The sequence below is a fragment of the Schistocerca piceifrons genome, chromosome 3 (assembly GCF_021461385.2).
Source record: "Schistocerca piceifrons isolate TAMUIC-IGC-003096 chromosome 3, iqSchPice1.1, whole genome shotgun sequence".
NCBI classification, from domain to species: Eukaryota; Metazoa; Arthropoda; class Insecta; order Orthoptera; family Acrididae; genus Schistocerca; species Schistocerca piceifrons.
The window spans coordinates 635,579,604-635,723,782 of NC_060140.1; positions in this window are offsets into that span (position 1 = coordinate 635,579,604).

The following is a 144,179-nucleotide window of genomic DNA, read 5'->3' on the forward strand; positions in this document are numbered from 1 at the left end:
TAAAATCTTCTACCCCACCTTTTGCAAGGTACAGGCTTTTTTTTCTGACAGTTTCACTGGACTATACGTAGGTGGGTATCAACAAAATATTTTCGCATTCGGAAGATAAAGTTGATGATTGAAATTTCGTAAATAGATTTCGCCGTAAAAGAAAACCGCCTTTGTTTCAGTGACTGCCACCGCAACTCGCGTATCATATCAGTGACGCTCTCACCCCTATTGCGCGATAACACGAAAGGAGCTGCCCTTCTTTGCACTTTTTCGATGTCCTCCGTCAATTCTACCTGGTAAGGACCCCACACCGCGCAGCAATATTCCAGCAGAGGACGGACAAGTGAAATCTAGGCTGTCTCTTTAGTGGGTTTGTCGCATCTTCTAAGTGTTCTGGCAGCAAAGCGCAGTCTTTGTTTCACCTTCTCGACAATATTATCTATGTGGTCTTCCCAATTTAAGTTTCCCGTAGTTGTAATTCCTAGGTATTAAGTCGAACTGACAGCCCTTAGATTTGTGCGATTTATCGTATACCCAAAATTTATCGGATTTCTCTTAGTACCCATGTGGATGACCTCGCTATTTTCTTTGTTCAGTGCCAATTGCCACTTTTCGCACCATACAGAAATTCTCTCTTGATCATTTTGTAATTGGAATTGATCGTCTGATGATTTTACTAGACGGTAAATTAAAGCGTCATCTGCAAACAATCTAAGGCGGCTGCTCAGATTATCACCTAGATCATTGCGGAACGCCAGATATCACTTCTGTTCTACTTGATGTTTTACCATCTATCACTGCGAACTGTGACCTTTCTGAGAGTACATCACGAATCCAGTCACACAACTGAGACGATACTCCACATGGGGGCAATTTCATTAATAGTCGCTTGTGAGGAACGGTATCAAAAGCCTTCTGGAAATCTAGGAAAATGGAATCGATCTGAGGTCCCGTGTCGACAGCACTCATTACTTCACGGGAATAAAGAGCTATGCTGCACAAGAACGATATTTTCTGAATCCGTGTTGGTTATGTATCCAGAAGTCACTTTCTTCAAGGTGATTCATAATGTTCGAGTAGAGTATATGCTCCAAAATCCTACTGCAAATTGAGGTCAGTGATATGGGCCTGTAATTCAATGAGTTGCTCCTATATCCGTTCTTGAATATTGGTGTGACCTGTGCTACTTTCCAGTCTTTAGGAACAGACCTTTTGTCAAGTGAGCGGTTGTATACGATTGCTAAGAAAGGCGCTATTGTGTCTGCATACTCTAAAGGGAACCTGATTGGTATACCATGTGGACCGAAAGACTTGCCTTTCTTAGGTGATTTGAGTTGTTTAGCAACACCTAAGATATCTACTTTATGTCACTCATGCTAACAGCTGTTCCGGTTTCGAATTCTGGAATATTTACTTCGTCTTCTTTCGTGAAGGAATTATGGAAAGCTGTATTTAGTAACTCCTCTTTAGTGGCACCATCACCGGTAACATTTACATCGCTATCGCGCAGTGATGGTATTGACTTATTTTTGCCACTGGTGTACTTTACATACCAGAATCTCTTTGGGTTTTCTACCATATTTTGAGACAATGTTCCATTGTGAAAACTATTAAAAGCATCTCGCATTGACGTCCGCGCTAAATTTCGAGCTTCCGTGAAACTTAGCCAGTCTTGGGGATTTTGCGTTCTTCTGAATTTGGCATGCTTTTTTCGTTGCTTCTGCAACAGTGTTCTAACGTATTTTGTGTACCAAGGTGGATCAGTCCCGTCTCTTATTAACTTATGCGGTATGATTCTATCTATTGCTGTAGATACTGTATCTTTGGATTTGAGCCATATCTGGTCTACACTTACATAATTAGCTTCGAAGAAATGGAGACTCTCTCTTAGGAAGGCATCAAGCGAATTATTATCTGCTGTTTTAAATAGATATATTTTACGTTTATTTTTAGTGGTTTTGGTTGATATGGTTTTGAGCCTCGCAACAATGACCTTGTGTTCACTAATCCCTGTATCCGTCATGACGCTCTCTATTAGAACAGGGTTATTTGTGGCTAAGAGGTCAAGTGTCTTTTAGCAACCATTTACAATTCGTGTGGGCTCAAGAACTAATTGTTCAAAGTAATTCTCAGAGAAAGCATTTAGTACTATTTCTGAAGATGTTTTCTGTCTACCACCGGCTTTGAACATGTATTTTCGCCAACAAATCGAGGATAGATTGAAGTCTCCACCAATTATAACTGTATGAGTGAGGTACTTATTTGTAATGAGATTCAAGTTTTCTTTGAACCATTCAGCTATTATATGATCTGAGTCGGGGGGTTGGTAGAAGGAGCCAATAATTATTTTGGTACGGCTGTTGAGTATAACCTCTGTCCATAGTCATTCGCAAGAACTATCTATTTCAACTTCACTACAAGATAAACTACTACCAACAGACAAAATCACACCCCCACCTACTTTATTTAGTCTATCCTTTCTGTCTTCATTGTCCAATTCCGGTATGGTGGGGTAGGCCGAGCCAACGAACGTGTGACTTCTTAAGTTCCCAGGCAGAAAGATGCAAGCCAAAGGGAAATGTACTGCGTAATTTCTCTGCAGGAACATCATCTGTGAAGGAAGTGGGGACCCTGGATCCCGAAATGCTGCCATCTATATCTCCTTATCATGGTATGTTCGTCACTGTAAACTGTTACTAATAGCCACATACTGCTAACTCAGATACGTGCTACCGAGTGGGGTAAACAGTGTCAGCAAAGCTGGTAGCGGAAGTCAAACAGCCGTCCTCCGCTTCGAATTTCGAACTTCACCAGCACCGCGGGAAGGCTATGGACCTGCAGGGGACGCATCTGATCCGGCCGGAGTGGCCGAGCGGTTCTAGGCGCTACAGTCTGGAACCGCGCGACCGCAACGGTCGCAGGTTCGCATCCTGCCTCGGGCATGGATGTGTGTGATGTCCTTAGGTTAGTTAGGTTTAATTAGTTCTAAGTTCTAGGGGACTGATGGCCTCAGAAGTTAAGTCCCATAGTGCTCAGAGCCATTTGAACCACGCTTCTGAAAGGGTGGCAGCGGTTCAGCACTGCAACTCAAAACTAGCTTGATCACAATAAAGCATTTTTATTCATAAGTGGTGACTTGTTTCGATTCAAGGTGAATCAATATACTCTATAATTTTAGAGTGCGGCATAACAGAAGGAAACAGATAGTGTATTAAACATTAAATTAAATATAAATCATACGATGCTGTTGCTAGGTGATGGTATGTGGACAGGATGGCACGGAGCAGAAAGTGTGATTACCACCCACTGATGTCGAATGACTAAATGTCGCGTCAAGGAGTTAAACAGCAGAAGTCCCGCCGCTTGCCTGTCGTATTAAGTATCACCTTCAGCCTATAGGATACGAAGTTTGCGATACATGTCATAAAGGATGAATGTGAATCTTGACACTGCGCTGGGGCCTGTCATAAGTTATAAGCAGCAATTTATATGTTATACAGTTGAAATTTTATATAATATAACGTTAGGAATTACAACTGACCAGCCAATGGCATCAGTTAAAAGGGTACTGGCTTGCTCTCTGTGGGACTTCGTTTGTTGACAGAGTATCATAGAAGCTACGCAACTGCCATTCTGCATACCATTACGCCACGTACGAATTTCATATTTGCTTTGGTTGCAAGTCGTTCTAGAGTGCCAGTCGCCCACTTTGGATGCAGTTCCATGGTAACATAAGTGTTCGGCATTGCATGTCACTGCATGCAATGTTGACGATCGGTGTTGAAGGACGATTTAAGACCAATGCAAAGATTAAAATCACGCGCGATCCAACATAATTCAGTCTAGCAGCGGCGTAACATCCTTGATCGCTATCGATAAGGCCTCCGCGTCGCCAGGTAACAAGTGGATTCCTTCAGCCCATCTTTGTTGTACACAAAGTCCCGCAGAGGACAATCCAGTAGTATCTTAACTAATGACATTAGCTGTTCAGTTATACTTTTTGACGTTATATTATGTATACCCTATAAATTGATACTTAGATATACCTTACGATAAAACCCAGCATAGCATTAGCACTGACATTTATGCTTCATGACACGTTGTATCCTAGTGGTTAAAGGTGACAGCAAGGGGCGGAGATTCTGCTCTTTATCTCCATGACAGCAGTCAACATCAGTGGGTGATATCCACGCCGTTGTGTTCACACGTTTTCACTGGTAATAAGATCGATAACCTATGTTTAACTTCATGTTTCTGCGTTACATGTTTCACACTCTAAGTTATATGTAGGTGATAAACATTGGGACGAGACCGGTCTCTACTTATGAATAAAAGTGGCTTTTATGCGATCGAGACGGTTCCGTATAATATTTTATTAGTTAACCAAATGTGTTATATCTTACCGCAGAGTTATTCCAGCCACTCCTGGCCAACACCACCATCTCCACACCCTGACACTCCACCACCTCTACACCATAGCGGCCCCACTCACGAAAACTTCACCTCCAGCACTAACAACGTTGAGTGTCAATGGACAGAGTTCAGGAGCATTCTACAATACGTTTTGGACAGGTATGTGCCGAGAGAAATTGTGAGTGATGTAAAAGAGCCGTCGTGATTGGAACGCCACGTTAGAAAACTGTTACGAAAGCCAAGTGAACTTCACTGCAAATATAAATGTAGCCAAAGTCTCACACACAACAAAAACTAAACGAAGCTAAAATTAGAGTAAGGAGAGCCATGGGTGTTGCGTTCAACAAATTCAAAAGTAAAACTATCTACTGACACGCAGGAAACCGTAAGAACTTTTGACGTCATGTTAAATCAATGAACCTATCAAAGCCATCTGCCCACACACATTGTGACCTTCACGATACTAAAAATGAGGACGACTCAAAAAAGACAAAAATACTGAGTGCCTTTTTTCCAAAGCTGTTTCACGGAGAAATATCGCACTGTAATACCTCCTTTATATCATCGCACAGAAGGCCAAATGGCTGATATGGAAATGAGTGACCATGAGATAGAAAAGCAACTGAAACGTTGCTGGACCTGATGGGCTACCATTTCGATTCTACCCTCTTCAAGTAGTCTTTGGAAGAGCGAAGTGTTCCTGATTATTGAAACAAAACCATCCTGTTTTCGTTTTCAAGAAAGGTCATCGAATATACGCGCAAACTACAGGTATATGTGTCTGAAATCGATCCGCTGTAGAAAATTGAAACCTGTTTTACGCCCACACATTATGAAAATCAGGAGAGAGAGAAATCTCCTCCTTAGGAACCAACATGGCTTCTGAAAACAACGATGATATGAAACTACAGAAAGCAGTACATAAAGGTGTGCAGGTAGATTCCTCGTTCCTTGACTTCCGAATGACATTCGGTATATTTACACACTTTCGCCTAATGAACAAAAGAGAGTTTACAGAATACCAGAGAAACTGTGTGACTGGATTGAAGAACTTGTGCCAAGAAGATCAGAGCATGTCACTCTGGAAAAGACTTCAGACGTAAAACTAACTTCGAGTGTGCCACAGGAGGATGTTATAGGACCATTACTTTTCACAATATACGTGTTCAGATGACCCAGTAGATAAAGTTAGCTTTTCGCCGATTTATTATTATTTATCGTATGGCCTTACCAGTGCAAGTTTAGAGATTAGATTAGATTAGATTAGTACTTGTTCCATAGATCATGAATACGACACTTCTTAATGATGTGGAACGTGTCCGGTTAATAAAAGGTGTCTATACAAGACATTACATTAGACAAAATATTACATGACACTGAAATCTTTTTTTTTTTTTTTTGTAGAGGTTGGGAGATTACCCACTTGCTATATCCAAAAATTCATCTAATGAGTAGAAGGAGTTGCTATTAAGAAATTCTTTTAATTTCTTTTTTAATGCTATGTGGCTATCTGTCAGACTTTTGGTGCTATTAGGTAAGTGACCAAAGACTTTGGTGGCAGCATAATTTACCCCCTTCTGAGCCAAAGTTAGATTTAACCTTGAGTAGTGAAGATCATCCTTTCTCCTAGTGTTGTAGCTGTGGTGTGACCGCCAGACACCACGCTTGCTAGGTGGTAGCCTTTAAATCGGCCGCGGTCCGTTAGTATACGTCGGACCCGCGTGTCGCCACTATCAGTGATTGCAGACCGAGCGCCGCCACACGGCAGATCGAGAGAGACTTCCTAGCACTCGCCCCAGTTGTCCAACCGACTTTTCTAGCGATGGTTCACTGACAAAATACGCTCTCATTTGCCGAGACGATAGTTTAGCATAGCCTTCAGCTACGTCATTTGCTACGACCTAGCAAGGCGCCATATTCAGTTACTATTGATATTGTGAATCATGTACCGTCAAGAGCGACGTTCATCATTAATGGATTAAAGTTAAGTATTCCACCAGCTACGTCTGTTTTTTCTAAATTCTAATTTCCTTGTCATGTTCCAGACCTCACGCCAGCCTGCGTGAGCTAAAACGCGTGCATTTCGGCCTCCTCTAGTAACACGGTGTTGGCTCTCCTGCCAACCACAACAGTAGCCATGTACACTGCTATTACTTTTGAATTCGTTCGGATTGTTAATAACAAATTTCATAAGTGAATATATATATATATATATATATATATATATATATATATATATATATATATATATTGTGAGGCTACAGTGAAGATTACTAGCTCCTTAAATAAGTGTCTGCAGGATGATCTTGGATGAGCTCCAGCAATTATTCTGATTACACGCTTTTGTGCAGTGAACACTCTTTTACTCAATGATGAGTTACCCCAGAATATGATGCCATACGAAAGCAGAGAATGAAAATAGGCGTGGTAAGCTAGTTTACTCAGATGTATATCGCCAAAATTTGCAATGACCCTAATAGCATAAGTAGCTGAAGTCAAACGTTTCAGCAGATCCTCAGTGTGTTTTTTCCAGATCAACCCCTCATCAATGCATAAACCTAGAAATTTTGAGTATTCTACCTTAGCTACCGATTTCTGATCGAAGTCTATATTTATTAATGGGGTCATTCCATTTACTGTGTGGAACTGTATATACTGTGTTTTGTCAGAGTTTAATAAGAGCCCATTTGCAGAGAACCACTTAATGATTTTCTGAAAAACATCGTTTACAATTTCACCAGTTAATTCTTGTCTGTCTTTTGTGATAGCTATACTTGTATCATCGGCAAAAAGTACCAGCTTTGCATCTCCGTGAATATAGAATGGCAAGTCATTAATGTATATTAAGAACAGCAGAGGACCCAAGACCGAACCTAGCGGCACCCCATTCTTGATTGTTCCCCAGTTTGAGAAATCACCAGTTATTTGCATATTATGTGAACTGTTTATTTGAACTTTCTGGACTCTTCCAGTTAGGTATGATTTAAACCATTTGAGCACTGCCCCATTCATACCACAGTGCTTGAGCTTATCTAGAAGTATTCCATGATTTACACAATCAAAAGCCTTTGATGGATCACAAAAAATCCCAATGGGTGACTTCCGGTTACGCAGAGCATTTAATATTTCATTAGTGAAAGTATATATAGCATTTTCCGTTGAAAAACCCTCCTGGAAACCAAACTGACATTTACTTAAAGCTATATTTTTACAAAGGTGTGAAGCTACCCTACAATACATTACTTTTTCAAGAATTTTGGATAAGTCAGTCAGAAGAGGGATTGGGCAGTAGTTGTTGACATCAGACGTATCTCCTTTTTTAAGCAGTGGTATAACAATGGCATACTTTAGTGTATCTGGGAAAATACCCTGCTTCAGAGAGCTATTACATATGTGGCTAAGAGTCCCACTTATTTCTTGGGAACAATATTTTATTATCCTGCTGGAAATGCCATCTATCCCATGTGAGCTTTTATTCTTAAGAGAGCTTATTGTCTTCCTAATTTCAGATGGAGAGGTGGGTGGAATTTCAATTGTATCAAATGGTGTGGGTAAGGCCTCTTCCATTAACTGCCTTGCTTCTCCTGATGAACATTTAGATCCTATTTTCTCTACAACGTTTAAAAAAGTGATTATTCAAAATGTTTTCGACTTCTGGCTTGTTGTTTAGCAAGTTACAATTCGCTTTGATTGTGATGCCATCATCCTGTACTCTTAGTTGTCCTGTCTCCCTTGTAATAACATTCCAAATTGTTTTGATTTTGTTATCAGAGGTGTTAATCTCAGACATGATGCACATGCTTCTGGACTTTTTAATGGAAATGTCGTGTGGCTAGGGCCTCCCGTCGGGTAGACCGTTCGCCTGGTGCAGGTCTTTCGATTTGACGCCACTTCGGCGACCTGCGCGTCGAACTGGACTTTTTAATAACCTTTCTTAATGTAGCACAGTAGCTTTTATAATATTTGGCTGTTTATGGGTCATTACTCTTTCTTGTTGTTAGATACAGTTCCCTTTTGTGGTTACAAGAAATTTTTATTTCTTTAGTAAGCCAAGGTTTTTTGCATAGTTTCTTATAATTAGATTTAACTACTTTCTTTGGGAAACAGTTTTCAAATTCTCTTACAAGTGTATCATGAAAGAAGTTATATTTTAAATTAGCATCAGGTTCCTTGTACACCTCATCCCAGTCTAACTGCTGAAGATTTTCTCTGAAATTTCTAATTGTTGAGTCATTAATTGAACGCACAACTTTGGAGGGTAGTTTTGAATTACTGAATGGAGCTATGTCATATACTGTAACTAACTGAGCATCATGATCAGAAAGTCCATTCTCAACAGTACAAGAATTTATGTTCTTAAACCTATCTTGGTCTATAAAAGTGTTATCTATCAATGTGCTGCTGTCCTTTACTACCCGAGTAGGAAAATTAATGACAGACGTCAAATTGAAAGAATCGAGCTAGACTTCCAGGTCATTCTTCCTATTACACTCTTTCAATGAATCAACATTGAAGTCCCCACAAATAATAATTAGCTTTCCCCTATCCGACAGATAGCACAACAAGGCCTCCAAGTTTTCCAGGAATAAATGAAAGTTTCCTGAAGGGGACCTATATACTGTTACAGTTATAAAAGAGCCCTCCTTCAGTTTAAGTTGACAGGCACATGCTTCTATATGTTGCTCTAGACAAAACTTTGACATATGTGGCAACTCCTCCTCCCACCTTATTCTCTCTACTCATATGTGCAGCTAGTTTATAACCAGTGATATTTGCCTTTTCCATATCAGACAAAATGTGATGCTCAGACAGGCATAGTATATCTATTACATTATTAGATTCAATGTCATCCAAGCAAACCAGGAGCTCATCTACTTTATTCTCCAATCCCGGAATATTTTGGTGAAAAATGGTAACATTATTTTTTGCTTTACTTTTCTGAGAATCTGCTTTATTCTTTAATCCACCAATACTTTGGTTTAATATGGTAAAATTATTATTTACTTTCCTGATGTGAGAATTTTGAGAGTTTTGGACCTCTTGAGCCCCTGCCTGCCTGAACTTCTCATTGGACACTGATATTAGCCTATAAAAGAGGTACATTCATGAGTACTAGTGTCCCCCCTTATATACTTCGCTAACAACCCTGCCAGTTTACCCTTCCCTTTCCTATTGAGATGTAGGCCATGCCTTGCGAAATCCCCCCTATCAATAGCCTCGACAGGAACGAATCCAATGTCTGACAGAGTGGCCGCCCTACGCAACTGATCCAACTCCATATTTACCCTCCCGACAGAGCGGTTCAACTGGGGCTGATCATGCCGCACGAAAGCAGGCACCAGCCCAACACCGGTATGGATCGTTGCTGAGGCTATTTTCACCAGGCACTCAATACTGTACCCCTGATCCCTATCAATACTGTTTCCCACTCCACCCACTACCATCACATGATCCTGCTTTGTGAATCCCTTGCACAAGGAACCTATATCCTCTACCACCTGGCTAAGACTTGCACTTGGCTTGAAAAGGTTTGTGACCTGGTACTTGTCACCTAATTTTTCCTGCAAAATCTGGTCCACACCTCTTCCATGGCTGCTACCTAGCAACAGAACTTTCCTCTTACTTTCTACTTTTTTTTGAAACAGTTGGTTTCCTAGTGAAATTCTGTTGCATCTTAACTACATCTACTTCAACTGGAGCCTCTTCCTTACTTAACTGTGGTAGCAAGGCAAATCTATTGGTTGTGCCAGTTGGGAAACTGTCAGACACTGGCCTCTTTCTGTGGCCCCTGTTCCCAGCTACCACTTCCCACCGCTGTTTGCCCTCCTTCCCCCTTAACCTCTTCAGTTCCTCCCTCGCTCTGTCCAAATCAGCCTGAAGGGCTCTAATTTTCTCCTCCTGTTCAGCTATAATCCTATCTCTTGAGTAAACCCTGCAAGAGAATGGATGAGTCTCGTTTGCTTCCCCAATTCCCACGCTGCTACAATTTCCCAAATGAAACCACCTGTCACAACAGCTGCACAAAACCCCTGAACTAACTTTCGTACTGCAGCTAACACACTTAGTATCGATGGTAGTTTGGAAATTAGTTAAAGATATTTACTAAGTGATAACGATAATATATTAAAAACAGATACAAATGGATACTAAATATGTTTTGGAAACTAATATGTAAGTAAGCTATTGCCAAATGCACTTAAATTTGTGGTATAACACTAAATATTCACGATCAAAAATTAGGCCTACACAGTCGAAAATAACCAAAACGAACTGTTTGCGATAAGTGGAAGAATACGTAAATAAAAGAAAAACCTTTAATGGCAAGCTTGAAGAGGGCACTAATGAATGTATATAATTAGTTAATCTATACCAAATGCACTTAAGATTGCGGTATAACGCTAAGTATGCGCACTCGGAAAGTAAGGCAAAGCCGCGAAATATAAACAAAACGAACTTTTCGCGATTACTGGAACAATACGAAAATAAAAGAAAAACCTTTAATGGTGAGCTTGAAAGGCACCCTAATGAACGTATTTAATCAGTTAAACTACAGCAAATGCACATCCAATTGCGGTATAACGCTAAATATGCACACTCGAAAAATTAGGCCTAAGCAGCAGTAAGTAAATAAACGAACTTTTCGCGATTACTAGAACACTACGCAAATAAGAGATAAACTTTTATAATGTTGAGCTTGAAGAGTACACTAAAGAACGTATTTCATTAGTTGAAAGTAGCGGTATTGACATCGTAAATTGACACAACATAACATATAAATACAAATATCCATATAAACACATACATAATAATATAAACAGAGCAAACACCAGTCATTATTAAATCTGAGCAAAGTTGAAATATAATCACAGCTACAATTCGTCAAAAAGTTATGTCCAAATGTGACAGCCATTTAATGGCAGCAGGGCTGGCCTCCACGAAGTCTCTCCAGTCACCACAGAATCTTCGCAGTGGGCAATCTTGCACTAGATGTTGTAATGTTTGTTCATCAGTTTCACAGTCACGCATTGGATTATCATTGGCGCCCCATTTCTACAGCATGGATTTAGTTCTCGCGTGTTCAGTTCTCACACGGTTAAGCGGGCACCAAATTTTACGAGGAAGCTGCGTTCCTGGGAGTTGTTGGCTGGGGTTCTCTATATTGTGTCGGTTAATGTCACTATTGTTCCACTTGGTTTTCCAGGATTTGTGGCAGTCATTGGTATTTCCTTGGGCAAGTGTCCTGTCTTCCCATATTGGCGCTCTTGGTTTAAGGCGATATCGACAGCGGTTATCTAGTACTTGGTGTATCGGTAGTACTCTTGCCTTATCAGCATGAGTTATTTTTTGCCATTCCTGAATTGTTGCCTGCTGTCTACGGATTTGAGGCGGAGTGATGTTTGAGAGGACATGAAGCCAGTCTAGAGGTGTTGACTTTAGTGCCCTTGTTATTGTCCTCATGGCTTCATTGAACTGGGCGTCACTCTTATTTACATGGGCACTCCTACTCCACACAGGGGCACAGTACTCTGCCACGGAATAGACGTGTGATATTGCTGCAACACGTAGTGTATTTGCATCCGCTCCCCATGTGGTACCTGCTAATCTCTGGATGATGTTATTTCGGGTTTTCAATTTCTAGCTAATTAGTTCCAGGTGTTTCTTGAAGGTAAGTGACCTGTCAAAAGTTATGCATAATTATTTGGGAAATTTGTTAAGTTTAAGTCATTTTCCGCAGAAAATAATATTTAGTTCTCTGTCTGCTAGTCTGTTATTTAAGTGTAAGGCGAAGTCCCTGTTTTATTTGGGTTTGGGCAGAGTCTCCATTTTTTGTAGTACTGGTTTAGTACTTCTAGGTCAGCAGCTGGAGTTCTTTCACCATCTTCTAGCCATTTGCTTTGAGTAGCTATATGTCGTCAGCGTAGCAAAACTTACTTGACTCAGTGTGTATCATGTCACTGATGTAAAGTTTAGAAAGCAGTGGAGCCAAAACAGATGATTGGGGGAGTCCGTTATTTATTCCTTTTGACATGCTGCTTTGTGACCCCAGGTTTACTTTGAAATATCGGACTTCCAGCAATTTTTCCAACAGGTTTGTCAATTTCAAGCATGGAATCATGATGGCAAATTCCAGGATAAGACCATCTATCCATACGGTATCATAAGCTGCACAGAGGTCGACAAAGACTGCTGATGTTTTCAATCCTTTTTGGAATCCCGATTCTATGTATGATGTGAGGACTAATACTTGTTCGCAGCAACTTCGATTAGTTCTGAATCCGGCTTGTTCGTGAGGCAGGTGTTTGTCTATCGTTGGGTGTATCCTATTTTAGATCAGTCTCTCCAGCAACTTATAGCAAATGCTCAGTAATGCTATTGGGCGGTAGTTTGCAGGGTTTTCACCAGATTTCCCTGGTTTAAGGATGGCCAGAGTAAGAGACATTCTAAATTCCTTCGGGATATCTCCAGATTTTAGTATGTCATTGAAGTAGTCTTTAAGCCAGGTTCTTGCTATTGGTCCCCTATTATTTATAAATTCAGGAAATGATCCTATTGTATAAAGAGAAGCTATTAAATTGGAGCGAAAATCAGACAGACACGCAGACAATCAGCTCTTTATTCAGAGAGTGGCAACTGATCCTCAGCATAAACAAATGTAATGTATTGTGAATATACAGATAGAGACCCTTTGTTGTGTGAGTACATAACTGTGCAACAATCGCTATAAATAGTTATTTCCATAAAATATCTCGAAATGTGAGTACAGAGCGATTTAAAATTAAGCGCGAGTAAGGCACTTGCCAGGCTGTGATTTACTGAAACAACCTTTAGGAGATACAGTCAATTAACAAAGGAAGTAGCTTACAGAACACTCGTTCGACAAATACTTGAATATTACTCGTCATTATGGGATCCGTACCAGATAAGACTGATGTGACAACTAGAGAAAATCGAAAAAGGGTTGTGCGTTTCGTTACAAGTTAATTTAGTAAGCATGAAAGCGTCACAGAAGCGATCAACAAATTTCAAGGCCAGATGCTGCAAGAGAGGTGTGGTTTATTGTTAAAGTTGCGAGATCGTACGTTCCTAGAAAGGTAGAGAGCGAATGGTACGTGAAAGCGGGCAAGTGACAGTGGTACACGCAGTACTCTCTGCCACACACCGTGAGGTGGCTTGCGGATGACAGGTGCAGATATAGATGTTGAAGTACACACAATAAAAAATGTTTTGCATCACCTCGTTTCCGAGGTGATGGTCCAAATTGCTATACACACCGGTACATGTCACACCCAGTAGCACGTCCTCTTGCATTGATGCATGCCTGTATTAGTCGTGGCATACTACCCACAAGTTCATCAAGACGCTGTTGGTCCAGATTGTCCCACTCCTCAACGTCGATTCGGCGTGGATCCCTCAGAGTGGTTGGTGGGTCACGTCGTCCATAAACAGCCCTTTTCAATCCATCCCAGGCATGTTCGATAGGGTTCGTGTCTGGAGAACATGCTGGCCACTATAGTCGAGCGATGTCGTTGTTCTGAAGGAAGTCATTCACAAGAAGTGGTCGATGGGGGCCGAATTGTCGTCCATGAAGACGAGTGCCTCGCCAGTATGCTGTCGATATTGTTGCACTGCGGGTCGGAGGATGGCATTCACGTTTTGTACAGCCGTTAGCGCGCCTTCCGTGACCACCAGCGGCTTACGTCAGCCCCACATAATGCCACCACAAAACTGCAGGGAACCTTCACCTTGCTGCACTCGCTAGACTGCGTGTCTAAGGCATTCATCCCGATCGGATTGACTCCAAACACGTCTCCGACAATTGTCTGGTTGAAGGCATATGCGACACTCATCGTTGAAGAGAACATGATGCCAATCCAAAGCTGTCCATTCGGCGTATTGTTGGGTTTGTGCCGCGCTGCATGGTGTCGTGGTTGCAAGAATGGACCTCGCCATGGGGGTCGGGAATGGAGCTTACTGTGCACAGTTTGACTCATAACATGAAATCCTGTGGCTGCACGAAAAGCATTGTTCAACATGGCGGCGTTGCTGTCAGGTTTCTTCCGAGCCATAATTTGTAGGTAGCAGTCACCAACTGCAGTAGTAACTCTTGAGCGGCCTGAGCGAGGCATGTCATCGACAGATCCTGTTTCTCTGTATCTTCTCCATGTCCGAATAATATCACCTTGGTCCACTCCTAGACGCCTGGATGCTTCCCTTGTTGAGAGCCCTTCCTGGCACGAAGTAACAATGCGGACGCGAACGAAACGCGGTATTGACCGCCTAGGCGTGGTTAAACTATAGACAACACGAGCCGTGTACCTCCTTCCTGGTGGAACGACTGGAACAGAACTGTTGTCGGACCCCTCCGCCTAATAGGCGCTGCTCATGCTTGGTTGTTTACATCTTTGGGTGCGCTTAGTAACATCTCTATAGTCAAAAGGACTGTGATACAATATCCACCCTCAACGTCTGTCTTCAGAAGTTCCGGGAACCGGGGTGACGCAAAACTTTTTTGCTGTGTGTTTATCACATTATCTTCCAGTAGGAAAGTGAAATGCGCTCCACGCCTATGACTTAACTTCCGAAATGGTAACCAGCAGCCATCAGCCATCGTTTTAACTCTAGTTTTATTGTAGCAGATCCAGATTTCGGCTAGTAACTAGCCCTTATCAGTGATACAAATACTAGAAGTACACAGTCAAAGCATAGTATACAAAAACTGCAACTCGTGCCAATCTATATTTCTTGTACATTAAATTACATACCAGTATCTCAGAGTGGTTACACATACACTACGTCTAAGCCTACACCTGTTGTTCAGACTCTTGTCAAAGTTACTTAACGACTTCTGCATACAAAGTTTATTAAAGACTACTGTGTAGTGAAGTAGCCTTTGCATACAAGGTATCGGTTGGCTGTGTGGCGCCCTCTATATGAACGCTCTAAAACATAACCTTCATAGTAGACCAGTTATGGTCTCTGATGAAATTTGAAACTATTCCGCAACTCGATCCCTTTGAACTTTCAGTTCTCAGTCCCAACTTGCTTAATACATCACGCGGATATTAGTTAATTCAAAAGTCGTAGTTTACACAGATTAGACGGAATTTCCCATGCTCGTCTTTAGTACGCTCCCGCCGTTTATTTGCGGCACTCCATGGTCAAATGTAACTCATTATTCCACAAAATTATTGTAACTATTCAAGGTTGCTGATACAAACATCCGAACGTCAGGGTGGGTGAGCCCCGGCCTTGTAATTAATAGCCTTTTTCTTTTTTCCTTTATTGAACTTCTATTCCTTCCCCCAGGAGAGTAGGGGGGGAGGTAGAAATTCATAGCCAATATGATATCAGTATTAAACTGCGATACCCCGCGTATTTTACTGAGAACGAATAATAACGTCGTAGATTTAGTGACCAACTCATTAAAAAAATAAATGTATAAAATCCACAAATATCAAAATAACTCCCCTTTTAACGAACCGAATAAGCCGAAAATATTTCTTGTTTCGCAGTACCATAAACTGGCGAGTAATATTTTCTGAATTTCCACTGAGCCTTTGACACAAACAGCGCTGCCATTTACTCAGTTAACAGACAAAACAAAATTCCTTTATTATATTACTTTGTATTCACATCGTGATTTATAACTAGTCATATTAAATCAGCAATAAATAATTAAAGATATAATAATCACATAAGATTAAGTGTCATTTCTAAATTAAATGATTTGAACTAATTAGGACCTTATAGTCCGTGAGATGCTGACACCTTTTAGTCACAACCGCCATTACTTGGACGTGCACCATCCTAAGCGCACACCTGTTACAAAAGGTGACTCACCGTCTCTATGAAGGTCTCTGTTCCTATCCGACTGCAATAAGCACGATTCTAGGCGCTACGCCTCACAAGCATTTGATGAAATTTTCTGATGAGATGTTTTCAACCGGTCACTCACAAGCACTTCCTCTCTTCGGACACCATGTAATTACCAGAGTGGGTGAGAGATGGTAGAGTTTTATAAGATAGTATAATACTTCTAGTAACAGCATTGTTACTTAACCTACGTGTAGAACGGATGACTGTTCTGCCTGATGACAAAATAAATCAACTGGAAAATATTTAATACGTTTCATATTGTGATTTATTATATTATTATTATTATTATCCTTCTTGTTTTAGTTGGCTGAGAGAGAGAAAGAAACGGCGTGAATGATAAGTGTCATTTGTATTTTCTTTATGATTGTGGAATATGTAAATAATAACTGAACCAATCACTAAGAACTCAGTGTAGTTCAGGTGCTTGATTCGCGAAATAATATTATAGGAAGGGTCGTTAGTGCCCAAGATCACACATGCTTTAACAGTGGAACTATCTTATGACTAAGACGCTGTAGTAGCCTTTCCAGTTCTTAGTGAACAGATGCGTTATTTGGAACAAATTTAAAGTTTGATCGGTTTATATCAGTAAGCATATATACCATCATAAAGGGAAGCACAATACTTCAGTAACAGACAATTTATGTTACTATCAACGACATTTTAATTAAATTAGTATCGTCTGTGGCCGAAATTCGACAAATGTAGTCAGTGGACCTGATCTCTTATCAAAAGTCATGTATCTTACAGTGATACACTACACGTAAAACTGAAATTTTAGCCTCAGAACTGACCTATAGCAAACGCTGAATTGTAGCTACGAGTATTCGTGAAACAATTCTTTCATTTCTGTTTAAGTGTTTCGTCATTTGAAGTGAGTGTTTGATACAGGGCATTGAAAAATAAATTTTGTGTTAGCGGCGGAAAATTAACTTACGATAACTCAATGTGGATGCTGTTGTATCACGGAAAGTAACGTCAGATGCGAAATGATTTGCATTACAAAATATGGACTGTAAATTCATCAGACCGCAATTATAACTCTCAAAATTATTTGGAGTTAGGGGTTCAGTGGATATTTAAATACGTAATTAAAAACAACAGGCGTCCACATTATTTCTATCACTTTCTCTACACAAGAATTGTGTGACTCTATCTCTTAGTCCTTCTACCTGACCCATTAATGTCCTTTGTCGAGGCATAGCCTAAAACAGATATAGTTTCAGTGTAATAAGAGAAGTCTTAGATACTGAGAATGAAGAAATTGAAATTAGGAATACTTCAGATTTTGTGGTGATGGTGGGAAACGAACACAGAGTTACTTCAGTTTAGTCTTAGACGAGAATAAGGAAAAAACGACGCTAATAAACAACTTTTTTTGCCCCCGACGACTTCGGTACTAAATTTCGTTTTCCACTTGTAACGTCCCCTTAGAAAAATTTATGAATTACTGTGCTGATAAACCTCTTACATTATTTGATTTTCAAACAGCTGAGCAGAACTGAACGTACTCAAGACATTTCGTTCTTTACCTATTCTGAATAACACTAAACTGACACACAATATTTTTAGCGCAACGCAATCTGACTTTCAATAATCCCTACAAAAGAATGGCCCTGACTGACAATAACCTATACCTTTCATCAGTCACTTACAGAAATCATCGTTACTCGAACTACTGCAATACAGCGAGCGCCACTACTGCCAGCTAAATAAAAGATTCAAACTACTGAAGGCACTGACTACTGATAGGCATAGTTAGCAAATGAAAGATTTTGATAGAGAACAAACAATGTATTTACCTTAATAGTGTTCAAAAGTCATAATATATATAGCAGTTCATGACATCCAGTCTTACAAATTTACTGTCTCTGATGGACACACGTCCAGATCATTCGCTCTCACAACTCCTCCATCTCACTCGCCACATCCACCACTGCTGGCGGCTCACCTCCAACTGCGCAACGCTACGCGCTGTTAACAGCCAACTGCCCAACACTACAATGGCGGACAACAATGCAAACTAGCCACAGACTGCACACAGCACAGCCGGTGATTATCGTATAGAGCGCTACGTGGCGTTACCAATAAGGAAACCTAAACAGCCTACTTACACACAGCTGACAACATTAACGAAGAAGTAGCTGCAGCATTATAGCTGCCCGTTTTGCGTGTGTTACTGCTATTGAACCATCTACAACATTGAAACATGACCGTCCCTAGAATGCGATTTCACGAAACGTTGTTACTTTCGTGTCTTATATGTGTCATAGCACCTGACTGGTACGTGTGGTAGAAGTTGATAGCAATGTGAGAGACAGAGGGAAGCTTTTCTCTTTCCTCGCGTGTGTATATCTACTTCCTTTTACCTCCCTTAATGGCTATAAACACACATGATTTTTTTGAGCAAATCTATGGCAAAGTACTTTTCGAATTATATAAACTTAATTGGACTCCCTGTACAATTAACTTTTAAAATCGGTGCTTCAATTTTCGAAGTCCACGCAAAAACTGTGTCAGTCTAGCTCTGCATCTTTCACTCCGACCTATTAGCTTTCTCCTAGTCATGGCCTAAAACAAACATAACTTCCGTATGATAAGGTAAGTCGAAAGTCATTCAGCATGAAGAAATTAAAAATTAGAAACTTACTTCAAATTTTCTGGTAACGGTGACAAAAAACCATAACATTACTCTTACATAAAAGTAAGTGAAATAACGAGGCCAATATACAACGTTATTTACAGGCATCGTTACTATGGTTACTTTGATTTTCATTACTGACAACATTACCGACCAAGCAGTTGTCGCATTGTAGGTGCCCGGTATGTGTGTGTTGCTGCAAATGAACCAATTAAACATGAACGTCGCTAGATTGTGATTCCACGAAACGTTGTTACTTCCGTATGTTATTTCTACCATAGCACCTGATCGGTACGCAGGGCAAAAACTGGCAGCACTTCAATTGCCGATGTTCAAGTATTGGAGGTTTAAATGCATGATAGCGAATGTGCCATCAGACATATGTTTTAGAAACTGAGGGTCACGCCATTCCAGGGCCTCCTCCAAGAGATTAGCCGGAGATGGCAGACAGCTGGTGGTGTATTGCAGCTACCGACTTCACTAATAGCGTCTGGCACACAGCTTCTCTGTTCATTTTTTCTACATCTATATCGACATCATGCTCGACAAACCACCTGTTGCACTAGCGAATGGCGCGTGGGAACAATATTGTCGATATGCCGTAAGCCTGTATAATGGCTATAATTCTTCGAGTTGTCTCGTCGTGGTCATTGCGAGAGATGTATATGGGAGGAAGTAATGTGTTGTCCGACACTTCCCGGTAAATGCTCTCTCTAAATTTCAACAGTAAAACTCTCCGTGATGCACAACACTTCTCCTGCAATGTCTCCCAATGGAATTTGCTGAGCATCAGGGTAACACTCTCGCGGCGACTAAATGATTCCGTAAAGAAAGCACCACTCTTGCTGGATCCTCTCTCTATCCCTTCTATCAGTCCTACCTGGCAAGCATCCCACACTGATGATCAGTACTCAAGCATCGGTCGAACAAGCGCCTTGTAAATCACTTCTTTCGTAGATGAGTTACATCTCCTTAAATTCTTCCTAGGAATCTCAGTGTGGCTTCCGCTTTTCATGCTATTTGTTTTTTTGTGGTCATTAAACTTTAGATCTCACTGGATAGGTACTCCTATATATTGTACGGTAGATACTGTTTCCAGCGGTTCCTCATCAATAGTGTAGTTGTACGGCAGTCTGTTTCTTTTCCTATGTACACGAAATATGTTAGACGTAGCTACCAGAACCTTCTCCATTCATCAAGTCTCTGCATGTGTTTCTGCAAATCGATACTGTCCTCTGGCGTAGCTATTTCCCTGTAGACAACGGCATCATCTGCGAACAGTCTTAGGAAGCTTCCGACACTTTCTACTAGATTAGTTAGGTATATTCTAAACAGTAATGGTCCTATTACATGTCCTTGGGGTAATCTGGAAATTACATCTGCCGGTTTTGTCCCGTTAAGGGCACTCTGTCGAGTTCTGTTCGCAAGGAAGTCTCGCATACATTCGCAAATCTTGTCCGATGCGCTACAAGTTCGTATTATTTTCACTAAACGGCGGTGCGGAATGATGTCAAACGCCTTACTGAAGTCGAGGAACACGGCGTCAACCCGTGCGCCGTTCTTCCAGAGCTATGGATCTTGTGGAGGAACAGAACGACTTTAGTTTCGCAAGATCTGTTTTTGCGAAATCCATGTTGATTTTTATAGATGAGATTTTCTAAAAATGTGATAATTCCTGAGCATAAAAATGTTTTATAACTCTACAACAGATTAACGTCAGCGATATAGGTCTATAATTGTATGCCTCTGTCCTGCGGCCCTTCTTAAAAACGGGAATGACCTCCGCTTTTTTCAGAAGCTAGGACCTTTCATTGCTACAGCGATCTACAATAAACTGTTGCTAGAAGGGGAGCAATTTCTTTCGCAAAATATTTGTAGAATCTCAAAGGTATCTAGTTCTGACGCATTTTAACTACCAAGCGACTGTAATTTTTTTTCTGTTCCGCGATCGGTTTTTACTATATCTGCCATTTAGAAGTTCATACGATTACTGGAAAGAGTGTTACGATCTTCTACGGTGAAACTATTTTGGGGAGGGTGGGGGTCTAATTCAGTATATCAGCCTTCTCTCTGTTATCTTCCGTTTCGGTGCCAGTATGGTCTTTGAGTGAGTGATTTCCAACCCCTTACTGATATTACGTAAGACGAAAACTTCTTTGGGTTTTTATTCAGATCGGATGACAAAATTTTACTTTAAAAGTCATTCGCTTCGTTCAGCTTTTGTTTGTGAGCTGGGTATATACTTCTCTTGAATCTGAGATGAAGATTGTTTACGGAGCAGTTTTCTGACACACCTATTATAACACAGTGGGTCTTCCTTATCCGCTAAGGTCTTGCTCGTAACACACTAGTCTAAGGCAAATTGAACGATGCTTTGAATTTGTCCTCCACATCTTCGTCCTCATCACTGAGTATTTGATGCTCACTACTCAACTACTCTGTAATTTATGTACGGTTACTCTTGCTAAGAAAAAAACACCTTCCTACTTTTCTTAACATTCCTTGTAAAACCGGTAGACATATTTGCTGTCACAGCCTTATGATGACTTACATTTCTCTACCTTAACTGATTCGAGAAGGTCAGGTATGTTTTTTTGCTATAAGGTCTAAGACCTTACCTTCACGAGTTAGTTCCCAAACTGTCTACTTACAGTTATTTCCGGACAAGATATACAGAATAACGCCACACGAATCCCAGTCTCTGGCACCAAATTTGGCATGACTCTCCCAGCCTATACTTGGCAAGTTGACGCCACCCCACCATTACAACTGCATGATCAGGATAACTATTAACGATGTTTTGTAAGTTCTCTGAAGCTCTCTCCCACTACAATTCCGGATCCAGGTGACCGATAAAGGCATCCGATTACCATTTTCGGCCGACCTTCGATGCTTAACTTCAACCAAATTAATTCACTTTCAGGATCCATGATAACTTCACTAGATATTATCGAGTTCTTTACTACAATAAAAACGCCTCTACCATTGACGACTAACCTTAAGACAATTATTCCAATCCTGAACTTAGTACTTTGTTGCTGTTCACTTCCATTTCAACCAACTTTCTGTTCTTATACTATCCCGGCATTATAGCCTTTTTATAAGAGACATTGACTCTTGACCTTCACCAGGAATGCTCCTGAAGCTTTTACTTATTCATTTATTCGTGTCCATAACGCAACTTATAATACATACATTATAACTCGTCCTCTGAGATGTATCCCCATTTCTTCCCATTACAACGAAATACTCCAGTTTTTAGTCTATGACGACCTTCCATGTCTCGTATGGGAGGTGGTGATCCGCAGCAAGTTCTTCTTTCGGGTCATCCCAATATTCCTGTGACGATGAACTACGCTAGAGTTTCATTCTACGCATTGCAGGAGGTGTCGTAATTGGTTGTGTTGTCTGCAGGGAACTTTTTCTCAGTTTCGGTCTAGGTGACTGCAGTTTACTGATACCATGTTAACCTTTTCAAAATCCGATCAGCGAGGACGAGATTTCTCTAAGGAAATTGTGACTGATTTTACATAGATTTGGGCAGGCAATTCATCTTTGATTTCGAGGTGGAGGGATGGAGGGTTCCGCAACTTAAAAAACTTCATATAAACGTCACACATACTCTGCAATCCTAGTAGCCGCTTCCTGCGTCCAGTGCACGTCTGACCTATTTAAGGGGAACCTTAGAATTCTCCAGTCGATAGCAGAGGTCGTGAAGTTCACATCCGATAACGTCACAGAGTCTTCTGAGCCTCTGGTTTAGACCTTTCACTATGCTCCAAACCAGACGACCGTGATCGACCCTGGGTGCGATGCTACAAATGGACATCTCAGCCCGCACTACGCGTGTGATGCCACTAGCTTTAACCAAATCAGCCAAACGCCGATAGGAACCGAAGTTGGTCTCAGAAGTCAAGCGGATGGAGTTCTTCGTGCCGAAAAGTGCCACTATTTGTAGCCGTTTGCACCCATTGCACTCCGTAGTCATCGGCAGGTCCTACACGACGTCATGCCTTCTGTAATTTGTTGACAACCTAGTGCCTAGGACCAGGTAACGTAAGTTACGTGTGAAAGTTAGTGCGCTCTAGCCCAACCCTCCATGGAAACATCTCTATGAGAGCGAAGAAACTTTAACTTTTTTGTAAGTGCGGCACTGTGAGCTCCCTTTCTCTCGGTGATAAATTCAGCGCTATTTGGCCACCGCAACCGACTGTGATGGTCTTGACAAGAATACTATACATGACCAAAGAATACTATTTAGTGAAATCTAATGGAAGAATATTCACTTACTTCATGAATAGGTAAAATATTACTCTCTTCTTGGTACTGTCTTCTTTGCTTACTAGACTCTGATTACATCTAAATCTACATTTATACTCCGCAAGCCACCCAACGGTGTGTGGCGGAGGGCACTTTACGTGCCACTGTCATTACCTCCATTTCCTGTTCCAGTCGCGTATGGTTCGCGGGAAGAACGACTGCCGGAAAGCCTCCATGCGCGCTCGAATCTCTCTAATTTTACATTCGTGATCTCCTCGGGAGGTATAAGTAGAGGGAAGCAATATATTGGATACCTCATCCCAACGCACTCTCTCGAAACCTGGACAGCAAGCTACACTGCGATGCAGAGCGCCTCTCTTGCAGAGTCTGCCACTTGAGTTTGTTAAACATCACCGTAACGCTATCACGCTTACCAAATAACCCTGTGACGAAACGCACCGCTCTATTTTGGATCTTCTCTATCTCCTCTGTCAACCAGACCTGATACGGATCCCGCACTGATGAGCAATATTCAAGTATAGGTCGAACGAGTGTTTACTAATCCAGGTCCTTTGTTGATGGACTACATTTTCTAAGGACTCTCCCAATGAATCTCAACCTGGCACCCGCCTTACCATCAATTATTTTAATATGATCATTCCACTTCAAATCGTTCCGTACGCATACTCCCAGATATTTTACGGATGTAACTGCTACCAGTGTTTGTTCCGCTATCATATAATCATACAATAAAGGACCCTTCTTTCTATGTAATCGCAATACATTACATTTGTCTATGTTAAGGGTCAGTTGCCACTCCCTGCACCAAGTGCCTATCCACTGCAGATCTTCCTGCATTTTGCTGCAATTTTCTCTTGCTGTAACTTCTCTGTATACTACAGCATCATCCGCGAAGAGCCGCATGGAACTTCCGACACTGTCTACTAGGTCATTTATATATATTGTGAAAAGCAATGGTCCCATAACATTCCCCTGTGGCGCGCCAGAGGTTCTTTAACGTCTGTAGACGTCTCTCCATTGAGAACAACAAGCTGTGTTCTGTTTGCTAAAAACTCTTCAATCCAGCCGCACAGCTGGTCTGATATTCCGTAGGCTCTTACTTTCTTTATTAGGCGACAGTGCGGAACAGTATCGAACGCCTTCCGGAAGTCTAGGAAAATGGCATCTACCTGGGAACCTGTATCTACTATTTTCTGGGTCTCATGGACAAATAAAGCGAATTGGGTCTCACACGAGCGCTGTTTCCGGAATTCATGTTGATTCTTACAGAGTACATTCTGGGTTTCCAGAAATGACACGATACGCGAGCAAAAAAATGTTCTAAAAATCTACAACAGATCGATGTCACAGATAGAGGCCTATAGTTATGCGCATCTCCTCGACGACCGTTCTTGGAAACTGGAACTACCTGTGTTGTTTTCCAATCATTTGGAACCTTCCGTTCCTCTAGAAACTTGCGGTACACGGCTGTTAGAAGGGGGGCAAGTTCTTTCGCGTACTCTTTGTAGAATCGAATTGGTATCCCGTCAGGTCCAGTGGACGTTCCTCTGTTAAGTGATTCCAGTTGCTTTTCTATTCCTTGCACACTTATTTCGATGTCAGCCATTTTATCGTTTGTGCGAGGATTTAGAGAATGAACTGCAGTGCGGTCTTCCTCTGTGGAACAGCTTTGGAAAAAAGTGTTTAGTATTTCAGCTTTACGCGTGTCATGCTCTGTTTCAATGCCATCATCATCCCGGAGTGTCTGGATATGCTGTTTCGAGCCACTTACTGATTTAACGTAAGACCAGAACTTCCTAGGATTTTCTGTCAAGTCGGTACATAGAATTTTACTTTCGAATTCACTGAACGCTTCAGGCATAGCCCTCCTTACGCTAACTTTGACATCGTTTAGCTTCTGTTTATCTGAGAGGTTTTGGCTGCGTTTAAATTTGCAGTGAAGCTCTCTTTCCTTTCGCAGTAGTTCCCTACCTGTCTAAAACGCATTTTACGATTGCCTTGAACTTTTTCCATAAACACTCAACATAGTCAGTGTCTGAACAGAAATTTTCGTTATGATCTGTTAGGCAGTCTGAAATCTGCCTCCTAATACTCTTGCCAAACAGATAAACCTTTTTCCCTTTTTTTATATTCCTATTTACTTCCATATTTCGGGATGCTGCAACGGCCTTATGATCACTGATTCCCTGTTCTGCGCTTACAGAGTCGAAAAGTTCAGGTCTGTTTGTTATCAGTAGCTCCAAGATGTTATCTCCACGAGGCGGTTCTCTGTTTAATTGCTCGAGGTAATTTTCTGATAGTGCACTCAGCATAATGTCACTCGACGCTCTGTCCCTACCACCTGTCCTAAATGTCTGAGTGTCCCAGTCTATATCTGGTAAATTAAAATCTCCACCTAAGACTATAACATATTTATGTGAAATATATTCCAGATTTTCTCTCAGTTGTTCTGCCACTAATGCTGCTGAGTCTGGAGGTCGGTAAAAGGAGCCAATTATTAACCTAGCTCGGTTGTTGAGTATGACGTCCACCCATAATCATTCACAGGAACTATCAACTTCTATTTCACTACAGGATAAACTATTACTAACAGCGACAAACACGCCACCACTGGTTGCATCAAACACTATCTGTGCCTTTGTAAAAATTTCGGCAGAATTTATCTCTGGCTCCAGCCAACTTTCCGTACCTATAACAATTTCAGCTTCGGTGCTTTCTACCAGCGCTAGAAGTTCCGATACTTTACCAATGCAGCTTCGACAGTTTACAATTATAATATCGACTGCTGCTTGGTCCCCGCATGTCCTGACTTTGCCCCACACGCTTTGATGCTGTTGCCCTTTCTGTACTTGCCCGAGGCGATCTAACCTAAAAAACCGCCCAGTCCACGCCACACAACCCCTGCTACCCGTGTAGCCGCCTGCTGTGTGTAGTGGACTACTGACCTACCCAGCGGAACCCGAAACCCCACCACCCTATGGCGCAAGTCGAGGAATCTGCAGCCCACACGGTCGCAGAACCGTCTCAGCCTCTGATTCAAACCCTGCACTAGGCTCTGTACCAAAGGTCTGCAGTCAGTCCTGTCGACGATGCTGCAGATGGTGAGCTCTGCTTTCATCCCGCTAGCGAGGCTGGCAGTGTTCACCAAATCAGATAGCCGCGGGAAGCCAGAGAGGATTTCCTCCGATCCATAGCGACACACATCATTGGTGCCAACATGAGCGACCATCTGCAGATGGATGCACCCTGTACCCTTCATGGCATCCGGAAGGACCCTTTCCACATCTGGAATGACTAGCCCCGGTATGCACACGGAGTGCACAATGGTTTTCTTCCCCTCCCTTGCAGCCATATCCCTAAGGGGCCCCATTACACGCCTGACGTTGGAGCTCCCAACTACCTGTAAGCCCACCCTCTGCGACCGCCCATATCTTGCAGACTTAGGGGCAACCTCTGGAACAGGACAAGCAGCCATGTCCGGCCGAAGATCAGTATCAGCCGAAGACAGAGCCTGAAACCGGTTCGTCAGACAAACTGGAGAGGCCTTCCGTTCAGCCATCCGGAATGTCTTTTGCCCCCTGCTACACCTCGAGACGACCTCAAAAATGGCTCTGAGCACTATGCGACTTAACTTCTGAGGTCATCAGTCGCCTAGAACTTAGAACTAATTAAACGTAACAAACCTAAGGACATCACACACATCCATGCCCGAGACAGGATACGAACCTGTGACCGTAGCGGTCTGAAGCGCCTGGAACCGCACGGCCACACCGGCCGGCTCGAGACGACCTCCCACTCTACCATGGGTGAGGGGTCAGCCACAATGTGGGCACTATCCTGGGCAGCCACAGCTGTAGTCCGATCGGGGGATGTGTGGGACGAGCTGGCCGTCCCCAACAAACCCCCGTCTGGACCCCCACAGTGATGTCCATTGGCAACAGCCTCAAGCTATGCGAGCGAAGCCAACACTGTCTGAAGTTGGGAGCGAAGGGATGCCTACTCAGCCTGCATCTGAACACAGCAGTTGCAGTCCCTATCCATGCTAAGTACTGTTGTGAAAAGAACGTCTGAACTAATCTACAGAGAGCACAAACAATTCGACACAAAATTTAAACGGTTATTAAAATACAAGTCTGCCTAGTAAATGCAGTGATGCTGCTACTTGCGCACTGCTGACACACTGCTAGGCGGCAGAAGGCTAACTGTACTGTCAGTAACGTACAAAGACTATTTGAAAGAAATAAGCAAATGACAGACGACTACACGACTTTAGATGTCACAGATATTAAAATGCAAATCTGTCCCTGCTAATTACGAAACTACACAATGATTTGCCGGATGTAACTAAACAAGTACGCTAAGAACACTCAAACATATTTTCAACTTAACTACTACACTTATATGAACGCTAAATTAGCCACTTGCTGCTACTTGCGCACTACTGACACACTGTACTGAGGCAGAAGGCTAACTGTACTGTTAGTAACGTACAAAGACTATTTAACAGGATGACAGTTGATATCTTCGTCAAGGCATCTAGCTTACGGTTTTCCCTGCTTTTCCTAAATCGCTTAAGGGAAATTCGGGAGTTGAAAGGGCATAGAAGATATCCTTTCGCAATTCAAGCTAGGTTCCTGTCTGTAATGACATTTTTAGGGAAGCGGTTTTAAACCATTCTTCTAGTATCAAGTAACAGGAGGTGCGACCGCTGCTACGAGCTTCCGACGGAGCATATTAAGTATAATAATAATAATAGTTTCCTCTGGCTCACTGGTCGGATTAAAGTCTTTTTCAGTTGGACCCCACTTCGATGACTTGCTTGACGTACGTAGTTCAACGTGATATCCGAACCACGTGACGTTATGGCGCCTCAATAAGGCTGAGAGATACTACGAAACTCTTCAAAGTTGTTATTGCACATCTTCAAGCTTTTCTCCGAGGCTGCACAATTTCACAAACTGCTTATTGGCTTCTGTCTCGGGTTCTTCGGCCGACGTTCATCTAATGATTTTTCCGACGTTTCGCCAGCACGAGCAGCACGAGTGGCTGGCATTGTCAAAGCTTCACCCTCCATTGCCGGTGGTGAACTGGAACCGAGCTCGCGGGCGCAGACTATATGTACCTGGCGCGCCAACGTCCGAGGGCTTCTCCGCGGTAATTTCCGGTGCGGTTCTCCTCTTGATACCTGCGACGGTCGTTCGCTGCAGTACGGGAAGCCAGGATCCGTTGACCTTAAGGCTTTCCTCTTTCTTGTTCAAACTGTTCGCGTGTTTTTGTATTTCTACAGCTTCTCTGAACAAGCGCGTGTGATAGTGCTTCTCTACAGCCAGAACTTCCGTGTCGGCGAGTTTTATTACGTGGTCGGTCTCATTGAGTGCGTGCTCTGCCACGGCCGATTTCTCCACCTGCCCCAACCTACAATGTCGCTTATGCTCGTTGACCCTGGTGTTGATGGATCGTCCAGTCCTTCCGACATAAACTTTTCCGCATATGCATGGTATACCGTATATTCCCGACATTGCAAGTGGGTCTCTTTTCTCCTTTGCCGATCTAAGACACTCTTTGATCTTCCTTGTCGGTTTGAAAATCGTCTTTACGCCATGTTTGCGCAATATACGGCCGATTCTGTCCGTCACTCTGGGAATGTATGGCAGAAAGGCCGTACCCGACATTTCTTTTTCTGGTTCCTTACTTCGCCGAGTGTTTGGCTCTGTTACACTTCTAATATAATTTTTGGAGTACCCATTGCTCCTCAGGACAGTTTCCAGGCGTTTCATTTCTCGTTTTAGGTGTTGCGGCTCACATACTCGGCCTACTCCCGTTACGAGCGTACTAATCATGCCTCTTTTCTGGCTCGGGTGGTGGTTTGGCAGTTTGTGCAGGTATCGGTCCGTGTGTGTCGGTTTTCGATACACCCTCTGTTCCAGGTTTTCACCGTCCCTTGTGACCAGCACATCTAGAAATGGCAGTTTCTTGTCCTTTTCTACTTCCATGGTAAATGTTATGTTGGCATGGAGGCTGTTCAAGTGTCTTAGGAAGTCACCGAGCTGTTCTTCACCATGGCTCCACACCACGAAAGTATCATCGACGTACCTGTACCACACCTTAGGTTTGCAAGTCGCTGAGTCCAGTGCGTGTGCTTCGAATTCTTCCATGAAGAAGTTGGCCACTACTGGGCTGAGAGGACTACCCATGGCCACGCCTTCCAGCTGTTCGTAGAAATCTCCATTCCACGTGAATTAGCTCGTGGTGAGACATGCGTGGAAGAGCTTTCTGATGTCCTGCGGGAAATGGAACCGATGTGCTCCAGAGCGCCACTGAGTGGCACTTTCGTAAATAACGAAACTACATCAAAGCTGACCAAGATGTCGTCTGGTGCAAGTTTCAGTTTCTTCAGCTTCTCAATGAAATGTCCTGAGTCCCAAATGTATGTGTCGGTCTTCCCCATGTGTGGCTGGAGCAGAGAGGCCAGTGTTTTGCCAGTTTATAAGTCGGTGATCCCGAAGCGCTATCGATCGGTCTCAGAGGAACGTTGTTCTTATGGATCTTGGGTAATCCATACAGCCGAGGTGGTAGGGCTTCTATGTTGCGCAGGTTTCTCTGTAAGTCCGCCGGCAGAGACGACGCCTTGATTAATCGATTCGTATTCCGTGTGATACGCTTCGTCGGATCTGCGCTTTGTTTTCGGTACGTCGTCGGATCTAATAGGTCTCGGATCTTTTGCTCATAATCTTCGGTGATCATTACGACGGTCGCATTCCCCTTATCGGCAGGCAGTACCAATATACTCTTGTCGGCGTTGAGATTCTTAATGGCTTGTACCTGTTCTTTCTTCAGGTTGCAAGCTGGTGGTTTTGCTCGGCGCAGTATCCTGGCTGTTTCCGTGCGTATTTCCTCTGCCCTTTCACAAGGAATGTCCGAATGGCTGCTTCGGTGTTGGCAATGATATCCTCCATGGGTATAGTTCTCGGGATGATAGCGAAATTCCCTCCTTTTTGAAGAACAGACACTTCCTCTTCGGTCAATTGTCGTTCAGTGAGGTTGACCACTGTATGTGACATGTCGTGAATCGCCTTGTCGGTCTGCTTCCGGCATCTTTCAAACTTTTTCTTCTGTCGCTCGGTGCAGCGCTCGAGTTCGTTCTGCATGCTCCTGTGAGTGATGCTGTCGATCTTGTCACAGTCGTCGGCCGAAGAACCCGAGACAGAAGCCAATAGGCAGTCTGTCAACAAGTGGCCACGAAAGCCTTAACAATTTTGTATTACGCCTCTACGGGGAGGAGATTTGCAGATAGTACTGACGCCTTGACCAACGACGGAAGAAGGAAGCGCGACTGATGTCCTCTCTCGCCTTTCGGTCACGGTGCCGAGATGAATGTGCTACACCGAAGTTCTTGAGGTGTAAGCGCCTATTCACTACCGCCCAAGCACATCGTATCTACGATAGAATGGAACGAGCTTTTCTTCGTGAGCGAATACATACAACACAGAGAGACTTGGCAAGAACGGATCAGGAACTTCTGGACATTTTCTATCAACTAAGTAGCAGAATGCATCGAGACGACTGGGACAAGGTCGACAGCATCACTCACAGGAGCATGCAGAACGAACTCGAGCGCTGCACCGAGCGACAGAAGAAAAATTTTGAAAGATGCCGGAAGCAGACCGACAAGGCAATTCACGACATGTCACACACAGTGGTCAACCTCACTGAACGACAATTGACCGAAGAGGAAGTGTCTGTTCTTCAAAAAGGAGGGAATTTCGCTATTATCCCGAGAACTATACCTATGGAGGATATCATTGCCAACACCGAAGCAGCCATTCGGACCCTTCCTTGTAAAAGGACAGAGGAAATACGCACGGAATCAACCAGGATACTGCGCCGAGCAAAACCACCAGCTTGCAACCTGAAGAAAGAACAGGTACAAGCCATTAAGAATCTCAACGCCGACAAGAGTATATTGGTACTGCCTGCCGATAAGGGGAATGCGACCGTCGTAATGAAGACCGAAGATTATGAGCAAAAGATCCGAGACCTATTAGATCCGACGACGTACCGAAAACAAAGCGCAGATCCGACGAAGCGTATCACACGGAATACGAATCGATTAATCAAAGCGTCTTCTCTGCCGGCGGACTTACAGAGAAACCTGCGCAACATAGAAGCCCTACCACCTCGGCTGTATGGATTACCCAAGATCCATAAGAACAACGTTCCTCTGAGACCGATCGATAGCGCTTCGGGATCACCGACTTATAAACTGGCAAAACACTGGCCTCTCTGCTCCAGCCACACATGGGGAAGACCGACACATACATTTGGGACTCAGGACATTTCATTGAGAAGCTGAAGAAACTGAAACTTGCACCAGACGACATCTTGGTCAGCTTTGATGTAGTTTCGTTATTTACAAAAGTGCCACTCAGTGGCGCTCTGGAGCACATCGGTTCCATTTCCCGCAGGACATCAGAAAGCTCTTCCATGCATGTCTCACCACGAGCTAATTCACGTGGAATGGAGATTTCTACGAACAGCTGGAAGGCGTGGCCATGGGTAGTCCTCTCAGCCCAGTGGTGGCCAACTTCTTCATGGAAGAATTCGAAGCATACGCACTGGACTCAGCGACTTGCAAACCTAAGGTGTGGTACAGGTACGTCGATGATACTTTCGTGGTGTGGAGCCATGGTGAAGAACAGCTCGGTGACTTCCTAACACACTTGAACAGCCTCCATGCCAACATAACATTTACCATGGAAGTAGAAAAGGACAAGAAACTGCCATTTCTAGATGTGTTGGTCACAAGGGACGGTGAAAACCTGGGACAGAGCGTGTATCGAAAACCGACACACACGGACCGATACCTGCACAAACTGCCAAACCACCACCCGAGCCAGAAAAGAGGCATGATTAGTACGCTCGTAACGGGAGTAGGACGAATATGTGAGCCGCAACACCTAAAACGAGAAATGAAACGCCTGGAAACTGTCCTGAGGAGCAATGGGTACTCCAAAAATTATATTAGAAGTGTAACAGAGCCAAACACTCGGCGAAGTAAGGAACCAGAAAAAGAAATGTCGGGTACGGCCTTTCTGCCATACATTCCCAGAGTGACGGACAGAATCGGCCGTATATTGCGCAAACATGGCGTAAAGACGATTTTCAAACCGACAAGGAAGATCAAAGAGTGTCTTAGATCGGCGAAGGAGAAAAGAGACCCACTTGCAATGTCGGGAATATACAGTATACCATGCATATGCGGAAAAGTTTATTTCGGAATGTCTGGACGATCCATCAACACCAGGATCAACGAGCATAAGCGACATTGTAGGTTGGGGCAGGTGGAGAAATCGGCCGTGGCAGAGCACGCACTCAATGAGACCGACCACGTAATAAAATTCGCCGACACGGAAGTTCTGGCTGTAGAGAAGCACTATCACACGCGCTTGTTCAGAGAAGCTGTAGAAATACAAAAACACGCGATCAGTTTGAACAAGAAAGAGGAAAGCCTTAAGGTCAACGGATCCTGGCTTCCCGTACTGCAGCGAACGACCGTCGTAGGTAGCAAGAGGATAACCGCACCGGAAATTACCGCGGAGAAGCCCTCGGACGTTGGCGCGCCTTAGCCCGCATCTCGTGGTCGTGCGGTAGCGTTCTCGCTTCCCACGCCCGGGTTCCCGGGTTCGATTCCCGGCGGGGTCAGGGATTTTCTCTGCCTCGTGATGGCTGGGTGTTGTGTGTTGTCCTTAGGTTAGTTAGGTTTAAGTAGTTCTAAGTTCTAGGGGACTGATGACCATAGATGTTAAGTCCCATAGTGCTCAGAGCCATTTGTTGGCGCGCCAGGTACATATAGTCTGCGCCCGCGAGCTCGGTTCCAGTTCACCACCGGCAATGGAGGGTGAAGCTTTGACAATGCCAGCCACTCGTGCTGCTCGTGCTGGCGAAACGTCGGAAAAATCATTAGATGAACGTCGGCCGAAGAACCCGAGACAGAAGCCAATAGGCAGCTGGTCAACAAGTGGCCACGAAAGCCTTAACAATTGTGCTGCACAATTTACTTATGCTTACTTCAGTTTTACCAGACGTCGGTAAACACTCACAGATTGCTTCACTTATAAACAATCATACGTGGAATTGCCAAAAAACGGCCGCTGCAGCCTCATTTATCAAACACGTTTAATGCACTTATGATACCTTACAGTCGTTAACATTCAGATTCTGTATTTCTAGATGTCCAAGCAGATTTTGACATTGGACCACATTGCGAGCTGTTAACAAAGCCACGATCGTAGGAAATATTTTCACAACTATGTATTTCTTTCGAAGATAGTGTGAGTAATAAACATTTCACAATCAAAACTTTTTGAAAGATACCACCGTCACAATTTTTTCAATGTACTACACTTGAAAAAAAAAGAATACTGACAAAACTGGAGTAGTGAATATTGTAAACCATTATCTCCAACAGTCAAAAGCGACGAAGATGTGTTTGACAAAGTCTGAGCAATATAATCCTACGTTATATTGGACGGAGAATTTACAGCGTAAATAATATGTCAGGTATAGCACTAGGAAGGGCAATAAGACCGCTAACGTTCGCAATATACGTAAAATATTTGTTGGACTACGTCAGCAAAAGAGACTTTTTGCTCACGATTCTGTTGCATGCATGTAGGTATCGTCGTTGGATGAAGTTAACAAACAGGAGAAATGCTTGAACAGTATTTCCACAACGTGTAATGAATGATGGACACTAACTGTGGGTAACTGAACCCCTGTTCTCGGGGTAGTGTCTAATTAGTAACCAAAACGTCGTCGGTCCCGGGTTCGAAACCCACTACGGCTTAAGATTTGATTAATAATCAGCATTGGTGGCCGAAGTCATCCGCCATAAAAAGTCACCCACATTCTTCCAATGGCCTTGTCAAAGAGGACGAAGGAGCGGACAGAGGTTCAGGGCACTCTTTTGTTCATGGGGTGGGAAACTGGCCCTAAAGGAGGAAGAATCAGCAATGATCAACGCCATGAGGATGCAGAAGCCAATGGAACCCACTGCGTCAAAGACACATAACAAGTGTCCCCAGGACATGTAACCTGTAATTGAGAAAGTGTCATGATGATCTCACCATTTGCAAAAGATTCGGGAACAGTCCCTCATTCAGATCTCCGGGAGGAGACTGCCAAGTGAGAAGACCACGAAAGGATAGCGTTCTACGACTCGGGGTGTGGAATGTCAGAAGCTTGAACGTGATAGGGAAACTAGAAAATCTCAAAAGGGATATGCAAAGGCTCAAGCTAGATATAGTAGGGATCGGTGATGTGAAAAGACAAAGATTTTGGGTCGGATGGCGTTGCGGTAATGTCAACAGCAACAGAAAATGGGATAATAGGAGTAAGGTTCGTTATGAATAAGATGGTAGGGCAGAGAGTGTGTTACTATGAACAGTTCAGTGACAGGGTTCTTCTTATCAGAATTGACAGCAAACCAACACTCACAACAACAGTTCATTTATACATGCCGACGTCGCAAGATGAAGATGAAGAGACAGAGAAAGTATATAACGATACTGAAAGGGTAATACATTACGTAAAGGGAAATGAAAATCTAATAGTCATGGTTGACTGGATTGCAGTTGTAGGGGAAGGAGTAGAAGAAGTGGTTAGGGGGGAATATGGGCTTGGGACAAGGAATGAGAGAGAGAAAGATTAGTTGAGTACTGCAATAAATTTCAACTAGTAATAGCTAATACTCTGTTCAAGCACACACGAGGAGGAGGTACACATGGAAAAGACCGGGCAACACAGGTAGATTTCAGTTACATTACATCATGATCAGACAGAGATTCCGAAATCAGATACTGGATTGTAAGCCTAAGATGTAGTAGTGATGAAGAATCGGCTGAAGTTTAAGAGATTGGTCAGGAGGAAGCAATATGCAAAGAAGTGGGGTGCGGAAGCACTAAGGAATGACGAGATACGCTTGAACTTCTCTAAGGGAATGGATACGGCAATAAGGAATAGCTCAGTAGCCAGTACAATTGATGAGGAACGGATATCTCTAAAAAGGGCAATCACAGAAGTTGCAAAGAAAAACAAAGGTACAAAAAGGTCATTGCGAAGAATCCATGTGTAACAGAAGAAATACTTCAGCTAATCGATGAAAGAAGTATGTGCAAAAATGTTCAGGGAAATTCAGGAATACAGAAATACAAGTCGTTCAGGAATGAAATAAATAGGATGTGCAGGGAAGCTTAGACGACATGGCTGCGTTAAAATATGAAGAAATCGAAAAAGAAATGATTGTGGAAGTATATAGGAAAGTCAGAAGAACCTTAGGTGAAATTAAAAGCAAGGATGGTAATATTGAGAGCGTAACTGGAATTCCACTGCTAAATACAGAGAGGACAGCGGATAGATAGAAAGCGTACACTGAAGTCCTCTATGAGAGAGAAGATTTGTCTAATGTGATAGAAGAAGAAACAGGAGACGATTTGGAAGAGATAGGGGATCCAGTATTACAATCAGAATTTAAGAGAGCTTTGGAGGACCTAAGATCAAATAAAGCAGAAGCGATAGATAATATTTCATCAGAATTTCTAAAATCATGGGGGGAAGTGCAACAAAACGACTATTCAAGTTGGTGTGTAGAATGTGTGACTCTGCCGATATACCATCTGACTTTCGGAAAAATATCATCCACATAATTCCGAAGACTACAAGAGCTGACAAGTACGAGATTTACCGCACAGTCACCTTAATATCACACGCATCCATGTTGCTGACGAGAATAATATAGAGAAGAACCGGAAAGAAAATTGAGAATGTGTTAGATGACGATCAGTTGGATTTAGGAAAGGTAAAGGCACCAGAGAGGCAATTCTGACATTGCGATTGATAACTGAAGCAAGACTAAAGAAAAATCATGACACGTTCATAGGATTTGTCGACCTGCTAAAAGGGTTCGACAATGTAAAATTGTGCAAGAAGTGCGAAATTTTGAGATAAATAGGGGTAAGATGCAGGGAGAGGCGAGTAATATACTATATGTACAAGAACTGAGAGGGAATTACAAGAGTGGACGACCAAGGACGAAGTGCTTGGATTAAAACTGGTGTAAGACAGGGATGTAGTCTTCCGCCCCTGCTGTTTCATCTATACTTCGAGGAAGCAATGATGGGAATAAAAGAAATGTTCAGGAGTGGAATTAAAATTCAAGGTGAAAGGATATCAATATTCACTGATGACGTTGCTATCCTGAGTGAATGTTAAGAATGGAATAAGCAATCTAATGAGTACAGAATATGGATTGCGAGTGAATCGAGGAAAGACGAAAGTAATGAAAAGCAGCCGAAATGAGAACACCGAGAAACTTAACATCAGGATTGATGGTTGCGAAATAGATGAAGATGAGGAATTCTGCTACCTAGGCTGTAAAATAACCAATCACGGACGCTGCAAGGAGGACATCAAAAGCAGACTAGCAGTGCCAAAAATGGCAGTCCTGGCCAAGAGATGTCTACTAGTACCAAGATAGGTCTTAATTTGAAGAAGAAATTTCTGAGGATGTACATTTGGAGTACAACACTCTATGGTAGTGAAACAAGGACTGTGGGAAAATCGGAACATAAGAGAAGCGAAGCATTTGAGATGTGGTGCTGCAAACGACTGTTGAAATTAGATGGCCTGAAGGCCAAGGGAGGAGGTTCTGTGCAGAATCAGAGAGGTGAGGAATATGTGGAAAACACCGATAAGGGACGGAATGATAGGACATCCGTTAAGACATCAGGGAGCGACTTCCACGGTACTTGAGGGTGCTGCAGAGGACAAACCTGTAGAACCTGTAGAGGAAGACAGAGGCTGGAATATATCCAGCAGATAAATGAGGAAGTAGGTTTTAAGAGCTACTCTGAGATGAAGAGGTTGGCACAAGAGAGGAATTCGTGGTGGGCTGCATCAAACCAGTCAGAAGACTGATGATTCAAGAAAAAAAACTGTAAGGCTATACCCATTAAAAACCTGATAGTGTCGGACCATAAGATTTTTAGTCATCTTGCGGAAATCACAATGCTGTCAAAATGTGTAGCGGTATACGAATTGAAGAGAACGCACCAAATCATTAGTCGGGAAGGCACTGAACTTCTGGAAACCACAATGCTCTCAAAATCTGTAGCGGTATATGAACTGGAGAGAACACGCATAATCAGTAGTTGGGAAGGCAAACGGAAGACCCAGTTTCTCCTGGATCGACTGTGGTAATGTTCGGTGCGTCTGTAAAGAGAAACGAGTACAGGATATTTCTTCAGTGATTCATTCCGTATCACGTAGGCATTACAGCACATACTGCGTTAATTCAGGGTAATAAGCGTGATCATAACTCTTGAGTATTGCCCATGTGAGGTGGGAAAGGTACTTTTGCTTGGACCATAAAAATTGCATTACATTGTTGGAGATATTTCTCAGATTCACTGCCAGCCACACGATCTGTGGCCACATAATGGGCAACATTGCCGTCCACTGTCGTACGGTAATTTTTGCAGCAATACATACCAGGTTTAGGTGTGGCGGACAGCAATTTTGCGCGAAATGGAGGAATGGATGTTGTGAATGTCAATGCAGCTATCCTGCTTGTGCATTCTACAAGGCAGAAAACAGAATCCGACCTTAGTGGATGCGTTCCTTTTTTAAGTAAAAGAACTTGGCTACTGGTGACTCATACGCAAGTTTGATGTACATCTAAAGCGCATTTACGACCAAAATGCGTCTTCGAACTACAAGTTTGCAGATCTTTGGTAGAGGCACAGTAAATCAATGAAAGTAATGTGAAACAGCAGTCGAATATTCTCTTAGCCGCAGAGGTTTGTGGCAAATATCGTGGACAGTTTACGATTCTATTACTCTGCCCTCTAAAATCACAGGAACGCGTTGCAGAGGAAAATAGTTTCCAACTAATCTGTTGAGATGTTGTGCTGTGCTGATTGCATCTGAAAAACTAAAATTAGAGGCTAGAGGAGAGTTTGTCTACTTCACATCGTCAGGAGTGTTACTGTGATGAAATTCTCTTCTCATTTGCTAAATTTACACGAATGTGTCTGCACTGACAAGTGACTGGCAGCAGCTTCTGCTTTTAAGCAGAAATGAAAGATAGATGAAAAGGAAGAAATACTCGTACATACAAATTGTATTAGGAAAACCATAACTAAAAATATTGCAATAGAATACATTTATAAATATGAAGTGCTCCGTAACTTTGTAAAAAGTAGAAACAAAAAATAATATATCATAGGGAATAAAAACCCATTGATAATTCATAATTTGGTATTGCTGTTCTACCGTAGAAAGAAAAAATGTATTATTCCAGCAGGAATTATTTCTGATCGGAGACTATACAGAAACATTATTATTACGATTAATGGCATAATCAGGAGATTCCTTAATCCACGCCTGGCGAGGAAGAGACGAATGTGAAACAGAAGTGATCTGTAAACGAAACTACCAGGCTCACCAGACATTCGTTAAGTCACTAAATGAATGTTGGATTTTTTGAATTACAAAGATTCTAGCTCGTTTACCTTTTTCTATTTATTATTTTTATCTTTCGATAGTAATTTTAATCATCTTTTATTCCAATGTACCTGACATTTAACAGACCGCCCAGGAAAAATGGTTTACGAAATGGTGTTTCGATCAGGAAATTGTACCCGCCCTAGACGCAGTAGCACAGTTCCTCGCCGATGCGTGTTCACTATCAAGAGCATTACCGTAAAATAGCTGTCTTCCGGGAAATTTGGCAGAGCTTGCTGGCGCCAAGCCAAAGCACGTGGTGCATTGGAGTTTCTTATCAGCGACTTGAGCTGGAAGCACGTCCCAGGTCCCAAGACAAGCGAAGCTGACACAAGTGGCGTGGATGAACTCGCATTTTTCATATCTGCCTCCCAAATGAATCTACAGAAAGACTCCTATCATATACTGTTACTTTATGATCGTAACGTTCCCACATCTATACACAGATCCATCCCATACTGCTAATCATTGGATATATCATCCACTGAACACTACCTTTCTATGATTTACAGTAGTTCTGTCACTTTCACTTCTTCCCAGTGGCAGCAGCACTTTTTACTGCAACTGTACTGTATGTATCCATTATCCTGGGACCCTCGCGGCATCATACGAGTACATTAACAATATTTCTGGCATCCTCTAAGTTCTGAGAGTGTTCTTTCACATTTCACTATTTTATCATCATTAATTTTTCTTCCAGTTCTATTCATTCACTCGTGATGGCTAATGTGCTTCTGTGTATACTGCCATTATTGTTGTTAGGAATGAGGAGTCCATGGGTCGTAGCTGGTAACTGAGTGCAGCTGATTGCAGTATACCGTAGTGGATCTCATACGATTTCCTGGTAGTAATCGCCAGAGGATGGTGGCCTAAGGTAGAAAATATTCGTGTTTTCCCTTGCCTAAATCTTTTTGTCGTACTGACGAACGAGCAGTAGTCAGACTATGTGGATGGTCACATGAGCTCAATCCTCAGGCAAGCGACACCTAATTACTGTAAAATCAATGTTTTACGTTGGCAGAGAATATTGAGTTAAATATCCGAATAGGCAAAACCAATAATCATTCGCTTAGGTTGACAGGATCACACCTTGTTTAAAACCAATTCACGTTAAAATGAGCTCACTATGGTTTGGTTACAAATGCGTTAGTCGTGATTTGCTAGTATCGTGGCATCTGAGTTAACTGTGCATAATTACCTGTATAACGCAGCATTAGGCTGATCGCATGTTCAAGTGCTGCAACAGTGTTCCATATTCCTCTCCGTGTTTCGCGGCAGTAAGTCCAAAGACGATATGTCTCACAGACAGAGTACTTTCCAGACACAGCGTGTAACAAGAACTCTGAAAATATACCGATAGTGGAACATTTACATGTGCAGCTGACTGGAAATATTACACTGTATAACAACCGAGATGAATGAATGTTGCTGAATACACAGCCACTTATCGAGACGTATTTATAAAATCACTTAATAAGTACACACATGACAGTGTTTAAAACCATTTCAGTTTTTTCCCTTCCTTTAGAACAGGAAAACCAAATTAAATGGTTGTCGAAACAAAGCTGCATTTTTCGTACAAGAACTGATAAATCACCTAAAAAAAGGGAAATAAATTGAACATCATAGCACGCCTCAATACTGTTCAGAAAATCAGTTGCCACATTAAATCATATGTAAGGAAAAGAAGGATAATGGAGCTGAATCAGCTGGATAATGACTGGGCAGGAAATCAGCTGTGTTTTTGTCTTTTTAAGAAACTGTCACATCATTCATCAGAAGAAACTTTCAAAAATCATGAACCAAAATGACAGATGGGGGATGCAGTTCCTGGTCTCTGACATCAGTCCACTCTGTTACACAGCGGACCGCCACGCCCAGTCTCAACGTGTTATAGAATTGATTGTTACTGTAAGTGGGGACACGACAGGGCAGCGTCCTTTAATTTAAAGAAATACTTTCACTTAGTCTCAGAACTTTCAGTTCGTCCTTTTCTCCCATGTACTACATGGTATGTGCTACACAACGGCATAAAGAATTTGGCGTTGTGGCACGCTCATTCCCATGCATATAATGTGATTTATTTACTTGGATACTTGAAAAAGGAAAAACCACGTCCCATTCTTGTCATTTAGCGTTATCCGCCCAGAAACATCTTCAACGGGTAAAGCGCTAAGTAACTCAGATATTAATTTTCATTCTAGGCAGAACACAGCGACATCAATTTGGAACGAATTAATCGCACGTGTGATCATTTTCGCTTGCCTGTAGCCAATACTGTATTTTCTCTCTATTCCGTCCACTGCTCCAAGCCTTACAAAAAAAATTGGAAAATTACGAGTGGAGGAAAAAGCTAATGACCATCAAATTGGCCCCTAATCTGTTTCTTGGAAATTTTAGTATCTTTACATTTATAAAATTACGCTTTTCATAAATAGGAAGGATTTCCATTTCCCGCTTTTTGCTTTTAACAACCACACCGAAAACGCGTTCCCTGCAGGTGTAATTCGCCGGTGGCAGGTAGGCGGAATGGTCCGCTCGCTTTTTGCTGGATGCCATTAACAGCTTACTGTGAAAAAAGGCTGCTTTTTAAGCGCACTTGGCAGCCTGGAAAATATCTCTACCAGCAGCTTAGGCAAGCACCTCTGGTATTGCAGATCCGCTGCGCCTCACTACTTACCGGTACAGCTTGCAAGGGAAGAAAAGAAAACGAGAGACATATTCTTCGCTGGAAACCTTACCTCTCGCTACAAATGAAGAGGGGATTTAAGGTAAAATTACAGTGCTCCCATTTCTTCTCAAAAATACGGAGTTTCGGCTAATCATATCTCCATTAGAGGTAAGTACCTGTCATTATCTAAATTTGAAGTGAGCGTCTATTTCAAAGTGTAGCACTTAAATAAAAAGTGAAATTATAATATATTGAATTGCATGTTGAAGTTAAGTGACGGAACAAAAAAATAAGTATGTACTAACCACTTTTAAAAGCAAAGATAGTTGAGGGAAATGTGTCAGTAATATTATATCGTTTTGCCTGTAAAATCTAATTTGCGATCGAAGAATTAAATAATTTTCTGTAAGCAACTTGGATGAATAATATCAACACAAACAATGATAAAAATTGAGCTTGAAACAGAAGTGTGCAATTATGCTAATTGTAAAATCTACCGTTTTTCAATTATATAAAATTTTATGAGTGATTTTCTTCTAAATACATACGAAGAAGGTTTCCACCCGTGGTCTAGGTGCAGGACCTTTTATTAGTTAGGTTCGAACCTCCCATTACCCTCTTTAAATAAAGAAAAAAGTCATAACCAAAGACGGCCAAAGACTTCCAACATAAAAAGTCACCCTCGTTCAGCCAACGGACTTTTCAAAGCGGGAGGAGGAGCAAACGTAAGTACAGGGCACTCTCTCTTGCACTTGAGGTGGGAAACTGCTCCTAAAAGGCCGAAGAATCAGCAACGATCAACGGAATGAGGGTGCAGAAGTCTATGGAAATCACTGAATTAAAGACACATACAGTGCAACCACACGATGACTTGTAACTGAAAAAGTGTCATGGTCATCTCTCCATTGGCAAAAGATTCCGAACTAGCGCCCATTCGGATCTCCGGGAGGGGACACCAAAGGGGAAGGTGACCATGAGAAAAAGATGAATAACCAATGAAAAGATCAGATTCTACGAGTCGGGTCATGGGATGTAGAAAGTTTGAATGTCGTAAGGAACCTAGAAAGTCTGAAAAGGGAAATGTTAACGCTTAATATAGATGTAGTGAGGTTCAGTAAGGTGAAATGGAAAGCAGACAAGGATTTATAGCCAGAAAAGCATAGGGCACTGTCAACAAAAGCAGAAAATGGTGTAACTGGAGTAGGATTCGCTATGAATACGAAGGTAGAGTTTCAAATGGCTCTGAGCACTATGGGACTTAACATCTCAGGTCATCAGTCCCCTAGAACTTAGAACTACTTAAACCTAACTAACCTAAGGGCATCACACACATCCATGCCCGAGGTATGATTCGAACCTGCGACCGTAGCGGTCGCGCGGTTCCAGACTGAAGCGCCTAGAACCACTCGGCCACCAGCAGCCGGCTAGGAAGATAGGGCAGAAACTGAGTTACTGTGAACAATTTAGTGATAAAGTTGTTCTCATCAGAATCCAAAGCCAACCAACAATGGAAACAACAGTTTTAGGTATACATGCCGACGTCGCAAACTGGAAGTCAACAGACCGAAATAGTTTGTAAGGATGTTGAGCGGATATTTCAGTACATAAAAGGAAATGGAAATCTAAGGGTCATGCGGGATTGGAATGAGGTTGTAGGGTAAGGAGAAGAAGAAAGAGTTACGGGAGAATATGAGTATGCTACTAGGAATGAGACAGGAGAAAGACAAATTGAATTCTGCAATAAGTTTCAACTGGTAATAGCAAATTCACTGTTCAAGAATCACTAGAAGAGGAGGCATAATTGGAGAGGTACAGAAAGATTCGATTAAGATTACATCAAGGTCAGGAAGAGATTCTGAAATCAGATACTGGATTCTAAGGCATACACAGGAACAGATATAGATTCAAATCAAGATTTTGTAGCAATCAAGAGTAATCTGGAGTTTAAGAGACTAGTCACAAAGAAGCAATGTGCAAAGGAGTGAGATACGAAACTACTAAGGAATGAAAGACTACGCTTGAAGTTCTCTAATGCTATAGTTACTGCAATAAGGAATAACTCCGTGGGCTGTTCAGTTGAAGAGGAATAGACACCTCTAAGAAGAACAATCATAGAAGTTGGAAAGAAAAGCGTATGTACAAGGAAAGTAACTGCGAAGAAACAATGGATAACAGAACAAGTACTTAAGTTGACCGATGGAAGAAGAAAGTATAAAACTGTTGAGGGATATTCAGCAGAATAGAAATACAAGTTACCTGGAAAAGAAAGGAATAAGAAATTCAGGGAAGCTACTGCGAAACGGCTGCACGAAAAATATTAACAAATCGAAAACGAAATGGTTATCGGAAGTACTGACTCAATATAAAGAAAAGTCTAATAAACTTCTGTGAAATTAAAAGGAAGAATGGTATCATGAAGAGTACAATGGCAATTCCATTGTTGAATGCAGAGTAGAGAGCGGATAGGTAGAAAGAGTGCACTAAAGGCCTCTTTGAGGGGGAAGACTCATCTGATGACTTGATAGAAGAAGAAACTGAAATCAATGTAGAAGAGACAGGGAAACCAGTATTAGAATCAGAATTTAAAGGTGTTGCCAAAGTTATTTCGAGTACACAAGTTTCGATGGGTATCTGTTACAAACACTCTACGAAGTCCCGATCTCTCCACATTCGATTTCCACGTTTTTTGAGTCCTGAGGAAGGACACTCGAGGCTGCTCTTTTGCTTCGAACGAACAGCTGGACACCTGAGTAGAAACAGTGCCCAGTAGGCAACAGCAAAAGTTTCCCCGTGAAAGCACTGCCCGTTTTGCTACACAGTGAGCTAACTGAATTAACAGTTACATCAATTACTTTTGAAACAAGAAACAGTTTACTTACTTTTTCCATTTGTATATTTTTCATTTGACTGTCCCTTATACTGAGTGAAAATTAATAAAACTAACAAACTTAAAGCGCGGCTTCCTGACTGGAAATGGAGAAAAAAAGGTCCTATGGACAGGTGTTCGGAAACGGACGGTGTGCGTGCAACGACAAAAAGTCGTCCCGGAACGCAGTACGCATCCATGCCACAATAGGTGTTCAAATGTGCCTGCAAGATAAGCAGTGCACGTATTCATACATCGCATCATGGATTGGCGCACTCTTCCGCACGTTCAGGTCTCTCTCTCCGAATAGTGTCACAGGCGTCGTGAACCCGCTCTTGAAGGGACTGCACATCAAGTACTGAGTTAGGACACACAACGCTTTTCAGATACCCCCGGAGACAAACATCAAGGGCCGTTTAAATCCAGTGATCTAGCAGGCCATGTTACAGAGCCTCTGCATCCACTCCTAAGTCTGGGAAAGAAGTTGTTGAGGAGTCCGCGACCTGTAATACGGAACTGTCATGCAAAAACCGCATAACCTGTCGTTCTCAAGCAGACCAGGCAGAGTATTCCGCAGGAAGTTCAGGTACGTTCCTCGATCGAGAAGATGTGAAATAATAACCCGTCCATGTGTGTGGTCGCCAAGCATCCCTGTCCGCACATTGACGCTGAAGCGTTGCTGCTCAGACGCCTCACCCCTTCCCCAAAGGTTGACTGTAGCCCACAGATAACGATTATGCAGATTGATTATGGTAGTTGTGGTAAGGACTGCTTCGTCGATAAAGAACACTGCTGACAGAAATCTTGTAATTGTCATGGTCTGACGCAAATACCATCGACAAAATACTTCCCGTAGTGGAAAATTCGCTGCTGATAATCCTTGCACTCATTGCAGGCGATAGGGGTAGCAGCGGTTGTCATGCACGAGAAACATAATCGTACTTCATCTTACACCATGTTGGTGGGCCATTTTCCGAGTGATTGTACTAGGGTTCGTCTCAGCTTCCCGTAGAATCCGGTGCACCATATTTGGTGTACGCACAGTCCGCCAACACCCTGCACGATCGTCTGTCTGAAGGGACCAGTGATCACACAGACGCCCAAAAATGCTACATATGTTGTGTGAAGTGACCGCTGTCTGTGAGGGTAATTGTTTTGTTATAGCCAAGCGGCCTCACTACCATTTCCATCTGCTTGGCCGTACGCAAACACCGTCTCGCCTTGTTTCCAACATGAATGCCGGACCATTCTGGTCCTTACTGTACGCTGCGCCAGTCACACATCCTGCAGCACACAAGGAAGGCAAGGCTCATCGCCAGAAGAGGTTTCTTTCATCAGCCCCATTTAGCTTGGAAAGATGCATCTCCGGACACTTGTTCATATGATCTTATTTCCTCCATTTCCAGTCACGAACCCGTCTCTGTAATTTCTTGATTTTATTACGTTTCACCCAGTATAACGTATGTAGGTAGTGAATGATTTTTACATTTTACTTGACGCTTGAGGCCAACAGCATCTTTTTATTTAACGATATTTTTAATTAGTAAGTTGTTGCGGTGTATTTTTCAGAGCATACTTTTCGGTAATGTGCCACAATTCAGGTCAAAATCAGTACTTTTAATACGTAATAATAATCAATATTTTCTTTGTACAAGGGGCCAAAAACCTAACGACGTTATTAATCTTCTATTTGTCTCTGTTTTAAAATTTCCATAAAAAATTCTTTTTTTAGCATTCGAGAGTGATTTGATGACCTATGTATACAGATTTATACAAATAACTTGGAGTGTCCTTCATAAGTAAGTCCTTAAGTTTCTTTATGTAGTCCAAACCCACCTTTTCTTGTTTTACAAAAGTGAAGCGAGGAAGTCCGTACGAAAATGCTCCCTCATTCGCTACAAAAAAATGTATAGAGGTCCTTCCGGCAACTCACAGCCCTCACGCAGCTTTCCGTAATGTGCCATCTGGTGATAAAATACCGAAATAAAATGGAAGGTGTTGGCAAATGTATCAAGTTAAAGGGTATCTAATAGTATCACTGGCAGTTAAACTGCATTACGATACTTAATCTTGTGAAATAGCTGTTTGAAATCAGTGCTGCTGATTGGAACCAGGCCAGTTAAAGCGTTAATTGAAACGATTTTTCCTTTAAAGCGGTATTTAACTGAAAAAAGCTTTTTGTAGTTCACATTAACGACTTTGGACGTAACTGCCACTTTAAATTACACCTACCAGACGAATGAAGCTTAAAGACACAGTTTCCAAATTTGAATCTCACTGTAAAATTTGAAATTTTCCCGGGGAAGCAACTGTTCAATGAGATTTCGGGCTTGCAGCCGGCTGCAAGCCCGAAATCTCTTTGAATAGTTGAATCTCACTGTTATTCTAGGTAGTCGCACTTGGAAATGGAAATGGCAATGGCATCGAAACTAACCAGTAAAATATGTTTTATCCTGCAATATATAGTCTTCCAGGAAATTTGGACTTTACAATATCTGCATCTACATCGATACTCCACAAGCCACCTGACGGTGTTGGCGGAGGGTACTCTATCGGTTCTCCCATCTATTCCAGTCTCGTATTGTTCGTGGAAAGGAAGATTGTCGGTATGCCTCTGAGTGGGCTTTAATCTCTCTGATTTTATCCTCATGGTCTCTTCGCGAGATATACGCAGGAGGGAGCAATATACTGCTTGACTCCTCGGTGAAGGTATGTTCTCGAAACTTCAACAAAAGCCCGTACCGAGCTATTGAGCGTCTTCCCGCAAAGTCTTCCACTGGAGTTTGTCTATCATCTCCGTAACGCTTTAGAGATTACTAAATGATCCTGTAACGAAGCGCGCTGATCTCCGTTGGATCTTCTCTATCTCTTCTATCAACCCTATCTGGTACGGACCCCACACTGGTGAGCAATATTCAAGCAGTGAGCGAACAAGCGTACTGTAACCTACTTCCTCTGTTTTCGGATTGCATTTCCTTAGGATTCTTCCAATGAATCGCAGTCTGGCGTCTGCTTTACCGACGATCAACTTTTATGATCATTCCATTTTAAAACACTCGTAATGCCTACTCCCAGATAATTTATGGAATTAACTGCTTCCAGTTGCTGATCTGCTATATTGTAGCTAAATGATAAAGAATCTTTCTTCCTATGTATTCGCAGGACATTACACTTGTCTAGAATTGAGATTCAATTGCCATTCCCTGCACCATGCTTACGGCCCCCATCAACATCGAATTTCTCCTAGGGCTTAGGATCCAATGACTCGTGTGCAACGGCTGTTCACACGAAACCCTTCTCCGCGTCAGCCCTCCAGGGCCTCGCTGGAGTATTTGCTACTACCACCAAGATCTGCACCGACGGCGGCTCCAGGCAGGCTCACGCCCAGACCCTTCGGCGCTCACCGACGCGACCCTCCTATTCGTCAGGGCCTCGCGGCCAGCCTCAAGGACCGGCCGTGACTTCCAGACTGACGGACGACTATAGGCACGACGCTTCAGCGCCATCCATTTTCAGGGCTAGTGGCTTCGGCAGGTGAGTTGTTACACACTCATTACCGGATTCCGACTTCCATGGCCACCGTCCTGCTGTATTCTGCTGTATTTCTGAGGATCAATGTTACGAGGAAAGGCACGTCGCAAACAAGTTAAGCGAATGAGTGAGAGCAACAGGTGAAAATAATCTAGGTAACGTTAATGCGAATAGGCAGAGTGTTCATAAATTGTCTTCATAACTTAGGAATTCAATTACTTTAAAACTATACTAGGTATTAACAAACGATTTTGGACATATGATAAAGTACGTCAAAGTTTTCTATCTTCTAGTTGACGCAAAATTGAAAATGAAAATCTAATAAGATGTGGACGCCACAGGAGAAAGTTCAGTGTGTGGCCTGGTTCGTTAGTCGACATCAGATACTCAAGTGCAATGAAACTTCCAAACACTATATGGAAGGCAACCGCAGTTCCGACCAACAGTTCTGGCTTGACATACGTCATTCATGGAAACAGCTGGTGTTCTTCATAATAATGGGGGGGGGGGGGGGGGAGAGGGGTGACCGTCCATCTGTTTCAGACACCAACGCAGACATGGTACGGCACGCGTTTGCGAGGAATCTAACAAAATCGGTGCGGAGAGCGGCCAGAGAGTTGGAAATGAAACGATCCGAGACGCACCATGTCTTGCGTAAGAGGTACGGCTACGTCCCTACAAGGTGCAGCTGCTTCAGGTTTTAAAGGCTACGGAAGAACCTCATCGTGAACAGTTTGCAGCAGATATGCTAGGTAAGATTGACGAAAACAATAACTTTCTGGAAATGAGTTCCTTCTGCGATGAAATAACGTTTCGCTGGAAAACTGACAGAATGGTCATAACGTTCGTATACGGGGTTGACAGCGTCCTCATGTTACACGTGAAATGGGAGACATTCATAGGGTCGATGTTTGGTGCGGATTGATACACAAATGCCTCATTAGTCCATTCTTTTTCATCGAGTCTGCTGTCACCTGTGGTTACAGGAATTTACTGTGCGACAATTGGAACAGCTACTACCTGATAACACATTCCAATAGGATGAGTTCTTTCTACTGGTCCATAAATATCATAAAATTTCTAGATGAAAAGTTTCCGGATAGGTGGATTGGACGAAATGGTCTAACTGGATGGCCGCCACGATCCCCTGACGTCGCACCGCTCGACGTCTTCCTGGTGCACCGCGCCGAGTTACCTACAGGACTCGAAAGCATTTGATCCTGAATCGTAGGTGGAGAGAAATGAAATTCCGACTAGACATTATCTGTGGCACTATGTCTGGACATGTTGATGTGAAGTAATGAAGAAACTAATCTTTAGGAGTTATCACATGTTGAAAATCATTTGTTTCTACCTGTTATAGTTTTAAAGCTATTAAAGTTTGAATCTGTGGATAAATTTATGGACAGATGTTTTCTTATTACACTCTTTGATCACAATATAAAGTCCTCCGACGACCACCGATTTCACTCAGTAATGGCCATCTTCAGATATGTTCTACACCATGTCCTAATGTGATAAAGCCGTAATGGCATCGTCAAAACATATAAATAGATTCAGCAAAGCATATATATGTTTTGACGATGCCATAACGGCTTTATCACATTAGGACATGGTGCAGAACAGATCTGAAGATTTTTGGACAACATGGTTGTGGGGATGAAGCAGCGACTGGTATGATTAATCAATTATTCAAAAACAGTCTTAATCGCATTTATTATTATTATACCGCTAACCGGTTCCAACCCGACGTAGGGGTCATCTTCTGGGCGTTTATACCACCAGCAGTCAAAACTCTTCAAATGCGTGTGAAATCTTACGGGACTTAACTGCTAAGGTTATGCATAGTCCCTAATCTTACACACTACGTAACCTAAATTATCCTAAGGACAATCACACACACCCATGCCCGAGGGAGGACTCGAACCTCCGCCGGGACCAGCCGCACAATCCATGACTGCAGCGCCTTAGACCCACCAGCAGTCGACCAATGGTGTAAACGCCCAGAAGATGACCCCTACGCCGGGTTGAAATCGGTTGGCGGTATAACAATAATAAATGCGATTAAGGCTGTTTTTGAATAATAGATCTGAAGATGGTCATTATCGACTGAAACCGGTCATCGTCGAAGGACTTCATATTGTGATCAAAGACTGGAGTAAAAGAAATAAAAAAATAAAACATTTGACAGTACCTGGATCACTGTTCGTATTCGCAACTATGTCACAGCTGGTGAATTTATTGACATCCTGTATATTTGTCGTGTGTGTGTGTGTGTGTGTGTGTGTGTGTGTGTGTGTGGCGCGCGCGCGTGCGCGAACACTCTTCTGTGCTTGTGGGACGCTAATTAGTGTGGAGGAAATTTTTAGCAACTTATTTTCGTCCTGCAGAAAAAAATGGAGCGTAGTCGAGGTTCCTGTCTAGCGATAATTGCCGCAATGACCTGCGGCAGTGAGGAACCGACGTCACGCGTCAGGACACGGCCTCATTTTTCAAACCCGGTCCTCTGAAGTGACACACGCGCCTTTCATCCACCTCGCCTAGAGGATTCATTTTTCGCAATCAGCCGGTACAGCGGCGCGCGGCGTGGGCGCTGTGCGCGCATTTGCGAGCGCATATGCAGCACGCGAGCCGGAATAGCGCTCTTCTGCGTCGGCCACTCTGTGCCGCGCGCGCTTTGTTGTGATGCATGTCGGTCTGAAATGGCCCTGTCAGGAATCCGATGCAAATAAGGAGCGGAGTGGCCAGAGGCACCGAGCCGTGCGTTTATTTCCCGCATAGCACACAACAAAATGGCCGGCTGCCCTTTGAGTGCGGCTGGAGCAAAGCACACTATTGCAACCACGCGGCCGAGACAGACAAATTATGCCTTTGGCTCACATCCATATACTCGTACTCCCATTACTCAATTTGGGCGAGCTATTCCAAACGTTAAAGCGGGCCGTTTGAAGGAATGTTTTGCTCGTGTAACGTCTCCAGCGTCTTTGCCGCAGAAAGCAATAAGTGAACAGTACGTTGTAGAAATCCCCGTGACCCATGCAGAAAAGGGGGAACAGTCCCGCAAATCGCTACGACGTCTGTTAAAGCCCAGTATCAATACTGAAGCTCCATATCGCACTCACAGAGAAATAAATCTGTTTATATACTTCAGCTAATGGATGCCTATATATCCGAACGAAGAATACTGTTGTGGTGTTCTCATCGTCCACACAACTCAATGATCACCATCCCCTGCAATAACGTGTGTGGCAACAAGGTGAGATTCCCTGGCATATTGCACTCTTACTTGACACGAATGAGTTAATGACATTTGTTGTCAGTGACCTTTGATACAAATCAATGGGGAAAGTTTAAACTTTGTGCCGGACCGGGATTCGAATTAGAGTCCCTTGTTTCGCGGCAGACAGGCTGAGGACTGCGCCATCTGGACACAGTGTCCATTGCAGCTGCATCGACTACCATAGCACGCCTCCCGTCAGACTCAAACTCTCACCCCATACGGAAACTACTGATACAGCGCTCCTGCCCATTATCCTCATTACTCACGGCATTTCATCGACTGCCGTAACAGCATGGTTTGCTTCTGCACTGAAGTGGTCAATTGGTCGTCTTCGCTTTAAATACACACACACACACACACACACACACACACACATAGGGTCGTCCATTGATCGTGACTGGGGCAAGTATCTCACGAAATAAGAGTCAAACCAAAAAACTACAAAGAACGAAACTTGTCTAGCTTGAAGGGGGAAGCCACATGGCGCTATGGTTGGCCAGCTAGATGGCGCTGCCATAGCTCAAACGGATATCAACTGGGGTTTTCTAAATAGGAACCCTATTTTTCATTACGTATTCGGATAGTACGTAAAGAAATATGAATGTTTTAGTTGGACCACTTTCTTCTCTTTGTGATAGATGGCGCTGTAATAGTCACGAACATATGGCTCACAATTTTAGACGAACAGTTGGTAACAGGTGGGTTTTTAAATTAAAATACAGAACGTAGGTACGTTTGAACATTTTATTTCGGTTGCTCCAATGTGATACATGTACCTTTGTGAACTTATCATTTCTGAGAACGCATGCTGTTACAGCGTGATTACCTGTAAATACCACATTAATGCAATAAATGCTCAAAATGATGTCCCTCTACCTCAGTGCATTTGGCAATACGTGTAACGACATTCCTGTCAACAGCGAGTAGTTCGCCTTCCTTAATGTTCGCACATGCATTGACAATGCGCTGACGCATGTTGTCAGGCGTTGTCGTTGAATCAAAAAAACAAAAAACAAAAAAAAAGTTCAAATGTGTGTGGAATCTTATGTGACTTAACTGCTAAGGTCATCAGTCCCTAAGCTTACACACTACTTAACCTAAATTATCCTAAGGTCAAACACACGCACCCATGCCAGAGGGAGGACTCGAACCTCCGCAGAGACCAGCCACATAGTCCATGACTGCAGCACCCTAGACCGCTCGGGTCGTAGGATCACGATAGCAAATATCCTTCAACTTTCCCCACAGAAAGAAATCTGGGGACGTCACATCCGGTGAACGTGCGGGCCATGGTATGGTGCTTCGACGACCAATCCACCTGTCATGAAATATGCTTTTCAATACCGCTTCAACCGCACGCGAGCTATGTGCCGGACATCCATCATGTTGGAAGTACATCGCCGTTCTGTCATGCAGTGAAACATCTTTTAGTAACATCGGTAGAACATTACGTAAGAATTCAGCATACATTGCACCATTTAGATTGCCATCATATAATGGGGGCCAATTATCCTTCCTCCCATAATGCCGCACCATACATTAACCAACCAAGGTCGCTGATGTTCCACTTGTCGCAGACATCGTGGATTTTCCGTTGTCCGATAGTACATATTATGCTGGTTTACGTTACTGCTGTTGGTGAATGACGCTTCGTCGCTAAATAGAACGCGTGCAAAAAATCTGTCATCATTCCGTAATTTCTCTTGTGCCCAGTGGCAGAACAGTACACGACGTTCAAATTCGTCGCCATGCAATTCCTGGTGCACAAAAATATGATGCGGGTACAATCGATGTTGATGTAGTATTCTCAACACCGACGTTTTGGAGATTCCCGATTCTCGCGCAGTTTATCTGCTACTGATGTGCGGATTAGCCGCGACAGTAGCTAAAACACCTTCTTGAGCATCAAATTTGTTGCAGGTCGTGGTTGACGTTTCACATGTGGCTGAACACTTCCTGTTTCCTTAAATAACGTAACTATCCGGCGAACGGTCCAGGCATTTGGATGATGCCGTCCAGGACACCGAGCAGCATACATAGCATGGGTAAATGGTCCATTTTAACACGGATAATGTATCACGAAGCAAATACCTTCCGCACTGGCGGAATGTTACGTGATACCACGTACTTATACGTTTGTGACTATTACAGCGCCATCTATGACGAAGCGAAAAAAGTGGCCCAACTAAAACATTCAGATTTCTTTACGTACTACACGAATATTTAATAAAATGGGGGTTCCTATTTAAAAAAACGCTGTTGATATCCGTTTGACCTATGGTAGCGCCATCTAGCGGGTCAACCATAGCGCCATCTGTTTTTCCCCTTCAAGCCAGACGAGTTTCGTTCTTTGTAGTATTTTCGTTTGACGCTTATTTCGTGAGATATTTGGCCCGGTCACTGTCAATGGACCACCCTGTGTATATATATAATTTGTCTGTTCTTTCGGACATTACTTCAAATTTCTCATGTTGTGAAATGAGACGGAACGATCCGCTTTACTTGGTAAAAAGATTTATACAGCCAGAATCGCATAAATACTTCTTTATTTTCAACACCCGGTTTCGATAGACTTTGCTGTTATCTTCAGATCCGATCTACACTACAGAAATTTTGTTTCACACCACTCTTGTTAACGTGGCCTTTTTGTTCTTCTTGCACCACTGTTACAACCAACAAGATCTACCCAGTCTGTAGTCGCTAAGCGTTATTTGACATATACGCTTTATTATGTCCTTCACCGACTGAAATATCAAATCGCTTCTCAACGTTTTTCGATACTTACTTCACCCACTTTCGCCCATGGTAGTAGTTTATGGTATACCGTATGTCACTGCTTCACGATTTTTTTCAACATATTGACTTACGAAAATCAATCGGCTGCCATGTACTTTATGTAACAGCTCTTTTCTCGATACAGCATCTAAGCAAATTCTTCGTCCTACACTGTTTATTTTTCCCTAAAGACAACAATAGATCGACATGCTACCAAGGATTACACCTGTACTGTCGTAACATGAACACAAAGTCACAAAAAGCTGACAGGTCAGCAATGTAAATAGACAATATACTACGTTGAGGTTAAAACCAACGGTCGAGATCGCAATAATATTTGTTTATTTACCGATTTCGGTTTATGTTAAAGCCATCCTAATAACTTTTGGTCCCCTATGGCTGGTGTTGATGGCTACTCAGTTTTCTAGTGAAACCACGATCATACACTGTGAAACACGATCGTTGTTTCACGAGAAAACAGACGAGCCGCCAGCAACATCCAAAGGGGGCCAACACTTCTGAGGATGGCTTTAACTAACCCTAAATCGGTAAATATATATTACTGCGATCTTGATCGTTGATTTCAATCTAAATATAGCCCAGATTCTGCACTCCATAGACAATGTTATCTAAATTTTTGATATACTACGTTGATTGAATTATAGTCGTGATAACATTACCTACAATTCTATTCTTAAAGGGGATCCATATAGACTACCTTCATGAAGACAGTTGAGCTTCCGTATACAAATACACGCTCTTAATTTGAAAAGACGTATTTACAAATTGCGCATGGTTCAAAAATGGCTCTATGCACTATGGAACTTAACATCTGAGGTCATCAGTCCCCTAGAACTTAGAACTAATTAAACAAAAGTAACCAAAGGACATCACACACATCCATGCCCGAGGCAGCAGGATTCGAACCTGCGACCGTAGCGGTCGCGCAGTTCCAGACTGAAGCGCCTGAACCGCTCGGTGACAACGGCCGGCGCACGTGGTCCGGAAAGAGAATTTCGTCCTCAGCATTAAGGACTGGTGGACACATCCAGCGGGTTAGGAAGTTGGCCGGCAAGAGAGCGGTCGCTACTTGGCCGACCCCCTTGCATACGTCACGTGACGACACTCCGGGCTTGCATTGGCGGGTTTGTGACAGAAAGCAGGCGTCCCTAACGCAACAGTACAGTGGTGGCGACCCTATCTCGAAGTAATAGCGCGTGGCAGCCGGCCGCAAGTACTCCGCAGTAGTTTACGTAATTGCTCACGACACTGCCTGAGGCTAAGTTAAAATGATGGATGTAGAATACAATAAAATTTTTTACCATTATTACCTGTTACCACGTACAATGCTTTATTTTAACAATGGAGCTCTCGTAAGAACATTATTCTAACCAAATGAAAACATAGTGCCAAAATTAATTCGTATATCCCCCTTTTATGCATTTCGACATCAATCTGTATTTTCATATTGAATCTGTATAATGAGAGGGAATGCTATTAGGTAGGAGAAAGCCCCTTCCAAGTACTTTTATGTACAGTGCCTTCGTGCCTTATTGTATTTGTTGCGTAGTAATACGGTATGATTTGCATCGGCCTTTTATGTTTGATCGTAATCACTTCAAGAGACTAGCATCCGTGTCCCAGCCTCATAGGAATGATGATGACACAAAGGTGAATCACGGTCGAGGAGAGATGTGTGGTTGTATGGCCGCCAAGTTTATGCCCTTGTTGGCTGAGATACATGCATTACAGTCATGACGCATCTATCTTGATAGTAGATTTGGCGCCAGAATGAGGGACATACGATAGACATAATCTTCCTCCTACAATGCTCCTCTTCGTAAGGTGGCCGACTCCACGATGCCTTTATCTGTATAAAATGTTTTTCTATGTTTTTTCTCCTTGATTCTGTGATGGTCTCCAATACATCCAAGTTATTTTTGTTAGGCTATTTGTCGAAGCTTAGATTTTGTAATCCCTGCAAAATGCTTAAGGAGTCCTTTATCAGTACCAACTTCAACAGATGTATTCCACAGTAAATGGCCTGCCTTACGACCAGTAATCCCGCTTTATAGGTGTGGACAGTTGGAAACGCTATCATCTCGTGGGAGCCTAAAGAGGCGTTCGAGAACGCGTATCCCACCCTCTGAATCATCACCTACCCCTAAAGCCTGAATATAATTTCATTAAGGCTCTTTCGTCTTTCGACATCTGAACTTAAATTAGTTCAGAAATCATTCACAAGTTTCACTACAATATTAAGCAGGTAAAAGTATGATTCCTATAAAGATAGCTCACTGCAGTGCACGCCGCCTTGTGGAGCTCTACGACTTTCATGTGAGGTTTGTAAAATAAATTCATAATCGTCTGCAAGATCACTAAAGTGTTAGCAGATTCTCAATTTCTCCATATCAATATAAATTCTTTCATGAATTGATTATAACAAATACAGTGGCATAAAAAACATAGTCGTCGCGCGGGATTAACCGAGCGGTCGGAGGCGCTGCATTGATGGACTGCGCGGCTGGTCCCGGCGGAGGTTCGAGCCCTCCCTCGGGCCTGGGTGTGTGTATTTGTCCTTAGGATAATTTAGGTTAAGTAGTGTGTAAGCTTAGGGACTGATGACCTTAGCAGTTAAGTCCCATAAGATTTCACACACATAAAAAAAAACTAGTGAAGCCTCACCATATAGTCGGAGAGACGTTTATTTATCCATCTTCTGTCATGAAATTCACTAACTTCATCAGCGACCAATGGCATCAATAGCAGTATATCCAATTACACTTCCTTCTCCAGTACAATTGGCTGTTATTACATGCTCTTACTCGATACAGAACAGAAACAATATAATCTAGCAGTGAGATCAACTCGCAGAGTGCAAGAGACTGCTACCGTGCAAACAATGTTACTCCGGGCAATAAACTGGCACACTAGTAATACACAACTGATTTGAATGCCTAAGTGAAACATAAAAAGAGGTATATTATATTGCCCCCCAATCTGTGCAGAACTTTTATTTATGAAATGTTTCTGTGACCATTCTGTGATCATAAACATCGATTGAAGGCCACTTAACAAGTTATTGTCCTTAACAGTTTGAAATTGCAAGGATTAATGTTATGTGTAGTGAGTTGCAACTACCTACAGACACATATTATTACGTGTCCCATAGCTGAAAAAATATGACTAACTCCGGGTTACTAAATTCGCGTTCAAACTCAGGCGCAACTCTGACGAGAAACCGGGAAAAACTTTCAGTTGTGAGGGACGTAATTGCTGCGACCATTAATGTTCAGTACAATAGCACAGAAAAGCTAAATTATTGCTGTTTTTTGCTGCAAATGGTCTAAAATTTGGTAACCTGTTTGAATCTTGGAGAAATAAATTAGTCGAGACTGTCACTGCATGACACACATTGATAATACTTTGCATTATTATTATCAGTACTTTGTTATAAACAATATCTGTGCATAAGTACTTTTAAAACAGATTTGACAACTGGTGAGCACTATATTACAGATAAGTTATGTGATAATTTGACTTTGATATGAGCAGAGCAATAGAGATGGCTGCAAACATGTTTTTAGAGAAAGCCCAGAATTTTGAAGAGTTTGAAACTTTTTCTGGAAGTAACGATAGGTGCGGATCGATGTAGAGTCTATGGTTGAAGAGGATAGCGGTATGTTGGAAGGGGAACGACGAGATGAAAGGATGTGGGATGTGAGTTGTTGTTATCAGTAGCGGTGGAGTCCTGTTTTAGCAGCACACTCTCAGATAGGTACACTCTCCGACCAGCGCCACAACGCATCGTTGGCAGGGAACAAGGAAATATGGTACAACGGTCTCAGAGACAGAAAAGGAATAAGATTAAATAGACTTCCGCTCGAGCGAACTGTATTCTAGAGATATTAGGATACCGTTTGTGATACTACCAGTTTCAGTAACCTATGAATAGATCATAATAATGGGATTTGATTGCCTCATTTTTCCAACATCTTTGAGTAATATCTCACACGACACTAAATGCGAAAAGGCCCAGTAATAGACCACGTTAAAGTCATAGAGATTTTATGCATGAAATTCTTATCACTTGACTCTTTCCGGTTATCCGGAGAATTCATTTCGTTGCATCATCTTAAACATTACTAAGCACTAACAAAATCTTCAGTTATCCATTTGCTCTTGGACTAACTGTACGAAAAATCAGTATAATACTTGCATTTAAAAAGTCTGATGCAAGAGCATTTATATACCCATTCCATGACTTGACAATTAGTATCAGGGTACAGCACATGGATTGAGAGGAAATCGAAGAAAGACGAAAATAACATGAAGCAGAGGATGTGAGAACAGTGACACACTTATCAGGGTTGGTGGTCACGGAGTAGAAGTTAAGTAACTCCGTTACCTAGGCAGCAAAATAACTCTCGACGGATGGAGCAAGGAGGACATCAAAAGCATATTAGCAGTGGGAAAAAGGGCATTCCTCGCCAAGAGGTGCCTGCTAGTATCAAATACAGGCCTTAATTTGGGGAAGAAATTTCTAAGAAAGTCGGTTTGGAACACAGCCTTATATGATAGTGAAACATGGACTGTTGGAAAACCAGAACAGAAGAAAATCGAAGCATTTCAGATGTGGTGCTACAGGTGAATGCTGAAAATTAGGTGGACTGGTAAGTTAAGGAATGGTGAGGTTCTGCTCAGAATCGGAGAGGAAAGGAATATATGGAGAATAGTGACAAGAAGAAATGGCATTGTGATATGATATCTGTTAAGACATCAGGGAGTGACATCCATGGTACAAGAGGGAGCGGTAGAGGGTAAAAACTGTAGAGGAAGACAGAAATTGAATATTTCGACAAAATAATGGAGGGCTCAGGTTACAAGTGTTGGTCTAAGATGAAGTGGTTGGCACAGGAGAGGAATTCGTTACTGGCGCATCAAAAGAGTCACAAGACCGATACTTAAAACAAAAAATTAATATATAAATAAAACATCGCAAAATTCCACACTGAAATTCTCTTTACAACAGGTAATTTTATCGACAACACATTGCACTTCTTCCTGTGTCTTTTCGTTATTTGTGTATCCTTGTACTTCATCCATTTGTGAAATTCATTTCGAACTGAGTTAACTGATTCGAAAAATTCTACTTAAATGATGTTCAAGAGATAAATGTATCACTTGTGTAAACAACTGCTCCTCTGCAACCTCCAAGGTTTCTTACTCTTTCCGAGTTTCAGCAGTTTCATTATTACGGCTGGTAATTTCCTCATTTAAGTTTTGGTGAGCCTCTTAAAGTCGGCAATGTTGTTTACCAAGATGTTTCTTGAATCTTAGCGGTTAACGCATAATGTCAACAATTACCTCCTTACATAAATATTCGTCCACACCTTTTTATCGCTGTGACATCTCAATTTTACTTGACAATATCGTTAAAATATCATGTTCTTCTTTTCTAGTCGCGCCCTGTTCGATATTTTGCACTGCCTGCTGAATATTAACTTCTTCCTTACGTGCAAATTTTAATTGATTTCTAGTTTTCACCGTAACTGCATAAAATCATGGAAATTATATTAAAAATATCCCCTCACCTAACTGAATTATAACTATCATATATAAGCTCCCCAAAGCGACAATATTACAGTAACATAGCCCCATATTCTGAGGTCCAAGGAACAATCTCGGTCGGCATCTCATCACATCTTACACACACACGTTAAACGAACTGAAACTAATTCTGACTACAACTAGTTTACAAAAACTGAAAATTCCAAATACTCTGATTGCTATATCTCTTCACTTTCCTTGGTAAAATCTGAGCGAGGGATGGAATGAAAGTATACAACTTACTTGCACATACATTGCAGCGTAGGCCTCGAGTTTGTCACTACAGTCCTTGGTAGAGACATCGACAAACAATCCAAAACAAATGAATTTTTTATTGGCTTTTGACTCATGACCATATATATATCAGGCCAAAAATGCCAGTAACAACTGTAAATTTTGACTGTGGTATGTTCAGCATTAAGACTCCTTTATATCTAACGAGGTATTTATTTTTATGACAATTTGTATTAGACACTTTGCTTATCTATGTACAAAATGAAATTAAATTCGGTTACAGCAGGAGGTAGGCTATATACTATGAGAACTCTAGCTGTTTAAATGCACTGAAAGTACTTTTAGAAAGTAATGAAAATTGTCAACTTCGTAGCCCGTCAAACAGCTGGACAAATGTACAAACATGCGAGAGATGTGGCATACTGTACATGTGCAATACGGCAGGCGCATATACTTGACTGCCGGCGCATCGGTAAATAGATAACACGACACAACGTGATCGTAATTCTAAAGCGAATTTTGATCCGTGTTAACAATGGAGATAGAACTAAAGTAATATTCATTGTGTTTTTTTATATATGCCTGCTAATACATATGTCTGTACAGGTTACAGTGTTTCATATCAATGTGCAATCTAAATAACGTTTTCAGTTTTGCAAAAATGAAATACGAAGAACGTGGTATGCAGTGGAAGCCACCTACTTCTCCTGACGGCCTACAATACGTTATTTGTTAGTTAATTTCTTAGACATTGATTCGAATGATGAGCTTTCGTTAGAAACTGTGAAAACTTTAGAGAAATAGGTAATAACACTGACTATTCCGTCAATTATGATCCGAACAATGATTTATGCTCCAATAAGAGAGCATAACAAAGAAAATATGTGCAGAAACTCATATCAGTAACAGAGAATAGGCTGTGAAATTTTGATTAAACGGAGGAGGGAGAAAATGCCTAAAATGAAGCAGAGTATCAGGCCAGCAGCGTTTCGTAAAAACTGAACATGAATTGGATAAATAGAAAAAAGATTGACACGAAGTAACGGATAAGCACCAAAAAGAAATTCCCATAAGTTTGAAAGAAAAACTGTTCAAAAGATTTAGAACTGCTCGTGATATATACTGCACGTCGCCGAGGGTGATTTGGGGGGACCGCGCCTTCCAAACTGTAAGTGAGATGAAAATTATTGGTTTCCAAGCTTCTCCGACCTGATTATGCAGATTCAAGAAATAAAACTTAATAGGAAGAGGCAAAACAACGAAATTCACATCAGGTCAACTTGTGACTAGATGCCTTTTATGGGCCATACTGAGGAGAAATTCGTAGCGGAAGTAAAGACAAAAATTTTATCTGCGAATTTGTGGGGAATAAAGCTGAACAGTCAAATTTCATCAACGAACTGCTTGCACAACATTATCATTTCGGGTGGGGGGGAGACAGTGTTACATGTGCAATCATGGAATGCTATGACACATTCGTACACAATAATGCCACTGATTAGTAGAGGATTACTGTTCCTGCAGCTTTATGTATATAGCTAGGAACCTCAAGGCTAATGACGACCACAAATAAAATGGAAGGAGTGTTTGGTTGCAAAAATCTTGGAATGGACTATAAAACAAAGCGAAACGCGAAAGGATAGTTTTAAACATTTTATTCGACATTTATTACCATCTGCGCAAAATAATTCATCTCTTTCGTTGGATGTTTGGCCTAGACATAACGACGTCTCTGTCTCTGGGGAGGACGACGAAAAGACTCTTCATACAATTCGGTCTCCAGTCGGAAAACTAATATGATTTATCCCGTCGATAAATAATTTTTCCGCAATAGACAACTTTTTCGGGAACAGTCCAGCAGTGTAATTTCGTATAGCTCTTTGTCATATCAGGTTTATCATCGGAACAGTATTCTTAAACTTCAGTTATTTATACAGTATCCATTTGCGCCACCACATTTTACAAATTAGATCAGGTACTGCTAGTACACAGAACAATATGTAGAATAACAGCGTCTATTCCCAATATGCCTAAATGTAACAAGTAATTATTGTTAAATGCTTGAATATATTAAATTGCCTCTTATCAGATGTGCCTAGGGTAAAGAAAATGTTTCTTTTCATTATTGAATAGACACTATTCCTTTTGTGATAACTGTTGAGAATTATTTAAAAATTATCACATCTGTGCTACAGGATTTGCCATAAAATTACTCGTATGTATGGATAAGAAATATTTCATTTCCACAAATTAGAGTCTTGACTGATGGAATTCGTGTGTAATATAACATCACGGCCTTTATTTTTTTTCCTATGCAAGTCATTTTTACAAGCATTACATCCGAAAAACTTTAGCTATCGATGTGACCAAAATTGTTGGTACGTGACATTACTGCTCTTATAAACGGTTCTCCTTGCGTCACAAATGAATACCTTCAACATTAAAAAAAGTACTTGCAGTACGTCGTAGTAGCTAAAATTTCGACATTGCAGTTCTTTCGATGTATTCTGTCTGTGTACAAAATTCAAGGGTAGGATTCGACATGCCAGATTGCACCGTTCCCTTGTCAGTCACTGGTTTAAAACGCTGCTGTCTAATTGTTTAACCTTATATTCCGTTAGGTAGTATTCAGTTCCCAGGATACTGCATGTGGAAGTAATGCACTTGCTTTCGGAGGAGGCTCGCACAGGATGTTTACTCGACAACTGTTGCGGTAACACTGTGCAAGAGAAATGTATCAGTCAGCATCTGCTTTCCTGTTTCGTGGCATTTCGGAAGTGTCCACTGCCAGTGCATTGGTAAGAGTTGGTTTAATGCTTGCAAGGATTACATGGGTCACCCTGTAATGAACATCTAATTTTTGTAAATTAGAATGTGATGCGTTGCCTCACAGGATAGTCGAGAGTTCCGTAACATGGGACGCTTCAATTCCAGCAACATGTAGGGACTACTACCGTGGAATAGTAGCTGTTGATCACTGGGGTCACTATCGGATATGGCGGAATATATCAGCGAACAGACAGGTTGCTTGGAAGACTACAACCGGTTAACCACTGTGCTACTCAGCATCTCTCGCATTCTATTGGATACAAAAGCTACCGCCACACAGAGCTCACCACAAGATACCAATGTTATCACAGGCGCAGCATATAGGTACACGTAGAGAGAAGCTTCCTTACAGTGTTCTGGCAGGTGGCTCGAGTATTGTGTTGTCAGACGCATTGGAGCCTCTGATTAGGGGTACCATAGTCCGTTACGCGCAGCCTATGTAGGAACCGACTGTTTGATCATGTGTGCTCTTGTTCACCCTGCAGGCGACTTGTACCAGGTGGTTATAATTAAACTGACAGTGTTCCGAGTGCTGCAGTGCGGGCTGTATACATCACATGATGCTGAAACTTCGTAGCTACGTTTATTAATCTGTGCGGTCGTAGAGTGTGCTGAAAGCAAAAGTTCCACTGTCTGCTACCAGTTGAAAATATGGCAATGTAAGCGTCGGGATGTGGGGCGGGCGCAGGAGTACGAGTAGGAGATGAACGATCACATAAATAATAATGGTGGTTCTGGCACATTTATTATGATTTGGTCACAAGCTACAATATGTGTTCAGTATGGTCTCCTGACTCAGGAACATGCTGCGTCCCTAACACAGTTGCTCGCAGCATATCCGGTGTAATCAGAGCGATATGTTTTCGTGAGCTATCGTTCAGGTCAGGAAGAGTCCGGATAAATCCCTATAGATGCGATCTTTCAGATCTCCCCACAACCACAGCACATGGATTTACGTCCGGGGATGTGGAACCCCCACGTCTCGAAATTGCCTTGAGATAAGACGTCGTTACCGAAGGTTCTACGAAAGACTTCCTTCACCTGGCAAGCGACACCTATCGCCCCATCTTGCATGAAGGCTGGAATCACCTGTCGCACAAGGAGGTCCTTCTAACGTGCAGACGTCTTTGTACTCCTAACAGGCCCACGAGGTGTCATCTCTAAGAAAGACGAACCGAAACTGTATCACACAGTCGCATAAGATGACTGCAGCGGACGTTTCTCCCCATATGCAACAGTTCCGTGCATTCGCAGCACCGTGCAGAGTGAAATGCGCCTCGGTCGTCCAAAGAATATTCAACGGCCACATGACATCCATGCGTGCCAAAAACCGAATGGCGAAGTCACGGGGTCGCAGCCTATGTTGGGGCTACATTTGGTACACATTCCGAATCTTGTAGGGATACCAGAATCTTTCTAACTGTTGACCAGGGGAGAGGCAATTTCTGTGACACAGCTCGAGGTGGTTACAGAACTTTAAGCATGTGCTGCACGGTCGGCTATAACTATGGAGACTTTAACGACAGTCATGTGTATGTACCGTCTCCTCCCCCCACCCCTCCTCCTCCTCCTCTCCCCTGCACAACCTAATTCACCGGTTTCTTCAACAAATTTATTGACAAGAGTCCTCTTCGCAGATGTTTTTGTCGGCGATATTTCCCAAATGCAGGCTGCCGTTCTGATAACACAACTTTACCAGCAGCGTACGATCTTTCTTCTCGATAGTCATTGAGTTTCCTACGGAGAACTTCAACCTTCTTAACTCTTTACACCAACAGTCATTTCACAAAGGAAACATTTCACATTCCGATTGCTTAGAGCGTTTTATTTTTTCACCTGCTGGCAGAAAATGAAATTCTTATTTACTTCAGGATACCCCGAGAACGCACTTATTATGAACATACAATTTTTCATCGTCCTGCGATGCATGCATCCCTCACTGTAGCAGTAGGAACACCGTCAGTTTAATTATAACCTCCGGTAGCGGCATAAAAATTATACGTCGGTCAGACGCTTCCATACTAAGTAAGTATAATTTGGGGAACATTCACAGATGTCATAGATCTAGTATAGGCCTGTAGAAGATTTGGGGAACATTTCATGGACGTCAGAGATCTAGAAACTCTTCCGTGGGCCGTGGGGAATATATTCTCCATTAAATACATTTCTCGTCAGCATTTAAGGGAATATGTGTTGTCATTTCTGTACACTCCTGGCATCTAGTGGTGGTCCGCTGCACCAGCTGTTGTTTCTTTCTGTTTAAATATATCCTTCATGACTGTGAGAAGTATATATCCCACCAAATAAGTATTTTAATGGTTCTTGGAAAGCATGTTACCACCAAAGTAGCTTGGTGGAAGTGTCTTGGAAAGTATACTTACCATTAAATTAATCTGTCTTTTGTGGTTCTTGGGAACCATACTTACCACACACTTGTGGGTATCCCAAAGTTTTTGGGAATATGTCTTAACACCTCTGTGTTTGCCTGACATCTTGTGGTAGTCCATTGCACCAGAAGTATGAAAACGGCTACAGCAATCAGTTTCTCTTTGTCGTGGGATCACTACTGTCGGTACACATTGCTTCGCTTCTGAATTATACATTATTGTGACCTGTATTAGCTCATATCTTTATTGCGTAATAAAGTTTCTAGGATAGTTTTCACTTTACGGTAAGTAAACTTTAATATCGGTAACAAGTATAAATTGAAGATTAGTTTATCTTTTATGATTTCTCTCCTGGTCGCTCATTACTTTTCTTAGGAAAATATCGAATAAGTATTTCTATACGAAGAAATACACGCCAGACGAAGCATTGGAGTTTCTGTTTTCGCTAGCTAGTGATCCTAAGGACTCTGAAACAGAAAGTGATAAAGCTATAGAAAATGAATTCGATTTCGACATTGTGCGGACCCAGATCCGTGTTTGGTTAAACAGCTTTATATCACTAATAGTGTAAATGGTTACTATGCTATGGACGTTGAGATTTCTAGCGATGGTACCATAGGTGCAGAACAAGACCCTTCGGCAGAAGAGGAATGGTCAGCTGTTTTTGACTTGCTTTGACACTGATAAACAAAAAGAACCAGTCTTGTCACTACCCATTGACGAGACACAGCACCGAGAGAGACTACTTCCTGTCTTTATTTGCTCCTGACATATTGGTTCAGCAGAAGAATCTGTATACAGAGCCACCCAAACAGAGACGGCAGTCTCGCCAGGCCGTAAGAGAGGTGAGAAACAACTGAAAAAGTTGATCTGTAGATGAGTTACAGGCCTTTATTGAAATAAATATCTTGATTCGTATCGTAATGTTTCGAAGAGAGGTTTAGTGCTGGAGTTAAGAACTTGCTTTAGGTCAGCCTTCTATATCGTAGCCCCTGACATGCAAACGTTTCAAAAAGTTATGTAAAACTATTGACATAAATGACAATACGCTGAATCCTCCAAGAGGGCATCCAAACCATGATAAACTTCGTAAGGTCAGACCCTTGGAAACCTTTTCGAACAACAGTTCATAAGCCATACATTGCCAGTAAGTTATTGGCTGTGGATGAAACCATGATACCTTTCAAGGGACGGGCATCGCTCAAGCAGTACATGCCTTTGAAGACAGTCAAATTAGGATACAACGTATAGAGTTTAGGAGACTCAAAGACAGGCTACGTCACAAAATTTGATATTTACACGGGAAAATCAGACGATGGAGCTAGAGAAAATTCTCTGGGAGAGAGTGTACTCATTAGCCTAACCAAAGACCTGAAACATAATAACAGTGTGGTAGCATCTGACAACTACTTTATCATTGTGAACCTAATGCAGACGCTATTGAACAATGTATCTAGTCTATAGATACTGTGAAAAAAAAAAAAACGCAAATGGCTGCCACCAGTGATGAAAGATAAATTCGGTTACAGCGCAAACATGGTATTGCAGCTATAAAATGGGTGGACAACGAACCTGACACTACTCTGATAAGTTTGGGTAAACCTGAGGACATCACGTTTGTATCAAGGCAGAATAAGTATGGTACTGCCAGCAATATTACTTGTCCAAATTGTGTAGCAACATATAAAAATACAATGGGAGGCCTAGATCGCTTCGATCAACGTCGAGAACGTTATGCAATTGGTCGACGTTCTCGTAGGGCGTCGGATTCTCTACTTCCTACTGGACAAGACGATTGTAAATGCACTTATCTTGTACGAAATTAATACAAGACAAGGAGGATACGAAGAGCAATTGAACTTCCGATTACAACTCGCAAAACAGTTGACGGATGGCTCCACATTCCGCGCAAGGAAATGCCTCCCAGCAACCCTGCTAACCGTGAAGAACACTGTACCAGATCATGTTCGACTAGCAAAAGTAGGAGATCATATGAATATTTTTGGAAAAGAAAACGTACGGACGGTGCCAAAAGTGTTGTACAAAAGCTCGAGACAAGAGAACAAAACACCTATGCTGCGCCTCCAAAGTGCCTCTTTCTATCGAACCTTGCTTCCGCCAATTTGATGGAAAATAAAAGATTGTGGCAATCATTTGAACACTTGTTTGAGAAAGAAACATTACTTGTGAACCAGCATTAAATTTTTCACGTTAAACAAAAACTGCTAGTATACTTAAAAAGTAATTATTTAAATAAAGTGAAACAAAACAAAATAAAAACAGAAAACACTGTTCATACTTTTTTACGTGTAATGACGACACGTAACATCTCACAAAAGGGAAGTGAGGAATCAATTTACCACCAGTTTCAACAGCTCACAAAGGTGCCGCGTTGATATATGCACCACCGTAGTTTTTGGCACTAAATCACAAATATGTAATTATCAGAAAATACATGTAGTCAGTCGATCACAAAAAAAAGCGCCTGCGAAAGGGATCATCCTCTACATCATGACCTCAACCTCATTCTAGATCTACATATACAGGATGAACCAGAATCCCACCAACATATTTTCAGAGGTCATCTGGGTCAGCTTCCAACTATTTTGGTACAAAGGACATACGGTCTCTCGCTGCTCTTTACAGAGCAGAACCTTTATGATGATTTATTCAGTTTGTCACTCCAATTACCTTCATTTCTAAGCAAATGTTGTCACAAAATAGAGAAATAGAGTACTATGCAATCGCCAAAACGTTTAATACATCCGGTGTCTCATAGGAGTCGGTGTACAGATGCAGATGTCATTGTCACTGCAGGAACAGCTCAGCAGAGGTACCACCGTGACGCTCGTCCACTGCGCTTTGTGAAACCATACACAAAATGTCTATCGACGAACTTTTCATCACTGAACCTTTACATACCGCTGTCTGTCACTGCTAGTCTACAGCTAACACTGCCGGAAAACACAAAAACAAGACAGAGCAGTGCAGTACGGAATGCAAGCTCGAAGGTGAGGAGTAAAGTTGACATTATTTTTGTCAACTACAAGTATAGTGATTTAATAATTTTGTTTCCAGACAAGACACAAGAAAGTGTACAGATACAATTCTAACCAGGGAAAAGCCCAAACGAAATGTAATAACTAAGGAACGAGCCACCGGAGCCCGTTGGTCCCTTACAATAAAACACGGAGGAGGCGGCGCTGAACAACCGCAGAAAATTTGTCGGTGGACTTCTGGTTCACCCGGTATGCTCCACAAAACACTGTAAAAATGCATGGAGTAGGCTATATTACACCAATATTATCGACCGTCCATCCCATTCCATTCGCATATTGAGGGAAGGAAAAATGCCTGTCTCAATGCACCGTCACGTGCCCAGATCTTTCTTATCCTCATAATCCTAACGCGACGAGGCACAGACTCACGATGCTCTTGCAATACACATTCTCTTAACTTACACAACAGGGTGTCGCGAGATCTAGCAAACTTTTTTTATAAATATTACCATTTAAGTGCTAGGAACATTTGTGTTGTACTTTCGTAAGGCAAATAGCGACCTGTTGGGTGGTAGCAATGTGTCTATGAATTCCTTCAACGTCTGTTGTCAAGCTATCTGATAAAAACTGTGAACAGTGGAACAATAGAGTTGGTCACTCTAGAGTCCTGTGAGCTACATCCCTGGGAGGCCACCTAGGACACCATCTAGTGAGTCATACGCCTTTTGACGGAACTTCGATCAGTGCATCCGCAGTTGGGTGGTAGCGGATGGGCGTTGGCTCATGGAGTCGATACCAGGATCTGTCGCCACAATCATCATGGCTATGCGCTATTAGGTAGGTATCAGCCTTTGATGCAGGTAATTGTCCCATGACTAATCGCATCATAAGTGTAATTTAGTAATATATTTATTTTCTGTTATTTAGTGTGACTAGATTACGGCCTCTTACATTGAACGACTCTTTTCTTTTTGTACAGCGCTAAACCTGCTTTGATAGCATCCCTTAAACGAAAGCACAATTACATGCACGCTGACTCTAGGCAAGGCACTACATCATACTAGAGGTAGTTCATACGCCGTTAGTTATCAAAATAAAGTGCTCGCAAGCACAAAGACCTCGCCAACATTTCCTCGTAAAACAATGCGTCATTGTGATGTTAATGAGAGGAACAAAGAGGAAGACTGTCTGCTGTGAAACACGCAGTAGAAGTACTGTGTGAAGTGTGTGAAATTTGTTGAAACTGAGCAAGGTAAATTACGCCGAGCATTATATGGACGGGTTTGCGAGTAAGGTTAATAATTAAAAGGTTATCTAACTTACAAAACAGCTGTTGTTCATTTAGATGTGTCTGAATAACTTCCTGGAACCACATCACAAGTTTTGGCACCATTCGCCTTCGTTTCCTTCGAAGAAAGGAAACCAAGTACATTTTAGTCTTTCTCTCTCGAAACAAATGAATTATTTTATCCGACCACCAAATTACTGAATTCCATTAGTCAACTGAACACGTTACTGAAATGTTAAGAGAGCGATGGGAGTGGTAAAGTGCCAAGCCACTTTACAAACTTACCTTAAAAACAGATTTATCGTTAGGCTCTTCTAAACTTTAAACACTTGAAAACAGATAGTCAGTTGATAAAACTTTAAACAAACTTTGATAACCGACATTAAAGAACATTATTAACTTTACATCTCTGATAGCTGTCTGTAAAATAATATCGACAATATACAGTACGTGCAATGAATTCCAAAAATCTTCAGGTATGACCTTTCCCCTTAAAACAATTTCACAAACCGCTGACTCGAGAAATTAATCAATTTAACAACAGATACAGTCCTTGCGAATTCATTCACAAGCAATCGATAAACAACAGCAGCTAACGTGGGGGAGGGTGTTATGCGCCACACTATTGGTTCAAATGGCTCTGAGCACTATGGGACTTAACTTCTGAGGTCATCAGTCCCCTAGAACTTAGAACTACTTAAACCCAACTAACCTAAGGATATCATACACATCCATGCCCGAGGCAGGATTCGAACCTGCGACCGTAGCGCTCGCGCGGTTCCAGACTGTAGCGCCTAGACCCGCTGGGCCACCCCGGCCGGCCCACTATTGGTATTACTCGTAGTTTTACCAATGGTTGGTCCTCCTGTGCATTTGCTGGTCTGTGTCTATACAAAAGTCCAAGTCTTGGTCCTTCTGGCTAGACTAACTTACAATATCTGTAACATAAACCTGTAAGCACCTAGCACAGACTAGCTGATTAATAACGGCAACACAGGTAAGTAACCCCACGCACGCGCGCATACACACACACACACACACACACACACACACACACACACACACATGAAGAACATTTTTTGCGAAAAGCGGTTACAAGTATCAGATTTATACCTTGGCATTACACGTCACAAACCCATTGAATTTTAACCTTTTAATTTAGCCGTCTGTGGATTATGATGGTTGCTCCCTCTCATACAAACTTCACAAAGCAACAATTTCAGTGACTTCCAGACACTTCAAGTTAGAAGTAATTGTTTGACCAATACAAGCAAGGGAACTTGACTTTATGAAACAATTCCAGGATCAACAGCAGTGAAAACAGCTTAAGCCAGTTACTAGTATTCAACACCCACTCAGTAAGTCAACAGCTAGTTAACAAACAATTTCTCGGTTTACGAGAAGCAACAGGTTCAACCAACATAACCGTACCACAATTACAAAAAAATTCAGTGATTATCGACCAAGCTAATCGTTACATAATGTTTGAGCAAGAGGAACTCCCTTTGTAGCACAAATTATCTAAAGCGCGGTAAAACAACAACACATGATATTTCTTTAAATATGAACACCTTAATAAATTACAGTCAAATGAAGTTCAGACTTTTCTTACCGGGCGAAAGAGATCTGAACGGTAAAGCGTGGGCAAAGTTAATAGTTTCAAATCACTTAGACCAATCACCTATTTCATAACATATACGCTTAGTAGTGCAATCTGATCACAGAACAGTATATAACAGCGTAACTGTACTCGTACTTCTACTATAACTAAGCTGTTTGTCAACACCGGTACAAATTGGCCCCTCAGACTCGAGTACAATACTCCCGTCGGACTCTTACTCAGCTACCACGCCAGCTTCAAACAACCCTACCGCAACAAAGGTCAGAATTTAATAACGATTGTGGTGTTGCTCACGCTGCTAAATACTGCATTTTCGGACAACAGCAGTCATATTATGTGGCAGGTGTCATTAGAGCACAGTTAATAAAGTCATTGCATGTAATAATCAAAAAACTAGGCACTCATCTTTTTGTGTTTCCCATGCTGCTCTCGTCGTAAAATCACGGCTCAATCGTTGAAAATCTAGGTGGTTATACTTCCAAGCTCGGATGCAAAGGGGCCTAGGTTTTATTCTGCTATATTCAAAAGTTTTGTAGATGAGCTTCACAAACCTTTCTTGAAGATTACACTTTAGCAGGGCAATGGTGATGTAAAGAATAATCAGCACTCCGAATTTAAGTTACACTTCCTCTTAATTGCTTTATTGCAATATCACGTAACACAGAAAACATCACTTCACAATACAAAACATACCTAAGCTTATTGACACCAATTTAAATTGTATATTGCAGCACTGAAGATGGTCACTAAGTGACCGAAAATCGATTTTGCGGTTAATAAAACAAAAAAATACGACCAGTGCTGTCTCTCCTTCCAAGTACGCTTGAAAACATCTTCCTCACAGTCACTGTTAAAGTTCACATTTTACAAGGTGACTATGTTATGCGTCTTTCGAACATGATGTCCAACACTTGACCATTTCAAGGTCCGACTCTCTAACAACTTAACAACTAACTAATAATCGCTTACGCGCCCAATAATCAGAGTTATAAGTACGTCACAGATCATAGTGACAAAAGGAAAGAATGCACATGAGAATAATATCATTGGAATATAAACATCGATGTATCACAAATGAAATCAAATCTGAATGTTGTCTCAGAAATATGTCAACTACTTTGCAGAAACACAGTAGAATATACCTGGTATCAAGAGGTTCAGGTGAGGTGCCGTAATGGTTGCGTAATTCAAGTATTACAATACCCCCCCTCCCCCTCCCCCCACACACACAATTCCATGCACAAGCTGCATGGGATTGGGTGTCCCAAACAGCAAGCTAATAAGGTAGTAAGTTACAGTAATCATTATATAGAGTAATGGTATCTTTGAAATACTACATAATAATTATTGATTCTCGTGGTATAACATTAAAGAAATGAAATGTAATATATTAAAAGCTGCTTTAGCCATTTCTTTTCAAACTTGCAAAAATTTTACAACAGGCCTCCCTTCACTCTCTTTACAACAGTACACATACATATCAAAATGTAATCTGTTAATCTGTAACATATTGTATGCAAAGAAAAACTCGTAAAATTTTTGAATCTTTGTTACAACTATGTACATGAGCACTGAATATGTCTCCTGGCAATATAATACGAAAAGTATTAAAATTTTTTCAAACAAGAGTCCAATTGTTATTTTCAGTGCATCATTTACATATAACTCACTCTCCATTTCATCACTGTAGTTCCTGTTCTCCTAGTTAAGTTTTTCCTCTAATAGTAGGTCCATACTTATTCCCTTTACGTAGTTCCTTTCAGCTGGTGGGCTCTTTATCTGAAATTATTACATAGGCTTTATTCTTCAGCTCAGTATAAGTTCCTACACAATTATTCAGTGTTATATTGTGTCACCAAGAATGATCAAACACTAGTAGAATGACATGGAAGAAACAATGTGATAGATTATAATAGTCTAACAATTATGATTCATATTCAATAAAAATTCTATATATTACAACACACATTAAGTTTCCCATTTATTAACATTACTTTTAAAAAAATCTCATTTGTGACATGTCATTAGCAAGCTTTTTATCATCCATAGGCCTTCAACACTCTGAAGTGAAAGTAATTGGAGTTGTTACTCTACTATAGTATGGTTAGATAGTATATAAATAAATTTGGAAATTAATTTCAAAGTTATTGAACCAGATACAGTTTAATACATTAACATGGAAATTTGCGACAAAGAAAAGTATTACCAGACTGCATTTAAGAAAACAATTGATTGTTGATCTGTATTGAAGAGCATGAGGACATGGTACAATTATAGACACTGCAACAAGGGTGGAGCGATACCTCAAAATATGTGGATGGGAAAGAAAGATAGAAATAGGTACTAATGGAGAGTTTAGCCTAGCCCCCTCTCTTCAGCAGCAGAAGAAAAATAGAACAGAAGCAGTGGCAGGCAGTAGGATAAGAAATAAAAGGGGGAGGGCTCAAAAAATGCAACTGAGAGTAGAATATCAACAGCCGCCCATCCAATATAAAATACAATGCAGACTTGGCAGAATGGATGACTGTGATAATCCCCCTACAGTAGCTTAAGAAACCCATCACTGATATGTATTGCCTATCCCAATATTCACCCCCCCCCCCCCCCAATACAGATCCAATCTAACTGTAGCATAAAAAACCTACAATTTGACATGTACAATGGAAGAAAACTGCTCAGGGCTACACTGAGTCTCACAAAAACAGAAGAAATATTATCAAACTGACAAAAGTAGAGGTTGGATTTTACATCAAGCATCCTCTTGATTTCATCAACATAATATGCAAAATATAAAAAGGTATCACATTAATCCTAAACATGTTGTATAAAAAGACAAAATTAAGAAAAATGACAATTGTTAGTATCTGTCTGTTGCCTCCATAGGCAGGCAGAATGGTTTACCAATAATACACAAAATAATGATTTAATTCCACAGTGTGGAAAGTCCTTCATTTCATACATCACAACTGTCAAGTGGGCAAATAAGCAGGCATATGTTGTTGTTGTTGTGGTCTTAAGTCCTGAGACTGGTTTGATGCAGCTCTCCATGCCACTCTATCCTGTGCAAGCCTCTTCATCTGCGAGTACCTACTGGAACCTACATCCTTCTGAATCTGCTTAGTGTATTCATCTCTTGGTCTCCCTCTACGACTTTTACCCTCCACGCTGCCCTCCAATGCTAAATTTGTGATCCCTTGATGCCTCAAAACATGTCCTACCAACCGATCCCTTCTTCTAGTCAAGTTGTGTCACAAACTTCTCTTCTCCCCAATGCTATTCAATACCTCCTCATTAGTTACATGATCTACCCACCTTATCTTCAGCATTCTTCTGTAGCACAACATTTCGAAAGCTTCTATTCTCTTCTTGTCCAAACTGGTTATCGTCCATGTTTCACTTCCATACATGGCTACATTCCATACAAATTCTTTCAGGAACGACTTCCTGACACTTAAATCTATACTCGATGTTAACAAATTTCTCTTCTTCAGAAACGATTACCTTGCCATTGCCAGTCTACATTTTATATCCTTTCTACTTCGACCATCATCTGTTATTTTACTCCCTAAATAGCAAACCTCCTTTACTACTTTAAGTGTCTCATTTGCTAATCTAATCCCCTCAGCATCACCCGATTTAATTTGACTACATTCCATAATCCTCGTTTTGCTTTTGTTGATGTTCATCTTATATCCTCCTTTCAAGACACTGTCCATTCCATTCAACTGCTCTTCCAAGTCCTTTGCTGTCTCTGACAGAATTACAATGTCATCGGCGAACCTCAAAGTTTTTACTTCTTCTCCACGAATTTTATTACCTACTCCGAATTTTTCTTTTGTTTCCTTTACTGCTTGCTCAATATACAGATTGAATAACATCGGAGAGAGGCTACAACCCTGTCTCACTCCTTTCCCAACCACTGCTTCCCTTTCATGCCCCTCGACTCTTATAACTGCCATCTGGTTTCTGTACAAATTGTAAATAGCCTTTCGCTCCCTGTATTTTACCCCTGCCACCTTCAGAATTTGAAAGAGAGTATTCCAGTTAACGTTGTCAAAAGCTTTCTCTAAGTCTACAAATGCTAGAAACGTAGGTTTCCCTTTTCTTAATCTTTCTTCTAAGATAAGTTGTAAGGTTAGTATTTCCTCACGTGTTCCAACATTTCTACGGAATACAAACTGATCTTCCCCGAGGTCCGCTTCTACCAGTTTTTCCATTCGTCTGTAAAGAATTCGCGTTAGTATTTTGCAGCTGTGACTTCTTAAACTGATAGTTCGGTTATTTTCACATCTGTCAACACCTGCTTTCTTTGGGCTTGGAATTGTTATATTCTTTTTGAAGTCTGAGGGTATTTCGCCTGTCTCATACAGCTTGCTAACCAGATGGTACAGTTTTGTCAGGACTGGCTCTCCCAAGGCCATCAGTAGTTCTAATGGAATGTTGTCTACTCCCGGGGCCTTGTTTCGACTCAGGTCTTTCCGTGCTCTGTCAAACTCTTCACGCAGTATCTTATCTCCCATTTCATCATCATCTACATCCTCTTCCATTTCCATAATATTGTCCTCAAGTACATCGCCCTTGTATAAACCCTCTATATACTCCTTCCACCTTTCTGCCTTCCCTTCTTTGCTTAGAACTGGGTTTCCATCTGAGCTCTTGATATTCATACAAGTGGTTCTCTTCTCTCCAAAGGTCTCTTTAATTTTCCTGTAGGCAGTATCTATCTTACCCCTAGTGAGACAAGCCTCTACATCCTTACATTTGTCCTCTAGCCATCCCTGCTTAGCCATTTTGCACTTCCTGTCGATCTCATTTTTGAGACGTTTGTATTCCTTTTTGCCTGCTTCATTTACTGCATTTTTATATGTTCTCCTTTCATCAAGTAAGTTCAATATTTCTTCTGTTACCCAAGGAGTTCTACTAGCCCTCGTCTTTTTGCCTACTTGATCTTCTGCTGCCTTCACTACTTCGTCCCTGAGAGCTACCCATTCTTCTTCTATTGTATTTCTTTCCCCCATTCCTGTCAATTGTTCCCTTATGCTCTCCCTGAAACTCCTACAACCTCTGGTTCTTTCAGTTTATCCAGGTCCCATCTCTTTAATTTCCCACCTTTTTGCAGTTTCTTCAGTTCCAATCTGCAGTTCATAACCAATAGATCGTGGTCAGAATCCACATCTGCCCCTGGAAATGTCTTACAATTTAAAACCTGGTTCCTAAATCTCTGTCTTACCATTATATAATCTATCTGATACCTTTTAGTATCTCCAGGATTCTTCCAGGTATACAACCGTCTTTCATGATTCTTGAACCAAGTGTTAGCTATGATTAAGCAGACATAGCCTGTTCAAAGTATTCCAATTTCAGTCTTTTCCATCATATAGGCTCAGAAAATATAATAACAGCAACAAAATGTTTTCAGCATAAATGACATCAGCACATGAAGAAAATAGTAGTAAGCACAAAATATGAATGTCAAAATGTTCATTAAAATGTCTAATAACTAACATGAGTAAACTACAACTAAAACAGCAGATGTCCTACCACACAAAGAAAATAAAATGCAGAAGCAACCATCAAAATATTTTCTTACATCTTGGCATATATTTAATAAATAGTATGTATATTACACGTGTATGTGGTTCATCAAGCAAAATCATTCTTTCAGCAATACTTAAGCTTCAGTACCATATACAGTTACCACATCACATGATAAGGAAACAAACTTCATAAACAATATAAAATATGAAAAATATTCCTTGTATTCGAGGTTATTGAGTTTTTCAGATTTTATTCTAGGTATCAGACATATAAAGTTTCAATTCAGTTACATTCCTCAAACCAGCTAATTTCCTAGACTTTGGATAGATCAATCTGTAAGCATTTGGCTGAGGATTTTCTTTCACCTCAAATGGTCCTATATAAATGTCAAAAGTTTAGATTTTTCTTTCATTTTAACCAAAACCAAATCACCAATATTAAAGTGTGAAAACCTGCGTTTTGCATCGTGTCTTTTCTTTCTGTAACCTGGTTTTTTTTTTCATGGTGTCTTTCACAATTTGTTCTCTCTCCTGAGGTGACAAAATTTGACAAACTGGAAAGTCTATGTGTTCAGTAATAATGCTAGTGGGTCTTTTGTTAAACATAATTTCGAATAGTGAAAAGTCAGTGGATGTATGTTGCAAACTGTTCGTTATGTCTTCGAAATCATTTACATATTCAATCCAATTTACATCATTCTTAATACAATATGTTCTCTACAACCTCCCTATCTCTCTCATGTACCTCCCTGCTGGATTACTGGATGGGTGATAAACTGAAATCAAAATATGTGTTATGTTTGCATTTTCTACAAAATCTTTCCACACTTTTGATGTAAATTGTGAGCCATTGTCTGACAAGATTGCTTGGGGAGTACCTACCTTATTGAAATAATCACTGGTTAATTTAGATTGAATCTGTGTTACTTGTGGCTTTCCTTAATGGATACAATTTGATGAATTTTCAAAATATGTCAAAAATCACAAAGATAAAACTGTAACCTCCTTTTAACTTGGGGAAGGGTCCGTAAATGTCGCAAGCTGTTAGTTCCAAATTTTTGCTGGGCAAAATATTTTGCGTCATCCCTCTGCATGTTTGATTACTACCTTTATTCTTTGGCATCGGTCACAGGCTGCTATTTTTTTCTTCACTCTTCTGGCAATATCATAAAAATAGACGTTTTCCTGAATCTTTTGTATGCATTTGACAGAACCACAATGTCCAAAGCACTCATGTATATACTTAACTAATGTGTCTATGTGCTGTTCAGGCCAACATAATTTCCAGTGATCCAAATCAGGTCTTAATCTTCTGAACAGAATCCCTTTGTGTACCTTATAATAATAATCTACCTTTTGCTTAACTCCCAAATAAATTTTTACCAATTTCCAATTTTCATCATGATTTTGGTGTCTCCTAATGTCATTGCAAATTTTTAAACTTTCTCCTTCCTCTTTTATCTCCTTCAAATAAATAATTTTGAAATTTTTGTCATCAATACCTGTTTCATTATCAAAATTTAGCCCAGTAGGTGACATAGAAATTGCATCAGCAATAACAATTTCCTTCCCCTTAATATATTTAATTTCATAATCAAATTGTTGTAAGAATAATGACCATCTGGTGATTCTACTATGATAAAGCGTACACTCCTGTAAGTAACTTAGTGCTTTGTGGTCAGAGTAAACAATTACTTTGTGTCCAAGAAGATAATTTTAAATTTGTTGAAAGCCAAATGTATAGCCAAAAGATATTTTTCAGTCACAGTGTAAGTCTTTTCATACTTTTGTAATACTCTACTAGCAAATGCAATGGAATGTTGTTCAATATGGTCTCTTACTTCTTTTTCCTGAAATAAGTGTGCTCCTAATCCTGTGTCACTGCTGTCAGTCATTAAACAGAAGGGTAACGACATGTCAGGCATATATAGAATTCTGCTCTGTAAAAGTTTTCTTTATCTCATCAAATGCTTTTTGACAATCAGATGACCAATCCCAGACAGTATTTTTCTTTAATAGGTCACATAAACAAGAAGCATTCATAGCTTGAGTATGGACATACTTTCTGTAAAATCCAGCAAGACCAAAAAGAGATTTTAATTGTTTTTTATTTTTAGGAACAGGAAAATTCTCTATAGCTTCAATTTTTTCTCTGTCATGTTCAATCCCCTTTTCCGAAATAATGTGTCCCAAAAATTTCAATTCACTTACTCCAAATTTACATTTTTTAACTTTAAGGTCATACCCCCATCCCTTAATTTTGTACACACCTCTGTTAGCAATTCAAAATATTCTTCCCATGTTTTTCCAGAAATCAAAATATCATCTACATATACAGTAAGTTTAGACAGTAGTTCATCCCCCAAAACAAGATCTAATGCTCTAATAAACTCAACAACAGAAACAGTTAGACCAAATGGTACAACACAGTAATGATAACTTTTCCCCCATACAAAAATGCAGTGTATTTTCTAGAATTTATTTGTAAAAAAATTTGGTGAAAGCCTGAAGTTAAGTCTAAGCTGCTCATGAATTTTACACATTCAGATTTATGTAGCAGTTCATCTATGTTTTCTGGATTATCATTTTCTCTTTTCAAAAATTTGTTAAATTGCCTAGAATCAAGTACAAGTTTAACCCAAACTACACATTTGGAAACCACAACCAAAGGATTATTATAATCACTGTTACTTCTTTCGATTATACCCCATGCTTCCATTTTTTGTATCTCACTCTCTACTTCTTTTCTTTTTGCAAACGGAATACTATAAAGCTTGAGGAAAAAAGGTTCATGATTTTGAAGGTGTAAAGTGCATTGGTAATTCCTGACTCTTCCAAGTTTTTCATTGAAATCATCTTTAAATTCCCACAATAAATTTTCCAACTGTTTCTTTTGATCACTGTCCAAATTAATTGCTTCCTCAACTTTGCGTTTAACTAGGTTTTCATAATTTTGACCAGAAAAATTTAGCTCAGGCTTGTTATCACAACAGTACAAATTCTCTTCATAGTCTGTGATTTTCCTGACATGATTGCAACCTTCTCCACAGTGTATAATAAACAGTTGTGCACACACAATTGTGGGTTCACACACAATGAACTTCATCTCACTCCAGCTAAATGCAGCACTTACCTTCAACACCCAGTCCATGCCAAACAATATGTTCTCTTCTAAACTTGGAAGAACAAGACAACCCTGCTCAAATTGTACATCTTCTGTTTCAAATGATAAGAATACTTGAATTTTGATGACTTTACTGTGTTTACCTGTAGCTCCTCTTATCTTTACTCCCATCACAGGGGCCTCAACAAAATCAACACTGTCTTTAATTTTATTTCTAATTTTTTCTGAAATAGCTGAAATAGGACTCCCTGTATCAATGAGACATTTACCCTCCCTATTGTTTACTTTAGCTTTAAAGTATGGACACCCTAATTCACATTCTTCTACTTTTTCTTTTAATGGTTCATGTAACAGGTCATTTTCAATTTCTCTAAAATTACCCTCATTATTTTCCTGATCAGTTTTTAATAGCTTCACACAGACATTGACACTTTCATTATCATCATCTATGGATACAACAGGTTGAGCATACAACAGATATTCATTACGTTTTACACTTTGCCACCTTCTACAAATTTTAGCTAAATAGTTCCACAACTCTTCACTATCTGTTTTGTAATTGCAACTGTTCCATAATATTTTTAAAAATTTTTCACCTTTTCCTTCAGAACTTGTATGTGGGTTTAAATACTTCATACTATAAGCTGGCACAACATTACAGTCCTCTGCTACATTAAATTGGTTACACTGGCTTAGCTTTACATGTTCTTCAGATGCATGAGTGTCCTCTTCCTCATACTAACCACACTTACCTCATTATAATGCTCACAATTATCAACTTCACCATAACCAAGCTTCACTACATCACTTGAAATAATCTCGACGAATACCTGATACTCACCTACAGCATTTATCTCACCATTACTTTCCTCCGTACAACTCTCAACAACATCATAAGCTTCCTTATTTTCATCAAAATCGAAACTTTCCTCATCAGGCATCCTATCCACAGTCACATTAAGTTCCATCTCTCTCTCTTTACATAACTTTTCATTTTCATTAAATAACTTATTCAAATCAAGGCTGTAATGTATGTCAGATACTTCAGAATTACATAGATTATTATTCTCTACCCAATTATAAAATTGTGGCACAATCTCAATATCCTCATCTGGCTTGTTCTCAGAAGTAGTTACCTTATTGCTTTCAACATGATTATTTTCTCTTATTGTATCCCAAAATTTCTTATTGAAATTTAGAGTATTAATTTGGTGTTGAACATGAGTCTCTGTTATTTGTGGTGTGTATTTGTTTTGTCTTCCACTAGTTTTATTATAATAATAAGTTACATTTCTCCTTCTTCCTTTGTCTGTAAATTCCCAGTTGTTATTGTAGGTCCTATTGTGATTAAATTTTCTCGCCCCAAAACTGCAGACCCTCATTGAGGCGGTCCGGAGTTTTCCTGCCTGCTTTCTCTGTTTGATCTCCAGTTTTGTTCCCCCCTGTTTCTGTCATCCCATCTGTTTCTATTTCCAAAATTTCTATCCCTGTCTGTGTCATTACCATTATGATACCTATTGTTTCCCCTGTGTTGTTCATATTTATTGTCTCTGTATTCTCTCGTCTCTCCATACCTGTTTGAATACCACCTGTAATATTATGTGATTGCCTTATCATTTTAAATCATTCACTAATCGAGCAGTCTCTCGGCAACAGCTACAGTTAGCAAATAATGTTGCGAGAATGTAAAAGGTTAACGACCTGTGACGTGACTTGTTTATTGTCGAAGCGCCGTCAGAGATGCTGTGACGCGGCGCGAAAAACGGACAGAAGAAGAACACTTTTTTACACATTTTTTTTTATGTACGAGATATTCTCGATGAACAGCTGCTCATTCTTCCCTTGTCTCCTGTAACGTGTGTCGGACGCGCATGTCTTGCCGCCGTATTATTATTGTTAAAAATAATATTGTTCTAGTGTAAAGTAAATGTGTAATACTAAAAGTGCCTAGCAGTAGATTTATTGTGCGACGTGTATGTGAAAACGTCAAAGGAATTGTTTTCATTACGAGAAGTGCCAGTCAAAACGGCATCCATGTTAAATCCTTCGTTGCAGTGTAAGTTCGTCTGTTAATTGCCATAAATTCAGATTTAAATGGAACTGGTGTATCGACTATTTATTTAATATAGAATCTATGTCTCACTCCTTCATGAAGTTATTTAATTTTCTTTATGTTTCTGCCAAATAGAGAGTTCACAGTCACGAATTCTTTCGTCGAAATCGGACGGAAGTTGTATGCGGCGAAATATTTTCTCCGCGCCATGCATGATAAACTACGGTCCCTTAGGAAATTCATGTTGAGCTATCCAAAAATAATTAAATTTTGAATCGGCATTTACTCTCTTCCGCAATGCAACTTCCGACTGATCAGACGATCCAACAAGAAACAGCCGCACACGGTCGGCGTTCGCAAATATGTTTCCACCGCTGATTATAGCTATATGTTACAGCACAAAAGTAAACATATTGTTATAATTAGCGGCTACGAACGGGGACATTTATAACTGTATGTTTATGTATACACATTACGTAAACATATCGTTATAATTGGCGCCCGAACAGAGACATTTGTAACTGTATGTTTATGTATACACATTACGTAAACATATCGTTATAATTGGCGCCCGAACAGGGACCCGAATTAAAAAAAAAAAAAAAACTTAAAGGAATAAAAATTTATGTAAGATAGGCATTGTGGAAATATTCATAAATAATTGTAGCTAATCTTGTGCTTTTTATTTGTTACATGACATCAAACGCCATCCAATAAAATTTCCATTGAGCGAAAGAAACGAGATATTCAGAGAAAATTACGGAAGAGAGATTTTTTTTTTTTTTTGGAACAGAATTTGTGTGAAAATCTAGTTGCAACGCCCAAGGCAGTCATCAACAACGTAAGTTAAAATTTCGTTAGCCATAGCCAAGCTTCCTTAATTTCATCCGACATTAATCAATTTGTGACGATCTTTAGTAGTTGCAGTAAAAATTTGCTTTGAATTCAGTAGATTGCATTTAGTAGAGTAGAAATTTCTTCAAGTATTGTTTAAATTACATTGTTGTGTATTGCATATCAATTGTTTTTAAATGTCCGCTGCCTGTTCACGGAGCTGACTAGCCTTAGTTTTCATTTATTTTGACCAGTGTGCAGCCATACTTTCTTTACGGTCCAGAATAGTCTTTTGTTCTCGTGACGTGCAACTCCCGACATTCCGAACTTGGACGTAGCAGTGAAAACCGACTCGCAACCGATAAATTACATCTCTGTCGACAGCTAACGGCCGTAGCTCAAACGAACTTCATTGAATTACTGTTTGTAAATAAGTGAGCTATGGCAGACGATAAAATGTCATCACTAGATTCAAATGAACAGAATGAAACGAGTGAAGTGTCGCGTCGCTTACGGTCCCGCACAATAATCGGTAGGGCTGAGACACCAATCGAAACAATTGTAGAAAGTGAAGCAGGAAATCTTACGGACTTTGATGCCTCACACCATAATGTTACTGGTACTGAACTAGACAATGCCATCATAGTTTCTGCCACTAGTAGTCGTAGCCATATACCGGTTACAAGGGAGGCAGTTGAAAGCAATTCAGGGGTAGTGACAGAGATGTATTCAAACAGCTACTGAGTCAAATAAGTCAAATGATGCAGGACGGAAATCGCCAAATGTTAGCCTTGCTTGAAGATAAACTGTCTACAGTAAGCGAAGAAATAAAAACTGTTAGAGAAAACGTAGCCAAAGAAGTAGCAAAGCAAGTTAAGGAGGCTGTTTCTCAAATGCGAAGTGGAATAATTATCGAACTGAATGACACTTTAGCTACCATGCAAAGCGAGACAGCTGACATCCGAAACGCAAACAAGAATCTTGATTCCACCGTAACCACGGTTAATCACAGGTTAGACAGAGTAACTACGCAGGTAGAAAAATTAACCGAGGGAATGTCAAACTTGACTCTGGAAATGGAAACTAAAGTAAAGGAGAGGCTAGATAGTCATGAGAGAGAATTTAGAGAAAAGTATGAGAACTGGATTGCTGGAAAGGACAAATTTGTCGAAGATAAAATTAACAAAGACCTAGTAGAGACTGTGAAAGCAACCACTCTTGGTATCTTGTCAGCTCCTGGAAGCTCCGGAGATACCGTAATGTCTGAACTCGGTAGCATTAGGCGTACCCTTCAGCAAGAATTACCAAATTGGAAGCAAGAGGCAACGGAACAGCTAAATAACCTGAAGGCACAAGTGAGTAGTAGTTCCCGAATACAGAGACCGAATTTTCCTAACTCTTTAGTCTCAGAGGAAGAAGATGAATTATTTCGTCAATTCCGAATACCTGTTGTATCTAATGAACACACTTCACCACCACATATTCCAGTTAGTCACCGAAACCAAGAATCTGACTCAGTAGTAAAAATGATGAAGGAAGAAAGCATGATAAAGCATCGAATTTTTCAAACTTTTAACCCGGAAAAACGAAATATCCACCCAATTGTTTTTCTTCGTGGATTCTCCGGCATTTTTCCAAATTCGTGGACTGATAGACAGCGTATCCAATTTGTTACCGGATATATAGGTGGCGAATCGGCAATATGGGGAACAGAAATGGTTGATAAGTGTCGAACATATGAGGAGTTTGAGCACTGTTTCCTCAGCAAATTTTGGAGCGAAGATGTTCAGAAGCGCCTTCGTAAAGAAGTCTATAATGCAGAACAATTTGACCCCAGGAATAGTAGCCTGAGAAAGTACTTCGAAAAATATCTTGGCAAAATTAGGTATTGGGATAACCCTATCAATAGTAAAGATGTAATTATGATTCTCAAGTCTAAATTACCCATTTCGATTCGTGAAAAGCTGATAGCCATACCAGATGATGATCCAGATACCTTTCTGTCGATATTAGATTCCCTAGACCTGATCTATGAGGACATGAGAGCTAACAAACCGCGGAATACTCCGCACAATTCTTGGCCACAACATTACTACAGTAACGGCTATGAAAAGCCAGGGAACGATTCAAAAAATAGTAACGATTGGCAAAACGGAAATAAAGGCAGTGGATATCCGCACAAAAGGAATAGACATAATCAACACAACCGATTCAATCCCGTGTATAACGCGACTGGTAACCAGTACGGCAATCAATCGTACAAGCAGAAGTTTGGAAACGGTTTCAGTCAAAAAGGTTGGCAACAGCAGAGCGGATCGCAATGGAATGCACCGTACTCGCGCAGCCAACACTCAGATTACGGGCAGCAACAAACAGCTGATAACGCCCACTCATACCAATACAACTCCGCGCCTAGTAAAAATAAAGCGCAGGGAATGTACAGAAACACACAGTTTAACGGCAAACCACAGTGTGAAGGTGGATTTCACAGTAACAATTCCGGAAATCATAATAGTAATAAAAATCATCAGACCCCGCGAAGGCATTACAATCCCCCTGTATTTTTCGCAAACGCGGAAGACAGTAACACGTATTGGACACCAGAACAAACGCAGCAACATTTTGACACGAGGTTTGTGCACAACAGTAATTTTGTTCCGCAGTGTTCTCACAATGTCAGATTGGTCGAACTTTCTAATGATGAAGGCCAATCAAAACCACACAAGCAGGACGGATTGACATGAGACAAGAATTATTACAAGAGAAAGAGACCACTGACGGTGATGAACCGATAGATGACCAAGTGCAAGCTATGACAAAACTTCCTATAGCCGGAATTTTGACGACTGTAATCCTAGATACGGGTGCAAATATTAATGCTATGTCCTTATGTTTCTATAAGCAAATTAGTACATTAATTAAAATTCCAACATTACCCGTCCAAGGATGTTCAATAACAGGAGCCATCGGCTCTCAGACACAAAAGATCAGTATACAAGCTTGGGTACCACTGGAGATTCAATCAATACCCATAAAATGTATTTTCCTCGTTGTCAAGAATTTGGCAGTGCCATGTCTCTTGGGAATGGATTTTCTACGACGATATAGAGCCCGAATAGATCTTTATATAGGCATTTGCACACTGTTAGTACAGCAAACAGAAGTTGCACTGGAGTTAGTGAAAGAAAGAGTAAAAAACTTTGGGACTTGTAATAGCATTAGATTACAAAGGATAGGCAGAAGACCTCCTTGTCGTAATCATTTCAATTTGTTTTATGGTAACTGTGATACATTTAATGATACAATAACAGTCAGTGACTTACCCTCTCAGAAGGAAATAACCAATAAGACTACAGAATCAACAGAGTTATCCGAACCTCAGCGACAGGAATTATTCAGTTTGTTATCACACTATATCAACGTGTTTTCAAAGCGACCCGGTATTATAAAAGACTATGAATATACTATGGAAGTGGTGCCGCACCAAACTTTCTGTCGCACGACATATCCCATACCGTATGCAAGAAGGGAAGCAGTTCGTAATGAAATTAAGAACATGTTGAACGGGAAAGTCATAGAGTATTCTAATTCACTATATAGTAGCCCGTTGTTGACGATTTTGAAACAGGATAACACCGTACGACTCGTACTTGACGCACGAAACATAAATAAAATTGTTGTGCCAGTACGAACGAGACCTGAAGCGACTGAAGAACACCGCCAGGGATTTTATGGAATTAAATATTTGAGTAGCATAGATTTGAAAATGTCATTTTGGCAAGTGAGACTAAATCCTAACTCACGAAAATATACGGCATTTATCTTCGCCGGCAGATCCTATCAATTTCAGGTCATGCCTTTTGGATTGAATGTTAGTTCTGGAGTATTCATCTCTACCTTAGATCATGTTCTTGGTCCAGATCTTATTGATGAAGTCACTCTCTACGTTGATGATCTTTTAATTGCCACTAAAACCTGGGAAGGCCACGTTGAACTAATACAGAAATTGTTTCAGCGATTCCTGGAATACGGAGTCACTGCCAACTTGCAAAAGTCACACTTTGGCCGAGCCGAAATCAAATTCTTAGGACACGTCATTTCATCTGACGGAATCCGTCCTGATCCGGCTAAGCTAAGTGCAATTAAAAATTTTCCTATCCCATCTTCAAAACGACAACTTAAAGGTTATCTTGGACTCGCTTCATTCTTCGGAAGATTTTTACCAGAGCAAGTAATGAACAACCCTGATTTATCGAAATTGTTAAGGAAAAATACTCAGTGGAATTGGACTGACAACTGTCAAAAGGCATTCCTCGATATCAAAGAAGCTTTGGTAAATATCAACATTCTTTATCATCCAGATATGGATAAGGAATTTTGTGTGTCATCTGACGCAAGTTTTCAGGAATTAGGCGCATGTCTCTTCCAGATCCATGAAACCAATGGAAAACCAGACATCAGAGTAATTAGTTTTGCTAGCAGGGTTCTTACAGAAACTGAACGATCCTATTCTGTTACTGAGTTGGAAGCTCTTGCAGTAGTTTGGGCCTTCAAGAGATTCAACTACTACATCAATGGCAAGAAAATCAAAGTCTATTCTGATCATCAGGCTCTTAGTTTTCTTCTGACGTGTAAACTCCTACATCCTCGCTTAACGAGGTGGTGTCTTTTCTTACAGGAATATGACTTCGAAATAATCTACATAAAAGGCAAAGATAACATTATTGCGGATGCTCTATCTCGCATGCCTGAAGGCTCTTCGGACAGTACTGAACTTTTGGAACAAATGTCAAATTACAGAATTCTATTGATGAAGGATCCAATACATCGGAAATATTTTCTTGATCTTTGTGACCAGATTGTTCAATTGCAGGAAACTGATCCAAAATGGAGAGGTGTGAAACAGATCCTCGAAACTAATCCTACCCATCGCATGTGCAAATATTACAAATTGCATAATCAAGTTCTTTTCCATCGAACATCACTGTCATCAGAAAATTGGCCAGTATGCTTTCCGCGGGAATATGTAGAACACTTACTCTGGTATACACATATTTCGTGGGGACACTTTGGTCCAGAAAAGTGTAAGCGTAAAATAGCAAAGTACTGCTACATCCCTAACCTTCATAGCAGAATTCACAAGCTCTTGAAACACTGTATCATTTGTCAAAAGGCAACACCTTTTAATCTTTCGAATATACTGCCTTTGAATCCTATTATCACAGAGAAACCTAGACAAACCCTAGGCATAGATTTGGCAGGACCCCTCCCACGAGGTCGTGGAGGACTAAGGTACCTTGTAGCTGTCATTGATCTATTTACCAAACATTTGAGATTGTACGCTATGAGATCTGCAAATACTCAACTAATCATCAATCGTTTAGAACGTGACTACTTTCCTAGATTCGGAAAACCTGAATCAATTCTCTCAGACAATGGGTCTAACTTTGTCTGCAAAAGACGGAGACTTTTCCTTGCTACTCATCAAATTAGGCAAATCCTTATCTCCAAGTTCAGACCGCAGTCGAACCCGACTGACGGGTGTTCAAGGAGTTTAATCGTTTTATTCGTACTTATATACCAAATCAGCAGACTCGCTGGGTTGACTTTGTGTCACCTTTCGAGGAAATTGTGAATAATCTACCACACCTGTCTACTGGTTTCACTCTGAGTGAGTTGATGTCTTCTGACCAAGAGAAAAATCAATGGGTCAATTCAATTCCTAAGTGTAACAACACAAGTGCTAGTTTAGACGCCAGAATAAGACAAGCTCTAACAATGTTGACCATCCAAGCCAATTTACGCAAGAAGGCGTATGACAAACATATTAATAAGGTGTTAACTTATAAAGTAGGCGAAAAGGTCTTGCTAAAAACACACTTTAAACCATCGTTGCTCTTACACAAAAATCGAAAATGGCAAAGTCTTTTTGAGGGACCTTACGAGATCCTTCGTATACCGCATACAGGTTGTTATCTGATTTCTGTTCCCACAAATGGAAAAATAAAAGGGTTATACCATCACTCTGATCTTAAAAAATATCATGCTACAGAATAAGTCAAAAGCAGTGTAGCGCAAGCAGGCGTCAAGGCGAGAATAAAATGACAATGAGACAGCCGGCAAAACAACGCAACTAGTTCTTAATTGGAGCGCGTACGCAGACGTACGGCACAAAGGGAAATTAATTTCTAAGTCATAAGGAACAATGAGTTGTTTGGTAGATTTCTTCTTCTATGTACTATTATATCTATGTCTTTCTTCTGAATTAGTGTAAATACCCTAACCCGCCTAAACCCGTCCCGTAGACTTGACGTCACAGATTGAGAAATGCGGTTGACGTGGAAGGCTGGTTTGGCATACGATTTTCAAAAGGAAACGCGTGAACGAAATCGGGGAAAGCTAGTTTTGAAATGTCTTTATTTTTCCTTTTAAAGTCAATCCGAGACGGAAACCGAGATCGCGATAAGGAATTTGAATATTTTCTTGAATGGTGTTCTGTTCTCATGTGAGAGGGCGATCAAATGTGACTGATTGATCCTCACATCTAGTAAAACGAAAATTTTTGTTGAAATGACAGTGATAACTTTAATGAATCTAATAAATAGAAAGAACGGTTGAAATGAATTAAAATAATAATAATTGCTAACAGATCGGAGAAACTAATGTATTGTGACTGTGAACTAAAAGCATAATTAGTCTTAGAGAAAGATGATGAACAATGTAAAGCGAAATGTTAAAGATAGTTACCAACAAAGTAACAGAAATTGAAATGGACATGATAATCGAAGCTCTCAATTAGCAAGCTTCAAAGTGAGACAAACTATTTGATTATAAACTGTAAAAAAAAAGTGTGTACATAGTAGTTTATAAGTGAAGGCTTAAAATGGTGTGGAAGTCTGCCACAGACACGATGAAGATAAAAAGTGTTAAACGTGCAGATAGGCCGACGGACAATGATTGTCCGGTTGTGTAACCGAAGGCGGTGATGTGATTACGTGCAGTGCATCGGAAACCAAGTGTGTTAGCTGCTTTGCAAAGTGCGAGCGCTAGCCTACCTTAAAATCTTCAAAATCGGCTGGAAAATGTGGAGACAGGGATGGTTTCAATGGAGTCTCTGTCCCTGGTAATCCTCGTCCCTCCGCACCAGCTCAGCAAACCACAACACCATCGACGCAACGTGTTCACTGAACCGTGCGCGGAAAAGCTGAAGTACCGCGTGGAGGCTGGTGAGCGCCTCGAGTTGCGATTCAGCTCTAACAATCAGCCTGTGTCAACGTCCATCGACGCAACATACGCATTAAATTTAAAGTGATGTACTTGCACAGCACTCCCGCTGCAGTTCGACGAAACGGACTTTCCATGAAAGCCGCTCCCAAAATAAAAGACTCTTATATGAGTTCACAACATATCACATACTATGCTAATGTTACATCCCGTGGATGAAATGCGAACAGCCAACCACACGCGAATAGTGACAAAGTCAAATTCCTATGAATCCCAAGTCCTAAAATTAGATTTAAGCTTAGTTCTTAGACTAATGGGTATTTATATTTTTTGTTACATGTAACGTGTGTACGTAACGTGCGAGTGAGACTCATCCGCCAGAGCTGATAAAAAATTTTCTACTCGGAGACCGAAAAGTAGCGATCCAACTTCTCAAGGCATAAGCTTCGCCTGGAGAAGAATCAGATTTTAACTTTCCTGTCAATACACAAACAATGAAAGCGTAAAAATTATAACAACTAGTGAGCAATGGAAAATGGACACGTGTGAGAAATTCCATGTGTGCGAATTGTGTGAGAATTATGTGTGTATAAAAAGATGAATCCTATGTGTTTTCTTTCAGGAGCAAAGAGCCTATGAGCTCTGGACAATAGCTTGAGGACACAAAGATGGTCGGTATGAACTCTGCAAAAAAAAGGACTGTAATGAGTATAATGTATAATGACCATTGTAAACTTCGTAGATTTACTGTCTTAGTTTTTAAATTTTTGTGTGTATCTTTACCTTAAGAACTGACTTTGTCTATGAATGAGAGATCACCATATTTGTGTAATCCTAATAATCAAATGACAGGAATACTGTGTTTGATCAATGTAAATCTGTAAAGTACTCAATCCCATAATGTTAACGGCGACATGTGAATCTTGGTAATCTCCTTGATTTCCAAGATTCCCATGGAAGGCAATGTAACATTATGTGATTGCCTTATCATTTAAAATCATTCACTAATCGAGCAGTCGCTCGGCAACAGCTACAGTTAGCAAATAATGTTGCGAGAATGTAAAAGGTTAACGACCTGTGACGTAACTTGTTTATTGTCGAAGCGCTGTCAGAGATGCTGTGAGTTATTGACTTTGAAAACCGCGGCGCGAAAAACGGACAGAAGAAGAACACTTTTTTACACATTTTTTTTTGATGTACGAGATATTCTCGATGAACAGCTACTCATTCTTCTCTTGTCTCCTGTAACGTGTGTCGGACGCGCATGTCTTGCCGCCGTATTATTATTGTTAAAAATAATATTGTTCTAGTGTAAAGTAAATGTGTAATACTAAAAGTGCCTAGCAGTAGATTTATTGTGCGACGTGTATGTGAAAACGTCAAAGGAATTGTTTTCATTACGAGAAGTGCCAGTCAAATCGGCATCCATGTTAAATCCTTCGTTGCAGTGTAAGTTCGTCTATTAATTGCCATAAATTCAGATTTAAATGGAACTGGTGTATCGACTATTTATTTAATATAGAATCTATGTCTCACTCCTTCATGAAGTTATTTAATTTTCTTTATGTTTCTGCCAAATAGAGAGTTCACAGTCACGAATTCTTTCGTCGAAATCGGACGGAAGTTGTATGCGGCGAAATATTTTCTCCGCGCCATGTTCTATTGGTAAATGCATGATAAACTACGGTCCCTTAGGAAATTCATGTTGAGCTATCCAAAAATAATTAAATTTTGAATCGGCATTTACTCTCTTCCGCAATGCAACTTCCGACTGATCAGACGATCCAACAAGAAACAGCCGCACACGGTCGGCGTTCGCAAATATGTTTCCACCGCTGATTATAGCTATATGTTACAGCACAAAAGTAAACATATTGTTACAATTAGCGGTTACGAACGGGGACATTTATAACTGTATGTTTATGTATACACATTACGTAAACATATCGTTATACACCCCCCCCCCCCCTGTTGGTGCTCACCATTCTTAAAATTTTGCATATTCCCACTTTTTAATGCCCTATCCAATATATCCACATATTTTAAAAATTCTTCCACAGAATTATCAGGCCCATGAACTAAATCCCATTGCAATTTTTCGGATAGCCTTCTTTTCAGCACATCTATTTACGTCATTTCAACAAAAGGTTTATCTAAATGTATTAATTTTCTCAATTGATCTTTACAAAATGCTTTCATGGTGCCCACTCTCCCTCTGAAAATAAGTCCATTTAAAAATTCAGATTTAATTCTCCCCTGTTCAGATTCTGACCAAAATTTGTTTAAGAAGCTTCTCTCAAAATTTGCAAAGGTTTCCCACTGATCGAAATTTTGGTTAGCCTAGGATACGGCCTCCCTTCCAAGAAATTTTTTGACAAATTTAATTTTTGAATTATTGGACATTCCTGGCACAAAATTCTCCTTGAATGGTGCAAAAAATCAACTGGGTGCATATTATCACAAAGAAAACTTTTCACTAACAGGTTCGACCATACTGGTCCATGACTGTACAGATTTTCGTTAACAACATATTCTTCAACTTGATTTATTTTTGTTTTCAATGTGTGTAATTTATTGGTAAGATTTGATTCTAACTGTCAACCTTTTTCTCAACACTACTGACTGCATTTACACTGTTTACTTTCAAGTCATTAAATTTTTCATCTAGTGATTCATTTTCATTTTGATGTTCCTGAATTTCCCTGGCTCTGTTACTATTTTCAGCAATGAATTCATTTTCAAAAACAATTACTTTTTTCTCCACATTGTCTACCCTCGATTCTAACACCTTTACGTTACCTTCCAGTGTATTTTTTACCTCAGTTAACTCAGTTTTTATTGCATTTAATTGCTTACTCAAATTCTCCCCTAACCTTTCGTCAATTTCAGCTCTCTTTTCAGATTTTAAATTATTTATGTTTTCATTCTGCTTACTCAGAAGCTGCATAATTAATTCTAACTTATCAATTTTTGGGTCCCCCCGACTATTTCTACACCTTCATTAATTTTATCCATTATTAACTGTTAACAGCAAATGAACCACTAGAAATGACAATACCAAATTACAAAATTCGTTAGAATTTTTACTTAACTTATAGCTGAAGTCTTCTCCGTCGGAATCCGGTCACAGTGTTTATTTTAAATCCTTTGTTGTCCCATTGTTTTTTTTCATCCATTTTTCGTCCTGTGGTTGTCTCCTTAATATTTGATTCTCAGGTTTTTGTCGGTATTTTTCATAAGAGATTCACTGTGTACTTTTCCTGAAACACATCTACAGTGAATTTTTGAATGTTTAGTGCTGCCTATCCCGGCAAGAGCACCAACGTTCCAGCAACCCTACCACAACAAAGGTCAGAATTTAATAACGATTGTGGTGTTGCTCACGCTGCTAAATACTGCATTTTCGGGCAACAACAGTCATATTATGTGGCAGGTGTCATTAGAGCATAGTTAATAAAGTCATTGCATGTAATAATCAAAAAACTAGGCACTCATCTTTTTGTGTTTCCCTTGGTGCTCTCGTCGTAAAATCATGCCTCAATCGTTGAAAATCTAGGTGGTTATGATTCCAAGCTCGGATGCAAAGAGGCCTAGGTTTTATTCTGCTATATTCAAAAGTTTTGTGGATGTGCTTCACAAACCATTCCTGAAGATTACACTTTAGCAGGACAATGGTGATGTAAAGAATAATCAGTACTCCAAATTTAAGTTACACTTCCTTTTAATTGCTTTTATTGCAATATCACGTATCACAATACGAAACATACTTGAAAACATCTTCCTCACATTCACTGTTAAAGTTCACATTTTACAAGCTGACTACGTTATGCGTCTTTCCAACATGACGTCCAACACTTGACCATTTCAAGGTCCGACTCTCTAACAACTTAACAACTAACTAATAATCGCTTACGCGCCCAAAAATTAGAGTTACAAGTACGTCAAAGATAATAGTGACAAAAGAAAGAATACACATAAGAATAATATCATTGCAATATAAACATATCGATGTATCACAAATGAAATCAAATCTGAATGTTGCCTCAGATATAAGTCAACTACTTTGCAGAAACACAGTAGAAATAGCTGGTATCAAGAGGTTCAGGTGAGGTGCCGTAATGGTTGCGTAATTCAAGTACCATTACAAGCTCTGTACAGTCACAGTGGTCAACTCGCTCCTCTCTTCACCGCCCGCTCGCTCTCTCATTCTACCAGTAGCCGCCATGTTACCCGCCACCTCACGGAGTATCCTCGCACCACCGTGGAACCAAACTCGAAGGAATCGAGAACAGGCGACACGCAACGCGCTTAAATAATTTTCCAGTCAGTGACACTCAGACCAGCGCTTCCGATCGGAAGACTAGACCACGGACGACGATCGATAACCAGAGATGCGCTACTCTGGCCGCGAAGCCAGCACGTACGGCTCCGTTATAAAAAAATAAGAGGTAAATATTTTAACATTTGAGTTAGGAGAGCTTCGATTTCCTGTATATGTTAATGAGATCATTTTACATTAAAATCGCTTGCAACAATTACTTGTGGTTCTGATTTTCATTAATCGTAGATGGAAAAGGGGTATCCTGACAACATTTCACCAACATAAAATATATAGTTTTTACACACATCAACAAATCTAAAACACATGTCTTCAATAAAAAATTTTACTTCAGACGATTCTGTTCGAATGTCTAACGGGACATGCCCGCCGTCCCTCGTAAGAGGCGATACGAGAAATCAAACCCACAGGGCACACTTGTAAGTAAGCTGTTTAGGTTCTTATTTTGGTAACGCCATGTAGCGCTCTATATGAAAATCACTGACTGTGCTGTGTGCAGTCTGTGGCTGGTTTGCATTGTTGTAATTTGCTATTGTAGCGTTGGGCAGTTGGCTGTTAACAGCACGTAGCGTTGCGCTGTTGGAGGTGAGCCGCCAGCAGTGGTGGATGTGGGGAGAGAGATGGCGAAGTTCTGAGAGCAGATGATCTGGACGTGTTTCCACCAGAGACAGTAAATTTGTAAGACTGGATGTCATGAACTGATATATATAATGACTTTTGAACACCATTAAGGTAAATACATTGTTTGTTCTTCGTCAAAATCTTTCATATGCTAACTATGCCTATCAGTAGTTAGAATCTTTTATTTAGCTGGCAGTAGTGGCACTCGCTGTATTGCGGTAGTTCAGTAACAAAGATTTTTGTGAGGTAAGTGATTCATGAAAGGTATACGTTATTGTTAGTCAGGGCCATTCTTTTGTAGGTATTATTGAAAGTCAGATTGCGTTGCCCTAAAAATTTGCGTGTCAGTTTAGTGTTGAACAGAATAAGTAAAGATCGAAATGTCTGAGTACGTTCAGTTTTGCTCAGCTGTTTGAAAATCAATAACGTAAGGGGTTTACCAGCACAGTAATTCAATAATTTTTCTAAGGGGACGTTTCACACTTACATTTTACTTCACTCTCTGTCTACAGAGAACTAACAGCTGCTAATTTTTCTTTTCAAACTGTGTACTAACAGGTGTTTAAATTTCTATTGCGACCAAATACACATTTTTTAAAAAAACATTTATCAGCTTTTAGCTTACTCCATAATGGCAGTTTATTTTCAAATGAAATATGCAAATGTCGATAGATTACGACAGGTGAAATGTTTGTTTATACGCATCCTCCCCCCAAAGACACATAAGCACACTTACTGTACTGGAAAGTTCCCTTTCTCTCCCCAATATGGATAGTTATTTTAAATTTATTCATTTTAGTAAAACGTTACCGAAAGAAAAGATCCACTACAGTGGCAGCAAAAAAAAAAAAAAAAAAGAAAACACCTAACCCTAAATTAGAAAGAAGGTTCTTTTTTCTTACTCCCTAAGAGATTCTGTAAAAGATTTCTTTCTTTACTCATGCGAGTTTCATCTCATTTCCATGGCACAATTAGCTGCAGGCCAAGAAGTCGTCGTTGACTAGAAGCTATGGGGTTATTGATTGTTAATGCAAAGAATATGTATAAGAGTAATCAGGCTTCATAAAAAAACGCAGACTGCGCATTCGACTTGCAAATTAAAAGAGAAAACAATATAGTGCTAATTTATAAGGCGAAAAACTACACAAAAAGCTTCATTAGTACAGAAATGCATGGTTCTGTATCATACCACAAATTAAAGATGAAGTAATTCAAATAGCATATTCCACAACAGAATTAAAATACAGTAATAATGCAACCTTCTAATAGCTACGCTCAGCAAAGAAGAAGACAATTGGAATAGTGTGTTACTTTAACAAAAATGATCATAATGACTTTGAGAGACAAGACAAATACAAAGATGACATCTATTATTAGCAATTTAGTCTTACTTTCGCCGTTTGATTCTATCAGATTAACAGGGTAGCTCCTTCAAATGAAAATATTTGCTGCATTGATTGGCGACTCCATGGAGTGCTGTTTGCACAACGACCGTTAAAAGGAAGGTCAGCGTTGGTCGTAATATTGATGTTTTATTGATAGCAGAATCGATTTTCGATCACATAGTGATCATCTTCAGTGCTGTACAAATTAAACTCAGACATGGCCTTTTGGACAAGATGCTGTGTGTTTTTAAATATTTCAGCAATGACAAAAGTTTCGAATGTGCTGAGTTTCATCCACTTAACATCTTGTATATGAGATCAGAGTAATGAACATATTTTACTACAAAAAAAGTTTACGGCCTGAAGATGACAGCTAAGACTTTTGAAACCGGTTGTCTTGAATAAAAAATATTTCGAACGATCTTGGCTTTTGAATGGTTTTTAACAAAATGTCTGTCATTGAAAATTTCACAACCCAGGAAGTGATACAGCATTTGCTGGGTGAGACAGCTAGGTTCGAGCATACGGAAACAGATTCTTTAAAGGGTGAAAGGAGGAAGCGGTCAATTCCTTGCATGTCTCCAGCCATCCACGGTGCTTCTATTGCCTTATTGGTAAATCTGAAGAAGATGACGTTGTTTTTTTATGCTAAAATGCGTACAGTCCTGAAGTTGGGATAACGGAAAAGCGAGCAGTTTTTGTGACCCAATTAACATTAATAGAGGGTGCTAGAAGCAGAGCAAAGGGTGCCTGATGTTTTCTTTTTTGATGTGTCAAACAGCTGAAATTTCCTGAAAAGTGCGCATGGAACTTTAGAAAACCTTGGACAAAACAACAGAAACTGCGGTAGCCTTTGCGGCAGCCTAGATGCTTTTTTGATGTGTGAAACCACCGAAATTTCGTGAAAAGTGCGTATGAAACTTTCGAAAACCTTGGAGAAAACAATAGCAACTGCGGTATCTTTGCCTGGACCCAGAGAGCGGCGAGTAGTTTTTAATACAAGGGTCACATGTCTTTGATGTGGCTGTCTGGATCACATTCAGCAACTGCGGTACCCTTGCAGCAGCCTAGACGAACAGAGCTGACAGTAGTTTTTGATACATTAACATTAATATTATATTTATAGAAAGCTACAGTGTGAAAGGTGCGAGCAGGTGGGCCGCTGATCCCAAACATCCACAAGAGTGCGGGGAGTTACCAGCAGGGTAACACTCAGGCTGCTATATTAAATGGGACAGACGATAGTGTGACCACTGTGCAACGCTCCCAGTAACAATGACCATGTGACATTGTTGTACTAAATCAGCGGCAAACATTTGTCTAACTGGCTATGTAAAAGGAAAACTGCAGGCTTTTCTTGGATACGGATCGCAGGTATCTGTGGTGAGACATACACTAACAGAAAAAAAATCGCAACACCGAAAAAAAATCTGTGTACAGTATTGAAATTTTGGGAACACAATTGTCTGGGTAATATGTTTAAGTGATTAACATTACAAGATTTCAGGTTAACATAAGTGGAAGATAAGCCATTGGAAATGTGAAATGTTTCTACAATAATAAAAGACATAATCGCCAGAATTTTGAATTCAGGCATGCAAGCGTGCATGCATTGTGTTGTGCAGATCCTTTATGTCAGTTTGTGAGATGGGGTTCTATGCCTGTTGCACTCGGTCGGTCAGTACAGGTACAAATGGTTCAAATGGCTCTGAGCACTATGGGACTTAACTTCTGAGGTCATCAGTCCCCTAGAACTTACAACTACTTAAACCTAACTAACCTAAAGACATCACACATCCATGCCCGAGACAGGATTCGAACCTGTGACCGAAGCGGTCGCGCGGTTCCAGACTGTAGCGCCTAGAACCGCTGAGCCACTCCGGCCGGCAATACAGGGGCAGTTAATGCTGTTTGTGGCTAATGCTGGAGCTGTCACCCATTGATGTCACACATGTGCTCAATTGGAGACACATCTGACGATAGAATAGGCCAATGCAACAGGTTGCCGCTCTGTAAAGCCTATTGGGCTACAACAGTGTTACGTCGGAGAGCGTTATCCTGTTGAAAAATACCCCCTGGAATACTGTTCATGAATGGCACCACAACCGGACGAATAACCAGCTTGACGTACAAATTTGAGTCACAGTGTGTAACCACGAGACTGCTCCTCCTGTCATATGAAATCGCACCCCAGAGCATAACTCCAACTGTAAGTCCAATGTGTCTATCACAATGACAGATTGGTGGCAGGCCCTCATCTGGTCTCATTCTGACAAACAAATGGCAATCCCTGGCACCGAGGCAGAACCAGCTTCCATTGAAAAATAGAATAGACCTCCACCCTGTCCTCCAATCAGTTCTCGCTTGACACCACTGAAATCCCAAATGGTGCTGGTTTGGCGTCAGCGGAATATATTCTACAGCACATCTGGATTGGGTCTGTGCTGGAAGTAATCGATTTGTAACTACTCATTGTGCCACTGTGGTGCAAGATGTAGCTCAAATTGCTGCTGTATATGCAGTATGATGCGCAGAGCCACACGCCGAACACGTTGGTCTTTCCTCTTGATAGAGCCACGTGGCTGTCTGGAACCCAGCAATCTTGCAGCCGTAACATTCTCGTGACCACCGCTCCCAGCAATCATATACAGTTGCTACATTCCTGCCAAAACTTTCTATAATACAACAGAAGGAACATACAACTTCTCGTAGCACTATTGGATTACCTCGCTCAAACTCAGTGAGGTGGTGATAATGGGACCCTTATTACCTTAAAGGCGTTCCTGCCTAACATCAGCTCGTCACGTCCATTCTCATAGGTAGCTCTACCTGTCAGGATCGTTACAGCGTGTATTTAAATCAAACCTGATTTACATCCTCATAGTGGCGCTACTAGCGCCATTCTTTTGCGACTTGTACGTCACCAATTTAGTATTGGAGGGCAGCGTGGAGGGTAAAAATCGTAGAGGGAGACCAAGAGATGAATACACTAAGCAGATTCAGAAGGATGTAGGTTGCAGTAGGTACTGGGAGATGAAAAAGCTTGCACAGGATAGAGTAGCATGGAGAGCTGCATCAAACCAGTCTCAGGACTGAAGACCACAACAACAACAACAACGAAATCGGGATAAACATCATCTTTCAGATGTTTCATTTATGTCCCGTAACTCCTTGTGTTGAGACTTTTTCCGTCAATGTGTTTGGCTCAGTAAATATGAAGAGGCGGAAACAGATTTCAGTATGTGTGTGAAAATTGCATGTACTTGGACATAAGCTACAATGTCATTCTCGAACTAGATTCCCAGATTAATCATCACGTCAAAGTGGATCTACCGCAGTGCATAGTGGAGCCTTGGTTTTACTGCTGAAATAACTGAACTGTCAAAAGCAACGCCCAAGATGTCATATAAGCCAATTAATCTGCTTACACACACTCTTAGAATCAACTTGCGGGATATAATAGCAAACATACAGGGCACCTACTGTGAATGAACATACGAGTAGGAGTGCTCTACCGATTAATTCGTTGTGTAGTTGAGATCTTGTCAAAATATGGGAAAATGAGGTACAATGTGTCATTTGACTTAGTTTGTTGAATGTGCAGGAAACTGACAAAAGCAGAATAGTACCTATCAGTGCACACAAATTAAGTTTGGACAAGGCAAAACTATCAAGTGATAGCTAACTTGCTTAGAAAAAGATGACTTGAGTACAGATTTCAGTGTAGAATACTCAGTTAGCGCAGTCTAAAGCGTTGAGTATGAAAGACCTTGACAGTGTGGACATGGAGACATTATTGGAAACATACGCCAAATAATTTAACCATTGCCGCCTATGTCACTACTGCAGCAGAGCAATTCCACTACGACTGAGTCACATGTAAATTTTACAGAGTTTTACATCATCGAGAACTAGTGACGGAGGAATTTATCAGTCTGTGGCTCTGTGAAGAAATTAAAGAGGAAACGACTAGTCCTGGGTGGCACATGCAGTCACTGTTCCAAAAGATCTCAGATGATAGTAAAGCTGCTGCAACTATATATTTTTAAACCAATGAACAGTTGTGGTTGCATACCTACTGCCTGCCATTACAGAGACCTTGGCCAGACTGGAGCAGTGCTATAATATAACAATGATGGGTTCGCGAAATGGGTACTACCAACTGGATGAACCACTGTTGGATCGACTCAAGATAGTGCTTACAGTGCCATCTTCTCATTATCAATATTGCTAAAAATCATTCAGATTGAAAAATACAGTAGCGACTTTCCATCATGAATTAGAAGTGGTGAAACGAGACCTAAAACCAGAATTTCGCGTGGTCTACCTGAACGAGATCTCTGTATTTTTCAAGGACATCCAAAGGCAAGTGGTGCACCTACAAGAGGTCTTTGGCTGGTTAAGTGCAGCATGAATTACTCTAAAAGAGTGTCATTTCATGTAACAGGAGGTCAGCTAGTTAGGCCAGAACGGTGTATGAACCAACCCACAACTTGCACAAAGAAAATTTATTCTGTAATTTACAGATACCGCCAGAATCCTTACACACTTAGTGAAGGATGGAGTGAAATTTGACTAGACTCAAATATATAAGCATCATTTGAATGACTGAAGTGTCTACTGACCACTGGTCCCATCCTTGTTTCCGAGGCAATCACAAAGAGTTCTATTATTGTGTGATTCAAGAAATCATGCTCTAGGCTCTGTTAAGCCAAGAGATATAAGGGAAGGAACACCCAAACGGATTATGTTTCTAAACAGCTCAAAAAGGCGTAGCAGAATTATTTAACAACAGAAAAGGAAATGCTTGAGTTACTCTTGGCATCACCTACTTTCACTGTTGCCTTTATGATTAATGATTTAGGGTCGTAATGGATCGCATGGCACTGAAATAACTTTTGCGACTAAGGGATCCACCTAGTAGCGTGACTCAGTGGCCTTTATGGCTGAGCGAATTTGATTTTCAGGTTGTGCATTACCCAAGGAAATCTCAGGATAACGCAGGCGGACTTAAGTCACAAAATATGCACCATACAATGTGGTAGGGTCTGCATGGAAGTATGGCACAGAGTCTGAGAACCTGACCCGCACTCTAAGCAGTTTGCAAAGCAATTGCAATTCAGCTCTGTTAACTGAATATTATAGAAGAAAACCAAATACGACTGCTGCATAGTTGTGAAAAAAGCTTGCAGAATGTAGTACTGAGGTAGACTCATGATTCCGTTTTGGCAGTGCATAGTAAGAAATGATTGGACAGAGTGCCATGTCACAAAACATTGTTGGTGGAAGGTGAGGGAGCAAGATCTTGAGCACTGCAAAAAAACTTCATTCCTTCCTCTCAAAGAGCTGAGCTGTCAGCGAGTCCCATTATAAACCTTACCTGAGTTTGATAGACTATTTCAAATGGTCCGGTGTTGACATTGCTGGTCTCATCACACACACACACACACACACACACACACACACACACACAAACACACACACACACATACACACACTATGTATTAGCTGAACTATTTTAAAGTTTTGTGGTCATTATGGTGATACTAAAGGTAACAGGCATAAATGTTGACACATGCTATGATTTACCAATATTTACTGAAATTCTGAACTGTAATAGCTGACCAAGGCTGTAAGTTATATTTGAGTTATGGAAGAAGTTCTGTTAACTATTATACATATAATACATTATACACATTACACATAAATTAAGAACTACAGTAATACACCTCCAAACAAATGTAAGAACTAGAAGGCTATATAGACCGATAAGCAAAATGTTGAGACATAACATATAGAGTGGTTTCGACGTTCTACTACCATATGTAGTCGTAGTGTAAAATACTGGATAACCACTGAATGAGGTTTTTCTGGCTAAAACATGTCATCCCTTTTCGAAATATGCAAACTAACCTTAGAAGAATATATATTTTCCTAGGAGGTTGAAAGGTATCTGTCACTACACTAAAAAGATGAATAAAAATGCTCTAGAATGGCAGGAAGGTGCCCACATTAAAAAAGCAAAACTGCCTAAATACATCAGACAGTGGGTAATATTGACTAACATGCACATGCGCAAGGCCGTGCCTCCATTGCTAGCAGCTCCTTGTGAAGGGGGAAATGGAGTGGTTTGTAAGAAAGGAAAGAACAGTAAAATCAGAAAATAGAGCAGGAAATACCTCCGTTTATTTGGACTCATCTTTATACCCTTTGGACACAGAAAGGACAAGCAAATTGAGAGGAGGCTATGGTTCAGATCCCACCCAGGAGAACAGAGGGTAAAAGCTCCAGCTCCAGTCGTCGAGTGCAAGACAATGAGGAATGTGAAAGCAACAGGCCTCATCGTTGTGCAGTCTGAGCCTGTTGGGCACATACAAAATGGCAGAACCCCTTACGTTACAACCTTCAAGTGGTGTGGTGCCATTCACTCAGCAGCCAAACTGTAGTGATGTCAAATCGTCAGTGGACATTTAGATGGGCTTCGACTTATAGCTAACAGAAAATAAAATGCAACGACTTGAAGACACCTTAGGCTAATTTCAATTCATGATGCAAAGCGACAGGGGATAGAATCACGAAAAAGAGGAGTGAAATTTACTGATATCAGCCTTTGGACGTTTGCTCGAGCAGTTGTTCCAGACCAAGCAAATTGGTCCCAAATTTCCGACAGAAAAGGGGAAAGTTAGACACAGGTAGCAAACTTACGAAAATGGTATGCAGCCCTGACGATGACGGACACTTGAAAGCATTGTTGTTGTTGTCGTCTTCAGTCCTGAGACTGGTTTGATGCAGCTCTCCATGCTACTCTATCCTGTGCTAGCTTTTTCATCTCCCAGTACCTACTGCAACCTACATCCTTCTGAATCTGCTTAGTGTATTCATCTCTTGGTCTCCCTCTACGATTATTACCCTCCACGCTGCCCTCCAATACTAAATTGGTGATCCCTTGATGCCTCAGAACATGTCCTACCAACCAATCCCTTCTTCTGGTCAAGTTGTGCCACAAACTTCTCTTCTCCCCAATCCTATTCAGTACTTCCTCATTAGTTATGTGATCTACCCATCTAATCTTCAGCATTCTTCTGTAGCACCACATTTCGAAAGCTTCTATTCTCTTCTTGTCCAAACTATTTATCGTCCATGTTTCACTTCCATACATGGCTACACTCCATACAAATACTTTCAGAAATGATTCCTGACACTTAAATCTATACTCGATGTTAACAAATTTCTCTTCTTCAGAAACGCTTTCCTTGCCATTGCCAGTCTACATTTTATATCCTCTCTACTTCGACCATCATCAATTATTTTGCTCCCCAAATAGCAAAACTCCTTTACTACTTGAAGTGTCTCATTTCCTAATCTAATTCCCTCAGCATCACCTGACTTAATTAGACTATATTCCATTATCCTTGTTTTGCTTTTGTTGATGTTCATCTTATATCCTCCTTTCAAGACACTGTCCATTCCATTCAACTGCTCTTCCAAGTCCTTTGCTGTCTCTGACAGAATTAAAATGTCATCGGCGAACCTCAAAGTTTTTATTTCTTCTCCATGAATTTTAATACCTACTCCGAATTTTTCTTTTGTTTCCTTTACTGCTTGCTCAATATACAGATTGAACAACATCGGGGAGAGGCTACAACCCTGTCTTACTCCCTTCCCAACCACTGCTTCCCTTTGATGCCCCTTGACTCTTATAACTGCCATCTGGTTTCTGTACAAATTGTAAATAGCCTTTAGCTCCCTGTATTTTACCCCTGCCACCTATAGAATTTGAAAGAGAGTATTACAGTCAACATTGTCAAAAGCTTTCTCTAAGTCTACAAATGCTAGAAACGTAGGTTTGCCTTTCCTTAATCTTTCTTCTAAGATAAGTCGTAAGGTCAGTATTGCCTCACGTGTTCCAGTGTTTCTACGGAATCCAAACTGATCTTCCCCGAGGTTGGCTTCTACTAGTTTTTCCATTCGTCTGTAAAGAATTCGTGTTAGTATTTTGCAGCTATGACTTATTAAACTGATAGTTCGGTAATTTTCACATCTGTCAACACCTGCTTTCTTTGGGATTGGAATTATTATATTCTTCTTGAAGTCTGAGGGTATTTCGCCTGTTTCATACATCTTGGTCACCAGATGGTAGAGTTTTGTCAGAACTGGCTCTCCCAAGGCCGTCAGTATTTCTAATGGAATGTTGTCTACTCCGGGGGCCTTGTGTCGACTCAGGTCTTTCCGTGCTCTGTCAAAGTCTTCACGCAGTATCGTATCTCCCATTTCATCTTCATCTACATCCTCTTCCATTTCCAGAATATTGTCCTCAAGTACATCGCCCTTGTATAGACCCTCTATATACTCCTTCCACCTTTCTGCTTTCCCTTCTTTGCTTACAACTAGGTTTCCATCTGAGCTATTGATATTCATACAAGTCGTTCTCTTATTTCCAAAGGTCTCTTTGATTTTCCTGTAGGCAGTATCTATCTTACCTCTAGTGAGATAGGCCTCTACATCCTTACATTTGTCCTCTAGCCATCCCTGCTTAGTCATTTTGCACTTCCTGTCGATCTCATTTTTGAGACGTTTGTATTCCTTTTTGCCTGCTTCATTTACTGCATTTTTATATTTTCTCCTTTCATCAATTGAATTCAATATTTCTTCTGTTACCCAAGGATTTCTACTAGCCCTCGTCTTTTTACCTACTTGATCCTCTGCTGCCTTCGCTACTTCATCCCTCAAAGCTAGCCATTCTTTTTCTACTGTATTTCTTTCCCCCATTCCTGTCAATTGTTCCCTTATGCTCTCCCTGAAACTCTGTACAACCTCTGGTTCTTTCAGTTTATCCTGGTCCCATCTCCTTAAATTCCCACCTTCTTGCAGTTTCTTCAGTTTTAATCTACAGGTCATAACCAATAGATTGTGGTCAGAGTCCACACCTGCCCCTGGAAATGTCTTACAATTTAAAACCTGGTTCCTAAATCTCAGTCTTACCATTACATAATCTATCTGATACCTTTTAGTATCTCCAGGGTTCTTCCATGTATACAACCTTCTTTCATGATTCTTAAACCACGTGTTAGCTATGATTATGTTGTGCTCTGTGCAAAATTCTACCAGGCGGCTTCCTCTTTCTTTTCTTAGCCCCAATCCATATTCACCTACTATGTTTCCTTCTCTCCCTTTTCCTACACTCGAATTCCAGTCACCCATGACTATTAAATTTTCGTCTCCCTTCACAATATGAGTAATTTCTTTTATTTCATCATACATTTCTTCAATTTCTTCGTCATCTGCAGAGCTAGTTGGCATATAAACTTGTACTACTGTAGTAGGTGTGGGCTTCGTATCTATCTTGGCCACAATAATGCGTTCACTATGCTGCTTGTAGTAGCTTACCCGCATTCCTATTTTCCTATTCATTATTAAACCTACTCCTGCATTACCCCTATTTGATTTTGTGTTTATAACCCTGTAGTCACCTGACCAGAAGTCTTGTTCCTCCTGCCACCGAACTTCACTAATTCCCACTATATCTAACTCCAACCTATCCATTTCCCTTTTTAAATTTTCTAACATACCTGCCCGATTAAGGGATCTGACATTCCACGCTCCGATCCGTAGAACGCCAGTTTTCTTTCTCCTGATAACGACATCCTCTTGAGTAGTCCCCGCCCGGAGATCCGAATGGGGGACTATTTTACCTCCGGAATATTTTACCCAAGAGGACGCCATCATCATTTAATCATACAGTAAAGCTGCATGCCCTCGGGAAAAATTACGGCTGTAGTTTCCCCTTGCTTTCAGCCGTTCGCAGTACCAGCACAGCAAGGCCGTTTTGCTTATTGTTACAAGGCCAGATCAGTCAATCATCCAGACTGTTGCCCTTGCAACTACTGAAGAGGCTGCTGCCCCTCTTCAGGAACCACACGTTTGTCTGGCCATTCAACAGATACCCCTCCGTTGTGGTTGCACCTACGGTACGGCTATCTGTATCGCTGAGGCACGCAAGCCTCCCCACCAACGGCAAGGTCCATGGTTCATGGGGGATTTAAAGATTGTATATTGATCAGTCAGGCAGAGCTGTGAGAATTAAGCTACGTGAACATGAGACAAGCTGGCAATTACAGAAGAAACATTTGACTTTTGTTGACCATCTTTTAACAGGGAATTATCTATACTACGTAGTATGTGAACTTTTATATTATGTCAAAAAAATCAGAAAGATGACCCTACTGTAAATAATGAAAATTAACAAACCCATGACTCTGAATGCCGGTTTAGTATTAAATGATCAGGCTCAGTTTTCATATTCTTCCTTGTTAACTTAAGTTATCGTTAAAAATACTAAATTCAAACTATAATTTCTTTTTATTTCCCATCATTAATCATATGTACCTCCAATAAAACTATCTTTATCCCCTTTTCTAGTTAACATAATTATTGAATTATTTTTTTCTGTACCCTACATAAGTACTTCGTCACTTTATCTTATGTGTAAATAATATCTGTGTAGAAAGTATCTTCAGGTTTGCTGCCAGATTCTAAAATCAACTCGATTCAATATTTCGGCTGTACAACTGTTCGCCATCTTCAGCAGAACGCTGTTTCTCCTGAGTCCCGCTGAGTTCTCAGACTTTCAAGATTTATTACGCCGGGAAAGCCTACAAAGTCACAATATCTATGTAAGTCGCACATGCAGTTATCTTCTGGAAATGGACTGAGAAGTCGAAATACACTGACAGAACAAATACAATTTTGAAAAACATTATGAAGTGTTTTCTAATATTATTATCATGTTCTGTCCACCATGAACCATTGACCTTGTCGTTAGTGGGGAGGCTTGCGCGCCTCTGCGATACAGGTAACAGAACCGCAGGTGCAACCACAATGGAGGGTTATCTGTTGAGAGGTCGGAGAAACGTGTGGTTCCCGAAGAGGGGCAGCAGCCTTTTCTGCAGTTTGGGGGAACAGTCTGGATGATCGATGGAGCTGGCCTTGCAACATTAACCAAACCAGCATCACTGTGTTGGTACTGCGAACGGCTGAAAGCAAGGGGATACTAAAGCCGTAATTTTCCCCGAGGACCTGCGGCCTTACTGTATGGTTGAATGATGATGGCGTCCTCTTGGGTAAAATATTATGGAGGTAAAATAGTCATCATTCGGACCTCCGGGCGGGGACTATTCAGGAGGACGTAGTGCCGGCAGGTGTGGCCGAGCGGTTCTAGTCGCTTCAGTCTGGAACCGCGCGACCACTACGGTCGAAGGTTCGAATCCTGCCTCGGGCATGGATGTGTGTGATGTCCTTAGGTTAGTTAGGTTTAAGCTGTTCTAAGTTCTAGGAGACTGATGACCTCAGATGTTAAGTCGCATAGTGCTCAGAGCCATTTGAGCCATTTTGAGGACGTAGTTATCAGGAGAAACAAAACTGGCTTTCTACGGACTGGAGCGTGGAATGCAGGACTTCTTAATCGTGCAGGTATGTTAGAAAATTTAAAAAGTGAAATGGATAGGTTACAGTGAGATATAGTGGGAATTAATGAACTTCGGTGGCAGGAGGAACAGGACTTACGGTCAGGTGAATACAGGGTTGTAAAGACAAAATCAGATAGGGGTAATGCAGGAGTGGGTTTAACAATGAATAAAAAAAAATAGGAACGCGGATAAGCTACTACGAATAGCATAGCGAGCGCGTTATTGGAGCCAAGGTAGACACGAAGCCAACGCCTATCACAGTAGTTCAAGTTCATGTGCCAACTAGCTCTTGAAGAGATTGAAGAAATGAATGATGAGATAAAAGAAATAATTCAGATAGTTAAGGGAGACGAAAATTTAATAGAGGACTTGAACTCAGCAGTAGGAAAAGGAAGAGAAGGAAAATTTGTAGGTTACTATGGACTAGGGGTAAGGAATGAAACAGGAAGCGGTCTGGAAACTTTCGTACAGAGCATAAGTTAATCATCACTAACACATTGTTTAGAAATCATGAAAGAAGGTTGTGTATGTGGAAGAGACCTGAAGGCACTGGAAGGTTTCAGAAAGATTATATAATGGTGAGACAGAGGTTTCGGAACAAGGTTTTAAGTTGTAAGACATTTCCAAAGTCAGATATGGACTCTGACCACATTTTATTGGTTATGGTTCAAATGGCTCTGAGCACTATGGGACTCAACTGCTGAGGTCATTAGTCCCCTAGAACTTAGAACTAGTTAAACCTAACTAACCTAAGGACATCACAAACATCCATGCCCGAGGCAGGATTCGAACCTGCGACCGTAGCGGTCTTGCGGTTCCAGACTGCAGCGCCTTTAACCGCACGGCCACTTCGGCCGGCTTATTGGTTATGAACTGTAGATTAAAACAGAAGAAACTGCAAAAAAGTAGGAATTTAAGGAGATGGGACCTGGATAAACTGAAAGAACCAGATGTTGTAGAGAGTTTCAGAGGAAGCATTAGGGAACTATTGACAAGAACAGGGGAAAGGAAGACAGTGGAAGATGAATAGGTAGCTTTTAGAGATGTAATACTGAAGGTAGCAGCGGATCAAGTAGATAAAAAGACGAGGGCTAGTAGAAATCCTTGTACAGCACATTAAATACTGAGTTTAACTGATGAAAGGAGAAACTATAGAAATGCAGTAAATGAAGCAGGCAAAAAGGAATACAAACGTCTGAAAAATGAGATCGACAGGAAGTGCAGAACCGCTAAGTGGAAATGAATAGAGGACAACTGTAAGGATGTAGAGGCATATACACTAGGGATAACATAGATGCCACCTACAGGAAAATTAAAGAGACCTTAGGAGAAAGCAGGCCCACCTATATGAACATCAAGACCTCAGATGGAAAACCAGTCCTAAGCAATGAAAGAAAAGCAGAAAAGGTGGAAAGAATGTATAGAGGGTCTATACAACGGTGATGTACTTGAGGCAATATTATGGAAATGGAAGAGGACGTAGATGAAGATGAGATGGGAGGTATGATACTGCGTGAAGAATTTGACAGAGAACTGAAAGACCTAAGTCGAAACAAAGCCCCGGGAGTAGACAACATTCCGTTAGAATAACTGATAGCCTTGGGAGAGCCAGCGATGGCAAAACTCTTCCATCTGGTGAGCAAGGTATATGAGACAGGCGAAATACACTTAGACTTCAAGAAGAATATAGTAATTCCAATTCCAAAGAAAGCAAGTCCTTACAGGTGTGAAAATTACCGACCTATCAGTTTAATAAGTTATGGTTGGAAAAAGGTAAATCGAATTCTTTATTGAGAAATGGAAAAACTAGTAGATGCCGACATCGGCGGGGATCTGTTTAAATTCTGTAGAAATGTAGGAATACGCGGTACTGGCCCTACGACTCATCGCAGAAAGCAGCTTAAGGAAAGGCCAACCTACGTTTACAGCATTTATAGATTTAGAGAAAGCTTTTCACACTGTTGATGGATTCCTCTCTTTCAAATTCCGAAGTGGCGGGAAAAAATACAGGGAGCAAAAGGCTATTTACAGTTTGTACAGAAACTAAAGGGCAGTTATGAGAGTCGAGGGGCATAAAAGGGAAGCAGTGGTTGAGAAGGGAGTGAGACAGGGTTGTAGCCTATCCCCGATGTTATTAAATCTGTATATTGAGCAAGCAGTAAAGGAAACAAAAAAAATTTGGAGTAGGGATTAAAATCCAGGGAGAAGAAATAAAATCCTTGAGGTTTGCCGATGACATTGTAATTGTATCAGAGACGGCAAAGGACTTGGAAGAATATTTGAACGGAATGGACAGCGTCTTGATAGGAGGATGTAAGATGAACACAAAATAAAGCAAAACAAGGATAATGGAATGTAGTCAAATTAAATCAGGTGATGCAGAGGGAATTAGATTAGAACATGAGACACTTAAAGTAGTAGATGTATTCTGCTATTTGGGCAGCAAAATAACTGCAGACGTTCGAAGTAGAGTGATATAAATTGTAGACTGACAAAAGAAAGGAAATCTTTTCTATAGAAGAGAAATTTGTTAAATCCAGCATAGATTTAAGTGTCAGGAAATGTTTTCTGAATGTATTTGTATGGAATGTAGCCATATGGGGAAATGAAACAGGGGCATTACACAGTCGAGACAAGAAGAGAATAGAAGCTTTTGAAATGTAGTGCAAGAGAAGAATGCTGAAGATTAGTTGGGAAGATTGCGTAACTAATGAGGAGGTTCTGAATATAACTGGGGAGAAGAGGAATTTGTGGAACAAGTTGACTAGAAGAAGAGATTCGTTGATAGGACACGTTCTGAGGCATCAAGGGAAGCATAGAGGCCAGGAGCTGAATACACTAAGCAAATTCAGAAGGAAGTAGGTTGCAGTAGCTACTTGCACAGGACAGAGAGCTGTAACAACCCAGTCCCTGGATTGAAGACCACAGCAACATCATGTTTTGCCAAGCACCGACGGAAAATTCAGTAAATGTTAATAAGAGTTGTGTCGCAACAAGTTTCGTGGTAGCGAACCAGTGGACCGTTGAGTTGCACACCATGCAGCTTGATGTGATAAATTATTAACCGGCAACTAGGTACCACGGCTACCACTCTCATGATCTACATATGGAAAACTGCAGACGCAGTAAATCATGATTGGAGAGTTCTCAAGGGTCGTCTGGATAATGTTGACGCAAAGTTGACGTTGTGAGGTTCTTACACACTCTCGCTGAAAATGTGACCAACACACATGTATTGACACCACAGTCCTTCAGTGAGCATACCTTCACTCTGTCTGTGGCCTACTGACCCCAATTTTCTTACCTTCGGTACACCTCTTGAAAGGACTATGAAAACGTATTGTTAGCAGCAGTAGAGGAAGGATCCTTGACACCGTGTTACAATATGGTCAGAATTTTCACCATGTAAGAGTGAGTCAGGAGTAGGATTTTGTTGTGGATACCGCTAATGTGTGTTTCGCCATTTACATGTAACGAGTGGCGCACGTAACTCTGCAGATACTTGTGTACTTTAGGGTACAAGAAACACAGGAATCCCACATAAAACCGGCACGCCCCACGCCCGAGATTCAAGTACCACTTAAATAACTAAAAAACACGTAGTTAGCAGTTTATAAGAGATGATGGAAGCGATGGTCATGGACATCAAGTCATCGCTGACGTCATGTGAAACGTGATGTTGTTAATTTCTCTTGTAATGTTCATCTACATCTACATTTATTTTCCGCAAGCCACCCAACGGTGTGTGGCGGAGGGTACTTAACGTGCCACTGTCATTACCTCCCTTTCCTGTTCCAGTCGCGTATGGTTCGCGGGAAGAACGACTGTCTGAAAGCCTCCATGCGCGCTCGAATCTCTCTAATTTTACATTCGTGATCTCCTCGGGAGGTACAAGTAGGGGGAAGCAATATATTCGATACCTCATCCAGAAACGCACCCTCTCGAAACCTGGCGTGCAAGCTACACCGCGATGCAGAGCGCCTCTCTTGCAGAGTCTGCCAATTGAGTTTGTTAAACATCTCTGTAACGCTATCACGGTTACCAAATAACCCTGTGACGAAACGCGCCGCTCTTCTTTGGATCTTCTCTATCTCCTCCGTCAACCCGATCTGGTACGGATCCCACACTGATGAGCAATACTCAAGTATAGGTCGAACGAGTGTTTTGTAAGCCACCTCCTTTGTTGATGTACTACATTTTCTAAGGACTCTCCCAATGAATCTCAACCTGGTACCCGCCTTACAAACAATTAATTTTTTAATTCCACTTCGAATCGTTCCGCACGCATACTCCCAGATATTTTACAGAAATTACTGCTACCAGTGTTTGTTCCGCTATCATATAATCATACAATAATGGATCCTTCTTTCTGTGTATTCGCAATACATTACATTAGTCTATGTTAAGGGTCAGCTGCCACTCCCTGCACCAAGTGCCTATCCGCTGTAGATCTTCCTGCATTTCGCTACAATTTTCTAATGCTGCAACTTCTCTGTATACTACAGCATCATCCGCGAAAAGCCGCATGGAACGTCCGACACTATCTACTAGGTCATTTATATATATTGTGAAAAGCAATGGTCCCGTAACACTCCCCTGTGGCACGCCAGAGGTTACTTTAACGTCTGTAGACGTCTCTCCATTGACAACAACATGCTGTGTTCTGTTTGCTAAAAACTCTTCAATCCAGCCACAAAGCTGGTCTGATATTCCGTAGGCTCTTACTTTGTTTATCAGGCGACAGTGCGGAACTGTATCGAACGCCTTCCGGAAGTTAAGAAAAATAGCATCTACCTGGGAGCCTGTATCTAATATTTTCTGGGTCTCATGAACAAATAAAGCGAGTTGGGTCTCACACGATCGCTGTTACCGGAATCCATGTTGATTCCTACATAGTAGATTCTGGGTTTCCTAAAACGACATGATACTCGACCATAAAACATGTTCTAAAATTCTACAACAGATCGATGTCAGAGATATAGGTCTATAGTTTTGCATATCTGCTCGACGACCCTTCTTGAAGACTGGGACTACCTGTGCTCTTTTCCAATCATTTGGAACCTTCCGTTCCTCTAGAGACTTACGGTACACGGCTGTTAGAAGGGGGGCAAGTTCTTTCGCGTACTCTGTGTAGAACCGAATTGGTATCCCGTCAGGTCCAGTGGACTTTCCTCTGTTGAGTGATTCCAGTTGCTTTTCTATTCCTTGGACACTTATTTCGATGTCAGCCATTTTTTCGTTTGTGCGAGGATTTAGAGAAGGAACTGCAGTGCGGTCTTCCTTTGTGAAACAGCTTTGGAAAAAGGTGTTTAGTATTTCAGCTTTACGCGTGTCATGCTCTGTTTCAATGCCATCATCATCCCGGAGTGTCTGGATATGCTGTTTCGAGCCACTTAATGATTTAACGTAAGACCAGAACTTCCTAGGATTTTCTGTCAAGTCTCTACATAGAATTTTACTTTCGAATTCACTGGACGCTTCACGCATAGCCCTCCTTAAGCTAACTTTGACATCGTTTAGCTTCTGTTTGTCTGAGAGGTTTTGGCTGCGTTTAAACTTAGAGTGAAGCTCTCTTTGCTTTCGCAGTAGTTTCCTAACTTTGTTTTTGTACCACGGTGGGTTTTTCCCGTCCCTCACAGTTTTACTCGACACGTACCTGTCAAAAACGCATTTTACGATTGCCTTGAACTTTTTCCATAAACACTCAACATTGTCGGTGTCGGAACAGAAATTTTCGTTTTGATCTGTTAGGTAGTCTGAAATCAGCCTTCTATTGCTCTTGCTAAACAGATAAACCTTCCTCCCTTTTTTTATATTCCTACTAACTTCCACATTCAGGGATTCTGCATCGGCCTTATGATCACTGATTCCCTGTTCTGTACATACAGGATCGAAAAGTTCGGGTCTGTTTGTTATCAGTAGGTCCAAGATGTTACCTCCACGAGTCGGTTCTCTGTTTAATTGCTCGAGGTAATTTTCGTATAGTGCACTCAGTATAATGTCACTCGATGCTCTGTCCCTACCACCCGTCCTAAACATCTGAGTGTCCCAGTCTATATCAGGTAAATTGAAATCTCCACCTAAGACTATAACATGCTGAGAAAATTTATGTGAAATGTATTCGAAATTTTCTCTCAGTTGTTCTGCCACTAATGCTGCTGAGTCGAGAGGTCGGTAAAAGGAGCCAATTATTAACCTAACTCGGTTGTTGAGTGTAACCTCCACCCATAATAATTCACAGGAACTATCCACTTCTACTTCACTACAGGATAAGCTACTACTAACAGCGACGAACACTCCACCACCGGTTGCATGCACTCTATCCTTTCTACACACCGTCTGTACCTTTGTAAAAATTTCGATTTATCTCTGGCTTCAGCCAGCTTTCTGTACCTATAACGATTTCAGCTTCGGTGCTTTCTATCAGCGCTTGAAGTTCCGGTACTTTACCAACGCAGCTTCGACAGTTTACTATTACAATACTGATTGCTGCTTGGTCCCCGCATGTCCTGACTTTGCCCCGCACCCGTTGAGGCTGTTGCCCTTTCTGTACTTGCCCAAGGCCATCTAACCTAAAAAAACCGCCCAGCCCACGCCACACAACCCCTGCTCCCGTGTAGCCGCTTGTTGCGTGTAGTGGACTCCTGAGCTATCCAGCGGAACCCGAAACCCCACCACCCTATGGCGCAAGTCGAGGAATCTGCAGCCCACACGGTCGCAGAACCGTCTCAGCCTCTGATTCAGACCCTCCACTCGGCTCTGTACCAAAGGTCCGCAGTCAGTCCTGTCGACGATGCTGCAGATGGTGAGTCATCCCGCTAGCGAGACTGGCAGCCTTCACCAAATCAGAGAGCCGCCGGAAGCCAGAGAGGATTTCCTCGGATCCATAGCGACACACATCATTGGTGCCGACATGAGCGACCACCTGCAGATGGGTGCACCCTGTACCCCTCATGGCATCCGGAAAGACCCTTTCCACATCTGGAATGACTCCCCCCGGTATGCACACGGCGTGCACATTGGTTTTCTTCCCCTCTCTTGCTGCCATATCCCTAAGGGGCCCAATTATGCACCTGACGTTGGAGCTCCCGACTACCAGTAAGCCCACCCTCTGCGACCGCCCGGATCTTGCAGACTGAGGGCAACCTCTGGAACAGGACAAGCAGCCATGTCAGGCCGAAGATCAGTATCAGCCTGAGACAGAGCCTGAAACCGGTTCGTCAGACAAACTGGAGAGTCCTTCCGTACAGCCCTCCGGAATGTCTTTCGCCCCCTGCCACACCTTGAGACGACCTCCCACTCTACCACAGGTGAAGGATCAGCCTCAATGCGGGCAGTATCCCGGGCAACCACAGTCGTAGTCCGATCGGGGGATGCGTGGGACGAGCTGGCCGTCCCCAACAAACCCCCATCCGTAACCCCATAGTGATGCCCATTGGCAACAGCCTCAAGCTGTGTGACCGAAGCCAACACTGCCTGAAGCTGGGAGCGAAGGGATGCCAACTCAGCCTGCATCCGAACACAGCAGTTGCAGTCCCTATCCATGCTAAAAACTGTTGTGCAAAGAACGTCTGAACTAATGTACAGAGAGCGCAAACCAATCGACACAAAATTTAAACGGTTATTGAAATACAAGATTGCCTAGTAAATGCAGTAATGCTGCTACTTGCGCACTGCTGACACTGCTCGGCGGCGGAAGGAGACTATGCGATTTTACACTATTCAGGTACTAAAACGCGATGCTACAACCCTCAAATACTATAATACGCCCGAAATTTATGAATTGGACAATGCAAGTACCAAAAACACGCAAAGAAATTAAGAATGAAACTATGTAACAAATGAGTGAGCTAGGAGTATACGACTTGCTGCTGCAGCTGCTTATCCAACGGCGGCAGAATTTATCTCTGGCTTCAGCCAGCTTTCTGTACCTATAACGATTTCAGCTTCGGTGCTTTCTATCAGCGCTTGAAGTTCCGGTACTTTACCAACGCAGCTTCGACAGTTTACAATTACAATACTGATTGCTGCTTGGTCCCCGCATGTCCTGACTTTGCCCCGCACCCGTTGAGGCTGTTGCCCTTTCTGTACTTGCCCAAGGCCATCTAACCTAAAAGATTAAGGTCGTGTATTGTGCAGGAATTGTCAGCATACACATTGCTTTCAGTGTGCCCCATAATTAAAAAACACTCGATGTTAAGTCCAGAGCCTTGGGGGTCAGAGCTCTCGTTTACAAGTCAGCCTTCATGGAACACGTTGGTAGTGTGGGATATACTTTGGTTGCATGTGTGAGCGGTTGGTCTATCTAGGAATACTCCATACAGCTTCTCTGTTTCTGTTAACTGTGCATAGAAAGAGCCAAAGTTTTATAGATATCTGGCACTATTTGACGTGTAATTGAAAAATATGGGGCAAATAATGCGCACGGCGGATAGCACATGCCACCTATCTCTCCTAAGTGGAAAGATTCTTCATACAGAATATGTGGGTTACCCTCCGACCAGTATGTGAAATTCTGAGAGTTTACGTAACATGACAAATAAACTAAGCCTCATCTGACATGAAGTAAAGCAAACTGGTCCAAGTAACCGTGAAACACTGATGGAAACAACCCGTTCCAATAATAAACTCTTTTTTTCTTGATCGTCAAATTCCTGCGATAACCTGCTGCGATAACCTCTTAACTGTCTTTCGGGGACTTCTTGTAATGTCCATGCGAATCCTGTGTATAGCTTCAGCGGTCCTCACTGTAGGTTTCCTGTTCCTCTGCACGTTCTGAGTGGATCCTGCAGTCCCAGTCGTGGATAGGTTCCTATCTGAATACATCGCTTGAAATATTTCTTTACATTCGCTGAGGGAGACTTTCTTTATTTAACACTCTACAATATCAATTTGCTTTTCTCATGCAAACTGCCCCATTTCTGAAACAAATGCTGTTTCATTTGTGTAAAATTTCAACAAAACGAGCTTCTCGCATCAACTGACGCACAAACGTACATCACTCAACTTTCCTGTAAAACGTATTGTATCACACTTTCTAGACAGTGTTGCCTCTTCACAAACATTTCAACTAGAAATGATTAACCGCTAAGTGAGGCGTACTGGTTTTATGTGGGACACCCTATAAATTTGTATCATCCTTTACTATTGGTATCATCTCTTAGAGTATCACGCCCTGCTCTTCACCACAATCTTCATACAGTCCGAATTGGGCAAGTTACCGTCTGGCACACAAAATCTATATACACAGTGTCTGCGTCGTGCACCTACATCCTGTTCCACTTAGAGAGACCAGCGATTGAGAAACGTAGTGCGATCGTTAGAAGTGGTACTGGAATCTTTCAAAAAAATTGTGGTAACTTTGGTTATTCTCAGTGCCAAAGTGGTAATCGTCATTTACAACTACTATGAAAAATGTCATTTCGCTGGTGCACAGTAACTACAACTGCATGGCGAAGGGTTTGCATAAATGGTCCACAAGCGATAGTTCATGAGTTTCGGTTAGTCACCACCATTACCAGAACCACAAAGCTAAACATCACCTACTGGGCTGTTTGGTTACTGGATTTACCCTTCGACGTCCTGCTCAACGAAAATCAAACTTATAGAAACAACAGGGTGTAATGGATCCTTTTTATCTCAGTGGACAGCAGCACAAAATGGTCGCATGACGATGGAACACGTGCTCAACCATTTCGAAAAATATCAGTCCGAATAGCCCCACTGACTCATCACCATAGAAATTCTCATATCAGCTTATATTATCAGATTGTAATCGGTACTCTGTACTGCCATTTGAAGTGAAGAAGTGAAGAGTTGTCCAAATCTTGCCTTTACCGTCCTTTACGCAGCAGTACCACCGCAATCGTGTTGGCAGCAGTGAAACCTCAGTGAATTAAGGAGAGTAGTGGAATAACAAGAGGTAGTAACTCTTTGTGTGAGCATACTGGAGTGAGGTAGTGCTTTTTAATGTAATATAGAAAAGGAGAAGAGGTCATGAAGAGGAGAAAACTTAAGCTGGAAGTGTTTACGCTGAATTCTTGCAGAAGAATATAAAATATAAATACAAACTACGAAGGTTTCCGCCGCATGTGTCATGATGATTAAAATTCGTCTTGTACCGCGTCATAGTATAAAATGCTTTGTTTATAAACTTAAAATCAGTGTTTCAACTTATTGCAAATGCCTTCCTCAGAGTAAGACTAGTTTCAATGTTTATTGTAAACATCAGTATCAATAATCATATGTTTGAAACTTTATTTTCCCTAGAATATACAAGGCTAGAAATGACGCAAGGGGGAGGAAGGGGGTGGGCGGGCGGAGGTTAGGACAGAAGCTGTTGGTTCTAACAACCTTACCACAACAAAGGTAAAAAATTAATTATGATTGTAGTGTTGCTCACGCTGCTAACTATTGCATTTTCTGGCAACAACCAAGTTGTATTATGTGGCAGGTGTCATTAGAGCATAGGTAATAAAGTCATTTCTTGAAATAATGGATAAACTAGGCACTCATCTTTTCGTGTTTCCCACGCTGTTCTCGTTGTGAACTCATGGCTCAATCGTCGAAAGTCTAGGTAGTGGTGATTCCAAGCTCGGATGCAAAGAGGCCTAGGTGTTATTTTGCGATATTCAAAAGTTTTTTAGATGTGTTTCATAAACCATTCTTGAAGATTAAAGTTTTGCAAGTTAGGACAATGGTGATGTAAAAAAGTACTCAACACTTTTGTTGCAAAATCACGTAACTCGATCCAAAACATCACTTCACAATATAAAACATACTTGAAAATATCTTCCTCACTGTTAAAGTTCACATTCATTAACTGACGACAATTTGCGTCTTTTTAACATGACGACCAAAGCTTGACTCTCTAATAACGGCTTACGCGGCCCAAAAATCAGAGTTACAAGAACATCAAAGATCATAGTGATAAAAGAAAGAATACACATAAGAATAATATCATTGCAATATATACATATCGATGTACCGAAGTACCTCTACATTAATGAAATCAAATCTGAATGTTGTCACAGAAATATGTTAACTATTTTACAGAAACACTGTAGAATATTGCTGGTATCGAGAGGCTGAGGTGAGGTGCCGTAATGGTTACGTAATTCAAGTACCATTACATGGTGGACTGGCCGGCTTGTCAGTGATTCGTGACAGTCTGCAAATCAGCGCTTGGTTTCTGGTGGGCACGTTTTCTTCCTGGTGCGTCTGGACATGCACTGACAGTTCCCCTGTAGCTGTTTGTTTAGGCAGTCACGTTCGTGGGCGTCTACAATAAACAGAGCTACCTTTCCTCCACCATAACCAATCTTCCAAAGAGTAAGACCTTACTAATACGGTCGAAACATTGTTTTTAAAGGTACTTTATATTATGATACGGTATAACTACCAGAAGAAATTTAGTCACTATATAAATACAATGACAGATATACTGCTGTGCCAGTACTCACTGAACTAGCAATGTAGTGGGTCAATTTTCGACAGGAGGAATGAAGCGTAACGGCATGGAATACTGCCAACAGTCCAGTCGTAGCCAGGGTGCAGCTACCGCTAGCAACCACGGTCAATCCGCCTGCAACGACAACAGGAGCAGCGAGATATTTCCGCGCCAGACATCCGAGAGTCAACGGCTGAGTGTGGAACGCTGTTCAACTGTCAGGAAGTTTCTACGATTCGACTCACACCACGTAGCAACCGCCGTCCCTTGGTGACTAGCCCCCTTTCAAGGTGCTTTCATGGAACATAGAAACGGGGCACCTTCTGGCGTGATCAAAGCCAGGAACTGCCCTTAAACCGCTGGAGCCTACTTTTCACTATCGGTACAGCTGGGTTACACCAGTCGACGGCGTTATCATAAAGCAACTGCAGCCATCACCGTCACTGGGACACGAACCTCCGACTGATGACTGACCGCCGAGGCCCCTGAGAGTTAAGTAGCCCACCTCCGTTCTCCGGCCTGTACTCACGATGGTTCCTTACACTCATTATAATGACAGTCATGCTGGGTGACCCTGCCTGGGCGCCGTTACCAGACATCGTGCCGCTGTTCTGATATCATAACAGCACCACCCACCGCAACGCAGAGATAGCAAAGCTTTATGGTACCATTCACGATGATTGCCTGCGTTGCGTTGGCACGTCTGCGCCTGCACGCGTTGGTCCGAGAGTCAACGCCCGCCGCCTGCCACCCGGCTGCTGCAGACATATTTCTTCAAATTTATTTGTCATTTGAAATGTCTACGTTCGTCATCTTCACATCCGACCACCTCCAGTAGAGCGCTGCTTGCCCATATCGTTTTATCTAATACAGTTACATTTGAGCAGAGCTACAAGACGCGCATACGAGCATTCCTTTATTGATTTGGAACTGGAGATTAAATGTAATTTCATTGTTTTTACCTCTCATATTTATAATTAATCACTCGTGAGTAATACACTTAAGTTCCTTCAATTTAACATTAGGAAATTAGGTCATCACTTGATTATAAGATGATTTGCACTGTCTAAAATTAGGTAGGGTCCACCCTTTTGCGTTCTATCTCATGGTCTTCAGTAATTAACTAGCTACAAAGTGACCTTATGTTCATTAGCGAGTGCTTCAATGAGACACTCCTAAAGACCAGATTTTCCAGAATTCATGATGGAAATGCAAAACCGCAGTATTTCGGGTAAACAAGTCAAGTGAGCGACCGACTGATTTTTCCCTGATCCTTCCTCCACCATGCAACTGACGACCGCCACCTTCCTATTTCGATCACAATTATCTGATGTTGTATTCATCGACTAAGAAAACCTTTCGATTTTAGAAGAGATTATATTAGGGAACTATCCTGAGTACAAAACACGTCACTCCAATACATGCTTAATGGTGCCGTCTGCCTCAGCCAACAACGGAGCAGTAACCACTTTTGCAATAAGTCTGCTCGTTATTGAAAGGACATCAATTTAACTAAAATTCTTACTGGTCATGACGAATATTTGAAAAAATTTGCCAAAAGTGTTTAAGCAACGCTATCGTTCAGAAATACACGCACACACACACACACACACACACACACACACACACACACACACACAAAACAAACCAGGAAATTTGATATGGCCTGGAATGTAGACCTCATGCTCTGTTTACAACATGAGGGAAGCACAAAAGATTTTGCTGAGTGCATGTTTAGATACTCTCGAAGCCGGCCGGGGTGGCCGAGCGGTTCTAGGCGCTGCAGTCTGGAACCGCGCGACGCTACGGTCGCAGGTTCGAATCCTGCCTCGGGCATGGATGTGTGTGATGTCCTTAGGTTAGTTTGGTTTAAGTAGTTCTAAGTTCTACGGGACTGATGATCTCAGCAGTTAAGTCCCATAGTGCTCAGAGCCATTTGAACCATTTGATACTCTCGAAATCAAACATTTCCATTTGTCGCAGTCTTAATGTATTATGTTCACAACTAAGTAACTGTTTGACACAAACATTAAGCTCTAGCAGATATTACATAGAACATAATGATGGATACAGAAGTCTTGAAAATCATTCTTGTGACAGGTAGCTGGTAAATTATTTATCTTCTAACAGATTGTGATGTGGTGTTAGTGCGAATATTTAATCCTTCAGCAGGAAAAATAAGTATACAGATACATAAGGTTCGTAGTAGCGCCAGTGTGAAATTCCGACTCGACTGATTTTAGATAATTTTGAAAATATATTCTGACGACTTCATTACTCGAGCCAATTACTTTCATGGAAGTCAATGCAATTTATTTGTTTACTCCTCTTACGACTTGCCTAGCGGACGCCGTTTTATAGCAGTACATAGAACTGTTCGTAAAACGTAACTTTTGATTAATAAACGGAAGTCCATTTGCGAAACGGCTCTTTACCTTGTATTCTCCTTTGTTGATACACGTTTGATAGCACTTCTGTTTGTTAGCAAATAAGGATTCTCTGAAGTGTGGTTTCAGATACCTCTCTGATACTGAGTAATTAATGTTGACTGTAGCTGTTAGTTGGGCTTCATTGCATACGTAGTCGACATTTCATTTGGTATAAATTTCACTTGCTGCTACCTCATTCTACTATGGTTATCCATATCCTTTATTTCCCCACGAGACAGTCATCACAACAGCAAATGAAAATTATGAAGTGCTCCATGTCATCCTACTCTACCCCCATACAAGTTGCTTCTAAAACCTCAGAAAGCTACCCGCTGTATTGTTCAAGATAAATAGTTAATAATAGTGCAGACATTGTTAAAACACATTATGCATCTACCTGGAAACTGAAGGCACGTAATGCACTTGTGTAACCTAAAACTACGCCATGTACAAGTAAATACACCTGTCACGGTGACAGTTCTTATTCTACACGGGTATATATAATGAGTGTGCACAAAAGCTGTCCTGCTCTGCAGTAAAGTTCGGTTTGCCGCCTACGGTAATAGTGATTTAAGGATAACTGAACCACTTTTTGCAAGCAGGAAAAATACAAAAAATTACATAGAGATAAATTGTGCACAAGTATAATTTTCGCGAATACACGTCATAAAATCAATTTCTGCGTATCTGAAATCACTCTTACGTAATATTTGAAACAGAATGAAATATAAATCTTATAATTGCATGTATTGTATAGTTCTATTGTTTTGTTCTTTTTGCGGAATGGAAGAGTCTTTTTGGGATTCAGATTAAACGTATTGCAGCCCATGATGGAACAAAAATCTATTGTGAAAACTTCAGTATTCTTCAGGACTGGCGACACCTTTGTGTAAAATGCCGACGTCTGACACCTGGCCTTCATACTGGCCCGTGCGCGAACAGCAGCTTTTAACTATACTACTAATATTATTTTCTTTTCTGTCGTACGAAAGTTTCTGAGAAAATCCGTATTTTCAACTTCTGACCAGTAATTTTGTCCTACATATAGTCGTAGAAAGAGGGAGGTGCAGCGGGAGAAATATGATATCACATCTTCACTTCTCAGTTTCCTCCCCTTTCAGTGAGTTATCAGCGACTACTGTTCTTGTTTTTGACACGAATGGTAAAATCTGTTAAGTTACCTTCCATTAGGAATGTGGGTGCACTCATCCACTGTGATATGAATTTCAAATGATAGAGGGCAACAATAAGTCGTCCTTTTCTTTGAAGTTTTATTGGGAAAATCTAGATTTCGGCTAGTGCCCTGCCATTATCAATGCTAAAAATTACAGGAGCTACATAGTCATGCGGTAGTATATAAAGCAACACCTCGTGGCATAACCTATATGGCTTATACATTAGATTACATACCACTATTTCATATTGTCAACGTATGCCGTAGTATATCAGTCCCCTGTTGTTCGGTCTTCTGTACTATCGACTGAGTACGTACTTTCTGTGTTTTTAGCACTGATAATGGCTGGGCGCTGTTCGAAATCTAGATTTGCCTAATTAATCCTGAAAGAAAAGGACAAATGATTGCTGTGCTCTATCATTTGAAAACAGTTATCATACGAAAGCATGGTCGTACGTGCTCGTGGACTTCAAATATGGACAACTGATAGGAAAAATGTTCTGTGGTGTTGTCAATGTTATTTCTCGGATGCTTGTGTCGGATCTTTTCTATATGTTAAATTTTATCACAGGAGGGAGGAGCTGGTTATGATACATATCACACACATAACTTTCAGTCAGCAATTTAAATATAAACTCAGGTCCGAGCAGTTACTTCCTGCGTTATATATAGGGTTACATTTGTTTCGAAAAATATTTTCTTCACTCCTGCGAAATTTTATGTGTTTACTGTTGTTCTATTCTTAGATACCCACATGCACTACTCTTAGTAGTGTATCGGTCTAAGTTAGTTGGCTAACAACTATATGCCTCCTTCCCTGAAAACAAAATTCGATTAACGTAGCCAGTAAGTGGCTGAGGATAGTTTCTGTGAAAAAAGCATTACCATTACTGTATTCATAAAAAGTAACCGTCGACAGATTTGGCTGGTTACACAACACCTGAAATAAAGTCCTGAAACTAAAACTTAATGGTTACGCACATTTATCATATTTCAGGAACTGCTCCTGTATGTAATTCAAAAATTAAGCTGATAAATTTCTTAGGAACTGGGGATACGCTTATCACCACACTGTCACTCTCTACGTTCTTCCTATCAGGTCCCAGTTGATATAATGTCTTTTTGTTACTCTGTCTCCGTGATTATTCATTTCATGGCTATTACTTTCTATAAGTCATTGACTCATTCATTGCCTGTTTCCAGAAAAACACCACATGGGATAGTGAACTCATGTTTGAAGCATTCACAGTGAGATCAAATCTGTCATACTTCGTGGAACGCTGGTGACTAAATGCGTTTGGCGTGCATTCACACCTCAATGCTGTGCCCTTCTAAATGACTGCCAAACAGCGTATTACCATCATTTATCAATATAACTTACTTTCCAGGTGATTTATCCTGATCAGTGAGCTGCACACTCCGGCATCGAGTGTTGAAGGGATGCTGTGAATCGGCTCACACGAACAGTCTGGATAGCATCGAATGGGCACGAGTGTGGTCATGCAGTATAATGGCGTGTCGTCTGCTTTCCATGTGTCTCAGTAATTGCAATCAATTATTAATCAGGTCAAATGTAATCGGAAATTCCCGCTGTGAGACGAAATTGTAATGATGTTGCGAAAGTAAGAATTTGCAGCTTTTAGATTCCTTTGTGCGTGATTATTTTATCTCTCACCCATTTCCTTTTTCATGTATACAATGAGGATATCCCTGCAAGTTAGGGCTCCCGTAAGTTTCCATCATATCAAGCAAGCGAAATGCAGGAAGATCTGCAGCGGATAGGCACTTGGTGCAGGGAGTGGCAACTGACCCTTAACAAAGACAAATGTAATGTATTGCGAATACATACAAAGAAGGATCCTTTATTGTATGATTAAATGATAGCGGAACAAACACTGGTAGCAGTTACTTCTGTAAAATATCTGGGAGTATGCGTGCGGAACGGTTTGAAGTGGAGTGATCATATAAAATTAATTGTTGGTAAGGCGGGTGCCAGGTTGAGATCCATTGGGAGAGTCCTTAGAAAATGTAGTCCATCAACAAAGGAGGTGGCTTACAAAACACTCGTCCAACCTATACTTGAGTATTGCTCATCAGAGTCGGATCCGTGCCAGATCGGGTTGACGGGGGAGATAGAGAAGATCCAGGGAAGAGCGGCGCGTTTCGTCACAGGGTTATTTGGTAGCCGTGATAGCGTTACGGAGATGTTTAGCAAATTCAAGTGGCAGACTCTGCAAGTGAGGCGCTCTGCATCGCGGTGTAGCTTGCTCGCCAGGTTTCGAGAGGGTGCGTTTCTGGATGAGGTATCGAATATATTGCTTCCCCCTACTTATACCTCCCGAGGAGATCACGAGTGTAAAATTAGAGAAATTCGACCGCGCGCGGAGACTTTCAGACAGTCGTTCTTCCCGCGAACCATACGCGACTGGAACAGGAAAGGGAGGTAATGACAGTGGCACGTAAAGTGCCCTCCGCCACACACCGTTGGGTGGCTTGCGGAGTATAAATGTAGATGTAGATGCTCTTTTAGTCTTTATATGTCTTAGATGCTGGATGATCTGTTTTGACATTTTGTACGTATTTTGTAGACTATACTAAAATATTTAAGATGCTTTTTCACAATGAATAAACAAAAACATTTCATAATTCACCTTTACCTAACGTTGTTTTAAACGAACATTATCGCTAAAAATCTCGCTGCTCAAGCGATTCCGTGTTCGAAAAACTTCACTTGTGACTCATGTTCATCAAGCATAGATTCTTAAACAGCTCACCTAAGAAGGTTCTTGGCAATCGGAGCAGCAACATGCTTTTTCTTTAACTTCCCCTGAACTCTGTAGTATTTCATTTTTAGCTTGACAGGCATTTTTCTTTCTTTCCATAGACTGTACCTAAAAATTGTGCTACGACACCAGGTTCGTGTGTGTGTGTGTGTGTGTGTGTGTGTGTGTGTGTGTGTGTGTGTGTCTGTTTGTACAAATACCTCACTCGAGGTGATACTGTAATACGATCTGAACCATAACGTGAATGAAACTCAGGCGTCGTATAATTCACAAATTCATTGTTATCAGTTTTATTGTTATCATGATATTTCTTCTGAGGAAGATGGCACTCTTCTATGACAACGGTTTCTGGCATGGAACATCTACAATCGCTTCGTAGCAGGTATTTTCATCTCGGCGTGGTCCTTAACATTGCAGCCACTGCCACGTGTTGATGAATTACACATCTTTTTTAAGCAGCCTATAGTAACATACATATATGTTATGCTATACAATAGTGTCTGTCTGACAATAAAGACATGTAAACATTTTGTCTTTCCCACACCACAGTGGTGCGAAACATCACATGCCCATGAGCAAGAAAGACGATATCGGTACATCTAGTCAGTATCTACCGCTATACATGTTTTTAGATTTCATTTTTAACAAAAGTTATTCTTCAGAAAAATTGAACATGTAGTTCAGTTTCATGGTTTACCAATATTACATTTTCAGTCTGTAAGTGCAATATATTATCATAGCTCGTATACCAAACATACTGGGGATACCTTTGCTGTGTATGCACTTGGTGTAATGGATATATGCACAGATATTTCTGTTGGTGACGGTCGACAATGTACTGAACAGCATTACATTAGTATTTATATGATTTGCAAATCATAGGTACTATTTGTCACATGTTTAATTGGGTAGTACATCCATGAGGCAACAGCAAGTATTAGTACTTACTTTCGCTTGGGCAGCTGGTCAGATGTAGATATGTTGACGCGTGGACACAAAGCGGTTAGTGTACACCGACAAGCGTAGTCCGTGGTGCAGTTACGGCTGAGCAGAAAATATCAGGTAGTAAGGCTTGTGACGTCTTTGTGAGAATGCTGTTTAACGCTGAGAAAAAAAACTACCAGCATAATGATGTGTGTACATATTAAGGAACCACATAAAAAAATATCTGCACTTATGCCTCTTACACCCTACGTATATGTATAGGGTGTCTCTCCTAAGAGTCGCCAGGCCCGTTTTCTCTCTTGTTTCGGCAGGTATTTGTAACTTTCTTATAGCAACATGCAGGTGGAGCCAGCCCAAACAAATGCTCATCACATCTTTCAATCTGCGCCCATTGTCGACAGAAAGCGTCCGTTTGCGTCCCATTGCAAACAAAAGGATTTTTGAAGAGGAATGTTACGTGCCCATTCGATAGATCTGTCCCAAATAAGTGTAATGTGATATTCGTTTTAGTAATATATATCAACAGGAACATTAAAACAAGAGGAACAACAAGTATTCCGGCATCGACTGAGTAACGCTGGTGCACAGCAGCAGGAGTCAGCTTGTGAGGATGGGGGTAGGCGGGCGGGAGGGGGCAGCACACAGTCACTACAGCAGAATTGGATATTTCACATGTTTTAATGTTCGTATTGGTGTGTACTGATAAAAGTAATATCGCATTACCCTAATGTGGGACAGCTCTCTCGGAAGGGCACGTAAAATTTCGCTTTGAAAATCACGTTGTTTGTAACCGACAACAAACCGACATCAGGCGTTGCATGAAAGACGTTATGAGCAGTATTTGTTTCTACTAACTCTGGATATATACACAAGCAAAAAGTCTGCAAGCTCTAAGACGCTTCCCAATGTATGTATGACCACTTCTTCATCTTCGATACTATGAATCTCTTCTGCTGCCAGCTTACTGCATTCCATACTTCCAGAGGTGGTAGTAAGGACCCAAAAGAGAAAAGGTACTGTACGCAGTACACAGTGATTTCATGTTCTTTGTTATTTAGCGTTTTATTAAGTACAGTAAGAGGACCTCACGCCACCCACGAGAAACTCCCCCATGCCGTAACATCACCTGCTTTGTGTTTCACTTTTGTAATTACACACGACAGCAGTAACGTTTTGCAGATATCCCCCAGACCATAAACCGTCCATCGGATTTGCGACAGGGTGTAGTGTGATTCATTGGTCCAAAGCCCTCGTTTCCAGTCAATCATTGTGATATGTATTGTATGCCATTCTTTATAACTTCCGACATACCGTCGTTGGGGTAGCTGGATCGCTATTGGCACTTTGGAAGTGACGAGTGATTCCTCTGAATTCATGCATCTTTTTACAACCAACCTTCTGCCTGTGCTGGATTTAGCTGTAACTGGCTGTTTCTTCGCATTTCCACTTGTCAGTCACATCACCAACAGTCGACTTGGGCAGCTTTAGAAGGCTTGAAATGTTCCTGATGAATCTGTTACTTAGGTGACATCCAGTGAATGAGGTCACCTGATTGACCCATTCTACTGTTACTCTTTTCTGCTGATAACACAATGCTTCGCCCCTCTCCTGACCCCCTCCCCCCCGCCTCCTTGCCTCCTAAACTGGCGGATCCGTCTGTTGGGACATGTTCGTATAATTGTTACTTCATCCCAGCATTTGCCTTACTCTTTAGGGAAAACCGCCTTAGATTTTTCTCCATGTGTTATAGCCTTTTGATTCTGTCTCATTCTGTGATGTAATACATTGATGATAATCTCTTGTTTCATTGTGATTTCACCTTTTATGTTCTCTATTTATTTCTTATATCCCAGCATTTGCCTTACTCTTTAGGGAAAACCTCCCTAGATTTTTCTCCTTGTGTCATAGCCTTTTGATTCTGTCACATTCTGTGATGTAATACATTGATGATAATGTCTTGTTTCATTGTGATTTCACCTTTTATGTTCTCTATTTATTTCTTATATTTCTTATTTTTTTGTACTAAATTACTTTATATTCAACTAAACTGCTTAAACTAAGAAGTATCTCCCTTATTTGCCGGCCGGAGTGGCCGTGCGGTTCTAGGCGCTACAGTCTGGAACCAAGAGACCGCTACGGTTGCAGGTTCGAATCCTGCCTCGGGCATGGATGTGTGTGATGTCATCAGGTTAGTTCGGTTTAATTAGTTCTAAGTTCTAGGCGACTGATGACCACAGAAGTTAAGTCGCATAATGCTCAGAGCCATTTGAACCATCTCCCTTATTTCTTCATTGTTTAAGTGTGACTGGTGGAATATATGTGATGTAGATTCTGGAACGACATGTGGGCGGTATATGTACTTGAAGTATGGATAGTTGAATGTCCTAGGTTTGTGCTGCAGGAGAGATTTCGTGGATTAATCTGTTGAATTCGCATACGAGGATTGCCCAGAAAGTAATTCACCGCATTTTTTTCTCGGCCGCAAACAATGCTACGAATGTGAAACGTTATATATGTATTATTTGAAGTCTCCTGAGTTAGCGCGCCAAGTTTGTTCCACTCCTGACATAGCGTAGCTTCAGGATGGTTTCAAAATGGCGTCTGTAGGTGATGTAGATTACAGGCAACGTGCTGTCATTGACTTTCTCACTGAAGAGAAAAAACTGTGGGGAATATTCGCAAACGCTTGTGTCAAGTGTATAGAGCATCTGACTGTCGACAGAAGTACAGTTAGTCGCTGGGAACGGAGGGTGAGGTCATCAGAAGGCGGTTTGGCGGAGCTCCGCGATTTGCAGGGGTCGGGGAGACTATCCACGGCTGTCACACCTGACAGCCCTAACCTAGTCCCCTTGGACTTCCACTTGTTTGGGCCATTAAAGGATGCCATTCGTCGAAGACATTTTGATGACGATGAGAAGACGATTCACACAGTGAAGCACTGGCTCTGCCACCAAGAGAAGGACTGGTACCGATAGGGCTCGCACATCCTTATTTGGCGCAAGAGGAAGGACATAGAACGGGATGGAGATGACGTGAAAAAATTGTGTGTGTAGGTAAAACACCATTTTCTTCGTGTGTATAATTCTCATTATGTTCAATAAAGAATTGTTGAAGATAAATATGTGGTGCGTTACTTTCTGGGCTACAATCATATAATGTATTGCTCCTTGAGTCCGTCCTGTATTTCTTTTGTGTCTAATGAGTCAGAGGGAAGTCGTATGCTAGGTATCCAGCTCTTCGCAGCATACTCCTGTCTGTAGACATGATGTTCTTTGTTTGACTGGGTGACACTGAAACGTCCCCTTTGAACAATTATACATGATTGTGCTTAAACTGGCACACAATAATTTTAGCGCAACGTAATCTGACTTTCAAAAATTCCTACAAAAGAATGGCCCTGACTAACATTAACCTATACCTTTCACAAATCACTTACCTCACAAAAATCTTCGTTACTCGAATTACTGCAATACAGCGAGCGCCACTACTGCCAGCTAAATAAAAGATTCAAACTACGGAAGGCACTAACTACTGATAGACACAGTTAGCAAAAGAAAGATTTTGATAGAGAACAAACAATGTATTTACCTTAATATTGTTCAAAAGTCATATTATATATCTCAGTTCATGACATCCAGTCTTACAAATGTACTGTTTCTGATGGACACACGTCCAGATCACCCGTTCTCAAAAATCCGCCATCTCACTTCCCCACATCCACCACTGCTGGCGGCTCACCTCCAACTGCACAACGCTATGCGCTGTTAACAGCCAACAGCCCAACACTACAAAAGCGAACAACAATGCAAACCAGCCACAGACTGCACACAGCACATCCAGTGATTTTCGTACAGAGCGCTACGTGGCGTTACCAATATAAAAACCTAAACAGTCTACTTACATAGCCCCCATGCTCCCTACAAAAAATTTTAAAAATTATTTTGGGCAGTGGCCAATACAGATTTGAAAACTTTTATCATAATTACTCTAACAAAGAAATCAAATGCACACACTTATTGATACCATGACGGTCAAAAGCTAAAATTTTCTCACAGTCTATAAAGACAGTCCTGATCGTTCATCACAGTAAAATTGCAGTGTTTTTCTCAAAGTCTGAGCAGTAAAAGGAAATGCACACGCAAGTAGTGGATTTCCATGCAGTTTTGAAGAAGTAGTGTTGTCCTTTCAACGGAGAGACAGTGCTGACTCTTGACATGCAGACAGGTAATGGGCCACAACAGAGCAAATCCACAGCAGAGTCAGTCGAAGTTTTAAAGAATATTGGTAGGTAGGTCATCACAGAGCAGACCCACTATAGTCTTGGTAGAGAGTATGGTATTGGTGGGCCACCAGAGGTGCAGACCCACTGTAGTCCTTGCAGAGATGGCTAGCAGCCATCTGTTGCGACTGTGCAGATGCGCAATCACCATAGAAGAGTCTTGTGGACAATATAGCAAGTCCATAAACCACCACTTGTCACTCACAAAGTTTTTTTTCTAATTGTCCTTAGCACCAGCAATGCTGTTAACCAGTCCCTTGCTGAATTATTAACACACGTGCAAACACTATCAGTCCCTACTTCTCACATATTGTCCATATACTATGACCAACAGAAACGTGCACAGTGAAATGTAACTTACAAGATACTTAATTACTGGTGTCAATTACTATTTTATAACATAAGAATACAATAACAAAGGTACACAATACATCATTAAAGAACATAACAATACAGATAACATTTGTAGTAAAACAGGCTTTACAAAAGAATAGAAATAATCATGTACATCAGTGTTACAAGAAATATGACATAAGTACATACATAAAAGATCAGAATAACTTTTGAAACATCAACTTAACACATGAGCATTAAAACAAAACAGAATAAATAATGTCTAAACATCAGAAAAAGTCTACAACGTAAATCTTACTAGCTAAACACATAAAGACAGGAAAAACACAAATTCACATAGCATAATAACACAAAGGTGCAGGACAGGGTTTGCTTTCAGTGTGACATTTGGTACTGCAGTCCAACCCAAAGCTTCATTCTGTAGATCTTTCCTCTTATTTCAACATTTGTTTCCACCAAAAAAATCCTATCCAAGCATGCTTTCTGTATTCTGTTCACGTCCTCTTTCAAAATCCTTTTTTTGGCCAAACCATTTTCTTATAGCTCCTCAACGCATTTCTTCCAATTCATCACAACTCGTTCTCTTATATAGCCTACCCCATCTTAAGCTAACTTAAATCTACTGAGCTCAGACGCTAAACTAAGGGACGAGGCAATGCAGCAGTACAAAACAATTAACACAAACAGCAATGACAAAAAAATGGAAATTGGCAAAGCAATTGCAACATTACAACTAATATAAGGCAATGTGCCCCCCCATGAACCATGGACCTTGCCGTTGGTGGGGAGGCTTGCGTGCCTCAGCGATACAGATGGCCGTACCGTAGGTGCAACCACAACGGAGGGGTATCTGTTGAGAGGCCAGACAAACATGTGGTTCCTGAAGAGGGGCAGCAGCCTTTTCAGTAGTTGCAGGGGCAACAGTCTGGATGATTGACTGATCTGGCCTTGTAACATTAACCAAAACGGCCTTGCTGTGCTGGTACTGCGAACGGCTGAAAGCAAGGGGAAACTACAGCCGTAATTTTTCCCGAGGACATGCAGCTTTACTGTATGATTAAATGATGATCGCGTCCACTTGGGTAAAATATTCCAGAGGTAAAATAGTCCCCCATTTGGATCTCCGGGCGGAGACTACTCAAGAGGACGTCGTTATCAGGAGAAAGAAAACTGGCATTCTACGGATCGGAGTGTGGAATGTCAGATCCCTTAATCGGGCAGGTAGGTTAGAAAATTTAAAAAGGGAAATGGATAGCTTAAAGTTAGATATAGTGTGAATTAGTGAAGTTCGGTGGCAAGAGGAACAAGACTTTTGGTCAGGTGAACACAGGGTTATAAATACAAAATCAAATAGGGGTAAGGCAGGAGTAGGTTCAATAATGAATTAAAAAAATAGGAGTGCGGGTAAGCTACTACAAACAGCATAGTGAACGCATTATTGTGGCCAAGACAGACACGAAGCCCACGCCTACTACAGTAGTACAAGTTTATATGCCAACTAACTCTGCAGATGATGAAGAAATTGATGAAATGTATGATGAGATAAAAGAAATTATTCAGGTAGCGAAGGGAGACGAAAATTTAATAGTCATGGGTGACTGGAATTCGAAAGTAACAAAAGGAAACATAGTAGGTGAATATGGATTGGGGGGAAGAAATGAAAGAGGAAGCTGCCTTGTAGAATTTTGCACAGAGCATAACTTAATCATAGCTAACACTTGGTTCAAGAATCATGAAAGAAGGTTGTATACCTGGTAGAATCCTGGAGATACTAAAAGGTATCAGATAGATTACATAATGATAAGACAGAGATTTAGGAATCAGGTTTTAAATTGCAAGACATTTCCAGGGGCAGATGTGGATTCTGACCACAAACTATTGGCTATGAACTGCAGATTGAAACTGAAGAAACTGCAAAAAGGCGGGAATTTAAGGAGATGGGACCTGGATAAACTGCAAGAACCAGAGGTTGTACAGAGTTTCAGGGAGAGCATAAGGGAACAATTGACAGGAATGGGGGAAAGAAATACAGTAGAAGAAGAATGGGTAGCTCTGAGGGATGAAGTAGTGAAGGCAGCAGAGGATCAAGTAGGTAAAAAGACCAGGGCCAATAGAAATCCTTGGGTAACAGAAGAAATATCGAATTTAATGGATGAAAGGAGAAAATATAAAAATGCAGTAAATGAAGCAGGCAAAAAGGAATACAAACGTCTCAAAAATGAGATCGACAGGAAGTGCAAAATGGCTAAGCAGGGATGGCTAGAGGACAAATGTAAGGATGTAGGGGCTTGTCTCACTAGGGGTAAGATAGATACTGCCTACAGGAAAATTAAAGAGACCTTTGGAGAGAAGAGAACCACTTGTATGAATATCAAGAGCTCAGATGGAAACCCAGTTCTAAGCAAAGAAGGGAAGGCAGAAAGGTGGAAGGAGTATATAGAGGGTTTATACAAGGGCGATGTACTTGAGGACAATATTATGGAAATGGAAGAGGATGTAGATGAAGATGAAATGGGAGATAAGATACTGCGTGAAGAGTTTGACAGAGCACTGAAAAACCTAAGTCGAAACAAGGCCCCGGGAGTAGACAACATTCCATTAGAACTACTGATGACCTTGGGAGAGCCAGTCATGACAAAACTCTACCATCTGGTGAGCAAGATGTACGAGACAGGCGAAATACCCTCAGACTTCAAGAAGAATATAATAATTCCAGTCCCAAAGAAATCAGGTGTTGACAGATGTGAAAATTACCGAACTATCAGTTTAATAAGTCACAGCTGCAGAATACTAACGCGAATTCTTTACAGACGAATGGAAAAACTGGTAGAAGCGGACCTCGGGGAAGATCAGTTAGGATTCCGTAGAAATGTTGGAACACGTGAGGTAATACTAACTTTACGACTTATCTTAGAAGAAAGATTAAGAAAAGGCAAATCTATGTTTCTAGCATCTGTAGACTTAGAGAAAGCTTTTGACAATGTTGACTGGAATACTCTCTTTCAAATTCTGAAGGTGGCAGGGGTAAAATACAGGGAGCGAAAGGCTATTTACAATTTGTACAGGAACCAGATGGCCGTTATAAGAGTCGAGGTGCATGAAAGGGAAGCAGTGGTTGGGAAAGGAGTGAGACAGGGTTGTAGCATCTCCCCGATGTTATTCAATCTGTATATTGAGCAAGCAGTAAAGGAAACAAAAGAAAAATTCGGAGTAGGTATTAAAGTCCATGGAGAAGAAATGAAAACTTTGAGGTTCGCCGATGACATTGTAATTCTGTCAGGGACAGCAAAGGTTTTGGAAGAGCAGTTGAACGGAATGGACAGTGTCTTGAAAGGAGGATATAAGATGAACATCAACATAAGCAAAACGAGTATAATGGAATGTAGTCAAATTAAATCGGGTGATGCTGAGGGGATTAGATTAGGAAATGAGACACTTAAAGTAGTAAAGGAGTTTTGCTATTTAGGGAGTAAAATAACTGATGATGATCGAAGTAGACAGGATATAAAATGTAGACTGGCTATGGCAAGGAAATCGTTTCTGAAGAAGAGAAATTTGTTAACATCGAGTTTAGATTTAAGTGTCAGGAAGTCGTTTCTGAAAGTATTTGTATGGAGTGTAGCCATGTATGGAAGTGAAACATGGGCAATAACCAGTTTGGACAAGAAGAGAATAGAAGCTTTCGAAATGTGGTGCTACAGAAGAATGCTGAAGATAAGGTGGGTAGATCACGTAACTAATGAGGAGGTATTGAATAGGATTGGAGAGAAGAGAAGTTTGTGGCACAACTTGACTAGAAGAAGGGATCGGTTGGTAGGACATGTTTTGAGGCATCAAGGGATCACAAATTTAGCATTGGGGGGCTGCGTGGAGGGTAAAAATCGTAGAGAGAGACCAAGAGATCAATACACTAAGCAGATCCTGAAGGATGTAGGTTGCAGTAGGTACTGGGAGATGAAGAAGCTTGCACAGGATAGAGTAGCATGGAGAGCTGCATCAAACCAGTCTCAGGACTGAAGACCACAACAACAAGGCACTGTGCACCAAACAAGAAAAATAAATCAGTAGTTAAAATGGCTTAACAGAGTTATACAAAGTGAAATTCAGCAGCACTATGCCTGGCAAACAGCAGCAGCAAATTCAATAACTAATATCTAAACATGACAAAGCTCAAGCAGAAAAAATAGTACACTAAAGACAACAATGGAGATAAGGGAAATGTCTATTCACATCTTAATATCTATGTCACTAAAATGGTGCACCACAAGAAGTTATTCTACCAAAAAAATTACCAAGTAGTTAAAAAGAAAATTATGTACGCAGTAACTGTTATTAATCCCTTCTTATTGTTCTTTCCTTTCCAAGTGCTCCTTTTTCGAAGAACGTGGATCATAAAAGTATTAGTTAATAGATCTGTTGACAGAAAGTGTTCACATTAGCAAATGCATTTAATTCTATTTTATAAAACCAATGCTGCAACACAGCTGGAAACCAGATATCAAATGAAATAAGCAACTATGAAAAGCGAAGCATAAAAATATCATTCAATAGTCATGTGACATTTCATAAGTTAGTAGAAATTCTCCCAACTCTCATAGAAAGACGCTTGTCATAATCAGGTGTGCAGATGTATCTTTCCAAGTAATGAGCGTGTGCTATTTGCAATGGTTTCTACAAAGGAATGTCACTAGCGAGGTAATGGCCTCTTTTTTTCACCTAATGGCTTTCTTTTGTCAGATGACTATCTCTCAGCTGGGCGCCCAAAACGCATTACATCAAGGTCACTTACCTTTCTTACCGAAATATTTACGACAGCAGTTTCTGCTACAGTGGCAGTCTCATATAAAAAAATTTCACAGGTCGAGAATTTGCATTACAAATGTGTAGAAACAAAATCCTATAAATATAACAGTGGCCTAAAAATTTTCGTCAGCATTGTGATACATTACACATATACACACATTTCATAACTCTTAAAGTACGATTCTTGGTTTCCAATATCCTGTTTCACAAACCAGAGTCGCTAACCACTACTCATTATTCCTTACTTATTACACATATACATATTCGTCGACACTTCTTCAGTATTTCATCATAATAAATACAAATCATAATAAACATTCCTCAACAGCATAGTAATAATAACATCATAACACCTCAGTCAAATATCAAAAACGTCGTAGCTTTCTGCAATAATTTCAAAACCTAAAAAATTCTCTGCTCATTTCATTAGTGTCATCTACCTTAAATGTACTTTAAAAATCATGATCCCATACCACATATCATTCAAAGCTCTCATAGTATCACAATGGCTCCAAAAAAATGTGAACAGTTCACACAGTGCAGACAAAATACAGGGTGATTCAAAAAGAATACCACAACTTTAGGAATTTAAAACTCTGCAACGACAAAAGGCAGAGCTAAGCACTATCTGTCGGCGAATTAAGGGAGCTATAAAGTTTCATTTAGTTGTACATTTGTTCGCCATTTCAGCCAATAAAGTTTTTGGTCCCTTTTTCTTCGAAGGTGCTACTGTAACTGGACTACAGTATCTGGAGATGTTAGAGAATTGGCTGTTCCCTCAGCTCGAACAAGAATCACAACAATTCATATTTCAGCAGGATGGAGCGCCACCACATAGGCACTTATCTGTCTGTAACTACCTGAACGTCAACTACCCGAGGCGATGGATCGGCCGCCAGGCAGCCCGTGACAGAGCACTTCATCACTGGCCTCCAAGAAGCCCTGATCTTACCCCCTGCGATTTTTCCTTATGGGGGTATGTTAAGGATATGGTGTTTCGGCCAACTCTCCCAGCCACCATTGATGATTTGAAACGAGATATAACAGCAGCTATCCAAACTGTTACTCCTGATATGCTACAGAGAGTGTGGAACGAGTTGGAGTATCGGGTTGATATTGCTCGTGTGTCTTGAGGGGGCCATATTGAACATCTCTGAACTTGTTTTTGAGTGCAAAAAACCTTTTTAAATACTCTTTGTAATGGTGTATAACAGAAGGTTATATTATGTTTCTTTCATTAAATACACATTTTTAAAGTTGTGGTATTCTTTTTGAATCACCCTGTACAATTTCACAAGTGTGAAATTATCCAACTGTGTAATTGCGTAAACATGTGTCACTGACGTAGTAAAATAATTTTTTTTTTCTCTGTTAAATAATCAGATAGCTGTGTAATTTATGTGTTAGAGAAATATGGTACCGATGTGTAAAGTTGTATAAGCAAATACCATATTAGCTATGGCTCCTTGTGCTTGCCAGACACATGGTACACAAGGTAGGCGTGTACCCCCTGAGGATTAATGTAATTATACCCTCAGGTGTTACAGATTACAGCAATGGAATGAAATGTATCACGGAAAATCTTTGTATCATTGTAATTCAAAAATCTTTAAAAACAAATGTTTTAAGTACAAAATTAATCACTCAAATACGTGTACTGCAGCGCGAAAATGTGCGTCTTGTTGTAAGATAATCTCTGTGGAAGTGTCGTAGTTATCGTCCTCCGAAAACTAAGTTCTGCAGAAGTCAATGTGTTTACCTCATTATAAACAAAAGTGAAATGCTTTGCGTATAGATATCTTACTTATTACACTTATTGCCGTGATGAAGAAAGTACTCTGCTGTAACGTATTGTTGTGCTACGGAAAAGGGTGTCTCATTGTAGCTATACCACAAAAGTTACTACTAAAACATGTTTTCTTTTCCAGAAGAATGCAGAAAAACTGCGCAGATATAAAACAGAAACACCGCAATAGCAACATTGTAAATTGTCACTCATTAGTAGCGTCATGATAAAATCGTGTAGCTGTCACATAAACTAACCAGTGTGTCATCTGGTATCTCACAGAAAGTACTTTCAATCCAAAATGTATTTTCAAGTAGACCAAAATGTTGCATTAAAATCTCATTAGCAGTACCTGTATATGTTCTAAGTATGTAAGCCTAATAGTCGTTACGTAATCGTGCAACTAACAAGCAAGAATGTACACATACAATAACACTGTGTCATCTGTTCACTATAACAATGCACTCGTAAATACTGTCTAAATATGTTCCCTAGGTTCTAGACCGGTTAGTTAACTTCAAAACATTGTTACATGTTAACAGTTTCTCAGTGTGACAAATTGTACTGGTAGCATGAAGTGAAAAGTTTTATGGCAAAGACTAAGTTAAAAAACAGATTATCTTTCAATAAACGGTTTTACATGTGAAATGTGGTGTAAACCTTTACTCTTCCTAGTATGCAGGGTTTCAACTTCAACGCAATTATCATGTGGTATACGTCGGATTCTGTAAGGTCCATTGTAAACTAGAAAGAATTTGAGACTCAAGTGTTTCTTCTTATTTGATACTGAATCAGCTTTAATGAGAACATTGTGACCAATATATAATTTCTTTGCATATGCTTTACCATGTAGTTTTCTCCTTTTGTTTGCTGCTGAATTTATATTTTTAATAGCCAAATCAATTATGTCTTTGTGTCGAAGTTTACGTGTATTCGGGAAAGGTACAAGCTCTCTGATTCTGTTCGGTGGTTTTTCATTCTTCAGTACAGTAATAGGTGGTAAAGCAGTGGAGTCATGAGGCATTTCATTCAGCACGTTTTGAAATAAGTGTAAATATCTGTCCCAATGCTGATGCTTTCTGTGACAATAAAGTCTGCAAAGCTTATTGATTTCTTTCATAATCCGTTCAGACGGGTTACTATGTGGTGAGTACAATGAAATAAAAAAAGATTTGATTTTATGGTTCCGAAGTATGCGTGACCAAACAGCAGACCTGAATTGTGGCCCGTTATCTGAAATGACTTTACTAATGTGTCCAACTTCACGTAAGAAATTTTTAACAAAGGCGTTGGATACGGACCGTCCAGTGGCTTTACGTAACGGAGTGAAAGAAACAAATTTTGAAGTAGGTTCTACTGCGACTAGAACGTACGAAAATCTATTCGATGTTCTGACAAGGGGTCCCAAGAGATCAACAGCAGCAAATTCTTTTAATTTAGAAGGAATGATAGGAAACAACGATGCACGATGTGAGACAGTAGATGGTTTCGCCTTTTGACAAAGTTTACAAATAGACAAGACTCTTCGAATTCTCTTTTCCATATTGCTAAAATAGCAAGTCGTTCGAAGAATATGATAACATTTTCGTGAACCAAAATGTGCGTAGCTGAAATGAATATACCAAATGAGCTTATTAACCAAATCGTCTGGAATGCGAAGTACCCATAGCTTGCCATCAACAGTGCAGCATTTGAAGAGAATGTTGTTTCTAACCAGATAATAATGCCGAATCTGAGTGTGCGTCTTTTCATGCCATTTACTATTGATGTCTTTCCAAATCGGATCTTTATCTTGTTCATGAGCAATGTCCTTTAAAGATGTCGTGATGAAGTTTTCAAAGGCGACCTTGTGAATGTAAAGAATACTGAAGTTTTTCTCGAGATTGCCTTCTCTTACTTTTCTCAAGCCCAGCCGGTGCGTGTGACAGTGCGTCCGCAACAATGTTCTCCTTGCCGGGAATGTAGACTATTGTGAAGTGGAATTCTTGCAGAAACAATGCCCAACGTTTCAACCTGACATGATTTAATTTTGAAGTCATAAGAAACTGTAATTCACCATGATCACTGTATACTTTTACATGCTTACCAGAAAGAAAGAAACGGACCTCACAAAAATCTTCGTTACTCGAATTACTGCAATACAGCGAGCGCCATTACTGTCAGCTAAATAAAAGATTCAAACTACTGAAGGCACTAACTACTGATAGGCACAGTTAGCAAAAGAAAGATTTCGATAGAGAACAAACAATTTATTTACATTAATATTGTTCAAAAGTCATATTATATATATCAGTTCATGACATCCAGTCTTTCAAATGTACTGTTTCTAATGGACACACGTCCAGATCACCCGCTCTCAAAAATCCGCCATCTCACATCCCCACATCCACCACTGCTGGCGGCTCCCCTACAACTGCGCAACGCTACGCGCTGTTAACAGGCAACAGCCCAACACTACAAAAGCGAACAACAATGCAAACCAGCCACAGACTGCACACAGCACATCCAGTGATTTTCATACAGAGCGCTACGTGGCTTTACCAAAATAAAAACCTAAACAGCCTACTTACAACATCATTAATGCTTGCATTCCATATCCAGATAAAGGGCGAACGAAAGTTTTGGATGTTAACAGTAAAACTGGTCATTTAGCACCAATCTTTTGTATTTAACATGTTTAGTTGAGTCTAGGTTCTTTTATAATTTTTCTGTTATGTTTTTTTTCCATTGAAGTTCGTCTAAGTAATTTCCAAGGAATTGTACATGATTAAGGGATGTTTTCTTGACCTCGAATAGTATGGTTAGCATGTGTGGTTTCTGTAGTTGCAAATTAACAAGGTGTCATTGTCTGAGCAATATCAAATAGCCTTTTGCTGGATTAGGTCTTATCGTCCACTTACTTAGCCAAGATTTCAGTCGTTGACCTTGACCGTTCGTTTATTCTGTCACAAGTTGGGAGTGACACAAATATGCAGAATTATCTCCAAATAAAGCTACTATGAATGTCAGCTGTACATATTTTGTGCAATAGTGGAGACGTGACTGCTCCCTGAAGTACCATGCCTTTCATGTGAAATATATTGTTAGCTGGCCACTAGCTAAGGCGTGTACTTTCCTGTCACAAATGAGTTTTGGTCTGTTAGTTACACGATTTCACATGAGAAGTTGAAACGTAACATTTTAGACAGTACCCCAATATGCAGTACCTTATCAAAGGTGCGTTCGATGTCCAAGAAGAGTGCTGCGGTGGCTTCAGGCATGTTGCATGCTTCTACTGCTTTCCCAGTTATTCTTAGAGTAGGGTTAGCTGCGCTTTGATTGTTCCTGAGTTAGTCTTGTTCTGTTGGGATTACAGCGTTGTCTTCCGCGAATTGTTGTAGTTAATAATTGTTTCGAAGATTTTAGCTGTCACAGAGGGCGTGGGAATCAGTTTGTCCCAGTTGGGACTGTTTTTTGGTTTGTCGCGTTAAAGATTCGTCCTGATATTAACTTTCTATCACTGCACTGGGGCTATTTTGTTTCAAGGCCGTGTTGAACAAAAATGTTAAAATGTAAGATAGCCTGATGGTGGAGTAGTGTAAAATGTCATTTTCCTCTACCGTCACTCCCATGGGTTGCGTTTCTATCACTTAATGTCGCAGACGCTTTCTCAGAATCCGTTATTTCGCAAAGTAGCGGATGATTAGCTTGTGAGCTCAAATTTTAGAGTAACAAATCATTTATCCCTGGGATTTGTCCAACTCTGATTCTTCTCGGTGGTCGTGGATTTTTTTCAAATACATTAGGAAACACTTCCACTTTCTCAAGATCGTCTGGAATGAAGTTATCATCTGTTATTAAGGCAGGTTTCTCACAAATGTTGTACCCATACTTCATTTTTTCTGGGTATTTTGAGGATCTAACCCTTGGGGTTGCCTCGCCCATCCATTACCTCTGAATTGATGAATTTCTGTTGCAACTGGATCTTTAAGCCGTTACATTCAGCTTAAACAGGTTCGTCTGGTTGGTATTTTGTCTGTAGAGTTTCTTTTCTTCTTTGATACTGTTTAATATATTTGACGGAAGTCTTTCTCTGTGCTCAATTATTTTCTTCTTGGGTGCACTTTTTTCAGTAGGAGACTGTAATGCTTGAACCAGCTGCTGATTATAATTTTCATCTGTTGTTTCAGTACCTGTTAAGTTTAAATTTTGTGCATAAACATTCGAATCTGAAATATTCCACATTCAAATTTCTTGAGACAATGATAACTTTATTTTTGCACTTTTTATGTGACTAGTACCTGTAGTTCTTATAACAAGTGGTAGATTATCACTAGATATACTGCCCCAGTTTCAGTCTCGTTGCAGATTATAGTCAGTTGTGGTGTACATGCTGTGTCGTCCGAACAAGACAGAGCCAGGGCAAAAGCATCACAGGGGCCAAGATACGAGCTGGCGTCAGTGCCATACAGACTCGCCACTTGCGCGAGTTCCACCAGCGCCACGGGCGGCGCTGAGGATGAAGATATCGACTTCGCCTCGGCCAAGTGCTGGCCGAATGCAATCCCGCAACGACCGTACGACAACGGACAGAAGTCGAGCCGGGAGACAGAAGAGCAACTCTAGCACACTATGTTACAGATGATCGTCCAGGGCTGACTTAGACAGGGAATGTCGTTTAGTGTACTCTTAGAAGTGAACAGACAGTTGTTGTAAATTGCATTTGCTATGTATTATGAAGTTAACCTACGATTATTTGCACTTAGTCATAAAGGGCCTATTTTGTGCTATATTACATGCAGTGTTGCAGACTTCATTATTCGACAAGTCAGAAAGATAAGTAAATCATTTTAACTCATTTGTGTGATTTTGTTACTAATTTTGTTGAAATGTTGTAGAACCTCCGTTCTATTGAGGCGTGTGGTGTAACTGCATGTCTTGTGTTGTTCAATTTAAGCAAGATTACAATAAAAGCTGGATACTTATTACTAATGTAACTTGAGGTTTTATTTAATCACTGCTTTTCCCGGCTAATGATCGTCATTGTGTTAAAGAAATCTTCATCTGGGAACGTGTAGTAATGTTGTCTGTAAAGCAGTACAAATGTCACTACGTTCATTCGCTAAAGTAATCATTTATAACCAGCAAACAAGCTAAATGTATGATAAGTAATCTGAAATAAACACGAGCAACGATTTTTAGTAATTTCAGTGCTGGTATGTAAAAGACTCTTTGCTAGTTCCAGATCGTTTATCAAATTTAACGGTACTGTTATTCTAGGTGGCAACACTTTTCTTTAAGCAAAATGAACAGTTTTGTCACACAGTACCACACGTACACAATAGTTATGTATTTTCCAGTCAAAAAATTTAATAAAGGGCTTCATACCTCAGCTGATAAGAATTTATATGTCTGATGCTGTTTGCATTTATAGAATTTCAATGTATTCGCTGTCTAACTGGAATTTATTACCTCAGAGTGGGTCCTCGGCCACCAATACACAATTATTATCGAAATATGACTAACAACACTTGTATCTATACAGAAAATATATTTAAATCTGCCGCTGCAATATTTCACTAAGATGGCGTCTAACATAAGACAATCACTCCTAAAAAATAATATATGTACATCAAATTTTTGCACTTTCACTATACACATGAACATTTGAAAATTTCTCATTGTTAATGGCTTTATATTCACCATTTGCTAATAAATTGTGCTGTAGATCAAAAGCGCTAATGGCTGCGCTCTTTTTTAGCTGAGCAGTGAACTTAACATTAATATAGGACGAGAATTACGATGAAATAGAACTCCAAACAAAGAAGAGTCGTTTCAATAATACATAAACTCTGTTTTCAAATATTGGTTAGCAACATAATTCAGTTTTTACAGACCTCTGTGTTACGGGACATAAATCACATCCTATCAGTACAACAGTTCGAACAAGAAGAAGGATTTTTCTACAAAAATCGTAGATAACAAAAGATTGAGATTTTCTTTATCTTTTTACATGGGTGTTGTCTGAGGTATAGTTTTCCATAAAATATGAAATTATTTATTATTTTATTAACGATGAAGTCATTTTTATTAGTATTACGCGAATAAGATGAAAGTTCAGTCACATTCCGCATACAATGCTGTCGTGAATATTATTTTGAATAAAATATGGGCGTGGATATTACACTATCCTGTTACCTATCCCTGGGGCATACCTGTGTAATAGTGTAAGGGAGCAACGGTCTTAGTGGTGTACTGCACCAGAAGCCATTTCACAAACTCATAAACTCGGCCTACAGTAACAGCAGTGGCAACTCGGCCTCCCCAGCAGTAGCGACGAGGTCTTTACAAAACTGACAACGAGAGTTTACAAAAGTACACATTATGTGATCTAGGAGGAAGGTGACACAGTGACTGATAAAAGTCGGAGAGTTATTTCTGAGTCTGACACGATTATCTCTCAAAGTTGCTACAAGATGATCTCCATATATGTTGTTTGATTTGACATCAAATAGTGTGGATCTAGCATTGAAATCTACGTTAATCGTAGCTGGGCGGAGTGACTGACTTAGATCTATAGGTAGCTCTTTGGTTGGAGGTACATATATTTTTCCAAGGATGAGAGGCCTCTTGTGCCTTGCTGAGATTTTTCGTACAATTTCTTGATGCATATTGAGATTTTCCAGCAGTCTGAGTCGTATTTCAGCTACGTGTTGCACGCGAAAATTGCAATGCCTCCATTTGAGCATGTGGCACGGCCC